Source organism: Pituophis catenifer, unplaced genomic scaffold, assembly GCF_029215685.1.
Source record: "Pituophis catenifer annectens isolate HBS135680 unplaced genomic scaffold, rPitCat1.0.hap2 SCAF_1, whole genome shotgun sequence".
Taxonomy (NCBI): Eukaryota; Metazoa; Chordata; class Lepidosauria; order Squamata; family Colubridae; genus Pituophis; species Pituophis catenifer.
In genome coordinates, this window is record NW_027256881.1 from 180399034 (window position 1) to 180519784 (window position 120751).

A 120751-nucleotide genomic window follows, 5' to 3' on the forward strand; every position below is an offset into this window, starting at 1 on the left:
TGCCTAGAGACCAGTGGGGACAAGGGATAAGGCTATAATGAAAAGTCAGGGCATTAGGGACTGTCTTGAGGGGAGGTGGTGGGAGGTGTTTAAAATGAATGTTCAACTATTTGGGGGCTTATGGTAAAATAACAAGATCTGAAACTATGGCATCAGTTTTTTGCCTATTGGTGTACAATAATGGTTGAGACACCAGGCTAAAAACTGGGACACTATGAGTTCTAGTCCTGCTTTAGGCATGAAGTCAACTGGGTGATCTTGGGCCAGTAATTCTTTCTCGCTCTTGGGAAGCAGCCAATGGGTGAGGCACTTCTGAAACATCCTGCCAAATAAATTTCAGGGACTTATCCAGGTAATCACAGGAGCCAACACTGACTTGAAGGCACATGTGCACACATATTACAATTTTTACAATTTTCTCATGTTTTTGTTCTTGAAGTATTACAGCATGGAACTTTTCTCTGTTTTTTATTTCAAAAAAACCTGAGATATTCCATCTCTTCCAGTTGGTAAAATATGATTAAATGCAGACTGGTTCGTGCATGCTGGTCTCATTTTACTGTTTACTTCCCCTAATACAGCAATAGTTATAATTATGTGTATTTATGATTTAAACAGCTGGTAGCACAGCTTGAGGGAGTGTAGGCAGACAATTAAGGATTTATTCTGTGTCCCCTCTTTGTCTATCACAGTGCCTGCTTTGTTTTATGTACAAGACGATTAATCTCAGGTCAGTTCCTTCTGCTTTTCTTCCCAGCTTCACATGCTTTGATTCTTTGATTTTCCTTCTGATAGATGTAGTTATCTAGGTGGCAAGCTTTACTCATGCCTATAACGTATTTCCTGTATCCTGCTTCACCAGTAATTACTCATATCAAATTCCTGCTCTCAGGAAGGCTCACAGTACCTACAAAATGCTTCAACTCCCAACATTATGAAAGCAAAGAAAACTAAAACTGAAAATTCACTGGGCTTCATTCAGAAATGAATGCACTGGAGTGCACTGGCATTCCTGAACAGTGCAAAGCTGAATTTACTTTTTTTTTAAAAAAAGCCCTCTATATTTTAGGAAGTATTGGTCACTTACGTTCAGGGTTTAAGCACAAATTAGAACCCTTGCACCTTTCCAACTTCCTGCCAATTTCTGTTGCAATTATAATGTTCAGCGTTGATAACAGTACTAAAGCATGCACAATGGTGTGTATTCATTAACTCCTGTCTACGGGGCACTGACGGTATTTTGAAAACAAACACAAGCTTCCCAAACAAAAGAGGCACCGGCGCTGAACAGAGCCTACTAAAAAGCGACATTACGGCCAGAGGGCAGCAACGAGGGAGAATTGTCTATTCTATTTGATGCCCACTAGAGGTCGCAGCTTCCCAAGCTAGACTTGGTCGCTTTACTATTGCTTTTGCTCATGATCTCTGAAATAGAAAGAGGCAAAAAAGGAATGTACGCCATTCTAAGAAGATGCCAATAACGGTCATTTCTTCAGATCATACGAGAATTGTTCTTTTGTTCGCTTCTTGTATTTTCAATAAAATAAAAGAGCCACTTTCAGCCGTGTTATTACCCCCTTTCTAGTAGCGGTTTAGCTCACGCTTCTGCGTTAGTTTGTCCCATTCAAGATCCCGTCCTCATGTTCTGTTCCTGCAGCTTTCCCACCTAATTCGCCAGGTCAGCTCCGCCCCTTCGGCCCAGCAAACCCCGCCTCTTTCTCTTTACGTGAATCAGCTGGTTCCAGCGTGCCTGGGAAGCCGCCGGTGATTTGGGCAATTAAAGCGCGGGCGCGAGACTTCAGGTGAGAGGCGCGGGGGGGGGGGTTCCTGCTCGGTGTGTGAGAAGGCGGGGGTGGGGCGTGCGGGTCGTTACAGCGCGGGAATCCCTTCCCGAAACCTTCGGAACGGAGAGAGAGAGAGAGAGAGAGCGAGGCGGTTCGCGGGGCAGAGTTTCCGACCGGCTGGACTGTAGAAACTTCAGTCTCGTGTTAGGGAGCGGGAGGGAGGAGCATCTGGAGACCCTTCTCGGTTCTACGGCCTCGCCTTGCCTGTTGCTCACACGAAGCCCCGGCTTTGTGTCCCTTCAGCTTGGCCCCGGAGCCAGCCTCCCCGTTCCCAATAAAGGAGGATTTTTGTAGCTCAGGGTTGACGTGCTTGGGGTCTCTGAGCTCGCTTGTTTTCTTGCAGACGTTTCGTTACCCGAACTAGGTAATGTCGTCAGTGCTACCTACCTCGCAGAAACGCCTGCAAGAAAAATCACCGAGCTTAGAGCGCGCCAAGGAGCCCTCAAATCTCCTTTTTGTCTGTTTCCTTTCCTGAGCTGAACTTGTACTGGGAAACGCAGGAGGGTTTACTCTCCTATGATTCAGCCCTTCGCCAATCCTAAGGAAAACGTTCCCATGAGTTCTTCGGGAAGATACGATACTTGTTTGATATTGCGCTCTGTTCTTGACTTATACATACTAAAAGATGCCCTTGACATTGTCTGGAGAATGTTTGTCAGGCCCTGGGTTGATGGGGGGAGGAAATGGATTCTAAATGCCACAGGTAAATTGGGGGAAGGTGTTGTAAATGTGATGTCATGGGCCCTTATAAAAATAATAATGGTGGGATTTTAAAAATCTAAAGGTGTGTGTTACATATGTGTGTGTGTGTGTATGTATGTATATGTAATAGATATAGATGTATGTGTATGTGTGTGTATGTATGCGTATCCTGTTCCCCCAAAAATAAGACATCCCCTGATAATAAGCCCAATCGAGCTTTTGAGTGCATGGCAATAAGGCCAAGGCACTTATTTCAGGGTTCAAGAAAATATAAGACAGGGTCTTATTTTCCGGAAAACATGGTGTGTGTGTGTGTGTGTGTGTGTGTGTGTGTATAATGCCAAGTTTATATTTGCTGATAAAGAAATAAAGGGAGACTACAGATCTATTTCAAACTATTTAGCTCTCATCAGCTAGCCATACCCTTACTCAAATTCGAACTTGGGCTGCCTGCATATTAGGCAGTTGTAAGGGTATGACTAGCTGATGAGAGCTAAATAGCTTGAAATAGATCTATACTAGTCTCCCTTTCTTTATCAGCAAATACAAATTTGGTATAAAATGGTTTGTCCAGCTTGAGGGCTCCTGGATTGGAGCTGAAAGGTGAAAGGGAAGTAGTATGCTGCCTCCCATATCGGGGTAGACCAGGTGCTTCAATAGAAAAACACTTTATATATATATATACATATATATACACACGAATGAGACAGGATAAAATAGGATATAAGTCAAGGTGGCAAGTATATTTAATACTCTTGCCTCCTGTTTTCCCAACAACCACCTTGACAAGTGGGTTGGGCTGAAGAGAGGGACTGGCCCAAAATCACCCAGCCGGCTTATTTTCTCCTGAGTATGGCTTCTTACATAGCCAAAATGGCACCATCCGCCCACATGAGAGTTACTGCCTGAGTTGACGAATTTCAGGTTCTACAGAGGTTCAAACTCTTTGAGGAAGAATGCTAAGAAGTCCTAAACTCTTTAAAATAGTCCAGAGGATTTGGCTTGATTCAGTACCTATGGAAAATTAGCCTATGTTTTCCAAGGTGCTTGAATGAATGGAAGTATTGGGAACACAGGTGTAGCTGTTTGGAACCATAAAGAAGAGTGATCTGCACTGCAGCTCTTAGTAGAAAAGCCAGCTACTTTAAGAATCTTCTGTTGTCTGGTTAGCAGTTAAATGCTGACAAGATGGTGTAGCTATTAAGTTGGATAAGTAACTGGCTGAAGAGCCATTTTCCAAGAGTGCTCATCAAGCTTGAGGGTAGCCTCACATGAGGTGAGATAAAGTTCAGTTCTAGGCACTAAATGTGGGTTTCTCAACCCTGGCAATTTTAAGATATATGGATTTTAAAATCCAGAACTCGGGGAGTAAACTAACATCTGTATTTGAAAACTGTATTCACTAAAAAACCAAAGATTGAAGTAAGTGGACAAGATAACAGAATAATTAAGAACTTAGAAATTAAGTCCTATGAAAGGAGATTGAAGGAATTGGGTTTTTTTTTATTCTTATAGGAAAATATATGGCAGGCAAAGCCAAAAACAGCATGTAACAATTCAGCCAAAATTCAGTTCTTTATTTGCTTACACACAGTAGAATTTTGCCAGACTAAATTCTTGTTACTTTCATCTTAGTGTACTGGGAGATTCTAGGGAGTTGTTGTCCTGACTCTTTTTCTCTATTTCCTATTCATTTCCGGGCTGAGCTGCCTCTTATCTCAACCTCCCTTTCTGGAATGTTATCCCTCCTTCTTGGAAAACTGTTGCTTCATTGTAGTCTCATCACACTATCTCCCCTTCCATGGGCATCATCTCTCACAATCAGATGAAATTATTCTAAACTAGATATATAGTACTGACATTCTTATTTAAACGTGTGTAGGATATCCATCATTTTAAAAGTAGGTTGCTATGAAATGAAGCTAGGCTACTATAAAGAAAGGCACATTTCCTCTGTTATTTTCCATTAATGCTTTGGTTTCATGCAGAAAATTATATTTTTGGATTTCAGTAACTAGAGAGGCCACAGTTGTAATTTGAATGCTTTTTTAAAAAAATATTACTTATTTCTATGACATAGTCTCGGCACAAGATAAGACTTATCTTGGTAAAGTATAGAGAGTGCCTGCATTCACTCATTGCAATATGCTGTGATTTGAGATTCATGTTTTTACATTCAATCATAGTTTACTTATATAATTATCTGCGTAGATTTTGTAGAGATAAAATATAATCAGATATGATACAAAGAATGTGATCTGTATGCTATCAGGGCATGAGTGTTGCAATAAATTACCTAGGATGTAACAATTGTTTATTAAATATTTTTATATTACAAATGCTAATTATATAGGTAGTCTTCAACTTACAACCATTCATTTAGTAACAGTTTGGAGTTACAACGATGCTGACAAAACTTTCTTATAATCTGTCTTTAAAGTTACAACATAACTCGAGCAGTCCCGTGATCACAATTTGGATGCTTGGCAACCAGCTCTCATTTATGATGGTTGCAGAGTCCTATAGCCATGTGATCATGATTGAAGACCTTCCCAGCCAGCTTCTGATAAGTAAAACCAATGTGGGAAGCCAAATTTGTTTAATGGCTGTGGTGATTCACTTAACAGTCAAAGTAAAATGGTTGTAAAATAAGACCTAGTCAAATGATGACTCACTTTACTGTCACTTAGCGACCAAAATTCTGGTCCCAATTGTGATTATAAGTCAAAGACTAGCTACAGTAGAAGTCTTTCAGCCGCCTGCAGTTGGTTTTGTCATTGCTTTTATAATATGATGCTGGCTTTAGGGGAATGTGGCAAAGGATAATAGGATGTTTGGGTTCTTATTTGGCATTCCTTGTTTTCCTAGCAGTCTATTTTTACCAGGACTTCACAGCAAGACTATTTCATGATAATAGCTAAGCTACTAAGAAATTGTTGGCCATCATCCCTCTCTTTCTTATAGCTAAGTATTTGTTGTGTCAGGGAAAATTAGCATTATAGTTATTCAATTTGAGTATTAAATCTCACAACCTTAATACTGTAACTAAATAATGAAACAGGGAAGACCTCTGCTTCAGCAATGGCAAACAGAGAAACAACATGCGCTACAAAAGGTCTCTGCCTTAGACTCCCTGGGAGAATGCTAGCAATATGGCTCATATCAGTGCATACATTCCTAGTGCCAACCTCCAACACACCAAGGAATTGCTAAGTTGGATCCAGCTGCTTTTTTGTCAGCAGGAGAATCCCCTCAGTGACATTTAGCTCAGCACTGCAGCCTGTGGAAAGTGGAATGAATGCTAATGTGCATAGATCTTTACAGTTCTTAGTAGCACCTCCCTCACTGTTCCTGGGCAGATTTAAAGGAGTGGGGGGGAGGTTGTCTTGGAAACTAGAGGAGAAATGGACAAATATCATATTGTCTTCTGCTCCTCCGGTGGAATTTTGTATGGAATCAGAAGCTCAGCCTACTGAGTCTGAGCCATCCTCTTGAGTGAACTCTCAGACCTGGATGGGGAGTGAGGCTGATGATTGAATAGGCCTTGGAGAATTGAAAAACCATAAACATGACATCATGGTAGGTATTTTATATGTACTAAAAGTGAGTCTACTTAATTGTTAAAATATACCATATGTTTAATGTGTCACTGATTGGTGATACATTAGTAAACACTTAAAAGAATTGTATGCGCAGTATAGGGATTAGTCTATCTACATTTTTTACACCTAGCCATTACTGTTATGTCTTGCATAATATCTGTAAGCATTAAGCTTGTAATTAAGAAGACCTGTATCCTGAATTGTAGGGAAGTCATGTTACTTCTGATATGCTAGGCAATTAGAGCTTCTAAATATAAATATGGGTATATGGTGAGGAATATCGGTATATACCGGTATGTTAATTCAAATAAAATATTGACATTTTCATACTTTTATAAATGGCATGATGTAAATTTGATTCTCTGAGGGCTTCCTTCACTTTACCTGTTTTAAATTTTTAGTCCATGGAAATATATAGTAAATAAGCTGCCGCCGCCGTTGTATTTAGGGATTGATGCCAAGCAATGCAGTTTTCTGAATGATCACAAATTTACTGTTTAATCATCCGTTGCAGCAGGCCAAATATATTTTTTAACACCTCCTAGCAGTGTTAGCAGGTTTGGCTGAAGTTGTCAGCTGTCTTGAAGAAAACAGGCTTTGAAGCATTTTTCCCCTTAAAGTAGATGGGATAACTACCAGTATAATGAACCTTTATTTGTAAATTACCATATTTTTCGGAGTATAAGACGCTCCAAACTATAAGACGCACCTACCTTTTTTGGTGAGGAAAACAAGAAAAAAAAATCTGCCTCTGCCTCCCAGCAATTTTGCCTCGTTGCAGCAAACAGCAAATAGACTGCTTTAGTTTCATTTTCGTTTTCAGCATAGCTTGATTAACACAAGAAAAAAAAATCTGTTCCCAGCAATTTACCTCCTTGCAGCAAGCAGCAGAGGCCTGTGCAGCAATAGGCAATGGCAATCCCTGCAGCCTGAAACAGCTGAGAGTCGGGAGGCCGATCCAAGGGACAATCAACTTGTGCTAATTAGTCTCTGCTGAAGCTGAAACGGGCTGTTTCTTCTTGCTGCTTGCTGCAAGGAGGTAAATTGCTGGGAGGCAGAGGCGAAAGGGTGGGGGCCAATGGGTGGGCGGGGCTACATTCGGTGTATAAGATGCACCCAAATTTTCACCGCCTTTTGGGGGGAAAAGGTGAGTCTTATACTCCAAAAAATACGGTACTTTTTTAACAGAATATCATAAGAGTAGATATTTTTATCATTACACTTTTGTGTAGTTCTTTACTGACTACCATTCTTAGACTTTGTGTTATGTAGCTCCATTCTGCCTGAATTTCACCTGAGCTTGTTTTGTTTTTAATGATTTACCACACAGGCCTGTTGTTATTTCAAAGGAGAATAACTTGGTGATGGAGCATTCTCAGTGACTGATGGACTCAAAAGAAGAAAGGTAATTTTACACTTCACTCATAAAAGTCTCATAACTCATAACATGAGCCCACGGTGATGCAGTCTTTAGAATGCAGTACTGCAGGCTACTCCTGCTGGCTGCCAACAGTTCAAATCTCACTGGCTCAAGTTTGACTCAGCCTTCCATCCTTCTGAGGTCGGTAAAATGACCCAGATTATTGGGGGCAATATGCTGACTGTGTAAACCGCTTAGAGGGGGCTAGAAAGCACTGTGAAGCGGTATATAAGTCTAAGTGCTTATTGCTATCACTATTGCTATAACTACCATTGGAATTACATTCTGTAAACATCCAATTATCTGGGGTGCAGAACTATGAGATTTTTTATTGTTCCTTATTGGTTTATATATGTATGTGTTTGGCTGAATGAGTACTGAAATAGTATTTTGCTGAGTAATAAATCTAAATTTTGTTGCCTTATAAAACTAATAAGTTAATATCAGCTAATATATGTGCTTTTTAAAATTACATAAAATTTCAGATCAGAGCACAAAGATAATTATTGTTAGATTGGAGACATATTATATATAACATAGAAATATAAGATATATTATTTAAATGAATGAATAAATACATTCAAACCAAACAGGAAGGAGAACAGTAGGATATTTTTTAAAATAGAAAGCTTTAATTTTTTTTTTTACTCGTGCTCTGCTTCATCAAATTTATTTTCAAAATAATCTTCTGTTAGCTTATTGGTAAGTTATCTCTAGACGAGATAGGTAGCAAACCAATTTCATAAACAAATTAAGGATATAGAAAATGCCTTGCCTGGTCTCATGGGGATCTTTAGGGCTGAGTAGGGATTTGAGCCTGAAATTCCTCACCTATATCCCCAACATTAACCTGCCCTGTGAAACAGCTACCCCCACAAGTTTTCATATTCTATCAGTACAAGTGGCAGAGACTTTAGGAACAAGTATTCTAGATATCTTAATTTTTTCTAACATTTTATAAATATGTCCTTAGATTTTCTTAAACTTCTTTCCAATATCATAAAATTGAGAATCCAACTGCTTTTTGGGGTAGATTTGCATCTAAGTAAAGAAATTGAAAACATTTATAACATGTGCAATACATTACTTGTATCAATTCTGATGTGCCCAGATTTTAAATGTGTCACTGTTTCATATTTATGCTAGCTTAGCAGCCCAGGAAGGAGCAAGAGAGAGAGGCCTGGTCTATGTGTGGCAAGCTGGTTCCTGTTGTCCTACCCCCGAAAGACTTCCCGGTTGGACTGGAAAAAGAGTGTTGCAGGCAGCACTTGGAGAAAACCACGGTGTACTTCTGTCTGATGGTATGGACATTGGATTTTAAAAGAAACATTTCCTTTTAGAGGAAAATAGCCAGTTTTAAAATTCTACCAAGATAAATTTTCAACTAGCTATATTTGAAAAAGTTTTAATTTGATATTCAAAATGTTAGTTCATTTACACGAGTTTCTAATCTCTGCAATTGTATCTCTATTCTTAATTGGCAAGAGCAAGCCAGAAATATATTAATACCTTCTTTTTTTAAAATAAAGTTTAATTTTTATACTGCAATGCTCTCATGGATTCCTTATGGTATAAAGTGTATAATATCGTGTTGGAATGTGATAAAACACAGCTTCAGTTCTGTGTTTATTTTGTTTACTGATAGGATCTTGATTTGTGGGCAGTTTTGTTCCTATAGGTTTGTCTTCTCAAATTTTGAATAACTAACTCATCATCCAATTATTGAGCTGTTGCACCTTATGTTCAAGATGTGTTTATTACCTCTTAATTCTTTTTCCCCCTCAAATTGTATGTCATGAAACCTGAAGTTAATTTGAATAACTTTCATTTCTTTCAGATGGCAAAGTCTATAGTTTTGGAAAATTTCCTTGGAGACCTGGGCTAGAAGAGTCTTTTATTAATTGTCCAACACTGGAAAAAGGTTTGAGTGGACAACATGTTGTAACAGTGGCAGCTGGCAGCTTTCACAGTGGAGCAGTAACTGAAGAAGGAGTGGTATATATGTGGGGGGAGAATTCTGCTGGTCAGTGTGCTGTGGCCAATCAGACTACTGTGCCAGAACCCACCCCCGTCAGCATTTCTGATGGCGAAGCTGGACCTTTCTTGCCAATTCGGATTTTGCAATTGACATGTGGAGAGGAGCACACCTTGGCACTCTCGCAAAGTAGAGAGATATGGGCATGGGGAAGTGGCTGTCAACTAGGCCTTATAACCAATACTTTTCCAGTGACCAAGCCGCAAAAAGTTGAATACCTGGCAGGGCGTGTGGTGCTTCAGATTGCTTGTGGGACCCATCACAGCTTGGCCCTGGTACAGTGTCTCCCCAGTCAAGACTTAAAACCTCTCCCAGAGAGATGCAATCACTGCAGCCAACTTCTCATTACCATGACTGATAAAGAAGACCACGTCATCATCTCTGATAGCCACTGCTGTCCGTTGGGTGTTGTACTGACTGAGTCTCAGTCTGAGAATCGCATGTCTTGTTCATCACTAGAAACTTTGGAAAGAAAGAGTTTAACAAGCAGCCAAGGTGAGGATTGCCAAAAAACCCTTTCAGAAGATCAGATGTTGCCTGGGGCAGAGTATGATGTAGCAAGTATATTTTCGAACAATGATGGACAGGAAGATAGTGGCATTTCTAGTCCAGGAAAGCCTTTGATCACTGACAAAACAGCAGTAAAGCAACACTTGATGAACCTTTCAGATAATTCATTAAATGCAAGCAGGGAGCAGCAAATCAGATCTCAACCTGAACAGGTATCCATCTGCATTTATTTGGCCATACTTTTCTTTCTTTCTATGTTGTATTATGTGCATGCAAAAACCTTAAAACTTCTCATAAAAGCTCAAAAGAATTTCACATAAGGGGTCTGAGTTTGGTTGTTTTTTTTTGCAGACGTTTCATGATCCAATCTAGTAACATCAGGGAGTGGGGTTTCACATGGAATATCACATGGCCTCTAAAAACATAAATTTCAAGTGAGCTGTGGTGGATAGCACATTTATAATCACCATGCTTCCCCAGATTTGGATAAAACCTTATCCGAAAATTCCTAGCCATGTTTGAGTAGGTTATTGGAATAATCTCAACACTTTCTTTATGATTCTTTTATTACAATCTAAATATGTAGAATTAACAAGAAAGTTTCATGGGTTTATATTCGTTTACTATAGTTTTGTTGTAAAACATAGACTGAGCTGTTAATAGCTTAGTTTAAGCTTTCTAAGTAAAACCTAGTTTTAGTACTGTAGATGGAATCTTCCCTCTCTCCACTCTAGAATGAGAGCTTTATCATGGAAATTAAGGTATAATGGGACATAATTTTTATGCTTCAGATTTTGAAAACTGCTGAACACTAATCAATGCCAAGTAATGCCTACAACTGAACTGTGATCTCGGCTTATCAGGAGCCAACAGTATTGAATGTGTGCTTTTTGCTATTAGCCAAGTTATCTTCAGATGGATAGTTTATGCGGAGACATGCTTGTTAGAGATATTTCACTTTTCTCTTAAAATTAACAAAACCGTATAGCAGTGCAGTAAAAGAATGAATAAAGGACCAGATTTTTTCCCCCCAGTTTTTGTAACCTTTTTTGGAATTTCTGATCAACATTGTAATTCTCTGTTGCTTCATCGTTATGATAGAAGCATTTAGTGGCAATGGTGTATGGAGTGGATTATATAAATGTAAAATGGTCCATATCATATGCTTGCTCATGAATTCATTGTCCTTTTTGGACAAAGTTGGTACTGCTTGATAACTGCCCTTGATTGTCAGGGTAAGTCAGAATTATTTAGACATTGGAATGAATGTGTTTGGTGTATTTGCATCAACTATTCTTTCACATGGGAGCTTCTGAAGTTCAGGATGGTTCTCTTCATGACTTGTTTAGCTTTACTCAGGCAGGAAATTGGTTTCTTCCACATCCAACAAAACATCTTATTGAACAAACATTAAGTAAAATAACTTATTTACTCACATCTGCTAGTAGAAGCCAGGTGTTGTGCATCAGCAGACTATCCATTCACCGTAAAACCGGAATTCCAGATTTCAGAAAGAATTCTAACTGCAATGTATAGATGCAGCAACTAGAACAGTTTTTTTCTAATGTGGTTAGTACTTAATTTATATTTTATGATGAATTCAAAAATCAAAAACTTCAGTACTGTTTGAAAAAAACTTTTATTGTTTATGTATGTTGCTAAACTTCCAAATTAGGAACTAAGTTAATGTTGGGGAGGTTTTTTCTGTGATTAAGATACTAGCTTGTCAGGATAGCATGGAGATCACTTGCCTATAAAGTCGACAAGAGTTAGACACGACTAAAACAACTGCACCATTTTATGAAAGATACCCTGTTTATTGCTTTATCTTGTAAAATCTTGATTTTTTTTTTCCTAGCAGGAGCTGCATGTGTACAATTAGACAATGTAGGGGAAAGTGGGCAGGACAAACCATGATTTGAACTGGCTTAGGAAAACACTGAAATAAAAGGATGCAGATCTAAAATTTTAAATGGCAGTTTTATTTTCATATACTTTATAATACATGTTGTATGGTTTATTGTTTGGGTAAAGAGAAAGGTGCAGTGCTTTTGATGGAAAGCAGCATGTGCTGGTTACTTCATAAATGACCATTTTATTATTGAAATAAACAGAAGTAGAAAGCAGTTAACTGGGAGGATTACCACTTTAGGCTATTTATCCAGACTTAGTACTTTGTTCAAGTCTGACATGTACACTTAGAGTGGCAGTTATGGAAATAATAGCAAGCTTTTCATACAGAAGGCAACAAGTATTTCAATGCCTTTGGTTAATTTTTTTGAATATGAATGAACAGAGTTTTCTGCAATCTCTTAAAAAAATCTGGGTTATAGGTCACTTTTCTTAAACAAAGCTAAGACACTTAAATAACTCATCTTCAATATCAGTTGTATGTATTTGTAATAAAACAAGATGTCTTGAACTATCTAAAGTTGGCATATATGCTGTAATAGATTTTTTGGATGTGCTTACTGTATTTCTAGCAGTCTCAAGAAGAGGATCATCTCGTTTGTCTCCCCGGTCCACCTCTCCCAGGTACATCTGCCCTTAATAGCCTAGTGGTTTCTTGTGCATCTGCAGTTGGTGTAAGAGTAGCTGCTACTTATGAAGCCGGAGCCTCGTCTCTGAAGAAGGTAATGAACTTCTATGGCCCGGTTCCAGGTTGCACAGCATCCCCACCTAGTGGAAGTTCTCCAATCCTTGATGGAATGAAAGACAGCCGAGAAGAGCAGGTCAAGCTGGAATCAATGCAAGGCAAGAAAAGTTCCAGCTTGGTAGATATTAGAGAAGAGGAATCTGAAGGAATCTGTCGAAGACTTTCCTTGCCTGGTTTGCTCTCCCAAGGTGAGATGCTGACTTGATCTCTAGGATTTTCATTCGTGGATGTTATCATCTAATTTCACCGAAGTGTAAAGAATGTATAGGCTTCTAATGGCAGATTGTATTCAGTGTAGCACTTTGTTTTAGAAGCAGATCCTAAGATTAGAAGATTTGGGAAACACTAAAAGATGCTGTTATATCTTTGTATGTGATTTTGAAGATAGGCTATTAGTAGCATTGTTAATAAAAATACCTTTTTGACCTTTTATTTTGTAAATGTTTTTGAAGCACATATCTAGCAAAAATGTTATTTTTAAGCAGAGTAAATATTTTCAAAATGTTTAAATTTATATTTTAAAAAGTCAGTTTCTCAAAATACTTTTTCTATTCCTTATATGTACACGCTTTACCAATCTGCAGGGACCCTTCCCATGTATAAATGAGATCTGTCTTAAATCTCTCTTTTTAATTCATCAGTTGTACAATCACAGCTGTGTCCTTTAGAGTCAAAGAGAACATGAATGATTTTTATCATCCAATATGGTAGTCCTGCCACTTCATAGTTGCCTCTTATGTAATGCTAGAATGCTTAATTGTGACTTCTAGAAAAGTATTGTTTGCTCTAGTGACTGTTTTTTCTGGAAATTGATGTACTGAAGTCCTAAGGCAGAGAGGTAAACAATCTTTTACAATGTTTTGTTCAGTATTTTTCATTTGTAGAGCTATTAAAAATATGTGCCCAACTATGTTTTAATTAAAAATTGGTTAGGTCCAGATTCAATTAAGTAATGCCTCTGAACATGAATATTCTGATACTCACACCAAAATATTTTTTGATAAAATATGTTCATTATGAGTTTACTACATTTCCTAAGGTTTTTCATTATTCACAGGTATATAGATGAAGACCTTCTGTTACGATTTAGTAAGTGTGGGCAGACATTTTAATAAATCATTCAACCAGTAATTTTTACCACTTGGCACAACTTTCCTTTCTTTTAGCAAAGGGGGCTTTCAGCAGCTACTAGGTCTTAGCTGCAAAGTTCTAGATAGCAAGAAAGAGTTTTCTGTATCTTTTTGCTGCCATCTAGTCATATTTTTGCAGCTCAAACCTCGTAGTCCTAAACTTGTATGTAGACACCTAATGAAAACATCCACCATTCCTTTTTGGGGGGTGGGGGAGGAGAAGTTACTTTTGTTTTTAGACTAGCTAACTGGATTCCAGTATAGGATCAAATGGGTATAAGTTGCAGACTAATTGCAACATTCTCTCTTTATGAATACTTCTTAGAAAGGAATATGATGATGATTTGTGAGATAAGAATTTTGTTCTTCAAAAAAGCAATAGTAATTTTATAGGAAATAGCTACCTGATGTACTCTGAATGACTGATATGGCTAGCACTACAAATTTTATGAATTTTTTATAATGGGAATTAATTAACATCATGAAGGTACGGCATTCCTCTTTTATTTCAAAGTCAATTGAAAAGATACATCATGCTTATGACAAATTGCCTAGGTGACGTTCTCAGTTTAATACTTAGCTTTTAGACCTGATAAGACCATGTGAATCTGCCTTTTAAGGATTAGCAAATAATATATTTAGTTGAACTAAAGATATAGATCATCACTATGCTCTAACCGTTTATTCTTGCTTCCCTTACTAAAGTTTCTCCAAGGCTTTTGAGGAAGGTAGGACGAGCCAAAATGAGGACAGTTGCCCTGACACCTACATACAGTGGTGAAGCTGATGCACTTCTTCCGTCTCTGCGAACTGAGGTGTGGAGCTGGGGGAAAGGAAAAGATGGGCAACTGGGACATGGTGATATCTTGCCAAGGTAAGAGTATATAGAGAAAAGCTTTCCTTTGTTAGGAAACAGTAATTCCCTCTTATAGTCCTCTGTGTTCATCTGTGATGGAGTATGATTTGTGGGGCTTATGGAGATGCCACAGGGAGGAAAGCAGGGGAAATCTCTCTCTATCCATGATTAATTTTTGCTCACACAATGTTAACTATAACCTAATTGGAATTGTCTCCATATGTTTTCACTCTGTAATGACTGGTTCAATATATGTGGGCCATCTTGATCATAACAAAACAATTTGTCTTCTGTATTGGCATTGTAAAAATTGATCATTGCATTCCTATGAAAAGTACTGTGTGCAAATTTCTTCTGTAAGTTGAGGATCTTGATTTCATTTTGTGGGTTTGCAGGCTCCAACCATTGTGTGTAAAAAGTCTTGATGGTAAGGAAGTAATTCATTTGTCTGCTGGTGGCCATCATTCCTTGGCACTCACAGCTAAATCGCAGGTAGGAAAATAAGTGCTGCTTGCTTATCTCACATCTGGAGCTTCACTCATTAGATCAAACTCTGTGTTTTCTGTGTTTCACTCCATATTCAGATTTCCTTTCAACATTATGTTTTCAGTATTGATATAAATACTTTTTATAGATACACATTTAAATGTTTATGTGAACTGAGACTGAAAGCATGCCTATTGATGGCCAGAATCTGAATGAACAGGTGCTTTTCATTCCAGTTTGTCCTTTCCAGTTGTAGTAGACTTCTAGCTGCCTGGGCTGGTTAGGGTTTAATTCTTCTTGTTTGGATGAATAAGCATTGATGGGGACTATAAGAGTGAAATTATGTATTTATTTCTGTATTTATACCATTCCTTTTATTCAGGAGCACAACGTGGCATAATAATATGAGAGAGCCTTGGGCTGAGAGAGGGACTTTACTTGTAAAGTTTTGAACAACACCTTAAAACAGGCTAATCTGCCTCTTAATTCCCCAGAATTAAGCCAGTCAGGTCATCCTGAACAGAGTCATGGCAGCATAGCAAAGTCACAAGGCTGGTATAAAGATAGTGATGATTAATTGGCCTTATAATGGTATAGGTTGAACATGAACTTATATTCATGTCCAGGCAAATTTATTCATTTTTTTCCTTTTTTAGCCATCATTATGCTGGGCATTTCTTTTGCCATTTTCTGTAAATCAAAAGGCATTTCTGGATTAGTTAGTAGGAAGAGACAATTCTGGGATAATCATATCTAGCAACTTTGCTACTCAGGATTTCAATATTCAACAAAATTTATCTGATTATTGGATAATTCCTCAAACATATCCGTTTCATCATGAGTGCGGGCCTACCACCTTGAGGAAATTAGATGTGCTCATGCCTCAATGACTAAAAAGTGATCATCTTTTGACAAAGGATTTCTAGAAATGTTCTCCAGATAAGGAGCAACCTGGTTAAGGCACCAAGCTAGAAAACAGGAGAACTTGAGATCAGATCCTGCCTTAGCCATGAAAACCAGCTGAGTGACTTTGGGCCAGTTACTCTCTCTCAGTCCAACTTACCTCGCAGGGTTGTTGTTCTGGGAAAAATAGGAGGAAGGTATGTTGGATGTGTATACTGCCCTGAGTTATTTGTAAAAATAATTAAGGTGGGATATAAATAAATAATAAATTATGAGAGTAATGTAGATCCAATTTATGGCCACCATTTTATGAGTTAGACTAGTTATGGCATGGGAAAAGTCTATGCTAACCCTGTATTGCTAGGCTACTTTCAGCCATACCACAAGGATATGGAGGTTGAAATCCCCCCAGAGCAGAAACTATAAGGAATCAACCAAAATCCCAGATATGAGATTGAGAAGCCCAGAGAGAAACATTGTAATACAACACATCTGAAAGTTGCCACTGTGGAAGGCTATTTTCGATGGACTTTTTCTTATTTTTCTACACTCTTATTTTATTTTATCTTGGCATAGGTTACATCAAAGTGGCTTTTCTCTCTACTTTTCTGCAGGTATATGCATGGGGCAGTAATATTTATGGACAGCTAAGTCATTTGAATTCTCCAACCACAATCCCTCGTCTGGCAAAGGTAATTTTGATTGTCACTAACTTCTTTTCAGAATAATTATTTGTAATTTCAACTTACATCACCACATTTGCTTTTTTAAAAAATTACCAATTCCTTGATTAAAAGAAGACAATTATGAAGACATTTCAGCTGGGCTTTCCATGATTTCAAAGATCCTGTTGCTCCCCCAAATATAGAAATCTTGACTTAAGAGAATCTTCCTGGTATCTTAGGTTTCTCTTAACATGGCACAAAGTGAAAACAATCCAAAGCTATACTTTCCATCTGCAGCTGAGGAATGGTGATCTGTGATTTACCTTGTAATTTTTTTCTTGTGGTCCGTATGATCCAGAGTGATCATACAGAACCAGAGTGATCAGGAGCACAAACACTTTGTAGGGAGAAAAAGACAAAATGATTGCAACTCTGGCTTAAAAAATGATTGAAGGGCTATGATTGAAGTATGCAAAATCTAAAACAGGGATCATCCAGTGAAACCGATTGGAAGGAGATCTGAAATAGATGAAAGAAGACACTTGTTCATTCTAAGCATAATTCTACATTGGGTTCATTACCTCATTATGTGGCAATGGCAATTAATTTGGGTTTAAAGAGAAAATTTGGATAAAGGGGAAATTTATTAAGTACAATTGGACTTGAAAACTAAAATGTTGCTTTTAGGTTGAGAGTAGGATTTTTCCAAATACCAGGTGTAGGGATGAAGCTACCAGTTAAACAGTTTAATGCAAGAGACAACTGTCTGGATCTTGTTGTAGATTAAAAGTGGTCTTGCCCTGATTTACCAGAGCTGTTCTTATGTTCCTAAGTTATGTTTTTATATCTTGCAAGATATGTGATGACAACAGAATTTGGAATATAGCAGCAGGTCCAGATTATTCCCTATTCCTAGTAGATGGAGAAGATTTTCAGCCTTCGTTATATTATAGTGGCCGAGAAGAAAAAGAAGAGGATGATGTTTCATCTGAAAACAACTGCCTAAAAAGTCCAACATTGCTGCTAAACTGTAGTAAGGTATGTATTACCTTCTGGTTGATTTCCTAAACATTCTTTAGGATTTCCTTTAGAACATAGGTATGTGATATGTAGTCTCAGGAATATGTGTAATCTCTCATTCCATTGACCATGGAAAATAATTTCCAGTGGAACCCAACCCCAGGATCAGACCTGTACTGTAATTGCAAAATAACCATCTGTGCCGCAGCTGCATCCTTCTGCTTCATGTTCAAGTTTTGTCAGCTAAAAGAAACATTACATTTTCCATTATTGTTTTCAGCTGAGATGCTATAGTGTTGAGAAATACCGTCAGTAGTATATAACGTTAACAGTGAAGTCACTGTTACTATGCACTGTTTTCTGTGACTCTTAATTTTCTTATCCTAATTTAAAAAAATAAAATATATTCTAACAAAAAGCCAATATACATTCATGTTTTGTAAGGCATTTGTTTCAATTTACTGGTATACTATATAAAGAACAAGCCAGTAAATTAAATTTGTAGTTTCAAGGAATTACTGCAAATAGTCCTCCAATTATGTCAGTTCATTTAGTGACTGTTCATTATTATGGCAGTGCTGAAAACAGGGTGTATAACCAGCTCCCACTGCGCTGCAGTTCTGGTCATTATAGCCATCCCGTTGTAATGTGATGCTTTGTGCGATGTAATGCTTTGCCGCCTGGCTTGTAATTACAACATCAGAGAGCTGTAGTCTGGACTGGGCCTCCCCAACAGTCCCCCACCCTCTCTCAGCCTCCCTTGATCTGTGCTTTGGCTGCACCGAGCCTCCAAAACCCTTCCTGTCCTCTATCGTGTGTCTGTCGCAGGTCTCCCCCAGCCTCCACCACTCCCCCTGCAGGACCCTTGCGCTCCTTGCCTGTGGCTCCTGTCACTTCCTATCTAACAATCAATACATTTTGGAATTATGCTACAACCATGATTGCCATCACTAAGCAATGCAGTCACATAATGTTGCACTTTAAACTGCATCACGTGGTTCCAATCATTATCTCAGTCTTAATTGCCATCGTAACCCAAGGGCTACCTGTAAATCATAAACTAGTGAACGTCCTCTTCCACTTTTTTTTTTCGTCGTACACCTGAGTTTGGTGAAAGTGTTGTGGTTTGTGAAACAGTGGGTTTCATATAACATTCAATTAGGGAATATATGCCCATCATTGCTTTATAAAGTACATAAACAATAGTATGTAAAACATACTGACTAAATTGGATATAAGAAATAGACGAGCTTTATTACAAGCTTAGTTGTAATATGGCACATAAAATAGGATATGGAACCAAAAACTTTCTGGAAAAGGATGGTTTTGGAATGAAATGTAGAGAAAGTGTGAGGCGAAAGTAACCAGGAACAGGAGTTTAGTTCAAAGCACTTCAAGTTTATTACATGTTATCTATACACAAGAATCCAATCTATTAATAATCAAAACAAATTGGTGCTAGATAAGAACAGAATTCAAGGAGAACTGGACTTAGATCTCTTGTGAGAGCAGAGCAACTCCAAATTGATTATGTGTTTGACCCTGCCCCAACCCTGCTCAGCCTGGTCATCTCTTAGAGAAAGTAAGTGAGGGTCCTTGGTGCTCTCTGGTGGTTTTCTTGCAGATGTTTCATTACCTAAACTAGGTAACATCAGGAAAGAACCAAGGACCCCTCATTTCAACCCTTAGCTACAAATATTCTCTGTTATTGGTAAGTAAGTGAATATGGAAAGTAGGTTCAAGAGAAACAGTAAGAAAGCAGAAGGAGTAAAATCTTCTGAAAGAGCTTAATTGATATCAGAACAGAATAAGAACAGAACAGAATAATAGAGTTGGAAGGGATCTTCTAGGTCATATAATTTAACCCCCTGCCCAAGCAGGAGACCCAAACCATTTCTGACAGATGGCAGTCCAGTCTCTTCTTGAAAGCTTCCAGGGATGAAGCTCCCACAACTTCTAAAGGCAAGCTGTTCCATTCGTTGATTGTTCTCACTGTCAGAAAATTTCTCCTTATTACCAGGTTGAATCTCTGCTTGATCAGTTTCCATCCATTATTTCTTGACTAGCTTTCAGGTGTTTTGAAAAATAGGGGTTGACCCCCTCCTCTCTGTGACAGCCCCTCAAATACTGGAACACTGCTATCATGTCTACCCTGGTCCTTCTCTTCACTAGACTAGCCATGTCCAGTTCCTGTAACCGTTCTTCATATGTTTTAGTCCCCTAATCATCATTGTTGCTCTTCTCTGCACTCTTTCTAGAGTCTCAACATCTTTCTTACAATGTGGTAACCAAAACTGGATGTAGTATTCTAGGTGTATGGTCTTACTAAGGCTTTATAGAGTGTTATTAGTACCTCATGTGATCTTGATTGAATCCCTCTGTTAACGCAATTTAGGATTGCATTGGCCTTTTTTGTTGCCACTGCACACTCTTGGCTCATATTTAATTGGTTGCCCACTAAGACCCCTCTCACAGTTACTGCTACCTGGTATTAAGCCTGGTTTCTTTCAGTCTATATGTGTGGTTTTGGTTTTTCTTGCCTAAATGTAAGACTTTACTTTTCTCTACATTGAATTTCATTTTATTAGTTAGGGCCCACTGTTCAAGTCTGTCAAGATCCATCTGGATCTTGAGCCTATTATCTAGGGTGTTGGCTATTATTGCTAACATTCATATTCATATTCAAGGATGAATGAATATGAATATGAATATCCTTGAACATCATTGGAATCTGATTTCACAAGCCACACTATCTATGCCAAACCTGGGTATTTAAGGATATGATCAAAGAAAAAGAATACAGATACAGTTTATCGGATCTAAGACTATTATTCCTGAATCTGATCAAGTAAATGCCTTAAGTATTAATATTTCATATGGTACAGATACCATGATTTTTATAAAAGGGTATATATAGTAAGTCACGTTAATGTTATGTATCTACTTTGAAGAGTTTATTTCACTAGATCAAGTGGTAAAATAGAAGAGGCAAATGTCTACCAGAACATCAAGTAGAGCTAACCTTGAGTCTTGTCTTGAGAGATTTCTCAAAATAATGTATTTTCTTCCAGCTAGGGTATATTAGCCATGTGACAACAGGTGGAAATAAGTGCTTGGCTTTAGTGGACAAGAACATTATGGGATACATCGCAAGTCTTCATGAGTTGGCTTCGACAGAGCGACAGTTCTACTCTAAACTGAGTTCTATAAAATCTCAAGTTCTCCGACCACTCTTGGGATTTGGTAAGAGGTGTTTTTATTTCACTGTCTTCAGTTTCTGACTTCTAAAAATCACTAGGAAGTATTTTTTTGTTTTTGTTTCTTTATTTGGACAGGAGTACCATTGTGTTTTTGTCTTCGGTTTTGCTCTGTATTTAGACCACCCACCTCAGTCGTATATTGTGCTAGATGAAAAACTGTCTGCCTTTGAGCAGGAAACCAATAGTGCAAGGAGTACAGGAATACTATATTATTGTTCCAGGACATAATAACTGAAACTTGAAAGCTTGCTGAGTTTCTCCTTACACTAAGCAGAAGTGAGACAGGATTATTTTGAGTTTCCTTCTTACATTTTTCTCTTTCCCAGCTGATGGAAAATTTGGAGGGTTCATGATAGAGTCCCATGTACAACATTTTCTAATGCTAAAGTCCCATAATTCCTCAGTCTCTACTTCCTCATTTTCCATCACACAACCTGACACCTGACCATTTTCCAAATTAATATACTAAATTATGGATAGTATACAGGTCTTGCCCTGATGGTCAAGGATGCATTCCCTCAGAGGCTCATCTTGCATCTGTGGCATATCCACCACTGATACACACAATATGTAAGGCAGCGATCTCCTGCAGAGGCATCTCTTGACCTCATCTTCTCAAGGACCATGAAGTGATAATCTTCTCCAGAGGTATCTCTCAGCCACCCAGGTTCGTTGTCAAGCTGCAGGGCATTCTGTGCACCTCCTGCATACACTCACATGGGAGGAGTGTCCTTGTATAATCATTCTTGCTACTAGGGTCTTTTGGAATAGCATCCAAAATATTTGCACAAACCAAAAGAAAAGGGTAACAATCTTGTCAGTTAAGCTCCTCAATGTGAGGTATTTGGTCTTTGCTGCAAAAGCCCAAATTTAGCTTCTATATATCTGGAGTATCTTGGTTCTTTTGCCAATTTGTAGCAATATTTGATGCCGATGTTTCCTTTGTTGGTACTAGAGATTAAAACACATTACACTGAAAGTACACATTGGTGTATTCACAGTACTAGAGACAAATCATATGTATTAAATTTATTTACCATCCAGTTCTCAGTGATTCAACAAGATACATCTGAAGAGGGGTGGGGTTACAGTTTAAGCAAATTAAAATATGAATTGATTGGATGTAGCAGCCAGAAATGTTACTGACTATAGCACATTACGTGCCTAGTGAGTTCAATAAGGCTATTAGGATGTCTGTGACAATGAAACAGGACTACAAAGACAATGGTGTTTTGAAATAACCAAAGGGGCAGTGTCCATTAACATAATTTTCTTCTGGGGATTTCCTTCTTTTTTTCCCCAGAGCCCTGTTTACTTTTCAGAAACTTTTCTCAGCTTATTATAATGAATTAGGCTTTCTAAATGTTCTTGTAGTTGAACTGATCTTTTTAGATACTTTGAAAGAGTATTTTTGTAGTATGGATAGGTGCTCATTTTGGCATGAAACAACTGAACCAATGCTTCCTTTTCCATAGGAAGATGTATTGGGTTAGGGGATTTTTAGTCTTCATAGGTCAAAGTTGTCATTTCTCTTCCCTTAACAGCTCCTGCCTTCCTTCATCAAAGTTCCCCCTACATTCCTCTTCATAGAAAAGGAAAACAGCCTGAATTTCCCATTGCAGTAAATAAGTCATATTCTATAAATTATTTAAAATGTTCCATTCCTTCAGCTGAGCTTTGTTGTCCAGCTGACATTCTTAATTTTCCCCTCACTCCATAGCTAGCTTCAATCCTCAGATTCTTGCGGCCACATTCATGACCAACCTTCTTGCAAAATGCTCCTTCCAAATTTTCCCTCCTATTCTCATTCCCAGCAAATTATTTGTGTCCTGACTTGTATGTATGATGAGCTAAACTCCCATGGTATGTTGTAAAAGGTCCTTGATGATTAAGTGTTCATAACTGTAATTAAATAAAGATGGATTTACTAATGACTAGTTCATGAGAATCTTTGAAAACAGTTTTAAATGTATAGTTTTGAGAGCTTAAACTAATTCTTGTTTCTAATATATTGAATTGGCAATGTTTCTACCATGTATTTCAACTATTGTTGGGTTACAGATAATTTAGGTACGGCATCTACCATCCAATTGCTGCAAGAAATGGCAAGCACATTCAGCAAATTGTGTTACCTGATTGGTCAGCATGGAGCCTCTTTGACCAGCTTTCTTCAAGGATTAAAAGAAGCAAAGAATCTGGTGATTCTGAAGCATTCAAATCTGTTTTTGGAAAGTTATACTGAGTAAGGATTTTTTTTTTTAATTTGTGGATTTTTATTACACTAGGTAAAGCTGCATCTGAAAATGGAATGAATTCTAAACAAAAACTAACAGAGTTTTCAAACATTATGCTTACTGTTTTCTGAACTGCTGACTTGCATTGTAAAATTAAGTTGAAGAATGATTGGAAAAATCACCAGCTACTCCTATAGACTGGCAGGCAAGAAGCAGAATTCTTGAAACTGTCATCAATTGAGTATTTTTATGATCGTATTAGCACTGAAACACAAGCGTTGGGCATTTTCAATTATCAAATGTAAGGTGTGCCATGCTGTAAATACAGGAGAATATTAAATCTGTTAGTCAATAACCTTTAAGAATACAGTTCATAGATTCATGCTGTGATATATCTTTCATTTTAATGTGACATACAAATGGCTATTATGCTATACTATTGACATATGCCTCAGACAGAAAAGCTACTAAGAAAAAAAATACCTCTTTATTACCTATCCCATTACTTTGGGTATTTTCATATAAATCTTGTATAGCAGGAACCAATGCTGCTTTGCTTCCTAATCACAGCGCTTATGATGTGAGATACTCCAGGCCAGATGGGAAAATTTGAGTTTGAATAGTAATGTTGTACTGCTGTACTGGGACGGGGGAGAGAACAACATGTAAAGGTATCAGAATTTGGACATAGAGTTCCTTGTTATCAAAGCAAAGTGAGAGAAAACTCTACTTCCAGAGTCTAGTGATATAAACACATTGAAATGCTAAAGGCTGGAAGGTCGGAGATTAGGCAGAAAGAGTTTCATTTCTTACATTTTCTATTAGACAGATTCATGATGATATCCACAAGAATATTCACTTTTCTTCCACTGTTCTGTTTTAGGTACTCTGCTTCCTTGACAAACTTTTTGGTTATGGGAGGATTTTCAGTACTCTCCAAGCCAGCAGTGTAAGTGCACATTTTCATGCGGAGAGTCATTTGATTTATTCTTGCACTAATGAATGATTAAAATCATGATAAAGGTGAAGCTTGTACACTGTAGGGTATTTCCCACCCGGCCAATGCAAGAAATGAGCTCCCTCGCAGCACCTCCTCTCCTACGTGAAGCCAGCTGGGCGCGAACCACCCCCCCCAGCCCTGTTCTCCAGCTCAGCATTTTGTGCACACTCAGCCAGTCTGGCTAGTTCCCAAATCCCTACTCAGCAAACATGTGGAGCAGGCGACATGGGGATTGTCACCAGGCCATGAGTCCCAGGTCAAGCAACCTGTCGACCTGGGATTGGGGAGGGGGGGACCTGGTGCTGGAGCTCCGAGCAGTGGCTGGTGCGGGCTCTGTCGGCACGGCCATGAAGCGGGATCGGCGTGACCATTTCCTGCCCGCAGGATTGCTGGCCAGGATCGGGTCAGACCCTGCCACCACTGGCCAAGATCAGGCCAAAATCAGTGAACCAGATGCACCACCACTGCCTGGGAGGAGAAGAAGGAGAGGAGGCGCTGCAAGGGAGCCCATTTCTTGTGTTCTTCTGGGCTGCGACGGCGATTCTGGACTTCTGATCTCGGCTGGTGAGGAAGAGAGAGCGGGGGATGAATGAGTGACTGGGTGTGTGCCTGTTAGTTGGCTTCCAGTGCCAGAGAGGTCAGGGAAGGGAAGCAGCCAGGCTGCTGTTGCCTTTCATTGGGGTGCGTGGAGTGAGATTGGGCTCCTCTTGCTGTCTCTTCTCCCCCTCTTGCCAGGCATGACAAGGCTTCCTGCCCCTCACTTAGCCGCCCACCCCCTTTATCTATGCAATTTGGGGATGGCAACTGGGGTGGGGTGAAAGGGTATTCCCAACTCCCGGGACAACTGGCTTCTCCCCGGTAGCTCTTTCCCTGCCTTTTGGCATCGGCCGTCAAAGAGGAGGAATTTGTCAGCAGAAAAGCTTGCCCCACCCACCACCACCCAGGTGCCCTCGCTTCCTCCAAGCCTTTCTTTGCCTATCAGTTCCCAATTTCCAGCTCCATTGCTTTTCTCACCATTGTGTGCAGAGAAACAAGTTCGTGGGACTACCGTAAAAAAAAGTTCAATCAATCAATTCCAACTTCTTGCAAGAAGGGTTTTTTTTAATGGTAGTCCCACAGATTTCTTGCCCTATACGCCCAGCAGAGAACGGAACTAGAAAGCAGAATAGTGAAGGAATGTGGCTGCCTTGGAGGGTGTGTGTGTGTGTGTGTGTGTGTGTGTGTGTGTGTGTGTGTGAGGTACCTCTGTGTGTTTGTGTGTGTGTGTGAAAGAAAGAGCACATTGCCGCCAGCCCTCTGAGGTTGGATCAGATCTCTCTTTCTCTTTCCCCCCCCTCCTCCCAGCAGCAGTGGCAGAGCTTCAGTGCCTGGCTGGCAGGGAGCTTCTCACCTACCCTGCCTGCTAGCCCAGCTGCTGCTGGGATACTTCTCGGATGCGGCAGGCCCCATGCTGCTGGCATTGCGGGTGAAGCCATGCTGCCTGTGCCGCCTTGCCTGCAGCCGCCTTTGGGCTGCTGAACACCAGCCTACACACCTACTTGGTGCTGCAGGCACTGGGCTACAGCTACACTGAGCTCGGTGCTCTTCGGGCCTTGGCGGGCGCTGTAACTCTCATTCCAGCTGTGTGTGGTAAAACAGCAGGCAAGGCAGCATGGCTCCATTTTCAGAGGTTTTTAATCTGGGATGATTCAACCCAGCTAGACAGGAGCAGTCCCACAGCGCTACTGAGAGCAGCGCTGCCAGGAGGGCGAAGAGGTCAGCAGCAGCATGGGCAGCCGCTTGGCCATTTAAAAACTTGTGGATTTCAACTCCCAGAATTCCCATAGCCCCCCCCCTTCAACTCCTTCCCCTTTTTGGGTTGGGGTAGCTCGCGCCCACTGGGTTCGTTGGGGTTGTAGGTTCGATCGCACTCCACGAGGGATCCTCCACCCTGGTGAATGGTTGTCTGCCAAAGCTGAAATGGACAGCCGGAGGAGGGGAGGGGGAAGAAGTGAATGAGAAAGCACAGACCTTTCTCAGCCCAAAGCTTCACAGAAAGCAAATCAAACCTTGATGAGGGGTGGATTTTCCTGTGAGTACTGTGATAAAAGTTAACATTTCAGAAATGTTACCTGTGGAGGTCTGGTGCAACGCTCTGCTGCAGCTTTAGAACATACCTCTGCCTTCCCTGCGGAGGATTGCAAGGCTGGAGGCTTCGCCTTGCTCCGATCAGCAGGAAAATTCCCCCCATTTCCCTGCCAATTGTTCTATCCTTGGGGAGCTCTGCACAGATGCACATCCCAAAAATGCTCCCTCCAAAGCTTTCAGCCTTTCAATCCTACGCAGGGAAGGTGGAGTTTTGCTCCGAAGTTGCAGCAGAGCATTGCACTGGGAGACCTCTGCAAAGAGACAGAATGAGAGGCAGTTCCTGGCCTTGCTGGCTCAGCTGATCCGTGGGCCAAGCCTCCATGAGGTGACCGGAGAAGGGAAGGGCTGCCTCCTATGCTGGCCATGCCACCTTAACTAGGGCTTATTTTTTGGGGTAGGTCTTATATTACGCCCATTCCCAAAAATCTGACTAGGGCTTATTTTCAGGGTAGGTCATATTTTTGGGGAAGCTCTCTCTCTGTGTGTGTGTGTGTGTGTGTGTGTGTGTGTGTGTGTGTGTGTGTGTGTGTTTGTGTATCATATCTTTCTATTAATCATGTTTGCAATGGTATGTGTGTGTGTTATATAAAGTTATTTCCTTAAATAATCAAATTCATTTCATTTCTTTAAATACTGAGTACTGTTGAGACATAATACATATTTACCTTTACCTGTAGGGATTTCTTAGGCAAAAACCAAGCATTACTTCAAGATCTGTCAGAGACAAATGAGATTTATCCATTAATGGATATGCTAAATGCTCTGTTTTTCTTGCCAATCAGACGACTTCATAATTATGCTAGAGTTTTACTAAAGCTTGCTACCTGTTTTGAAGTGGTAAGTTGTTCAGTGTGAAAGTTTTTTTTAAATAGTAGGTTATCTATTTGTTTTTAATCCCGTAATCTGTCTCGGGATAGCTAAATCATGCAATTTGATTTAATTGTTTATCTTTTACTGTGTGCTTCTGAATGTGAACTTGTTTGCATGGTTCTGCATTCTTTGGTTTAGCCATAGTAAATAGGACAGTTAATCTTCATTAAATATATTCCTAGCTATGGAATTGCCTATAAACTCAAAAAAAGGCTTATTATTGAAACATTCTGGGAATTTCTTTATGTTGTATAAGAGTTCAGTATGAGATAATGGAATACTGTCTAGTAACTATTTTCATGAAATAATCCCTTTAACAGAGTGGAAGATTGCATTCCAACAACTGATTTGCATGCTTATTTCAGGATGGAAGCTATTAATAATATTGGCAGTTGCATGGCAGCTGTTGTCATGTGTATATTCTTTGGTATTGTAAAATTTTTCCATCATCAAAATGAGGACTCTTAGCAAAAGTATAAGAGCAGTGTTTCCCAACCATGGCAACTTTAAGATACATGGACTTCAACTTCCAGAATTCCTTAGCCAGAATTCTGATTGGGGATTTCTGGTAGTTGAAGGTCACATTGTATTAAATTTAGGGTTAGGCTCAAGTCCAGTAAAAATTAAGTTTAGCAGACCACGGTTAGTGGACTTATGATAAAGTAGACAAATTCTTATGTGGATAAATTCTGAATGAATTCACCCGTTATTTGGGAAAGGGATCCAAACAGTGGTTGCTATTTCCTCTAAAAAGTGGATAAGTTTCTTCACATCAGGGGTGGGTTCTAAAAATTTTTTACTACTGGTTCTGTGGGCGTGGTTTATTTTGTGGGGGTGGTTTGATGGTCATGTGACAATTCTTTAGGATTTAGCAGAGTTACTGGTCTACCAGGTTTTTAACTGCTTACAGAGCTGTACCGGTCTACAAATTTGTTCTTGGAGCGTTTCGGTCTACTCATTTGTTTTTGGAGGCACCGCTCTACTCATTTGTTTTTGGAGGCACTGGTCTACTCATTTGTTTTTTGAGGCACCAGTCTACCCATTTGTTTTTCGAGCACACTGGTCTACCACCACACTGCCTTTTAACACTGATCAGCTGTAGGGCAGCCCTTTGAAGCCCCATGGCAAGAGTTTAAACAGTTTTTTTCCTTCCAGCCGATCAGCTGGGACTCGGGAGACAGCGAAAAATTGGGGGTGGGGCCAAATAAAAGGTAAGAATAACGCGGGGGGGAGGGCCCAGCTCCCGAACAAAGAGAACTGGTTCGGTGACATCATATCGTCACTGCTACTGGCTCGGCCGAACCGGGAGGAACCCACCATTGCTTCACATGTTTTGAATTCTGGATGCGGAAGAGATGGCAATGGGATAGTTGAATGGCTATTGGTATATGTACACTCTTCATCTTTGAGTTCCTCATAAAAGGAAGGAACAGGAAAACAAGGCACTGGGAAGATGAAGGTGAAAGGAAGATGTTGCAAAGACTGATCAGAGTAATGGAATATGCACTGATGCTGTAAGCCACCTTTCCTTTCCACTACTGGCTCCTAACCCCCAACAAATCTTTTCCTGTTGACCGAACAATTCAGCATCCTAATAGTGGTAATAATATCCCTGAGAGATCTGCCTTCCTCAGTGCATTTGATTCCCAAAAGGAATCTTTCTCTTTGGGGTGGATTTCCTGGAGGAGGGGACACTTTGGGAATTTAGCAGAACTGTAGGTTTCACCAGCACTCTACAGGTTGCATGTGAATTTGCTACCTGGAACTTGAAACAAAGGCTGCAATGTTTAGGTTACCCTTAAGCCTCTTTAGAAAATAGAGGATCTTCTTAGGTGGCAGTTTAAAAATTACTTCGCTATAAATCATGCTGAAATCAGACTTTATGAGCCCCAAGGCTGTTTCCAGAATATTACAAATGGTAATTATAAAATTCTGTAAAGCTGAGGTCAACCCCTGGTAATTTCACAGACGTGGTTCTTGGCAGCTCTAAAAAAAATGGCTTGCCACCACCTATCTCCCCCCCCCCCCCCCCGAAATTGCAGTCTTTACATCCCTAGGATTCCTAGAAATCTCTCTTCCAAGTACTAACGGCTGCTCTGCTGTTTTCTTCTGATTCCAGGAAAGACTGCTAGATGCTGCCACCTGCTGGGGCAAAAAATGTGTACTGTATATAAACTTTTTAAGTGTAAATACTGCTAACATCTTGGCTTTAGTAGATTGAAAGTTAATTTATCTAATATGTCACTATAGCTCCAGTGTTATGGAAGGTAAATTTATTTATCCAGCTATTCTAACTTCACTGATATATTAAATACGGGTTTTTCTAATATTGCAATATAAAGTACCATATTTTTTGCGCTATAAGACACATTTTTTCTCCCCCAAAAAAGTGGGTGGAAATGTCTGTGCCTCTTATGGAGCAAATATTGCCTATTGCTTTCTCTGCCTGTCACTTGCTGGCAGCGCCGGCACCTATCGGCAGTTGGATCAGCCTCCTGGAATACCACTGATCAGCTGTTCCAGGTGGTGGGGATGCCACAGGCGACAGTGATAGGCGATGATTCCTGCCACCTGGAACAGCTGATTGGCGGTATTCCGGGAAGCTGATCCAACCGCTGATAGGCAGCAGCAGCAATAGCCAGGGAATGCTGGCGAAGGCTCCAGCATTCCCAGCGGAGACAGCAGACACAGGAGGCAGCAATAGCACCGTTTCTGGTCAGCCAGCCCACTGATTGGCAGGGCTATGGGAGGCTGGAATCCAGCTGTCGCTCAGCTGACCGGTGGTGAGTGCAACGGAGTGGAGCCCTGACAAGCCACGTGCTGGGGCTGGGAGGCAGAGGCAGATTATTTTTTTCTTGTTTTTCTCTCCAAAAGCTAGGTGCATCTTATGGTCTGGAGTATTTTATGGAGCAAAAAATACGGTAATTTATATCAAAATATTGGGAATATTGGTCTTGTGGAACATTCATGAGTCTCCATTCTTTCTCTTTCTCTGTAGACATCTCCAGAATATCAAAGCCTTCAGGATTCCAGCTCTTCTTATGAATCTCTGGCTGTCCATCTCAGTAGGAAAAGAAAAGACGCTGAATATACACTGGGTTTTTGGAAAACATTTCCTGGGAAAATGACAGTATGTGTGTGTGTGTGTGTATTAGGAGCTGATATTATTTATTACCACAAATTGTAATACTTTCTGTTTCTACTTTCATGAAGATAATTCTTCTAGTTTTAGAAAATGGTATCTTGTTAATTATGATTTATCATTCCATTCCATTACATTACAATGTTTAAATGCAAATAAATTCAAACTCCACCAGCACTACATTGCAAATTCCTAGCATGAATTGCTTTACCTGTTGTTAAATTGCCTTGTATTTCTTTTCAATTATAGGATTCCTTGAGGAAACCTGAACGGCGACTAATCTGTGAAAGCAGCAATCGAGGATTGTCGCTGCAACATGCTGGGAGATTTTCAGTGAATTGGTTTATCCTCTTCAATGATGCCTTAGTCCATGCTCAGGTCTGTACTTGAAGAATGGGACAGTCATCTCTTCCTAGGACAAGGAAGCCTTCAAATTGAAAGCATGTTTATTTCATCTATACTGTATAGCTACCCATCTTGCTTATCTGACTCTGGGCAGTGCACATAGTTATAATAACAAAAACTCAACAATCAAAATTAAAATAACAAAACTATTAAAACACAATTAAAACAATTAAAATTATAATAAAAGAAAAACACAGAAGACTGCATTTCAAAACTTTCACATCCACAGGCCTGATGTCACAAACAGGTTTTAAAGGTCTTCCAGAAGGTCTGTAAGGTTGGCCAATTTCACCTTGTTTCAAAGGGTGTCCCAAAGGATGGGGGCATGGCAGAAAAGGCTCTCTTAACTGCAAAATGAAGCTCCTTAGCAGATGGACCCACAACATGCTCCTCCTGGCAAACTAAATGTATCTATATCCGCAGTAGAGAAATATTCAATATCTGTATTTATTTTATAGGTATAGAACATATAGGTAACTAATTGGGCAGTCTTCTGTGTTGTCACTAAAATTATTCTGCCTGGCATGTGGTAAGATTTTTCTATTTTCTGAAATAATAAAAAATGAATATAGGCTAGTTCATTAGTTTGTAGGTTCATTAGTCCAAACGCAATTCAAAAATAGATTTTGTTTTCCTTCCCTCCCTCTCTTCCCTCTGAATTCTTTTTTATTATCATCCAGTCCAGTTATTCGGATCTTCTAAATTGTGAGTAATTTATCACAAAAGAGAAACCAAATGCTGCTACTGTTTTTTTCCCCCAGTCTTTGTCAATTGCTGCTAATCAGGCATGTTAAGAATAGAGGACATCACTGAATTATGGATCAGAGTTTTTCTTTGTACAGATATGGTAACGCACAGACTGCAATAGAACTTGAATGTCGCAATCACACTAGAGTTTGTTTATTTAATATGGCTGTCCCTCTCACCTGAGGAATTCTGGGCAACCAATAGAATTTAAAATTAAACCAATAATTAAAAAATATTTCAGAAACAATCCCCCAAATAATCTTAAAACAGAAAAAGACAGCTGAGAATAAAACCTCAAAGCAGTTACTAATCATCCAAAGTCTGAGCAATGAACCAAGTCTTGACTGCTTTTCAAAAGGCTAGTGGTGAGGGGAATCTTAGGGGGGGAGATGTTCCAGTGGTCAAGTGCCACAACATTTTGGGTCCCATAAAATGGTATTTCTTAATCAAAGGGACCCAGAGCATGCTCTCCTCCTATACATGTAGGAGGGCTTGTAGAGAGAAGCATTCTGATCCCATACCACAAAAGGTTTTTATAGGTAGTAACAACCAACATCTTGAATTGTAACCAGAAGCTTTTTGAAAGCTAGGGCCCAAGCAAAGATCATGGACTGAACCTTACATTATGGCCATAAACATAATATGAAGATTGATCTTTTCCTTTTTTTCTCTTATAGTTCTCAACTCACCATATTTTTTCTTTGTCTACCCTGTGGGTAGAACCTGTTTCAGAAGAGTCTGGTAATATGTAAGTATTTTTCAGTTGCTTTATATTAAGTTTGGACCAGTGGTGAAAATCTGAACTGGTTTGCTACCGGTTTGCTGTCTGCGCATGTGCATTGCGCGCCAAGCGCACACTGCATACGCATGTGCAGTACACACCAAACACATGCTACACGTTTAAAAAGCTACCGGTTTGGGCGAAGCGGTAGTTAAAAAAAGCTACGATTCGACGATTGGCTGTGCCGCTCGATTTAGCCTTGCTAGAAAGCAGGTAAACTACCGGTAGCTTTTTTTTACTACCAGTTCACCCGAACTGGTAGTTTTTATCACTACTGGTTCACCTGAACTGGAGCAAACCGGTAGCATTTCACACCTGGTTTGGACTAGTTAACAAATTATTGATTCTTTTAAAACTTATTTTGCAGCCTATTCCTACTTACTCTTGAAATTGCTTTCATACTCATAAGAGAATTTAAATTGTGTCAATTGACACAATTGTTAATATGGGCTTTTAAGTGTAAACCTGCTGAATCTATGAAACAATCTAATGTACACTTCAGATGTAAAAGTATTTAGTTTTATACAGTCTACAGGTGATTCCTTGATTTACAACAGTTAATTTAGTGACCGTTGAAAGTTTTTTCAGTTGAAAAAAATTACTTATGACCGTTTTTCACACGGCCATTGCAGCATCCCTATGTCATGTGATCAAAATTCATATGCTTAGCAACTAACTCATATTTAAGAGAGTTGCAGTATCCTGGAGTCATGTGATCTCCTTTTGCAAGCTTCTGACAAGCAAAGTCAATGGGAAAGACAGATTCACTTAACGCCTGTGTTACTAACTTAACAATTACAGTGATTCACTTAGCAACTGTGGCAAGAAAATTTGTAAAATGGAGCAAAACTCACTTAACAACTGTCTTGCTTAGAAACAGAAATTTTTGGCGGTCGTAAGTCAACGACTACCTGTATTTGCAGACTGCATGCATTCTTCATTAACAATTGCTCATGCAATTGTTTAAGAAGAAAAGTATTTATTTATTGCATCTTGTTTTTCAGGATTCAAATCCTGTCAATCTAAATAAGCAATCATGTAGACAGTACATTTTTTTAATGACTCTAGAAGAAGTCATAGATCCTTCCCACAGAACACATCATGTTGATAGCCCTTTGGAGCAGGTGTGGGATGGAGAGGAAGGAGACCAGCTGCAGCAGCTTTGCCCATCTCCCTCTAGGACAGGGGTGTCAAACTCGATTTCATTGACGACTGCATCAAGGTTGTGTTTGACCAGGGGGGGCGTGGCCAGGGGTGTGTGGCCAGCTTGACATCTGTTTTTGGCTGCGATGGCCTCCTACAACCCTCTGCCAGTGAAAACAGAGCTCCGTTTTCGCTGTGGCAGAGGCACTGCAGACCGGTCCTTCACTGTTTCCAGGGCAGCCCCATGGGCCAGATCTAAGCACCCTGAGGGTCAAATCCTTGAGTTTGACACCCCTGCTCTAGGAATTCTGAAATGGAGTGGAATAGGGTTAGCTATGTCATTCTTCACTGTTGCAGAAATATTCTCCATCTTGTGTCCTCCTGGAATAAAAATTCCGTAGTAAAACCAGAAGTCTGAATTGCTATATTTAGTCAATACTAGAGAGAAGATGACAAAGTTTGTTCCTTGGATAATGTAATATGCATTAATTACGGTGATGTGAAGCGAAGAAGAAAGGGAGAACAAATGAGTCTTGGATTTTTTTATATGAAAAGAATGTAATATAGTCATTTCTCTGATTAACATTTACAACACTCTTTGTTTATTTTCTTTCCTCTAGGAATGGTTTGAGAATCACTACACCTGAAGAACAATTTATTCTCATTTCATCAACTCCACAAGAAAAGGTAGGACTTTTTTTGCCCCTTCCCTCCATTCAGTTCATCAGATGCATTAATGATTTTTCAATTTTCTAGTATGGCTTGCTTTCTAGAGCCTATTCTATATTTTTTCTGTTCCATTCTTTGAAATTGGTATGAAACATTTTTTTATGATCTGTGATGATTTCGGATCAACCTAATAAAATCATTATATTGTGTAAATTTCCTCTAGAATTAGTGTACTGTCGAAATATCCCATCTTTGGAAAATAGTTGATAAGAAGAGGTAACTGCTTAGCAAACAGGGATCTCACCTTTTTCAACATTTTTTTAGGTGGGATTCCCAATAGTTGATAGAGATAAAATTACATCTTCAGAGGGTCCTCATAACTGTTTTTTAGTGGTGGTAAAAGACTAAACAACTGTGTTAAGTCTGTTGCGTATTAAGTATGTCCATTTTATCCTTTAATTTTTAAAAATTAAAATTAAAAAAGGGGACAGAACAAATGTCAATTGTTGAACATTGACTTTTTTAGTGGTGTGAACCTATGTACTTTCAGAACTACTAACATTAAATAATCATATGTTGTCTATCTTTCAGCATTTATTTTAAAATGGTAACCCACAACTCATAGCTGGACTGAGCTCTACTATATAGGCCATGAGCTTCACAAATTACATAATGGTTAACTAATTTATTTAGGAAGAAATGTCTGATATACCATTGTATATTGGGCCTATATAACTGGTAATGTTAAAATTCAATTCTGATTTTTAAAGAGTAAAAGTACTGGAATGTTTATACTGTATTCTACAATCCACTATTGTTATTATGTATGAATTCCATGACCTCAGTAGATGTGTAATACCAATTCCATGGAATTCCTGCAAGAGATGCAGAATGAGAGAAGGAAGAGGAATGTAGGCATCAGAAAGCCTTTGACTATTTTTCACTCTGTTTCAGACTAAGTGGCTGAAATCTATAAGCCAAGCTATAGATCAGGCCTTAAAAGGGACATCTGATTTTCCTCCCTATGGTGGTAGTGGAAGCCTTCAGAGGCAGGAGCCTCCTATTTCAAGGAATGCAAGATATACCTTCTATAAAGACCCTCGGCTTAAGGATGCTGTTTACAATGGTCGATGGCTTTCTGGGAAGCCACATGGAAGGTGAAACTGAAATTTTTCCAGATTATATGAGAAGTCATTTATTGTATTTAAATGTTTATAATAGATTTACCCTGAAATAGACGCAGTAATATATATTGAAAGCCCCTTAGCCTACATTGTCATAACTCTGAGAATTAAAAGTTAATCTGGCATAGCCTAGTTGCTTTTGGAAGTTATAAAAATTATGCATAACCTGTATTGTGATAATTTAAATATAGAACCAATATAATTATAGTATTCCATATATTTCAGAGGAGTCTTGAAGTGGGCAGATGGAAAGATGTATTCTGGCATGTTCAGAAATGGCATGGAGGATGGGTAGGTATAATAAACTAAGCCGAGGGAGGGGGGAAACCTGCTGTTCACAAATATATTTTTTTTAAAAATGTACTGTCACATTAGGATTAGTAGGGCTGGGCAGGCTTAAACATTATTTGGAAGGAGGGGGTTGGACTCTGTAAGCATAACAATTCTTCCCTTCTTGGTAGAGAAGCTCAACTTTTCAGACTTTCACAAAAGCAAAAACATTTTAGGAGAACACCTTAAAGCAGAAGAATTTTGTTTAAGGCTCATGAGAAACTTCAATTGCCTATTGAATAGAAGATACTACTATGTTTACATAGTATAGACATCCAAAGTATATCTTCCAAACCTTTCTTGAAGCATGCATGGTTTTGCAAATTAGTATTTAGATGTATTGTAAAATGCTGTGATTTTTTAAATATTGGCAGATATGGTGAATATAAACTACCAAATAAAACAATGAAGAAGAGTGACCATTATATTGGATTTTGGAAAGAAGGCAAAATGTGTGGACACGGTATCTACAGGTAATAGAGAAAGACAGAGTGCATATATAGTGTAGTGTTTTGGACTAAGAATAGGAAGATCTAGGTTTTAAACCACCTCTTTATAATCTACCTGCCAGTCCCACATTGTTTTAGAAAGGGGAGCAGAGAGTACCCAGACTTTTACACTGTTTTGATATAGAATTTACTACCTGTAACAAAACAGACTAATTTTTGATAAGGGCCATGACGGTGGGAACATCAATTGCCAGAAATATTTTCCTTAACCTCATAATCTAAGTTTCCACATTCCTATCAAAATGGTATTGCCCACATAATAGTCATTCATCTCTCTTGGTTAGAGAGAGAGAAAAAAATTATGATGGAGAAATATCTTGGAGCAAAATCCTCAGCTTCTTTGTAGTAAAGTGAACTTATTTTTCCTCTAGGTATGCAACTGGGGAGGTTTACGAAGGAAGCTTCCAGGATAATATGCGTCACGGCCATGGCCTTCTTCGCAGTGGGAAACTGACTTCTTCTTCACCTAGCATGTTCATTGGCCAATGGGTGATGGATAAGAAGGCTGGATATGGAGTATTTGATGATATTACAAGGTAAATAGATCTGAACATTTGAATTACTTCATTAATAATATAGTGCTACTATACTGTAACAGGAAAAAAAATTGCTATTTTTAAGCAGAGAACCTAAATAATCCTCAAAATGAGATATACAGTAATACTAGTTCTAATTCGTTGAAATAAAATTTCAGTGGCATGATTACTTTTAGCGTCCATTAGACACCTAATCACCAGTCTTGCATTTAAGAGTGAGAAGTTCACAAAAGTCTGTGCCTGCTAGTACAAGTTTTTTAAATCTGAAAGGTAATAGATTTTTGATGTGATCTTAGTAGTTGTTGAAACAATTGCTCAACTATAATAAACTGTTATTTAAATTAGAATGTCACCTAATCCAATTGACCTCATTTCTCATTTTTTCAGATTTTAGAGACAGTAATATGTTTCTGTATCTTTAGGGGAGAAAAATACATGGGGATGTGGCAAGATGATTTTTGCCAAGGCAATGGTGTTGTGGTCACACAGTTTGGATTGTATTATGAAGGATCCTTTAACAACAATAAAATGATGGTGAGTTTCATATAAATAAGTGTTGTATAATGGGGAAACATTTTTACCTATGCCCAGTTTTGCTTTGCCCTTTAAAAGACAATATATGTATATATGATGATATTATTGCACTTATTTTTTAACAGTAGTATTTTAGTTTGGAGACATATTTCTAATCAGCAGTGTTCTATTCCTGAATAGTTCTACTTTAAAGTAAAAAATTGTTTCCATATGCTACAGTGAAACTTTTGTCTTTCAAATGACCCAGGTTATGTACAGGTGAAAGATTTTATCTGTTCATTTGAATTTATAAGATCTACCAGTTGTTCTGCTGGAGTTTTCAATACTGCTAAGAGGCTCTTTTCTCTGCAGAAAGTTAATTGAATACATTGATTTATTTTTGTTTTTTTTTAATTTTTTTTTTATTATTAAAATATAAACAAAGATATAAAGACAATACAAAGACAAACAAAAACCCACCACCTACAAACCCACCTAACATTCTACATATATGTTTTTGTCATCAACAGAATATATGTTGTTGAGCTTATATATTTTAAAAGGAAGTAATTATTAAGTATCTAATTCCAACATTATAAATTTACACTACAAATTTACTTTTCTTATGAGTTCATCTCCTTATGTAAGTCTTTACCCTAATTTCTATCCTCTACATCAGTGGTCCCCAACCCCCGGTCCGCGGACCGGTGCCGGGCCGTGGAGTACCTGGCACCGGGCCGCACAGCGGCCGGGGGACATGAACGCTGCAGCGCAAAGGCTCCTGGGCCGTGCGCAATGGGCCGTGCGCAAAAGCTCCTGGGCCGTGCCCCCACCCCTGCGCGCGCTCAGCGGGCCGCGGCGATAAAAAGGTTGGGGACCACTGCTCTACATTATTGCTGATTTTCCTTTCCAGCCATTGATACCATTGGTGCCATACAAGATAGTATTCACTTTCTTCCTTTTCCTGGAGTTCCAGCGTCAATCTGTCCATTTCAGCACACTCTGTTATCTTTGCGATAATTTTGTCTTTGGATGGGAGTTGGTCTAATTTCCAATTTTGGGCGAACAGTAATCTTGTTGCTGTCAAGATATGTATGATGAGATATTTCGTTTTCTTAAGATATTGTGCTGTTATCATGCCAAATAAAAAGAATTCTAGACTGTTTATTTGAATGTTCGTTATTTCTTCAATAATATTTTTTATATCTTGCCAATACTGTTGGGGCTTTCCTACATTTCCACCAAGTGTGGCAATATGTCCCCTTTTTTGTTTTACATTTCCAACACAATGCCGGAGTATTTGGGTGTATTTTGGCAAGTCGGGCTGGTGGTAGGTGCCATCTATAAAACATTTTAATGAGGTTCTCCTTGTAAAATGTGGCTCTTGTCATTTTAATGTTCTGCTTCCATAATTTCTCCCAATCTGCCAATTGAATATTATGTCCTATGTCCCTGGCCCACATTATCATGTTATGTTTAACTGTTTCTTCTATTAATTTGTCTCTCAAAAGATAGTTATATGTTTTGGTAATCATTTTCTGGTCTGCTCCTAATAGAATTCTGTCCAGTTCGTTCAGATCTTTTGCAATTCCATATTTTATTTTATCCGCATTATATCTTGAATGTATTTGAGTATAGTGCCACCAATCAATATTTATATCGCCATTTTGGAGTTGATGTCTTGGAGTAAGTTCTCCTTCATGATTCAGTAAATCTTGGTATCGCATGATCTTTCCTATTTCAAGGGTATTTGGAAATATCAATGCCTCCATCGGGGACCACCATTTTGGTATTTTAGTATAATAAGTTTTCTTGATTCCCTGCCAAATCTTGAAGAGTGAGGCCCGAATTATGTGTCTTTGGAAGTACATGTGTTGTTTATCTGGTCCATCCCATAGGAAGGCGTGCCATCCTCATATGAGATCAAAACCTTCTAGATATAAAGTTCTTTTGTCATCTAATCTCATCCATTCTTTGATCCAGGTCAATCCGGCTGCTTTATAATACAGCTCCCAGTCTGGTACTGCGAGGCCTCCTCTGTCTTGTGTGTCTTGTAGTGCTTTAATCTTAATTCTAGCCTTCTTTCCCTGCCATATGTAAGTCATTGTAATTTTGTTGAGATTTTTGAAGAAATCCCTTCCTGGATGTAATGGTATTACCTAGTATAGATATAGTACTCTCGGTAATATATTCATTTTAATTGAACTGATTCTGCCCATCAATGACAATTGTAGCCCATTCCAGATTTCCAGGTCTTTTTTAATTTCTTTTAGTAATTTTGTGTAATTATCTTCTTTGATCGTGGTTGCTTTTGCCGTCAGCCAAATACCTAAATATGTTATCTTCTTTACTATTTGGATTCCTAATTCTTCTTCCAATTCCAATCTCTGTGTCTGGGTCATATTTTTCGTCATTATTTTTGTTTTTTGTTTGTTTATTTTGAGGCCCGCAACTTCCCCGTGTTCTTCTATCATCGACATCAGTCTGGATCCAGATCGTCTTGGGTTTTCCAAGTTGAAAATTACGTCGTCTGCAAAGGCGAGCAATTTGTACTCCTCTCCCCGGATCTTGAGTCCTTTGATTTGTTCCTTGTTCCTTATTTCATTTATCCTTCATTCATCCTTTCTGATTATTTGTGTCATGTCACCGTTTATTGAGATTTTTGCTGTTTGTTGGGAATAAATTTTTTTAATCAGGTTATGAAATTTCTCTCCACAGTTCATTAGTTCAAGTTTTATGAAAAAAGACCAATTTAAGTTGTCGAAGGCCTTCTGGGCATCAAGGGAGATTATGGCCATTTCTTTATCTATCTTCTGATCATAGTATTCCAGAATATTTATAATCATTCTCAAATTATTCTTGATTTGTCTTTTAGGTATGAAACCGTTTTGGTCTGGGTGTATATAGTTATGTATTATTGCTTTGAGTCTCTGTGCTAGTATTGACATGAATAGCTTATAGTCCACGTTGAGTAATGAAATTGGTCTGTAGTTTTTAATTTGCGTCGGATCTGAGTCTTCTTTGTGTATTAATGTAATAATAGTTTCTGTCCAGGATTTTGGAATTTCAGCTATCAATAATGCTTCGTTGAAAACTTGAACAGTATTTGGTCTATAGATTGTTGACAACGTTTATAGAATTCAGTAGGAATTCCATCCAATCCTGGAGTCTTATTGTTCTTTTGTTTTTTGCGAGCTTCCATTAGTTCCAACATTGTTATGGGCCGGTTTAACATCTCTCTGTGGTCTTCTGTGAAGTGCGTGAGATTGGTTTTATGGAGGTATTTTTTGATTTGATCTTCTGGGACATCTTCCTGGCGATAAACTTTTTGAAAGAATTTTTTAGCTATGATTTTCTTCTCCAAATGTGTGTGGTAAAGAGTTCCTGATTCGTCTTGGAGTTGGTGTATAATTCTTTTTTCTGTTTGCTTTTTTATCTTATATGCTAACCAGCGTCCAGTTTTGTTAGCGTGTTCAAAATTAATTTGTTTACCATTCTTATTTTCTGTGCCAATTCGGTTTTTGTGGTTAGGTTCAGTTTGTGTTTGGCCAAATTTAGCTTTTGTAGCACAATTGTGTTGTTGGGCTGTTGTTGTAATTTAATTTCCTCTGTCTTAATTTCTTCCAATAATTCATTTCTGATTCTTTGTTTCTCTTTTTTCCTTCTTGCCACATATGCAATAGTTAGGCCTCTAATATAGGCTTTCGTGGTATCCAGAGCTGTGGAGTCGGGAGATAAATGTTCCGACTCCGACTCCGACTCCGACTCCTCAGTTTTTTGTACTTCCGACTCCGACTCCGACTCCCCGACTCCGACTCCTCTGTATTAATATGCGAATGTATTTTATACATTCCTTGAAGGAAAGAAAGGCAACATACATGTCATTACCACAGGACTACTGGCTGGGAAGCCAACAGTCTACTGTATTGAACAGTTTAAGCAAAAGACAAACACAATGAAAACAACAAAGTTTTATTAATTTTTTTTTATTAATTTAATTAATCAAGTTGCTGGATAGTAGCAGCAGGCATAAACATCAGGAACAGGAACTTTACCAGTTCAAAAATACAAACCACATTATTTGGTTGTTTTAGAACAAAAACAAAGCTTATCTATATGAACCAAAAACAAAATCTGTAAAACCTAGAAATGGTTTATATTAATCTTGAAATGTAGTTATAGGCTTAGCAAATGCAAATCAATTCAATGTAGAGTTCTAAGGAAGAGAATTGCCTCTGCCAGATCCTCTTTCATAGAGGCTCTTAAGTCAGACTTTATTATTTTTAGGGCTGAAAATAATCTTTCGACACTGACTTGGGTGGGTGGCATTGCAGTAACTATTCTGGCCACATCACTAACGATCTCTGGATAAACAAGGATGGCTTCTTCAACAGTAAGTTTTGATGAGCGATCATACTTTTCAACTTCTTTTAGTGCTTTATAAAACTCCTGTTGGAATTTTTTTATTTGGACATTTACTGGTTCTGTAACGCTTATGCGACGTCGCTTTCCTTTAGCAACTTCCATTTTGTCTAAGAAGGAATCAAAGTCTAATTCTTCGTTTGAAGAAGATGATTCTGAGTTACCACTATTGCTTAAAAGAACTCCATCCTCCTGTGGAGGTATTTCAGGTCGTAATCCCTTCATGCGAACTGCTACATCATAGAGGGCCTTTTTCCCAGTAGCAATCTGTTTACTGTTCAATAAAAGTCGGCTCATTGGGTCGACATAAATAGCCGCTAACAAGATTTCATTTTCCAGCAAAAGACTCTCTCTTTTCATCATTGAAGATGCAATGCCCTCAGCTATTAACCCTCCATTTTTGTTCAGGCGATATAACAGGCTCTTCCATTCCAAGAGGAATTTACCCGGGGTTAGATCATCACATTGCAACCTCTTGGTGACAGTGAAGGGGTGAGAAAGAAGGTTCTCCAGCTCTTTTGTTTGTGTCCACTGGCTTGCAGTTAATGCAAGATTTTCATTGTCCATTTCTTCTATGAAGTCTTTAAGTTCAAGCAAACGCTTCACCATTAAATAAGTGCTTCCCCAGCGAGTTGTTTGATCCAAAATGGCTCCTTTTCCTGCACGTCTTTTCAAAATTGCATCTGTTTTTGGGGCCCTGGCTGCAACAGTTACTTGCCGTAATTTGCCAATTAATGTAGCTGCATGGCGATCTTTTAATCCATCTCTTATGGCAAGTTGCAGTGTATGAACAGCACATCGCATATGATGAATAGTAGCAAGCTTCAATGCTTCTTCAACAAAGTTGTCTAAAAAAATGTCAGCATTCTCTTCAGTTTCTAAACTTTCTCTAATACTTGCAGAGCTGTCTTCCTCTAAGTCTAATATCTGTTTGATACCTTCTTCATCTGCCTTCATCTTCTCAATTGTGCTCAACATGTTAGAAGCGTTATCTGTCACAACACATAAAATCTGTTCCTTTTTAATTTCAAAATCTTCTAGAACACCCTCCACTAACTTCTGAAGGTAATCACTGGTGTGATGTGCCTGAGTGTCCTTTACTCCGAGGGTCCGTGTTATTGTTTTGTTATTTTCATCCACAAATCTAACATTAATAGCGAAATAATTGACTCTGTGACGTGTGCATGCATCCATTTTAAGGAAGACAAAACGTCCTTTCATAACTTTCTGTAGTTCTTCCTTTTTACATTTGGCCTCCTCAATTATAAGTTTCCTTATACTTTCTCTTTCCAGAGAAACACCAAGTTTTTTTGCCATTTCTCCATTTAGGCCTAAAAAGGCTGTCTGTGAAAAGAAGGATAGTGGTACACTATTCTTTACTACCATTTCAATAATGTGGTGTTTGAATTTTTCTGGTGTCATCCTTATGGTAACTTTGTCAGATATAAAGAATTTTCTTATTTGTGATTGTTCTCCAGTAGATTTCTGAACGTTTTTTGTCACAGAAGTAGATGCAATGTTTTCATTGCTATCTTTCTCATTCACGGCTTCTAACACTTTGGGATGAAAACGCTGTAAGTGTCTTTTCAAATTTGATGCTCTTGTAGGTGCATTTTTATCAGGCCCACTGAAACTGCTAATTTTTGCATCACATTGTTTTTCACCATCATCATCTTTTCTAATACATTGGCACACGTAATGTTTTCCATCACTTGATAATGCAAAGTGCTCATAAACAGTAGACTTTGTTGTGTTTGTTGTTAGCAGTCTTTTTGCCATTGTTTAGGATGCCTCTTTCCCTAAAATATAAAATATGTTATACTAACTGGCATATAATTAGATTTTTAATATCAACATACACAGTCTTGTAAGTTGTACGTACATGGCTTTATACAAACAAATAAGCTATATATCCCAGCACTAAACCTAGACATGATTTGTCCTATACAATATAAACACTTACAGTTGAATCCAAGAAGCTGTTCCACCAAGTTCTTCTAAGCCAGTGGTTCTCAACCTTCCTAATGCCGCGACCCTTTAATACAGTTCCTCATGTTGTGGTGACCCCCAACCAGGGGTGGGTTCTAAATTTTTTTACTACCGGTTCTGTGGGCGTGGCTTATTTTGTGGGCATGGCTTGGAGGTTATGTGACTGGGTGGGTGTGGCTAGCTGGTCATGTGACCGGGTGGCCATGGCTATGTGTATAGAGGGCTGAAAAAAGTCATTTCTGACAGGTCCTCGCACTTTTGACTGGTCCTCACACTTATGACCATCCTCACATTTATGCCCGTGCAGCATTTTTAACAACCATGTCACTCATTTCACAACTGCTTCTCTTCACCATGGTGACAAGATAGGGCAAAAACGTAAAATGTGAGGACAGTCGTAAGTTCGAGGACTGGTCAAAAGGGAGAGGACCAGTCAGAAATAACTTTTTCAGCCCTCTGAGTAGTCCATATACATAAAAGGATACAGCAATAGAGAGGGATGAAGGAAGGGAAGGGAAATTAGAGTAGGAGTGAGGGTAAGAGAGGGAGGAAGAGAGGAGGAGAAGGAGAAAGGAAGAGGAAGTAGGGAGGAGAAGAAGAGGGTGAGGAAGAGAAAGTAAGAAGGAAAGAAAAGAGAGAGGTGGTAGGTTTGAGGAGAAAGATTGCTGTACAATAAAAAAGATGAAAGGGAAGAAAGCCAACCCCAAACAAATATAAAGATATTAAGATAAAGAATGAATTGTTAAACTTTAAAGAATAAAAGAGAACAAATATGAATAAATAACAATAATTAGAAACACACATACAAACATACAATGTATTTTCTTTGAACAGAGTATTTGGCCGGTTCATAAATTTAAACAGTGTTTAGTCATGTTTAAAGTTTAAGCTAACAATCAGAGTTACAAGTTTTTATAGCCTTAGCTGAATGACAGCAGTTTTTCCAATGGTTTACAGCTTCAGTCTTGAACTATTGACCCTCCATTCCCTTCACTTATGCAAGTGTCTCTAGTCCTGCAAAAAACATATTTACTTAATCCCTTATCAGTGAGAGGCTAGGTTACCCATGGGCGCTGCGTTCCCTGTAACAGCAGAACACAACACTATGGAAAGTATAAGTATTGCCACTCCTAATTGTGCGTTGCGTGCCTTATAGTGAAGCACATGAAAAGCATGCTTCTTCACGGTCACTTAACGTGTTCATTTTGCGGTTACGTGAGGCACTGCATGCATTGGTCTTTATTCTTACAGTAGAGAAGTCATTAATTATAACTTTTTGTGAATTGGGACATTTAAACTTGCTTTTTTTAAAATTCCAATCTAAATTTAGTAGGAGTCGGAGTCGGAGTCGGTGCATTGTTTGCCGACTCCGACTCCGACTCCAGGTACCCAAAATTTCCTCCGACTCCGACTCCTCGACTCCGACTCCGACTCCGACTCCACAGCACTGGTGGTATCCCATAGGTTTTGTAACGAAGTTGTATCTTTTGTATTAATTTGTAGAAATATCTTGATTTCCTTTTCTATCATTTGCTGATATTCTTTTTCCTTTATTATACTTGTGTCCATTTTCCATCTCTTCTGTTTTCGAAAACCTTTCCAGACTATTTTGATAGGGTTGTGATCGGCCCATATACTAGCCATAATTTCTACTTCGTGTGTTTCTTTACTTAGTTGGGGTGTCATCCAAGCCATATCCAGCCTGGACCACGATTGATGTGGGCCAGAAAAATATGTGTACTGTTTTGTTTTGGTATTTAGTTCTCGCCAGGTGTCGTGTAGGCTCATTTCTTGTACTAAATCTTTGAATGTTTGTGGCAATGTCTTCCTTTTATTTTTATTCTTCCTAATACTGTGGTAATCTTCTCGTAAGTTTACTATCGCATTAAAGTCGCCGACAATGCATACATTTTCGTAGTCCAACTCCTTTAGTTTGTCATGTAATTTTTTGTAAAAATCTGATTGGTTTCCATTTGGAGCGTAAATAGCTACTAACAATATTGTTTTTATTTCCAATTTTAGTTCTACCATTAGGACTCAGCCTTCTTTATCAGTGTAAATCAGTTTAGATCTTATGTGGTCTCTAATATATGTTACCACTCCCCTTTTTTTTGCAATCTCCTAAAGATGTGTATATTAGTCCTAATTTTTTGTTTTCAAGTAGTTTTTTCTGTTGTTTTCTTATGTGTACTTCTTGTAATGTGATTATGTCTGCCTCTAATTTTTGCAACTTTGTAAACATCTGATGTCTTTTGCTTGGTGAGTTTAAACCATTTATATTTATGGAAATGAGCTTTATTTCTTCTTCCATTTCCGCTAGTGTTTATTTGTCTGTTATTTTGAGTTTTGTTGTGTTTCTTGTAACTCTTTGTGAAATCCCCGCTGTTTCCTCCCTCTCCAGCCTTCCCTTCTTTTGTTCTTTGTCTTCCTTGTTTGTTATTTGTATCTCTTGGTCACTTGGGCTATGTTCTTCTCTACTATCTCTGCTGTCCTGTTCTCCTTCATTTCCTAGATATTGGTCCACAAAGTCTTGAGCTTTTTCTATTGTATCTATTCTGATTTTCTTTCCTTCCCATGAAATAAGTAGGCCTTCCAGTATGAGCCATCTGAATTTTATCTTAAGTTTATTCAGTTGTCTACTTAAAAAATTGTAGTCTCTTCTCCTGTCTCTGGCTCTTCACAGTACTTGTTTCAATGTTAGAACTTCCCTCCCTTTGTACATAACTGTCTCCTCTCTCATTCTTCTATATATTTCTTCTCTCATTGTTTTTTTTGTGAACCTAATATGGACTTCTTTGGGGAGTTTGTTTCTCCTTGCGTAATTGATTTATTTTTGGAACTTTATAAAATGCCATCTGTAAAAACAATAGCCATTTTTTTTATTCAGAGAATTTTAAGTGGAATGTATTACGATGCTGCAAAAACTGTTTATATTAAATGGAATCTAGTGATAATAAATAGCGTACTTAACATACCATTTAACATTTTCTTTAAAAAATGCTTTTATCTAAAATATCTGAAAAAATAAGATATAAATTTTAAATAATGGACAATGATAATATGAGAATCATTCCAAACATGTCTTGAACTGATTGCAGTACTATATTCTCCATAGGGGACTGGAGTATTGCTTTCTGAAGATGACACTGTATACGAAGGAGAATTTTCAGATAATTGGACTCTTAATGGAAAGGTAATTTGAAACACCTGCTTTTCTTAAGCAGAACAGCTCATTAAAAATAAGTTTATTATATATTTTTTCCTCTTTCCCCTTTTCCTTCTAAGGGAACACTGACTTTGCCAAATGGAGACACTATTGAAGGCACATTCAGTGGTGAATGGGGATCTGGAATAAAGATTACAGGAACCTACTTCAAACCCACTTTATATGATCATGAGAAAGATCGGCCTAAAACACTGTGAGTGAATGGGAGCTAGCTTCTCATCAGATGGTTCTATCATTGTAGGTAATTAACTTGTAATTGAACACTGGCATTAACTCAATGCCAGATGCTTTTCCAATCAAACTAGTTTACTTAATTAACTAAGATGATTGGACCAGAGAATGATGTGGACAATTTGGGACAAGTTCTGTACCTAATGACTTTTGAAAACAGAATAGGACTAAAGAGACTTTTATTAGCTCTATATAGTCTGTTACTCAAATTTCCTGTGTGTTTAAAATTTCCAAGATTGTTTTCTGCAAGATCCCTAACTGAAATGTCTCTTAAAGATATTTGAAACTTCTAAATTCCAATAGAAAATATTCTGTAACTGTGCCATGGTAATATCATATAGGGCCCAATGCTGGAGAAATTGCACTGATTAGCATCTGATATGGTACTTGGTGGTTATTGCACCAGTAAGTTTAATAGTAACTTAAAGACATAAGCAGCCTGAGATCTTTATTTAGAGAACTCCTTTGTGGATGTAAGGATGCCTATCTATTCCATGATTCTGAGGAAGTTTCTACTCTTACAGCCTCAGTTTGGTTGCAGCACCAGCAGAATCAAAGCTGCTGTCTTCCCTTTGTGCAAGATTCAGGGAAAAAATGAATTTTCAGGAATGTTAATTCAATGAAATAAAAAATATTCAGCTATCTGTAGTACTCTTGAATCAGATGATTATTTGAAATATTTAGGAAGTCCATTTACATTATGGTTGGCAGGTTTTCAGTAATAATGGAAACTGCTGAAATTGATCCATGAAAATTTATGTAACAAAAATTTGGGTTTTTTGCAATATGACTACTCATCTTGAAATGGGGAATTAAATTGTTATGGTTCTTAATACAAGCTGTATATAGAAAGAGCTTAAACACTTTCATTAGTACCATAGAGCTAGTCAAGCCTCAAATGCTGGGATTGGGGAAGAAGGGATTGGAGTGAGGAAGACTGTCTTGCCTGGTGCAAAATAAGATATGCTGATTCATTCATTCTTTCTGTGCAAATGTGTTTAAAGGTTTTTAGCGTAGATTGAGAGTTACTTTTGTTATGATATCAAAAAGTCTGCTTTGGGGAGAAACTTTTCAGAAGTGGACTCTTGTTTTGTTTTGTTAAACCTGTAGTTACTGTTGTTAAATGTTGTTAAATGTAGGCGGAAGTTAGGAAACCTTGCTGTCCCAGCAGATGAGAAGTGGAGGGCGGTGTTCGAGGACTGCTGGCACCAGCTCGGCTGTGAACAGCCAGGCCAAGGGGATAGGTGGAAAGCTTGGGATAACATTGCTGTTGCCCTGACAACCAATCGAAGGCAACACAAAGACAGGTCAGTAGATGGGGCAGATGTATTTTGTTCAATACAGCAGTTCTAATACAAAGTCCAGTTGCCATTTATTTTCTCATAAAGATGGAAACACTCTAAAGCAGGGGTGTCAAACTCACGTTGTCACGTGACATATCATGAGTTTTTTCCCCTTCACTAAACCAGGCATGGGCATGGCCAGCACGTGATGCATCCGGGCCACGGGCTGTGAGTTTGACAGCTCTGCTCTAAAGTGTTAAAAGGGAAGTTAATCTGCAAATACCCTGGAATATAAACAATTTGTATTTATGGATAAGTAACATGAAAAGTGTTTCTTAATCCCTTTTTTAATCCTTAATACAAAATTCCTCAGTGTGACGTGTGTCAGGTTTCGATGCTATCTCAAAATAAATGAATTTCCAAACTGCCGATCTTTAAGGAAATTTTCTCTTTATTCGAGCACAGCAATCTGATCCTGACTCTTTCGCGGTCAGTACTGACCTTTGCCCCCCAATCCCTCCCTTTCCGATCCCCAGTTCTCTGCTTCTCATTGGCTATCTTCCAAGTCACTTTCCTGATTCCTTCTTTGTCAGATCACAGGAATGTCTTCCCCCTCCCCATCTCCGAGGAGACCGAATCTTAGCAGGCAAAAGTTCAGGCTTCTCCTCCCTTTTCTATGTCAGTGCTGGGACGCTGACAACATGTTCTAAATTCTTTTGATATTGTCAGAGTAAATACGTTAGTGAGAGGCTCTATAGTGGAGCTATTTTTCACATATTTGTTGTTTTCTATTCATAATTACTTACCTACTAAAAGAGAAATTGCAAGACAGTAAGCCAAAATGTTTAACATTAACAGTTGATTATTCTGATGTATTTCTGGTTTCCCCCCACATTTTTAGCTTTAAAGGTTCATAGTTAATTTGTGGAGAGAAAAAAATCTTCTGTTGAGAAAGAAAAACAGTTTTTAATAACTACAAGTCGAAAAATCGTTGTGTTTATTGGTTCCCAACCCTTTTCTGTATAGGTTCTAACCTTAGCCATCTATTCTTGCAGTCCAGAACTCTTGAGCAGATCACATGCACAAACCTTGGAAAGCTTGGAGTTCATTCCACAACATGTCGGTGCCTTCTCATTGGAAAAATACGACAACATTAAAAAATATCTCATAAAGGTATATGCAAGCCAATATCTATATAATATGCATTTACAGCTTGCTAATGTTAACTAATCTCTTAAACAGAGTAAAATAAGGGCTGCTATCTGTAATGATATCTATAATATACTTTTCTAATTAACTAATACATAGAAAAAGTTCCCATGATTATTTGGGCTTCCTTGGAAAAGAAGCTTGGTTGCACAGGGATGGACAACGTATGGGGGATGGCAGTTGGGTGGATGACAATATAAAGTGGATGGGATTTGGAATTTTCTTGGGATTTTAGAGTTTTGAGTTTGTACTTCATCATCAACATCCAAGTTAAGGCCACCATTTATCAGCAATTCCAGCCAGAAGAATTGTAGTGATTACAGAAAAAGGTATTAAGGTCCCATCTTTAAGACAGGATATATATAAATAGCAACTTTGAGAATCATATGCTTACTAAAAATGTGAATTTGGATTAAATAATTTTCTAAGAAAACTATTTCTTCCCGAACTCTGCAAGTATTTCATATGAATTTCAGGTAATACTGCACAAATATTAATCCTGAACTTAGGATCTATTTGTGTGAGATACACAGCTCATACTTTTTAGATTTTAATTTATTTATAATTACATTATTTAAAATATTTTACATTTGGGCCCTTTAGTTCTGCTGTTTTATGTAGCTTTCTGGTTTTTTTCATCTCCATCTTTTTAAGGCATGTGATACTCCTCTGCACCCTTTGGGAAAACTTGTTGAAACCCTGGTAGCTGTATACCGCATGACGTATGTGGGAGTAGGAGCCAATCGACGACTTTTGAAGGAGGCAGTGAAGGAGATTAAATCCTATTTGAAACGCATCTTCCAGTTGATCAGGTAAGAAGAAGCTGCTACTAAGCAACTTTGGAATTGTTGATTCATTTTGTAGAAAGAGTAGATGAAGAAAATTTTGTTTCAAAATGTATTGATACTTTTCAATTAGACTACACATTTTGATGGTAATGCCTTTATATTACTTTTAAGATTCCTGTTCCCTGATCTTCCTGAAGAGGGCAGTGTAATTCCCTCACTGATGACTGAGATGAAAGGAACCAGGTCTTTCTGTACTGGAAAAAAGGACTCCGAACCTGACTCTCCAGAGCCTGGGTAATTTGATCACAAGAAAGCACTAAGGTTTTTGGGAAATAAATCTAGGAAACAAGAGCTAGCATTAAATCTGATCAAAAGAAGCTTCAGGCTTCATTTTTTTTTTCTTTCAATTGGAATATAGGTGATATCATTTAGCATACTATACCTTTTTTTTTAATCCTTCATTTAATCCAAACAAAAAGCTAAATACAAATGCATAATGCTAAAACATTATTATAGATTGAATGCTGTGAATTTCAGCTATTTAATGTTTATGTTTGAGTGGGTTCTATTTCAAATGGAGAAGTTCTGATTCAGTAGATTTTTCAATATTTTACCCTTTTTGATGACATGCCAGGTTACCTAACTAATGAATAGACTGAGATTGATTTGCCTCTGCTACTCTTTCTTATACTGCTTCAAGACAGGAGTATTAACCACAGCGGTATAATCTTCTTTATTTCTGCCAGAGGAGCCCTTTTGCTGGCCACTGGTTAATAGCATGCATCATGCCCTCAATGCATAGAAATCTTTATACTTTTGGCTCGTTCTATATAGTTTAAATGTTAAAGAATTTCTGTGCTGGAATGTCTTGCAGTGTGTGGAAATATTCAAATTTTTCAGGAATAACTAAGAAAAAGGATTTAAGAAGTAATTGTTCTTGGTTGAAGGAGAATTGAAGTAGGTAGGAGAAAGTGAAATTCAGATCTTCCATTCCCTTTTGCTTCTTCATGTTTTCTTGATTAAAAAAATATTAGTTGGTCTGAATCAAATCAATTCCACTAATGTTCATAGAATACCAGTTCCTCAAAATAATACCCCAAATGTTTTGTTTTCCTGTTTTTTATGTGTTTAAGCTATGTGGTTACAAGCTCTGGCTTATTACTTCCTGTGCTGCTCCCACGACTTTACCCTCCTCTATTTATGCTGTATGCCTTGGACAATGAACGAGAGGAAGATGTTTACTGGGAATGTGTTCTGCGTTTGAACAAACAGCCAGACAAAGCACTATTGAGTTTTTTGGGAGTACAAACGTAAGCATGCTTCCACATGTTGAAAAAAAATTGAAAGCTAATTTTTGTTGTGAGATGTATGTTTTCATTATTGCTTTAAGCAGGAGAAAAAATATTTAATTCCCTTTTTGTCCCTTCCAAATTATCTTAGTTAAGTTTTACTTAACTAAGCACCTTCAATCCTGAAAGAATTCCTAGTAGGAAACAAATAATTATCATGATCTTAAGAAATTCCTGTATGTCATATTGATTATTTGAATTTATTGGCATTCAAATAGGCTTAATTTGAGTAGCAAAAGAAACTTCGAAAGACCACTTCGTAAACTTCCACTGTCAGAAATATCTAGATAATATAATGTGGTCTAATCTAAAAGTGCTTAAAATTTTATAGGTAAATCCACTATATATTGTCTTTCATTGGATTCTCTTTAAAGTGAGAAGAATATTTATGTACCCAGAAATTGGACTTCAGTGATAATTAGGGCTTTATTGATCTGGGAGATCTTTATATCTGTAAATAATGCAGATGTCTCTGATGCCTCTAAAATTCTAAGCCTGCATCTTTCACACTAATGGTTTGGACTCATTTTCTAAATGACTCGTTCTATATTTACAAATCTTTCTTCTATGACATATTTATTTTATGGTACTACTTACAGGAAATTTTGGCCAACAACAGCATCTGCCCTTGGTGAAAATAAAAAGGTATGTGTTTACAGGAATTTTACTTGTACAATTTATGTTTGTTGTTCCTCTGAATTTTTATCCTGGTTGAAAGAGAATTGGAGAATATACTGTCAGTATCTTTCAGTTAATATTTAAAGTATCAAATCATGTATCTTTTTTACACTTAGTAGTTCTTCTACAACATTTAAGTCTTCCAGAAACAATTCATATTTCCTGCTGCAACAACATTGTAATATTTACAGGAAATGTTTCTCACTTACATATTTTCTATCATTATTAAATAATTTTTAGATTTTTAATTTCTTAGAATATTTAATTATTTTGGCAGCGAGCTTACTATTCCCAAGATGTTCAGATTCTCTGTTGGTTGATGGATGTTTTCTTTTAGAAACTGTATTTTGTGATTTTTATTAAGTACGAATATCCTATGAATGATGTGATAGTGAGATGTCACTTTTGCGTCATGCCTTGTAACAGTTACGTTAAACCAGCAGCTAAATAATATTTAGGTCAAAATCATATGTTTTTTATGAAATGAACATATTAGGTGTGGGGTCCTTGGTGCTTTCTGAGCTTGGTTGTTTTCTAGTAGACGTTTCCTTACCCAAATTAAGTAACATTGTCAGTGCTAGTAAGGCTTGCTCTCAGTTTATATTTTAGTGGCTTCCCCTGACAGTATTGATGGGGGTGGTCTTAGAGGTTTTTTGATTGGGCTGTTTATTGTTGACTTCTTTGGCAGTTCCTTGATTGGTATATTGTTTACTTGATTTTTGATCCGATGCAGTACATCTATTGTGGAAATCATTGTGTTGCTTTGTTTCTATTTGGAAACCACCATATGATATTTTTTGCTTGGAATTGAAAGAAATGAAAGAAATCACCTGATTCTTAGACTTATTTATAATGATAGAAGTACTAGTTGCTACGGTTTAATTTCCTTGATGAGGGTGTGACATTGTCCAGATGTGGGTTGTATCAGTCGGATCTGATGCTGGCTGAGTCATAATTTTTGACCACTCCCCTTGCTCCGCCCCTTTCATGCCCAGTTTAGACTCAGTCGGCCTGAGAGAAACATCTCCTACAGATCTGGCTATACAGCCCAGGTCTGTTCAATTTCACAGAATTGTAAGTCTTTTTGACCACCTTTTATTTTCTCTAGTTTAAAATTGTTACTTCCCCTTTAAATTTTTTTCCCCCCCTTCTATTGTAGCCTGCCGGTTTTGCCTTGCTAGAGCGTCCTAAGCTGCAGGCTTTGCTTCGCTCCTGGCGGCGGCCATTTTGAAAGCCCCATTTTAAAAGGGAACTTTTTTCCTTTTTCTTTTTCCTGTCTTTTTTGGGGGGGATTTTTTTGATCTATCCCACCAACGATTGTTTAAGGGGCCCTAGACCACAATACCACCAACAATAATAGCGATTCCCTAATTTTAAGGGAAATCGCCAAATCGGGCCGCCGCCCACGCTACAGCGATCCCAAAACCGCTGATCAGCTGTAGAGCGGTTAATTGAAGCGCCGCGGCAATTTTAAAAAGAAAAATTTTTGCCGCTTTGCCACCAACGAGTCTGCAAGTTTGGGGGGGGGCAGCAAGCTTCTTCTTGCCTCCCCCTGTGGCATTTCCAGCCAGTATTTTTCTCATCGTGGCTGTGGGGGCGCTGAGGAGGTCCGTTTCTAGGCTTGCCTAGACAGATACCTCTGGAGCAGAGTTTCCTCCTGCTCACGTGTGACCTGGCAGCCATCGTGCTTAACGCCAGAGTCGTTGCCATCTCAAATTTCAACCACGTGGCGAAACTGAAACCAAAAGCTATTTCTCCAGTCGACATCGTGGTCGCAGTGAGTATACTAAAGATGGCAGATCGCTCTTCCCATGGGGAGGAAAATACTATGTACACTGGGAAGAAATCAACTTCCAAACGTAAGCACCTTTCTAAACCTGAGGAGAAGGATTTAACAAAGAGGCATAAATCTCTAGAAAAGCAAGTTAGTGAGGTGCCTGCAACTGAGCCTGGTAAGGGGACCCCCCCCCCATCTACCCCCCCTCCTCCCATTTCAACTGTTAGCCAGGCCTGGTCTTCGGAGGGAGAGGGTAATGTTCTTCAACAAGACCAAAGCAATTTGCAAAACCCCTTTGCAAGTCAATTAATGACCCCTGCAACTCCTGTATTTGGTGGCCATGCAGCTGCAGCTGCTTCAACAGGTGAATCCTCTATGCCTGTGCTAACCCCCGAAGATCCTTTAAAAAATGTGCCAGAAGGATTGAGAATTCTGATTGAACAGGCCATTGCTTCTAGAATGGCAGCCAATATTCATGGTCACCACTCTGGCTCTGCTATTTCAGAGCGATCTGCCTGTATTAGAATTTCTCCTGCAGTCAGTCTTACTGGCTCTCATTCTCCTGCAGCCTCCAGAGTTAGTGAAGCCTTTGTGTTTGAGGAAGAGAGACATTCTGACCTATCAGATGATGAGGGGATAATCCAAGATCAACCTGCCTTTACAGGATTATTTCCCCCCAATAAATTCAAGTCTTTATTGCATAAGGCTCGCTTAACAGCCGCCTTAAAGGAAGATGAATACTTTCAAGAGATGCAGGAGGCTCAAAAGGGTGGACTACAGGGACCTTTTTCTGAGCCCCCCCCTGAACTTTGTTATGTACCAACTCCACAACTGTTCATAGATGTGGTAAAGAAACAGTGGGCTGGGCCTGCAACCATGGCATCTGCACATGGTTCAGATAAGAAATATTATGCTGTTGCTCCAAAGTTTGCTCAACTCTTGCAAGTTCCACCTGTAGACAGTCCTGTAGCGGCCCTTTCCTCTTCTTCTTCATACGTAACTGGGGATACTTCTGAAGGTCTAAGGCCAGAAGACAAAAAGTTAGAATTTCTGTTTAAAAAGAACCATCAGGCCTCGGCATGGGCAATTCAATCAGCTTCATCAGCCTCATTTTTTAATAGAACTACCATCCTTTGGCTTCAACAGTTACAGGCAAGGGTACCCCCCAGTGAGGTTCGCCTTCATCAGGATATTAATAAAATCATTGCTGCCACTCAATTTTCGGCTGATGCAACCTTGAATTCAGCCAAATTTGCATCCAGAGCCTTAGCCTCTACAGTTTCAGCCCGCAGGATGCTCTGGCTTCGCCAATGGCCTGCTGACCTTAAGGCCAAATGGCGCTTGGCTGCAGCTCCATATTCTGCAAACAAACTATTTGGGGAATCACTTGACCCTCTTCTTGTAGAGACACGGGACAAGCGAAAAATTTTGCCCTCAACATACAAACGGGCTGAAGGAAGACCCTCTCCATATTACAGAAGGCCTTCCTTTCGTTCCTACCCCCAGGGAGGCCCCTCCAGGCAGGAATATCTTCAGGGATCCTATCGATCCTCGGACCGTCAATATTTTCGGGACAGGAGCAGACAATTCCAGCCCAAACGGTCCTTTCGGGGTTCTGGTTTCCGCCAGTCCCGCAGTCGTAAGTGACTCACTACCAAATCCTCCAGTAGGGGGTCGCCTGTCCCTCTTTGCGGACAGGTGGGAAAGGTCATCTTCAGACCTTTGAGTTCTTTCAGTTGTGAAATTCGGCCTCCCCCTGGAATTTCTCTCCAGGCCTCCAACCCGCTTTCTTCAATGTCCAACTTCCAAAAGCGAATCCAGACGTCAATTAATGAACCAAGCAGTTCAGCACCTACTACAGATTCACGCCATAGAGGAGGTCCCCCACGATCAATGGAAACAGGGGTATTATTCCATCCTGTTCGTAGTTCCAAAGCGGTCAGGGGGGTGGAGAGCCATTCTGGACTTAAAAAATCTCAACTCATACATAGTGTATCGCAGATTCAAAATGTGTTCACTAACCTCTATTCTTCAAGGGATTCGTCCCAACGATTTTCTAGTTTCCATAGACCTCATGGAGGCTTATCTTCACATTCCCATCCTGCCAAAGCATCGACAGTATCTCCGATTCAGCTATGCAGGAAAGCATTTTCAATACCGGGCTCTTCCCTTCGGACTGGCATCTGCACCAAGGGTCTTCACAAAGGTCCTGGCGGTGGTGGCGGCTCACCTGAGACAACAACCGGTAAGGATCCAGGCTTACCTGGACGATATTCTGATTCAGGCTCACTCTCAAGAGCAAGCCTTACACGACCTACACCTCACGATTCAAACCCTGAACGACCATGGGTTCTTGGTCAACTACAAAAAAAGTCAGTTAGTGCCAGTCACCAGGATCACACATCTTGGCGCCATCATAGACGCAGCCCAGGGGACCGTCTACCTAACCTTGGAACGACGGTCAGACATCAGGGACCTAGTAGCTCTCATTCGCAGAACTCCATCAGTTCCATTGGCCACTCTATCCAAGCTCTTAGGCAAGATGGTCTCCTGCGTCCAGATCGTCCCATGGGCACACCTTCACGCTCGCCACTTGCAGTGGTTCCTGCTTCCTTTTCAAAAGAAACGCCAAGCTCACACCATGTCAACAGTCAAAGTTCCACTCTCAGTCAGGCGATCGCTAGGTTGGTGGACATCGCCTTCTCTCGACAAGGGGTGTCTCTTCATGAATCACGACCGACTTGTACTCACTACAGACGCCAGCCTTCACGGATGGGGGGCTCATCTTGCATCACACGTGGCTCAGGGCCGTTGGTCTGCATCAGACCTCGCCAACTCTATCAACTGGCTGGAGCTGAAGGCCATTCGTCTCGCTCTCACGCACTTTCACCGGTTCGTGCAACACCGTCATGTTCTGGTGTTGACAGACAATATAGCGGCGAAGGCACATGTCAACCGTCAAGGGGGCACCCACTCAAAGCGCCTCATGGAGGAATCATTTCGCCTGGGCAAGTGGGCAGAACAACACCTCCTCTCCATCAGAGCGGACCACATTGCGGGGTCGGAAAACACACAGGCGGATTTCCTGAGCAGGACAGAGGTGGACAACAGCGAGTGGCAGATTCATCCCGACATATTTCATCAGATTTGCAACAGGTTCGGCATCCCAGCCATAGATCTCTTCGCCACACACCTGAACAATCAGCTTCCTCGCTTCTTCTCGAGGTTCCCGACGCCAGGGGCGGAAGGGGTCAACGCTCTCCGTCTCACCTGGCCGCCGGGTCTTCACTATGCCTTTCCACCGCTGCCTCTGATTCCGGCCCTGATTCGGAAGGTCATCGCCGACAGAGCAGAAATTATCCTCATGGCTCCCCACTGGCCACGCCGTCCGTGGTTCGCAGACCTGGTCAGTCTCTCCACATTTCACCCTTGGAGAATTCCACCAGACGAGATTGTCCTGCGTCAGGGGAACCTTCTTCATCCGGACCCTCAGTGGCTCCAACTGACTGCATGGCGCTTGAAGGGGCCCGTCTAAGGCAGGACAATTATTCAGATAGGGTGATTCACATTGTTCAAGCCTGCAGACGTAAATCCACAGTCAGACTCTACAATATCTCCTGGCTCGCCTTTTATAGGTGGTGCCGCTCCCGGCAGATAGATCCTGTTTCAGCCTCACCTGCCCAGATCTTGGAGTTCCTCAGAGATGGGTTTGACCGTGGTCTGGCCCATAGTACCCTTCGGAGACATGTGGCGGCTCTGTCTACGGCCTTGTCCAGTCCATCCGGCCGACCACTAACTCAGCACCCTGTGATAAAAAAGTTCCTGCGAGGAGCCAGGCTCTTGCGGCCCTCCTCGATTCATAGATACCCTACTTGGGATTTGCCCAAGGTCCTTAACGCTTTAACTGAGACTCCCTTTGAACCCCTCCGCACGGTTCACCTTCGCTTTCTCACCCTTAAGGTGGTTTTCCTTATAGCCATAACTTCAGCCTGTCGCATTTCGGAGCTGGCAGCCCTCTCAGTTAGGGAGGATCTCTGTGTTTTCCGGCCGGACACAGTTATTTTGAGATTGGACCCTTCCTTTATTCCCAAGGTTAATTCCCCCTTTCACAGGGCCCAAGAGGTTATTTTGCCCAATTTCTGTCCCCGGCCCTCTCATGCCTTGGAACGAAGGTGGCATACCTTAGATGTACGGAGGGCCCTAAAGATTTATATCAAAAGGACTGCTCCCTTCAGGAAGTCAGAGGCTTTGTTTGTTTCCTTTTTGCCAGGCTCCCTAGGGCTCAAAGTCTCTTCTGCCACAATTGGTAGATGGATCAGGGCTTGCATCGCCTCGGCATATCAGGCCCAGGCGATTCCTGTTCCCAATAGCATTACTGCCCACTCCACTAGGAGTGCTGCTACCTCAGCAGCTTGGGCGACTCAGGCCTCCCTTGAGGAGGTATGTAGGGCAGCCACCTGGTCTACCCCCTCGCCATTTATTCGTCATTACAAGATAGATACCTTTGCTTCCGCTGAAGCGTCATTTGGCAGGAGGGTTTTGCAGCAGGTGCATCGTGCGAGGGTCTCTCCAGGCCCTTCGACATCCCGCCCTTGAGACAGCCAAATCTTTGGTATGTCCCTCATCTGGACAATGTCACACCCTCATCAAGGAAATTGGGCATTGGTCTTACCTTAAATGCCAGATTTCTTGAGGGGGGTGACATTGTCCAGCCCCTCCCTCTGTCTCAGTGCCTGTACAGTTTATTGTTCTTGTTCAGTAGTTTTTTTCCAGTTGTCCCGTTGGACCGATTTACTTCCTCCTGATAACGGTGGTTCCTGTTGGAGATACTTCTGGTGGCCTTCCTTCGTCAAAACTGAGCATGAAAGGGGCGGAGCAAGGGGAGTGGTCAAAAATTATGACTCAGCCAGCATCAGATCCGACTGATACAACCCACATCTGGACAATGTCACCCCCCTCAAGAAATCTGGCATTTAAGGTAAGACCAATGCCCATTCTAATTCAAAGGGTCATTAACTTTTAGGCTTTTATCTATACCAAACAAAATTGGAAGTTACTTTTCTATGGCTTTTTTACATTTTGGTCTGCATTTCCTAGTTTTGCTTTTTTCCACACCAATCCCTCCTTTATTTAACTCTCTTTTCTTTGCTTTTTTGCCTTTCATATTTTTCTGATATTTAATAAAGTTTGGGGGGGGGTGTAAATCAATATGCTAAATTATTTATTCTAGTCCAGTTTAATTCTTAAGGCGAAAGCTAGCCATAATTATATTTTTTATTCTTATGCCTAGGTATTGCCAAATACAAAAAATGCCTGTTTTGCTTCTGCTGTGGAATGCCTACAACAGATCAGGTAATTTCAAAATTAGCATACTTACCTTCCCACCTTTCATTGGGAAATTGACTTGTCTTGTGATTAATGTTTTTGTGTCATATACTCAAGCTGTCTCATTCACAGTTTTAATAAATTTATCTCACACTGTTTCATCACTTACACATTTTTGTTTTGATAACTGTTATCAATTCTAAATAAGGACTTGAGGAACTTTGAGTTAATTGTTTAATATAGAAAAAATATATAGGTTAAACAGAGTTTGCCACATTATCTTTTTTAAAAAAATAATTTTATGACAGACAGACAGACAGACAGACAGACAGACAGACAGATAGATAGACTTCCAGCCTTCATCACAAGAAGAATAAACAATTTTAGTAACTTTTCACCTCCTCTTAATTTACAACAAATGATGTCTTCAACCCCTCTTGTCTATAAATCAATCCAAAAACATAATCATTTCAATCCTGGTCTCAGCAAAAGTTATTAAGGATGCCAGAAATAACACATATATTTTAATCTTGATTAAATAAATCAACTTTATATGCCTTCCTTTACTTATAACAATATTAATCTTTAATCCATTCAAATAATGTCATAAAGGGGGCTGCGGTGGCTCACGTGGTAAGATGCTGGGCCTGCGTATCTCTGAGGTCAGTGGCTCGATTCCTGTGAGCGAATAAACCGTGTAGGGACAAGAAAGGAGCCTCTCCCGGTTGCCTACCAGCATTTAGGCATCCCACGGGTAAAGATAATACCGCCCAAAAAAAATTCCTTTCACAGAGGCAGTCAGCCACCTCAGTGATCCCTGTCTAACACATGCCTAATTCTAATTCTTTTTAACTTTTAATCTTTAATTTTTAATTCTTGAGGTTTAAAAATGGGTTTTTAATTAGTTACGGGCCAAATATATTGTTTAATATATATTTTAAATTGTTATTAAATTTTCTATTTGTGTGTTCTTATTCTGGCTGTACACCACCCTGAGTCCTTCGGGAGAAGGATGGTATATAAATTCAAATAAATAAATAAATAAATAAAATAAAATAAAATAAAATAAAATACACTTTTTAAAAAAATGTCATAGAACATCTCTTTTTTGCCCTTTCTCACAAGATTCATCCAAGCTTTAATCAATCTCTTTTATCAATCTGGTGTAAAAGAATTATCCAGCCATTCTCTTGGTTTATTATTTGTAATTCCCTTTTGATTTTTAAAGCATTAATCAATTATTTTTGTATGTCCAATGAGTCATCTTTCCATGTCATTCCTGTAGCTGTCATTTATAAATCTACTTTTAATGTCAACTCTGTCTTGTCAGATAAAACGTATTCCTATTCTGCCATTTTTTCCAAAACAAATTTTGGGCACAGTCTATCCATAGAACAAACATTTTTAAAAAATATTTTTAATTAAAGTTTACAATTACAAAGGTAAAAAAACTAATACAAACTAAGAAAAATATAAAAAGTAAAAGAAAATTGTAAAGAAGAAGAAAAATAATAAAGAAAAGAGATATATAAACAAATTACTTATCCCTTCATCAAGATACGTACCAATAATTTTAATAGGTTATTTTCTTTTCTGGTATTAACAAAAAAACCGTTCATTCTATATCTTATTCCTTATCTATAAATAAGTGTTAACATCTTTTCACTCAATCCTAACCAGCAGAAGTCCATTAAGAATTGCCAGAAATAGCAGCATATATATTTTAACCTCAATAAATAAGCCAACTTTATACCTTTTGCTTTCATTTTTCCATATTGTTCATGTAATGTGTCATTTTTAATTGCACATTCACAGCAGCTTCTTCAATATCTGTGTTGTCCTATTCTATCACCTCTTTTAAATCCATTTTTATGATAGCAGTAAGTCTGAAAATTAATTTCTGTGTGCATTGTTCCCAAATATCCTGAATTTTTCCAGTTAGAATATTCTTGAGATTGAACAAAATTCTCATTTTTGCACTCAACACTCAAAATAATCTTCCTAATAGCACAACGTTTACACCTACTGACAAGTTGAAGGTGATCCAGCAGACATTTGAGGAGATCTCACAGAGTGTTCTTGAGTCTCTTCATGAAGATTTCCTTTGGTCCATGGATGATTTGTTTCCCGTTTTTCTGTATGTGGTGCTACGAGCCCGGTAGGTAAAATTCTGAACCAAATTCTTTAATTATAGCTATAATTATTCCATCACTTATCTAACTGATACAAGCCATGGGACCCAATTGTGTTTTACTAATTAATTCTGATCTGTTGGAATTCTCTAGCATAACATATTTTAATTGATCCTCTTCTGAATGGACTAGTTTGAAAATATAACTCTTATTTAAATATGGTAATTGTATTTTCTAAAAAGAAGTCATAGGATTCTCTGGCACTGAAACTATACAATGAAACTTAAAGCTGAATCATTTCTTTCTAGAAGAAATGTGCTGCTTTTCCCACACATAGAATAAAACATAGTTATTATTGAACACCTGTGATAATCTTCCAGCAGAAGTCAGTTTCAGTGAAAGACTCTTAGGCAAAAAAAAATGCAATTATTTTAAAATTGATTAGGAAGAAATAGAATCACAATAAATAACTTTATGTGATTATAATATTGATGTTTAGATATTCATGGGAGTTAGTCCTGAAAATTTGCTTTGTGGTTGATTCCACAAGAGATGTACAATAATATATTTGCATAAAACGAAAGGAATAAAATGTGCAATGGTGTGCAAATATTTTGAATTTGAAACATTTTGGGTTAAAATGGGCCATTTCACATTCCAAGCATTCCATTTTGAGCTGAGAATTGTTCCAAACTTGCTGAAAGTTCAAAACAACATTCTGGAATAGGTAAAACAGTGTTGGAAAATTGCCTATAAAATCAGTATAACACATTTCAAACTCAAAACATCCGTTTTCAGCTCTCTCCTTTTTTTGTCACACTCACAGTTTGCATTTGCATTTGCTGATTGATAAATGCCAATTAGTATAACTATTTTTCCTTTTTGTGGCAGGATAAGAAATTTGGGGTCTGAAGTGCACTTGATTGAGGACCTCATGGATCCGTATCTCCAACATGGGGAGCAAGGCATTATGTTCACTACTCTGAAGGCATGTCTTAATTGTGTTCATTATTCAAAGTAATCTTGAAATGTCCTCTGCATCATTTTCTTTTGATATTATAAGAATCATATTTAGTTGGTACTAAATTCACCTAATTTGACCTGGATCAAATATAGACAAAAAATTATCATGTCCAATTATTCTTTGCCTGTCTTGGCTCATTGCTACTAACAAGAAAAGAATAGCTGGTTATAATTATTATTGTTATTTTAAAGAGGTCTCTTTGAAATATCAGTAACTGGCTAATCCTAACTGAATGTTACAGAACCTTGGTAGTACAGTGGTTTAAAGCACCCTGTTATTAACACAGCTGCCTGCAATTACTGCAGGTTCGAATCTGACCAGGCTCAAGGTTGACTCAGCCTTCCATCCTTTCTAAAGTAGGTTAAATGAGGACCCAGTTTGTGGGGGCAATAAACTGACTTTGTATAAAATATACAAAAGTATGAAGGCTATTGCTTAATGCATTGTAAGCCGCCCTGAGTCTCCGGAGAAGGGCGGCATATAAATCAAATTTTAAAAAAAAATGTAACCTGAATAATTACCTTGATGAAGAAATGTTACTAGCTACGGTAGTAATATTTACTTCCTGATAAAAATGGATCTGAAAGTATTTCCTGACAAACTCTTGTATGCATCTGGATAAAGTTTATTCTCTAAATTACTTCGGTCCGGCTTTATTTCTTTTTTTTCTTTTAAGAAATGGCCATGGCAATAAGCTTTGGCTTATAGCAGAAAGTGCACCCAGATCATTCACTTCTTAGATCATTCACTTGGCAGTCTCACAGTAGACTGGCTAAATTGTAGATTATGCCTTACGCAGAGCCCTTACTAGGGCATTCCTTGGAGGGGGTGGTATTATCTTATCCTCTCTTGTTAACATCTACCTGAAACCACATCAAAGGTGAGGGCTGAGCTGCTATCACTCACCTTCCCTTCTCTTTTTCATTTAGCTCATTTGAAGGAAGTACATATCCTGAATAAGTACTTGAGCATTATAATGAATTGGATGAAGGCCAAGAAAGAATTTAGTGCAGATTAGGCATCTGCTGGTACATGGGAAGGTTATCTATCCAGGTTATGATGTTCAATCTGTTGGAGAGGGTTAGTTTGTTAAATATCAGACTCCTAATTGAATGGTGCTCCTGGACTCATTATTGTCACTGGAGTCATCGGTGGCCTCACTGATGAGGCCACCGATGAAATCCACTGTACAGGAATAGTTCTGCAGATAAACACACACATACATGTACACACATATAAACATGCTACTTTGGTGATAGTTAGATTACTGCAGTGTATTGGATATGAGGTGGTCTTTGAAGTCTGCTTCAAAATGTCAGTTAATCCAAAATAGAATACATTAATTGGAAGTTAAATTATTAATAGGACAATTATATAATGTTAGCGTTTTATCAACTATGCTGGGTCCCATGTGATACTATATTTTAAGTCCTGACCAGCATAAAGCTTGAATATCTGCATATAAGGGAGCTATTTTTTTAATTTAAAGAACAAATGTATTCTGTTAGAGGACCTTTTCTAAGAACTTTGCATGATCTTTAGAGGGTAAATAAAAAGTAGAGCCCCCCCATGCCCATTTTAATTGTTGGACCTCTCTGAGTCCTTCCTTTATGCCAGGCATGCGTGACTGCTACTATGTACTCCTTTTAATAGTAAGTTAAGTTATTCCTTTCCCACTGAATAGTTTTGGGTTTGGGTTTGTCTACTTGTATTTAGATGCCTAAAGATGTTTTGGGGAATCTCCTTTTGTTTTGTTTTCTATTAGTTATATTTAGCATTTTATTTGATTTTATTTTTATTGTTTTATAATTTTATACTCCTCTTACTGTTGGCAAATTAAATGAATGTTTTATGAATCAGATGCGTTTGCTTATTATTTTTCAAAATTTTATTTTTAGGCATGCTACTACCAGATTCAGCATGAAAAGCTTACCTAACACATTTGCCTTATGTGGAAGACTCGCCTGAATTTTTATTCATTCTCCCTGAAATACTTAAAATGAAAACAGAGTCGTCATTCTGTGGATGTAATTTCTAAAGCTTTAAAGTCAGAAAAAAAGCATATATGTCAGATCAAAGAAAAAGAGATAAGATTCGGAAAGCGATTATTTTTTGAAGAAAACATTAGACTTGCATAGATCTCAAGAAAGAAAAAGATCATCCAGGAACATGCTGCTTTTGATACAGAAGAAGTTTAAAATGTTGTGATTTTGAAGGATTGAAATGCACTATGGAACTACTGTATTATTTTTAAATGAAGCTGCCTAGGTTTGTGTGTCACTGGGGAAAAAAAGTTGACACAAAAATAACTTACTAAAAAAATAGTTTGTGAAAAAAATCCTCTCTGTAAAGTTATAAATAGAAATACAAGTGCTTGCGTGAAATCAAGATCTGTTGGATTTATTAATTCCAAAGTGTTAAATATGTGGGAGCTGATATTTGTTTACTTTTTTGGAGGGAGGTGTTAAGGGGAATTTAGTATTTAACATCAAGGAACATTGGTTATTGCAAATGTCAGCACTAAATTTAATATTAAAAATGTTTACAGAACTCTTATTTCTTCTAACCCTTGATGAACAAAAGTTTATAAGCTACAGTTGAAATGGTTTACTTGACAATGGTGGACTTCATGTTACAGAATGATAAAACTGCAATCTTATTCAAGATGTGCTCTCAGGATTGAAGTATTATCATTATGCGATTTTGAACTGCTATATCTGCAATGCCATTTGACAGAAGGAAACCTTATTACCAGCAACTCTATGTCATTGTTCTTGTTACTTTTTATTTGCCTTGTATAGGTAGCTCTCGTTCTGGATAAAACAGGTGCTGTTCTTTGCTATAACAGAAATACTCCCCTGGTTAAATTCAGTTGTTAATATTCAATACAAATAACCTCTGGACATCAGAATCATGCTTGTGTGTTAACTTCTTTTATTAAAAATACATTTTCGTTGAACTGTAATTATAAATGAAGCAATTTTCATAATAAAAATACTAATTCTATCATTCTTTTGTTGTAATATATAAATTGCTTTTTGGAAATGTTTTATTATCATTTCAGCGTGAGTTTTCTTGCATTAACAGCATAGTTTGCTATCCATTCACTAAAGTAAATAAAATCAGTCCTAAAGGATTGTTTTCTGTTTTTAGGCTCTTTGGGCTGTAAAGCTTCTTTTTTCAGGAGCAGTGGGATGCCTACAAAGGAACACAACCTATTTTGGTTCATCCCCATGATAGGATCTCCTCAAGCCTCAAAAAGTGTCTGCCAGTTGCCCGTTACATTATAGCACTATCAAATATACTGTCAACTTTAAGAATCAATATATGTAGCCATTGACCACAAACCCTTTGAGCCATTTAAGGACATGACTCACAAAAATTTACAAAGCTGCAAAAAACAATCACATGCAATTAAACTAGCTATTATTTGTAGCATCTTTTGATAATGAGCAAGCACATTGTCAAGGGTTCTGGCCTAAGTGCTAATATTTGTGCTTTGGTATTTTCTTAAAAAAAATATTTATTCATATGTCACCTTTATTATACTTATAAATAACTCACTTTTGTGAATATACCACCTTATTTTCCCCACAACCACCTTGTAAGTGAGTTGGACATAGAGGGACTGGTCTTGTTTTTCATGTCTAAAGTGGGACTACATATGCAGGGAAAAAAACAAGTTATGAGTTCTTGGACTTTAATCCAGTGAATTTTATTAAAAGCTGTAAATATGTAAATTCTGTCAGAAATAAAATCTATTTTTGGAAGTGCAAAATTATGTAGTTGTATAAAAGAATATTTAATATGTGTTATGTTAGCTGTTACATACATATGAATTAGTCTCTTCAATGCAGATTTTCAGCCTGAATACACTAAAATTTAGTGAGCAGGGAAGTATCTGAATGTTAACAGTGTTTGTATATAGAACAGGGATGGGTAATCTGAGATCCACAGGTCACGTGTGGATTCCCATATTGCAATCCTTCACCCCGAGATGAGCTACCAATATTTGTTGACTGAAAACACTGAAGTTTTTACTAAACAAAAATGACAAAATAGGTGTTATGGATTTTGGAACCTCTGCATATGCTTACTTTGTCAGGAAATGGGGAACTACCTCATCATTAATGTGGTTAATAAGTGGATCAACAAATCCACATCCAATATAAAGATAAACTTGGTGCTAAAGTGTTGTACCTTATGATTCTTGATGAATGTATCTTTTATGTTCACCGAGAGTGTATGCACCAAGACAAATTCCTTGTGTGTCCAATCACACTTGGCCAATAAAGAATTCTATTCTATTCTAAAGGTAATTTATCCAATTGCCAAGGTTTTTTTATCTCCTTTATCCTTTTCAATATGTTTGTCAATAATATTGCAAAAATCTAGCTGCTGCTTCTTGTTACAAGCAGAGTTACTAGCAGAGCTAGAGGCTCAACGATAGGAAACTTAAGCCTCTGGACCCTGCTATATTTTTTATGGCCCTGGAAGGCCATTTAAAAAATTAAAATTGAGACATCAGCTTCTAGGAAAGTTAAACATTCTGCTGTGGAGTTTAACATTCTGAACTTGCATTCACCAAAACATGGTGAATAGATATGGTCTCATAGGAACAATTAGTTTCAAATAACTAGTCTCCAGAAATTAGATACTTCTATCTATTTGCAACTATATTTTGGGGAGCATTCAAGTAGAGGATCTTAAGGTTACCAATTCAAGAAGAACCAATTTTTTTTTTAGTGGAATTAAGCTTTAATTATATATTAAACGTTCAGAAGCCTGGTAACTGGTAAATAATATTGGTAGTAAATTACTGCATTCCTGAACTCGAATGCATATATTTTGCTGAAGTACAAACCTGTCTAGAACCTCATTCCAATTGACACTTCTTTCTGCAACTAATATTTGCTAAAGTGTTTTCCCCATACCAACAAGGAAACAAAAAATAGTTGGTCAGGCTCTTGCATAGATGGAAATGTCTCTATCCCTTTGGTTATAGTTGGGTAGAAGAATAAATAAGCTGGTGATCAAGATGACCCAGTACTACCTCCAAACTATTCACCCTCTTCATTGAAAAAATAATCCTGGGAATGAAGGCAAATATACATGTTCCGGAATAATGCAGGATCCAATCTGGGTTGGATTCTGCAGAACAATCCTGGTCCAGAAGGAGCTGTCTTCCAATTCGTCAGATGCTTACCAGTGATGGCACCTCTGTTTGGTCAATTTCAGTTTCTTGACTGTTGTCCTGCTTCCAGACATAGGTCAAATGCCTTCACTGTTTCATCAAATACAAACACAATCAAAAGGGAGAACTGGGTATCTTTTGCATTCTGATTATTCATTGCTCTAATTTCTGAAAGCTCCTCTGCTGCAGAGAGCTCAAGAGAAACTTACAGCGTTCCACAACTAAATATCAGGTGGACAAAGCAGATGTTCCTAGTGCTGCTGTCTAGAGCACAAGGACCACCCTACTCAACAGCCCTGAGAAATCAACAGGAATGCCCGCTTCTAGTACCAATAATTTCTCAGGGGAACCAGGGTAGTTTTGGTGATGAAGCTAGGTATGAAACTACAAGGAAATGATCCTGGAAAGCTGTTTCATTTCAGTACATCTGAAATTTATTGGGTGCAATACTATCTACTCTATCATTTTGAGTAAACAAGGAATCTTAGGAATTGGTAACAATGTATGGGCCAAGGAAGGAATCGAGGGGATGCTGCACTAGCAAGTTCAGAGTTGTGTTTCTCCTAATGGTTACAGCTACTTCAGCTACGTTGAGCCTTGTTTAGATTGAACAACATGTACACTAGTAAAACATAGTTGACTACATCAGGGGTCCCCAACCTTTTGGACCTCAGGGACCACCAAGTTTATAATTTTAAATCTCATGGACCTCTAATACGAATCCAGCACGCCGCTTGCTGAAGTGCCTGGACTCCCAGTGACGGGATGGGGTCCTTCAGGCACTCTCCCTCCTCTCTCTTTCTCTCTCCCCCTCTCTCTTTCTCTTTCTCTCTCCTCTCTCTTTCTCTCTCTCTCTCCTCTCTCTTTCTCTCTCATTCTCTTTCTCTCTCTCTCCCCCTCCCTCTCTTTCTCTCTCTGATTCCCTCTCTGTCTCTTTCTCTCTCATTCTCTCTCTTTCATTCTCTCTCTCTCATTCTGATTCTCTCATTCTCTCTCTCTCTCTATGATTCTCTCTTTCATTCTGTCTCTTTCTCTCATTCTCTCATTCTGATTCTCTCTCTGATTCTCTTTCATTCTGTCTCTCTCATTCTCTCTGTGTCTCTCTCATTCTCTCTTTCATTCTCTGTCTCTTTCTCTCTCTTTCATTCTCTCTCTCTCTCTCTCTCTCTCTCTCTCATTCGCTCTCTTTTATTCTCTCTATGATTCTCATTCTCTTTCTCTCTCTCATCTCATGGGCCAGCCAGTGTCTTGGGGCTGAGAGGAAGTCAAGCGTCTCCCCGAGAGACTGAGGTGCACAGAGCACCAACAAGGGCTGGAAGAAACGGCCATGAGATCCAGCAAGAAACAAAGCTTCCCTCCCGCTCTAGAATATGGAACAAATCTTCATCCCCCTCCCTTTCCTTGCCAGGCGAGGAGTGACTGGGAAGGGAGGGCAAGGGGCGGGAACAACCATTGGTGGGGTCAGCCAACAGGAAGCTACAGCAGGGGGAAAAAACAGCCTGGGGTTCCCGCCACTCGTTGCTTTGGTCCGCCTGCACTGCCACCCTCCCTTGCACCATTACCTCATTCCAGACAGCGAGGGCTGCGCTGCAAAGTTGCAAGTTGCACGAACCTCCCTCTACAGCGGAGATTTACAGCCCCACCATGAGCTGCCTGGCCAGTCCCATATTCCAGAGCTCTAGTCACAGGACTGGCCATTGCTCAACCTGGAGCTGCTCATCCTGGAGCAGCTCCTCCACCTGGGTGCGCCCAGTGGTGAGTTGCTCCCGGTTCGCACAGGTTCCCACAAGCCTGTAGCGGTGACGATATGACGTCACCGAACCAGTTCTCCCCCCTCCCCTTGCGTGTTATTCTTACCCTTTATTTGGCCCCACCCCCAATCTATTGCTTCCTCCTGAGTCCCAGCTGATGCTAGAGGGAAAAAAACTGTTTAAACTCTTGCTTCAAAGGGCCACCCTACAGCTGATCAGTGTTAAAAGAACACAAATGAGTAGCTATGCTAGGGAAAAAACGAAACTGAAAGTAAAGCAGGCTCTGCTGCATCGTGACAAAATGAGGCAGGGAGAGATTTCTTTTTCTTTTTGCTCACCAAAAAAGGTAGGTGCAAACAATGGGAAATTTAGGGCAAAAGAGGAGAGTTCAAGATTTTAAAACACAAAAGAAAAAAAGCTCTATTTAACTAGGGAATTGTAATAATTGAGATACTATTAATTGTATATTGTGTTGAAAGTAGAAATGGTTAAGTTGTGGTTTGGAGGAATATATGGGGGAAATTATTTGGTTTATTATTATTGGTAAATATAATTAATTGATTTGTAAGAAATTGGATTGCATGGAAATAATTGGAATATTCATGTTCATATTGATTAATATACAAAAAAGATAGTGAAGGGAAACAATAATAAGGATATAATAAATAATACTAGAATATGATATACTGGTATACTAGATTCTGTAACCATTAGGTTCCTGTAATACATATATGCCTTTGTATTTGTATCACATATATTATGCCTTTATATTTGTATCTCCTGTAACAAACATATTCTGTTATTAGGCCTCTGTAATGTATCTGGTATTTGTCAAACATATGTCCCTGCCATTTGACCTGAACCCATATCAATCTTCTCCCTGTTTTTTCTTGTGCCATCTAAGAGCATGGTACATTTCTCCAAGGGATAATTTATACCTCAGCCCTAATTTATGTTTGATCTGGATAAACTCCTGCTTTCTAGGGCCAGGGGGCCAAAGTGGCCAATTGAGTAAACAAAGAAATGCTCAAGATGACTAATTGGGAAGTTTCTATTCCCCCTTGCAAGGCAACAAGGAATACACAAACCTAAATTAGGAGGCCAGAATTGGGTACTAAACTGACGTCTCTGAGGGTATAAAAGGACGCCATACCTTCCCCAAGGTGTGGCTATTTCCTCGCATGCATTGTATCTGTATGTTCTGGATATAGTTCCACCCAGTATTTTGTTTTTGGCCATTAATAAAATCTGGTGGGTTTTTTTTGCAAGCCTCGTCTTGAGTCTCTCTCTTTGGCATTCTGGTGACTCAAGTGTATTTTGGGACCTTACAATATTTATATAACTAATTGATTCATATTAAAATGTTGAATTTGTATTAAACAACTGTAATATTACATAATTAAACAATGTGAGGATGGATATAAAAATAGATGACAATGGGAAGGGGTATAATATAGAATAGAAGGGAAAATTGAATTTGATTAAGATTAGAGATGAGGATGAAGGGTAATATTGGTTTTTTAAAAAAAATAGATGAGGAATAAATATGGCAAAAAGGAAATATAGAAATTGTAAATTTAATTGAAATGACTAAACACTGTTTAAATTTGTGAACCGGCCAAATACTCTGTTCAAAGAAAATTGTATGTTTTCTTGTTGTAGGTATACAAACATTGTATGTTTGTATGTGTGTTTCTAATTATTGCTATTTATTCATATTTGTTCTCTTTTATTCTTTAAAGTTTAACAATTCATTCTTTATCTTAATATCTTTATATTTGTTTGGGGTTGCCTTTCTTCCCTTTCATCTTTTTTATTGTTCAGCAATCTTTCTTCTCAAACCTACCACCTCTCTCTTTTCTTTCCTTCTTACTTTCTCTTCCCCCCCTCTTCTTCTCCTCCCTACTTCCTCTTCCTTTCTCCTTCTCCTCCTCTCTTCCTCCCTCTCTTACCCTCACTCCTACTCTAATTTCCCTTCCCTTCCTTCCTCCCTTCTCTTCCTTCCCTCTCTCTCTCTCCTTTCTTCCATCTTTCTTCTCCTTCCTTCATCCCTCTCTATTGCTGTATTCTTTTGTGCATATGGATTACTCAGAGGGCTGAAAAAGTTATTTTTGACTGGTCCTTGCACTTTTGACCAGTCCTCGAACTTATGACTGTCTTCACATTTTACGTTTTTTGCCCTATGTTGTCACCATGGTGAAGAGAAGCAGTTGTGAAATGAGTGACATGGTTGTTAAGAATGCTGCACGGGCATAAATGTGAGGATGGTCATAAGTGTGAAGACCAGTCAAAAGTGCAAGGACCTGTCAGAAATGACTTTTTTCAGCCCTCTGAGTAGTCCCTATACACATAGCCATGGCCACCCGGTCACATGACCAGCTAGCCACGCCCACCCAGTCACATTACCTCCAAGCCACACCCACAAAATAAGCCACGCCCACAGATCCGGTAGTAAATTTTAGAACCCACCCCTGGGTGCGCCGCAGACCACCAAAATTTTCTGGTGGTCCGCGGATCATTGGACCGCTGGTGACCGCTGGACTACATTGATCTCATTATGATGTACAGTACATAATATTGTTAAATAATATGCCAATTTTGTTGATATAATCTTACAGAAGGAAGCATCTTAAAGTACAAATAGAAAATATCCTCCAGACGTCATGCTTCCAGGGACTGATGGGAGTTTGTCTAACATCAGAAGTGCCACCTTTCCTACTAAAGTTTGAACTTTAGACTATATCTCACTGATACATCTAAAAATGTATGTCTTTCTCCCTTGTTAGGAAAAAAACATTTTCACTTGAAAGACTCCTCTCCCTTCCTGTATTCTTTAGGGAAACAAGGTTAGGGGCTGAGTGCTAGTAATCTGAGTTACATAATTTCTATACTTAAATCCTTGTACTTCCTTTCAGCTTCAGGCATTCAAATTGCTCCTCTGTCTCTGTCAGATGGTTCCCTTCACTGATCTTCTTTCGGTAGTGATTTGTCATCTTATGGTATTAGCTCTTAGACACTGGACAGCTAGTCTTAATCAGGCACATCTAGTACATTTCCTCTACTCTATTTTTCTCAACTACCCCTTCCATGGTAGCATCCAATTCAACAAGAAAAGAAAGGATAAATGTTCTAAATAAAGGTTCAAAAAAGGGACAGTAAAAATTATCATACTTCCTTCCTTTCTTGTAAGAAGATTTAATATATATCCTGCTCTACTCCTAAAGTTTTCCATCAGCAGAACAATCGAGGGGAAAAGGCTGCTATCTTGATTTGGAAAATCTGAGGACAAGGGACAGCGTATTTTATTCCAGGTTGGCATTATTTTTTGCTGATTGGGTATTGTTTTCTGGGATTTTCTAGCACAGTTGGATATCTTTCCTACTGTTGGCTGCTTAGTTAGAATGATATCTTGTTTACATCACAATTAATTTATTCAGCAAGAGTTTTGTGTTTTATTGGATGAAAGGATTTTAGACCAAAGGCTCATTTAATTGCTGGCAGTTTCTAACTAGAAACAAACTCATTTTAGCAAAATTAAGCATCAAGAAATTAGCTAAACTTTTCTCCAGAGACTATGATTTCTCCCCCCCCCCGCAAAATATTAATTTTGGAACTATCATATAATGAATGAAAGAATCCCATTAGAGTATTTTATTTTGTTCTTTTGTTCTGTATGAGTTTTGATTTGTAGGATTTACAGACTGAATCTCAAATGTTCTTTTACAACTTTCCATATTTAATATTTGATTTAAATAGGGAGATTTTACATAAATAGCAGAGAGATATTTGAAAAAAAAATCTGGAATTTGTAAAGAAAAAGAAAAGAAAATAGAAAAGAAAGACTGTGGCTGAGTTTTTCTTTATGCAATAAAATGTTGTGTCATACCTTTTGAGGTAATACACACGCAAACATGGACTCATGTATACACATTTTATTCAGAAATATAGAGGCACAGAAATTTTTTCCCCCTACATAGCTAGACAATGTAAGCTATGTCTGACTAAAACACCAAATCTTCGTTTTCTTTTTTAATGCAATTGCTCAGCTGTTGGTTTCTATGCTTGCAGAAGACTCCAGAAGGCAGAAGTTGTGTTCAAGACATATTTACATTACGCAAGAGTTGAAAACATCAGCTTTTTTTCCTTTTGAAAATGCAATCCCTTCTTTTGATATACCTGTTGTAATTTTTGATTTGTAATTTTACTTTGAAAATTCGGCTTCTATTGCATAATACATGGAAATTCATTATTGTAAATTGATACAATAATCCATTTGATTGGTACATCTGCCATTTTCTGGCATAATTAAAAAGAGAAAGCTTTCTTCTTATGACAAAAGCATGCAAGATTAAGGTTAATACAAGTATAACACAAGGGAAATCAGGTACCATGTAAACTCACTTCAAGATTTTTAAAAACTGTCTTCTTAAATGCAAAATTGTTTAATGTAGAAAGGTTATTTTAAAGGTATCTATGAAAAGTTGCATATGCATAGCTATATACTGAATTTCAGTTAAAACATTACATTAAATGGTTAAGATATAAAATATTAAGAATTATTTTAGGTTATTAAATAGCCTTTAGTTCTCTTCTGATTATAGTTTGTGAACATTGAATTAAATGTTCACTAATTATAATCAGAAGAGAACTAAAGGCTATCTAATAATCTAAAAGATTTCTCCATCTTTTGTATCTTAAATATTAGCAATTCCTATAAGAAAAGAGCCTTCATCTTGCCAAGAAAAAAAATACATTTACTTTTATCTTTCTTGAGCTAAGCAGACCAAAAAGCTGCTCTGATTCTAAGCTTTAGGAAATACTGCTGAGATGCTTAGTTCCCTTTGCGTATTTGACTGAATTCAAATACACATGTTCAGCCAGGGAAGTCGACAGAGAGAAGCCAAAAAAGGCAAGATGGCAACTGTGTGGTCAAACCTCCTCCCCTTTTTATGCATGTCTAGGTATGTGTAAAAAGTCTTTGGATCACACAGTCATGGCAGTCATTTTGACCTTTGGGGATCCCCAGTGGATACTTTTATAAACTACCCCTCCCCCTTTGTCTTGCTTTCTCTCTTGTTGGCTCTTTCCCAATTAGAAGAGGGGGAGCTGCCTATGGCGGAAATAGTATAGTACTGGTTGAGAAACAATGATCTGATTAGAGCTGCTAGCAGACTGCTGGATTACCTCAGTCATCTGTGAAGTGATGTTCCAAACAAGTGTAGTGAGATTAGGGGAAGAAATGAGGTACATGGGAAAGAAAGACATTTCACGTTCTCAGCAGACTTCACCTCAGGAAAAGAATTTATCATATTGTCTGCCATTTAAACCCCATTAGGGCTTTGTTCATTTGAATAGTTATACTTTGGAGAAAGTTTTATGCATTTATGTTTTAAATTAATTTCCAGAACTATTGTTCTGCTTCTTTTTCTATTGTTTTATTTTCTATTCTATTCTATTCTATTCTATTCTATTCTATTCTATTCTATTCTATTCTATTCCATTCCATTCCATTCCATTCCATTCATACAGATATGTATTCACATAGAAATATTTATTTTAATAATTATTTGAAGTTTCCCAAATGATATTTTCTCTTCTTTCTAATTAGACTTCTAATAATTACATAGCAGATGACCCATCCAGACAAACTAGCAGAATTTCCAATAATGAATGAGATGCACAGAGTTGCAGCCTTGCAGAGCAAGGAAAAAGGTACATTTCACTCATTTATTCCATTTTTTAAAATAAATGACTCTTTTTAAAAAGAGAGAGAGACATTTTTTCTAGAAATGCCATTAAATCGGAACATTTCTAATCCAAAACTCAAATAAATTATAACAAAAAACCATTTATGGTTTTTTTATAGGAATGAGGAATTTTCTGTCATGCTATAATTTTTCATTTATCTTTTGTCCAAAAAAATAAAATATGTTTGCATAAATACCTGTATTTAGAGGAGTGCAACAATGAGTCATATCACTGATGTGTCTTTTGGGATTAGGTTTATGACACATTCTGTCTTTGGTCCGGCACGAAATGAACTTTTTTGACAAGAAGGATATTGATGGTGTATTACATGAACTGCTCAGATCTCCATGGCTGCAGGCTCTCCTAAAGGTAAAAATGTTTTTCAATAAGCAGAAATTGCAAATTTTGTGCCTTCCCTTGTTTAACTATTTGATTATTGAATGGGCTGCAAAGACAAATGATAGAAGGCTTATTCTATTCTAAGATTCAGAAACCAATAATTATTACAATTCCATACTATAAACCAATAGTGGGTTCCACTTACCTTCACTACTGGTTTGGAACTGGAAGCATATGTGCTCACTTCACTCACATGTGGCCCTTCTGTACATGTACAGAACGTCCGTGATGACATCTGGGCAGGTGGATGGAGCCTCCTGCCGCCGCCACTACCGGTTTGCCCGAACTGGCACAAACCGGTAGAAACCTACCACTGCTATAAACCCATTTTAATTTTTCCCTAACTCAAATTTTAGAACTAAACTACCTATGATGGTTTGGTAATAAACCAGGCAGAAAATTATTTCTTTTGCATTTCTTAAACCCACATGTTTCCAAGGTTTTACATGGAACAGTATTAAAATAAGACAATCCAATTCTCTAGTTTTCACTTCGTTTCCAACCTTTTACATTTATAAGGTTCGGTACCATAAATGTTTCTTAATGGCTATTGTTCCTCTTATCTTATAATTTTAAAAAACTTTCTACTTTACTTTACAAGTAATGCATGAAGCATAATATGGTAGCAGTTCAGGACAGAGAACAGAAATAATTTAAGTCAATTCAGTGCTCAATGCAAGTATATATATTAAAGAAGTACGTTGTCAACTTTATGAAGTAGTCCAGATAAGAGGCATATCCAGAATTACTAACTCTGACTTTATTATAAGGTTACATTAACAGAAAATTGCAAGTCTGAAAGTACATGTCTCCCTCCACCACAACTTTTACAGTCCAATATACTAGGAAAGGTCCCGTCTTAGACCTTTACCATTTTTTCTGCAGGCTAAGCTTTTCTTATCTGACCATTATCTACTCTATGTTTCTTTCTCCAAAGGTCAAACTCATATATCATTACACATACAAATCTTGTAGAATTTGAACTGAAGAAAATTGGGCTTGATTCCTGGCCCATTCATATTGTTTTGTATGAGGAGAGAGCCAGGCTTTTGCATTATGTACCAATTTTGTAATATTGTGACATTGCATAGTGGCATCAACATCTTAACTTCATCTGTTTCTAGGTATATGAATGCCTTCATCAGTATACCAAGAGAAGACCAGTTCCGTTCCTATCCCAGGCACAAGAATTGATGCATGAGGTGAGATTGCTGGAGTTGAGATTAAATGCAGTTTCTCTGATGTCTAGTTTTTGCTTTCAATATTACAAGTTCCACAGAAATAAAATTGCTTTGAATCGAATTTTACTCCTTCTAACTGCTTGGACTACTCCTGGCAGTTTTCTTGGCAAAATTATTTTTCAGAAATGGGTTGCCCTTTCCTACTTCTTAGGACTAAAACAAAGTTTACTGACCTGAGGTCTCCCAGCTGGTTTTGTGCCTAAGGTGGAACTAGAACTCATGATCTTCTGGTTTCTACCTGATGCCTTAACCACGGCACCAAATTGTCCTTTATGTTTTACATAATTGCATTTTATAAACATCAATATGGTATTTTAACAATAGGTTAAGTTATATATTTTCAAAATGAAGTATATGCTTCTCTTGTTCTTAGGTAGTGGAGTTGCTGCATAGAGGCCAACAATCTCCAGAAATGAAAGAGCTAAGACAACTTCTACAAGGTTCTCACTTCAAGGTGAGCAATGGCCCCTGAAATTCTTCAGCATGGAAGAGAAAGGTCTCCAGTAGAAGATCCTTTATTATTAAGATGCATTGTTGAAAGCTGAGTATTGGCACTGACCAGTGATTTCATCACTTTGAGATACATTAAGTGTTTCTGGGAGCCATGTTTTTCTCCATTCCTGAAGAACATTTTAGAAAAGTGGAGTCCAGACTGGCTCATTTTATTGGCTAGAGAAGAAACAGTTGCAGGAAGGCATATTTGTCCTTACTTTGCAAAAGGAACCCTGAATTATTTCTGACTTTTCCCATGGGCCTGGAGAGCTGAATCGCAACTCATTCTGTTCGTCATCTATGGAAACACTAGCCCGATCCATCAGCCAAAAGAAGCAGAGCCACAAATTGAGATACTGATAAATCCCAAGAGCCATTTTCAAAACAATCAACAGGTGAAATCTGCCCCTTCCTCAGAAAAGAGACAAGTTTTCTCTCTTTTATATAGAAAACATGCAAGAAAGAGAAGCAAAGTCTTCTCATCCTAATTTGTGTAGTTGTAGGTAGCTGCCATAACTCTTGTATTATTGCTTTAGAGCCCTTCCTCTAAATGAAACATCTAATCAGTACTCCGAAGGATTTGTTCTTGTGATTAACCAGTCCAGTTCAGGCTGCTTCCCAAAGCAAATTGCTTTAAAGCAAAAATTACAGGAAGGAATATCAGCTCATCTGAATAGCATATCAGTGCTAGCTTATTGCTCAGCAGCTTCCTCTGTTTTTGACAAAGGAATCTCTGTTTTCTCCCCAACACTTCTGTGTCTTTCTGTTTTAACTTACAAATTCTGTCACCCTTTTAAACTATAACAAGGTTAAATCATAGATTAGAATCATTTAAGGTACACGAAGCAAAAACATCTAGAATTTTAAATAGTATGTATTATCCTTCATCTGCATTTATGTCTATTCTGCATAACAAATATACAAAGATCATTCAGAAAGCTTTTGGGAAAAAGTTCAGCTTGCCTTCTTCTTGCCAATCTACTTTTTTCTATGTAAGAAGCTTTTCAGAAAGGAGAATCCATATTTTTTCTATCTGCCCTTTAAAATTGTACAGTTCTGTGCTTTCTACTTAATGTTTGAATGAGACCTAAGTATGTTTTGAAAAAAAGCATTTTCATACTCTATCTGTTGCAGAAATTGATTTAGAAGTGGCTATGAAGATCTATCATTCCCTGTTATAAAATGTGAGGGTCTCTTTTGAGGCTACCAAAATCTTTTAGCACAAGGAATGTTTTTTTTTTTCTAGCACAAATCCATCATATTGACATTTTAAAAAGGAAATAATACAATAAAACTGGGAGATCTGGCTTTATATTCCAATATAAATGGTCTAATTATATTTGAACTTTGTAAGATTTGTATGCTAGACCAAAAAAAAAAAAAAAACAACCTCAATTTTTTGGGGCTAAATGAATATACACCCAGAAATAAAAATTGTTAGGTTGAATTTATCTTGTAATTCCATCCCCATTAAAAATGACCTGGCATTTATTTACTCCATCTCTGTGTTTAATCTTTCTCACAGGCCTTGTTATTAGCTCATGATACTGTGGCTCAGAAGGATTTTGAACCTATGCTTCCACCCCTGACAGAAAACCTCCCTGAAAATGAAGAGGCCATGAGGATTGTCTGTCTGGTGAAAAACAATCAACCTCTTGTAATGTTCAATTTAACTTTATTTTTATTTATATTCATTCAGTTTGTTTGCTGTGTTTCCCTTTCATTTTTCATTTCATTTCATTTCATTTTATTAGATTTATATACCGCCCTACCCCCAAAGGCTCAGGGCGGTGAACAGCCAGAAAGATAAAACACACAAACTAAAAATTTAAAAGACAATATAAAAACTCATTAAATAATTTGGCCCAAAACAATTTAAAACAGCCCTAATGTTTTAAAAGGCATATCTTCCTAATCCTTCAGGGCAACTGGCCATCTTAGATATAGAAGGGCAAGTTTATAACTCCACAGGGCAGTTCTTATCCTTTCCCCATTCCTTCCCTCTTAGAATTTTTATTTTACTCATTTATGTTTGTTTTAAAATGTGAAAAAGTATAGGACTCAAGCATGATGCATTGTTGAATTCACAAGAAGAAAACATTTAAAAAGCAGTCTGCCCTGTTTTTTTGTTTTGTTTTTTTTAATTTGATTTATATGCCGCCCTTCTCCGGAGACTCAGGGCGGCTTACAGTGTGTTAAGCAATAGCCTTCATACTTTTGTATATTTTTTATACAAAGTCAGCTTATTGCCCCCACAAACTGGGTCCTCAATTTACCTACCTTAGAAAGGATGGAAGGCTGAGTCAATCTTGAGCCTGGCGAGATTCGATCTTACTTTAATTGCAGACAGCTGGTGTTAAATTACAGTGCTTAGTCTGTTGAGCTATCCAGGCTCCTGTTTGATGTTTAGTGTAATTCTTTTTTGAGGAAAATATAATTATGGCTAGCATTTTGTTATCTGAGACTAAGACCATAGGTCCAAACACACCTAAGCAGACTTGCATAATAAACTAGTTAGTCAGATTATATCATTTGCTTATGTCACCTAAAGCAATCCCATTAGTTCCATGGAATAGGAAAACAAGAAAATTTATGGCAAGCCAATCCCATACAGATAGTCCTTGCTTAATGACCAATCTCTCAGTGACCATTCAAACTTACAACAGGCCCTTCAAAAACTACTAATGATCCAATTACAAAGTTCCAACAGCTGCATACAATTGGGTAGTCACATTGTTGCAGAAAAATAAAGAGATGAATTTCGAAATCAAGAGAAACTTTATTTTTGGCCAAAAATGGTTCAGGCAGATCAATTTAATCTGTTTGAATTCTGAACGTGTTAATTCAGACATGCATTCTTATAGTTTTCTAAACAGGAAGTATGTGAGATCTGCCTCTTTAGCTAGCCCACTCCCTTCACGCTGATCCATGTGGTTTAGTTCTGCATTTTTAACATGGTACCTCTGCGGTTTGACTTCTTGAACTCTGCAACTGTCTTTTATAATAACTAGTCAAGGGGTCCTTCAGACATCATCCAGGCTGACCCCGGATTATTTCACTCTTATATTCAATTTCACTTTACGTCCTACTTTAACATGACTGCATTACGGGCACTTGGCAACTGGCTCGCCTTTATGGCCAGTTTCAATGTTCCATGGTTTATAACATTTATAATTTACATAACATTTTATAACATTTTTTTGCCCTTTTCTGGCCTTTTGTGATGATTTTTGGCAAAAACACACATAGAATCTGTGGATTCATTTAATAACCACGGTGTTTGCTTAAGGGCTATCACATTTACATAACCATGGCGATTGCTTAGCAATTACCACAAAAAAGCTGTAAAATCAGATCTAGTCATGTGGATGCTTCAATTTACAATCTACAAGAATAATTTACAAGAAGTTATGACAAATTCTGGGCTCTGTTACAGTTATAAATCAAGAACTACCTGTACTGAAATTAACATCAAAAATGACACTGATGGTCTACTAAATTCCCAGAGTCAAGTTTAACTTTATGGCACATGAATGCAGGGAGGTACATGAAGTGGAAGTTATAATTTTTTTTTTTAATTGCAAAAGTTTTACAATTACATTTTCACCCCATTTTCCCCCCAACCCACCCCAAACTCCCCAACCTAACCCTCCCAACCCCCCCTAACCCTCCCCCCCTGACTTCCACAGAATATAATCCCATCAAAATCCCCTTTTTATAAAACCTGAACCCCTCAATCCCCTATATAATTTTTCATCTTCACAAAATTCAAATATTTCTGTTTTTATATAATACTTTCAATAAAAAGCTATTTGATACTTCCTAGTTTGATATTTGTTCTGCACATAATCTATCCATTTGTTCCATTCCCATTCATAAGTCTCTTGTGAGTGATCTTTTAGATATGCTGAAATCTTCGCCATCTCTGCAAAGCTGGCCATCTTCAAAGTCCATTCTTCAATAGTGGGCAAAGCTTCATTTTTCCAATATTTACCTATCAATAATCTCGCTGCTGTTATCATATACAATATCAACTTAATTTCATCCAATGTAAAACCCTTTACTATACCCAGTAAAAACAATTGTGGAGAAAATTGATTTTTTTTCTTCAAAACATTCTGCATAACCCACCATATTTTTATCCAAAAAGCCTTAACTTTCTTACAGGTCCACCAAACATGATAATATGTGGCATCTAAACAATCACATCTCCAACATTTTGGCTGAACATTAGGGTACATACACGACAATTTCTTGGGATCTAAATGCCATCTATAAAACATTTTATAAAAATTTTCCCTCAAATTCTGCGATTGTGTAAATTTAACATTCTGAACCCATATTTTTTCCCATGTTTCCAACATCACTGGTTCTGTAAAATTTTGTGCCCACTTAATCATACAATCTTTAACCAATTCAGTTTCTGAATCCCTTTCTAACAAAACATTGTATAGCCTTTTAATATGCACTGGACCTTTCTCTTTTATATGTCTAACCAATTCTTCCTCATGCAACATAATACCAGTTTTTTGGTCCTCTTTCCATCTCAGTTGAAGTTGATTATACTGTAACCAAGTTAAATTAATCCCTTTGTCCAACAGTGTCTCTAATGTCTTCAGTTGCCATCTGCCCGCATCTGTAAAAAGAACTTCTTTATATAAAACCCCCCCGAGTGACATTATATTTGTATTCCACATAATATGACCAAGATCCAGCCATAATGGTATTTTATAATCCCATTTGAATCGGTGCTTCTTCCAAACTCTCATCAAGGAATCTCTAAGTATATGGCTTTTAAATACTTTATCCACTTTATCTTCATAAAATAAGTAAGCATGCCATCCAAATTCAAGGTCAAAACTTTCTATATTCAATATTCCAGTCTTTTTCCTTCCAAACCAATCGCTTGCTTGAGTCAAAGCTGCTGCTTCATAATATAACTGTAGGTTTGGAAGTTTAAGACCTCCCCTTTCTGGAACATCTTGCATAATTTTCAGTTTCACTCTCGTTTTTTTCTCATTCCAGACAAACTTATTCAGTCCTCTTTGCCATTCTTTCAATTGTTTATCACTTTTAAGTACCGGAATCATTTGAAACAAAAAAAGAAATCTTGGCAAAATATTCATCTTAACTGCTGCTAAGTAAAGACAGCTGCAGTTTTTTCCAAGTCTCCATATCTTTCTGTACATCTCGCCACAACACCTCATAATTATTTTGAAACAATTTCATATTCGATTCTGCAACCTGAACTCCTAGATATTTAACCTTTGGTACAATCTCAAAACCTGCCCTCCTTTCAAGTTCGTGTTTTCGATCTTGTGTCATATTTTTAACTATCATCTTAGTTTTTTTCTGATTCAATCTAAATCCTGATACTGTACCATAGTCTTTTATAATGTCTTTCATCTGGATTATTAATTCCATCGGCTGTGTTAGGGTAACAACCAGATCATCTGCAAATGCCCTTATTCTGTAGTCCTCTTGCCTTATCACTATTCCTTTCAAGGTACTCGGATCCCGTATTGCATTCAACAAGACTTCTAGTGTTAAAATAAATAACAATGGGGATAACGGACAACCTTGTCTTGTTCCTTTCTCAATATTAAAATCTGTTGTCAAACTTCCATTAACAATAATCTGTGCCTTTTGTTCTTGATAAATTGCTAAAACCGCCTGTATAAATTGATCCCCAAAGTCCATCTTTTTTAAAGTCTTTAATAGAAAATTCCAATCCACTCTATCAAAGGCCTTCTCCGCATCCAGGAAAACCAGCACTGCAGGGATCTGTTTATTCATGGAAGTTATAATCTTAATATCTCTAACAGGCTGTAGACTTCCCGTATACCACTACTCACCAAGTATGCACCTTTTTATTCTTTTGTTCAGTCTTTCCTTTCTTCTTCTTCCTCAGGGTGCCACCATTAAACGCCATGAGCTGACAGGTGATATTACTGTAGCAAGAGTAATCCACGGAGGTCTGGCAGATAAAAGTGGTAAGGTAAATTTAATACATCTAAAAATTAAAAAATCACTGGAGAGGGGCAGGGAATCATTTTCAATATGTGTTTTGGAAAGTTCTGTACAGGTTCTTGAATGTTCTGAACATGTTTCTTAGTAAATCTTAGTGAAGGTGTTCTAAATTGTTTTATTATGATTAACTTCCTTCTGCTTATCCCAAAATTGCTTTTAGGAGGCAGGGGTTGGGAAATAGTATAAAAGGTTTGGAAGTACTTCTACTGGAGATGGTGATCCACAGACAGAGAGATGCATTAGGCCAACTGTAGCAGTCAGTTTGTTGTGCTCATCACATTCAGAAAAAAAAGGGCTCCAAACAGTGGATGATCTCCTGTCAGTTGCCTCCATGAGGCCAAAATGGTGGAGGAAAGCTATTGAGTGGAAATTTACTCTTCCTCCTATCTTAAGGAAGAAGAGTAAATTTCAGCTCAATAGCTTTCCTCTTCCATTTTATCTTAAACCCTGATTGAAATGATGTTAGGATAGTCAGATGCATAATTGTCTATAATGAATTGTTTTAAACTTGAGAGAGGGGGAATAAAGTCCAGGTGTTTCTTAGAAATCCAGATATTTTTCTTCTCCAGTTCTCTGACCAACTGTTTAATATCATTACTGGGTTTTGCAGCGTTGTTATATGCTGGAGACAAACTTGTAGAAGTGAACGGAATCCCAGTGGAGGGCCTGGAACCAGAGCAAGTCATACACATTCTGGTAATCACAATCAGCCTTCTACTCTTTAAATACCACTTAATGATAACATGTAATCAATGCAAAACTGCATGCTTGGAACATAAAAGACATGAAGAAAAAAGCTATAAAGAGGGGATGAATGTTTTTTACCATTTTTCATAGACCCCTCACAACTATGAAATGTAGTGCCCACAAGTTTGTCAGTCCTATTTTTCCTTCTGCAGACTTTTGTTTTGACTGTACCAAAGAGCAAGGAGGTAAATATTAATATTTCTATTTTTCTAGGAAACACTTTGTTTTAATTTCAAGGTGGTGTGAATATTGTTCCCATCACCATCACCACTTTCCCCATCTGCTGCTTCTGTCTGGTGCTTGCATGCTAATTTGGGGAAAAAGAAAACCCTGTGGCAGTTCCCAAGCAATCAGAAGTAGGGACTGTGCAATCTAATTCCTCCTCAGTTGCGACTAACAGCTGTTGCTTTGTTTTTTAAACATGTTTCCTTACTTTTGCACAATTTGATAGCTAAAATTTACAGAAGGACAGGCATATTTATATACTATACAGGTAGTCCTTGACTTATAATAGTTCATTTAGTGACAGTTTTAATTTACAATGGCACTGAAAAAAGTGACTTATGACCATTTCTCATACTTACAACCACTGCAACATTCCCATGGTCTATGATCAAAATTCAAATGCTTGGCAACTGATTCATATTTATGACTATTGCAGTGTCCTGGGGTCATGTGTTCACCTTGTGTGATCTTCTGACAATCAAAGTCAATGGGAAAGCCAGATTCACTTAACAACCATGTTACTAACTTAACAGCTGCAGTGATTCACTTAACAACTGTGGCAAGAAAGGTCATACAATGGGGGCAAAGCTCACTTAACAACTATGGTATTTTATTTAACAACAGAAATTTTGGGCTCAGTTGTGGTCATAGATCAAAGACTATCTATATACCAAAAACAATATCATCATGGATTTTATCCTTCCTGTCAAAAGGAATAGCTAGTCATAGAACTATTGCATTGTATTGCATTGCATTGCATTGCATTGCATTGCATTGCATTGCATTGCATTGCATTGCATTGCATTGCATTGCATTGCATTGCATTGCACTGCTTTGCACTGCACTGCACTGCACTGCACTGCACTGCACTGCATTGCATTGCATTGCATTGCATTGATGATCAAATTAAATTTGCAACAAAAGTAGGCAAAATGCATTAGATACTGTTTTTCTGAATTCTTGCAGGCTCTATCCCGAAGCACTATCATGTTCAAGCTGATTCCAGGTTCTGATCGAATCATCAGCAATCAAACAACAGTAAGATGCAATGCATGGATACATTTCCTTTGCTTCAAATGGTTAATACAGGAATCCCTCAAAGTTAGCATTTAGTTAGCATTAAGTTTCTTCATGAGGAAAGGTTTTTTTTTTACTTTAATCGTTCTCTTATACCTATTGGATCAAATCAAAGATCCACTTTATTTCCATAGTGATCAGTAAGATGCTATAAGCAAGATATTAGGGCCCCTATTCCACAACGGCTAGTACTAATTGATAAGTGCCTTGAAAGACCAATATGATACCAATGAAGGAGAATATTTGTAGATAAGGGTTGAAATGAGGGGTCCTTGGTGTTCTCTGAGTTTGGCTATTTTTTTCTTGTAGACGTTTCATTACCCAAACTAGGTAACATTATCAGTGCTAGTGCTAGGATCAATGTGAACCACTCTGCCAAATTGTTGACAGACAAGAATAAGAAGAGAAAAAATAGTCTTCCATCACTGCCTAGCCAAAACTCTCCTCAGAAATAATTGCCTTGCCTATAGATTGAAATTTCTTTTTACTGTGCAGCTTCTTGCTTACCTAGCCTACTGATCTCCAAGATCATTTTATGCTCTTAATACTGTTTATCAATTAATACCTATTGCCATGATTTGACTGCTGTTGTATCTTGGCTTTTTAAAGCTGACCTTTTATTGTTTGCAATTATGAAACTTTTACAAATGTATTTCCTTGTCTTTGGAGTGTAACTTCTGTGATAAAACTTAAATTTTCGATGTTCTCCTTCCAGCTCTATGTGCGTGCAATGCGGGATTACTGCCCTCGTCAGGACCCTCTTATTCCATGTGTTGATGCAGGACTGGCATTTAAAAAAGGAGAGATTCTTCAGATTGTAGACCAAAAGGACATCCTGTGGTGGCAGGCAAGAAAAGTCTCCAATCTCAAAGCTTGTGCTGGACTCATCCCTTCCAATCACCTTATGAAGAGGTATGGGAATGGGGATGTATTTATTTTTGCTAATGGGTAACATGTCGGGAACCAATTTATACAAGATGCCTCTATTAACATAGAGAAAATCAGTGTTAGTACCTGATTCAGTTAAAATAGATCAAAATTATAGGCAGGTTTTCTACACAATACATTGCTGAATAAAAATAGAAAATTTATCTATTTTTCCATGCAGAAAAGGATGAAAAATAAGCAATCCCGGTGAATTAACTAAATACTAATGAATTCCTCTTACATGGCTGCAGGAAAAATCTAAAACCCCTGTGCAACAGTGGTCCTCTTCTTAACTATAATTCCTTCATAACCCAATGATAGACAATTAATCCTATTCACCATCTATAGTAGCAGAGTGCATCTACTGACCCAAATAACCTGGGAAAACAGCCATGTCTTCAATGCCTTATGAAAGGCTGACAGGGTTGAACCATCCAAATCTCCAGGTGGGGGATGGTCCACAGGGTCAGTACTACCATTGGGAAAGGATCAGGACTAAATTTAGGGTAAGACCAAGTGGCACAGGCTTAGGGTGCCAAATGTTAGGGGGCACCAGTACCATATTTCCTTCCAAATCAATGTAAAAATGCTAAACTAGGTGGCACCATCGATCAATGTGCCCTAGGGGTGTCATGTACCCTTGAGGCAGCACTGGTTAGGATGCAGAGGAATACCGGGGAAATTTCAGCAAAAGAGACCATTGCTCAAAGAAGGATTACAATCTTCTCATCATGAACTCTAATAAACTTGGGATGATGATGATGATGGTGGTGGTGGTGGTGATGGTGATGATGTAAAAAGGGGGATGTATAATATCTGGCTCTGCACTCAACCAGTCAAATGTTTTAGAAGAGACAGTCTTCCTTTCTCCAGGAAATAATTTATCTTCTAAGGTTTGTGCCCTGGTTAAGAGTGTACATGTAATGGAAATCTGGTTTTGAATCCCTCTCCAGTCATGAAATTCATCACAAGACCATAGGAATTCCAGATTCTGTTGAAATCTTGTTCTAATTCTGTAATTTTAGAAAATGTTCCCTTCTTCGGTCTAGGAAACAGCGAGAATTCTGGTGGACTCATCCCTTCCATCCCCACTCTTGCCTCCAATCAACAAACAGTGAGTATAATAAATTCCTGATGATAAGGTGTGCATGGAACTGTTTCTGTAATTAATATTATTTCTTTACTCAATTATTTCTACAGAGTACAAATTAGACTACTTAGATTTAGAGCAAAAACGTTATAGTTTGAATTCCAAACCTGCTAACAATCCTGTCAGTCTAGAAACAGGATTATCTAAGACTATTTAGTATTAAACACAAGGGGGAACTGTTGGAAAATCATTTACTATGCTTTAGTATACAAAGGTATCAACATTATCAGAATAAACTCTGTTTCATTTGCTTAGAATTGTTCATTCATGTCCCTGATGATGTGTATATATTTTGTTTTTTATGAATTTCCCCTGATTAGTGAATATTGCGGAAGAAGGTCAGTAATGCTAATTGGATTCCATAAATGTATGTGTATGTGTGTGTATATATGTCTATGTATATGTGGGTGTATGTGTGTGTGTATTAGCCAAAGTCTCCAAACTAGTCCTGCCTAAAATGGTTAATCTCTCTCTGAGATGTACTACTCAGAATCCTATAAGAATATTGGAATAGAATTTGTCTCATAATTGAATGGTCTCTGTTCAGGTACAGGTAATCTTCAACTTATGACCACAATCAAACCCAAAATTTCTGTTGCTAAGCAAGACAGTTGTTATGTGAGTTTTGCCCCATTTTAGTACCTTTCTTGCCAGAGTTGTTAAGTGAATCACTGCAGTTGTTAAGTTAGCAGTTGTTAAGTGAATCTGGCTTTCCCACTGAGTTTGCATGTCATTAGAGCACATGATTACATGACCCCAGGACACAGCAACGATCAAAAATACAAGCCAGTGGCCAAGCATCTGAATTTTGATCAGCTGACCACAGGGATGCTGCTACGGTCTTACAGTATGTGTGAAAAATGTCCTAAATCACTTTTTTCAGTGCTGTTGTAACTTCAAACAATCACTAAGTGAACTGTTATAAGTTGAGGGCTACCTGTATATCACTTGGAGAAACATTCTATATTGTATTAGAAGTTCATTCTTTGCTCTCTAAACAGTATATATACAGTGACAGCCATGTAATTTCAAAAGAATGAAGCACAATTCAAAAAGAAAAAAAAATATTTTTATATCATTTCCATAAATTCTATGAGATATTTTTAAAAAACTACTTAAAAACTTTCTACAGCCGTATGGAGAGATTTCAGACTAACATCTTCCACTTTGACTTTCAATAGAGACTTAAAATACATTAACTTAGAAGGTAACGCTTATGCCTTTTAATAAAATGTGTTAGTCAGAAAAGACCCTGCTAGACTCTTCTGATTTTTTTTGTTACCCTACACTAAGACAGCTCTCTTCCTGCAATGTCCCGAGTTTACCAGTTGATCCCAATCTATTTTCAGCTAAACCCCTGTGTACTATGTCCTAGTCATCTTCTCCCTGTCTATAATCCATTTTAATGTGTGGGATCTTAAATGCTTCATCAAGCAGCTTTAGAAATATTAAGTATAAAAAAATGTATAGATGTATTATTTTCTCTAGTCTTTTTGAGAGCAAATGGATTTGTCCTCCATATACAGGCAGTTCTTGCTTAATGACTGCTCTGTTTAGTGACTATTCAAAGTTATGCCAGAGTTGAAAAAAGTAACTTTATAACTGGTTCATGCACTTATGAACCTGTGGTCTGAGGTCACCATTTGCACACCTCAGCTTCCAACAAGCAGAATCAATGAAGAAGCTAATGGTAAAATTGCATGGTGCAGTCATGTAATAACTCACTTAACAATTGTGAATGACTCACTTAACCATAGTGGAAGTGAAGTTGTATGGTCAGGATATGTCACTGAACAACCATGTTGCTTAGCAATGGAGTTGTTGGTCCCAATTATGGTTGTTAAGCCAGGACTATCTATGTGTGTAATATACAATCACACATATACACACACAAAACTGTGTGAACGTGTCTTTTTACCAGCACTCTTGGATAATATTGTCTGTGAAATGAAGCAACCAAGTAGGCCAAGCCATCCTTATGGTTCTTCCCTCAGTAGCTTCTTTATTCACCCATAGGACCATCCTTATGGTTCTTCCCTCAGTAGCTTCTTTATTCACCTATAGGACTGCATTTAGCAATACCAAGTTGGAAGTCTCCTTTGACAACAAGATTCCCTCTTGCTGTCTTCCTCCTTCACCATTCTGTCCATCCATCTGCTCTGACACTTCCACTGAAAGAGATCAAGGGAATAGAGGGCAAGATAACTCACCTTTTCTAGGAATGAAGAAGCTAAGATTGTCTTATGATTGTAGACATTGAAAAAGTTTTTGTAACTACCCCAGGGAAAACAGATCCCATTGCACTGCAAGGAGGCATCAATTATCTTCTTTAATCATGGGGCTACTATTATTACATCCAGGCTCATGTAATCAATAAACTGTTCTGGTTCTTCCTTCAACATCTTGGTGAAAGCGCAAAAAATGTAAAGAGGGTAGAGCAGTTAATATGTTTTGCTCCTTTCAGTTTTGGAGTTTTTAAATGGGCATTCCGATAATCCTCATTCTGTTTTGATCTTTTCCATGAAAGAGTTCTTCCACTTATATTCCAGCTGACCACCATCAGAATACAGTAATCTTTGCTTTAATAAAAAGAAAATAATTGCAGAATGTTGTACATCATGGTACTATATGAAATAGTAGATAAAATATGATTTTAAAAGTCATGGGTAGATAAGTTATTGTTTCTATGTTTATATGAGTTCTCTGAAAATTATGAGAGCCTGACATATATTTCCTTTCCCTTGTCTACAACATACAAGAAGATGACATGCAGATCGATGAGAAGTGTGTAGAAACAGGTAATCGCTTCTAGTTTGGATGCATGGAAATTATGTCTTTCGTTACTGCTATTTGAACTGTTTAAAATCCGAGTATGTGTAACCCAGAGGCCAAAAAGAAGATTAATTTGTAAAAAACATTGAACAAAATGGCCTCTAGTAACATTGCAAAAATGTTAACATTATGTGTATGTTGAGAGAGCTATAAATAGAAGCATAAGTCCAGTCATATCAACTGTTGCTTCAGCTAGAGAGAATCATCAGTGTAGAAATCTGCATTTGTGTAGCCTGGTTATGCAGTTCTTTCCTTAGACACATTTGATGCTGAATTTAGAGAGCTCACTATGCCACATTTTGACCTAATTCATGGAACCATGTCCTGCAGCTTTTCTTCTGACTTTTTTTATCACGAACCTGATTTATGGTTTTAACTTTTGTAATTTTGAACAATTTTATTGCTTGGTGTTAGGATTTTTTAATGGAAAGGTAAATATTAAAATCTAGTATTGTGATTTTTAATTACTTTTGTAACACTTCCACAAAGAATGTTCTTGAGCTAATAATAAAGCCATTTTTGTAAACACAGTCCTATTTTTCATGTTCCAATAAAAATCTGAAATAAGAAATGTGGAGAAAGTAAATTATGTCTTCCCTCCTACCAGATGCCTCTGTCATCATCCAGTTTGGAATTCATCCCACAGCACAAATACTTTTAAATAAATACCAAAATCAATCATGATTTGCCCCATGAATGTGTAATTTGATTTTACAAAAGGAGATTACAAGAGGATCTCATTGTACCTTCCTATTGCTGCCGCAATGGGAAATTGTTTCTGATGTGTTGGGTTGTGATTATGTTTTACAAAGATATCACTAAAATAACATTCATTTGCTATTTTTGCTCCCTTTAAAAGATGAAGAGACTTTTGAGTCTGGTAAGTTCCTCAATGTCCTTTGCTAATGATAAGAATCTCAGAATTATGTAACATAGGGATTAAAGAAATGCTCCATTTTTGTGTCTGTATGGTAGGTGTGTGTTTATGATAGATATTTTCTCAGCCTGTTTGGGTATTTTTATAACCAAGTCTAGAAAATGTGAAATAAATTGGCTTCCCCCCTGCCCCAATAATCAAATTTGAACTACAATAAAAATTGTAGTGCTATGCAAGAGACAGAGAAGAAATCTGGAAGCTAATGAGATTATACTGCATAAGCGTAATTGAGTGGCTAATCTACTTTATTATTCTTGATGATGAAGGAGTATCCATGTTGATGCTTCCTTACCAAGATATTTTTGTATGTTAAAATCCAAAATAATACAGACCAGAGGCATATCTGTCTGCACACTGAGAAATTAGCCTTAAAATAGTTTGAAATACCAGCAATACTGTTACCTTTTTAAAGAAATTCTTTAAAAAGCAACTGCCTTTCTATTGTGAAGCATCTCTTGAAGATTTTTTTCCCCCTTCACATTGTGCTGGTAGATTGAAGTGATGTATGTCAGTCATTCTTGTGAATTTTCAGAGTTTGTGTACAAAAACCTCCAAAGGGCTAGCAAGAAGGAAAATCTAAATTTCTTAAAAGCTTTGAAATGCCAGAAGATTAAAATTGCTGGCCTGGAAAATGATTAACCTGTTCCAATTTGAAAGGACTTGTGGGGAAAGTTAAGATAAAAAGTCTGACTCTTGGTAATGAAGTTATTTTTTTAAATGAGCAGACCATGGACAAAGAATGAAGTGAAATCTTGATCAAAAAGGCATCTGACAGGATGTAAATTGAGAAGGTCTTCTTGGGCTGATGCTGATGCTTAAGTTGAAGTCATGGGGAAACCAAAGATGGATGCATGCACTAGTTTTGCAGGCACTTATAAACATGTGTTGAAGGCTCTGCTGAAAATATTGCAAGCTTTTGAGTTTTAGAAAACCTTCATCAAACTGATTAGAAAAAGAAATAGGGAAGAACTTTTTGAGTGATTGATTGTAGAGCCATATCTGCAATAGATTGATGTGACAGAGACCTTCAAACCTGTAAATAGGTCTTGGCAAGGATTGCATGTATGAAGATATTCTATTCTTAGAAGTAACATGTAAACTCTACAGTATAATAGACATGGCTGCTGGATAATCAGAAAATTTCCCTCTTGGGCTCTCTCTTTTCCTCCGCTACTCATCAGGCAAACTGAATTCTTGCAACTCAAAACCTGACACTGATTTTGTGCAATTCTCACAATAAGGTTTTTATCCGTATAGATTTTATGTTCTCATGCCTGTTGCTGCTGCTAGTTTTTTGTGTTTGCTTTTTGTACAAATTGCCAACTTTATGCTGGTCTGATCATACTGAATAATCTGCAAGCTTTTCTGCTTTATATCATGAGTGATATAAATTAAAAACACTTTTAACTTGACATTTCCTATCCTTCCATTTTACGCAACATAACAGAGGAACTTAAAGAAGGTAGTTTATCTTTTTATTTTATAGACTTTAAATTTTATAGAATTTTAATTATAGGCAAATTCTGAGCTTGTGCACATTGACTAATTAATGTGCTCCTCCAAGCAAAGATAGATGAATATATGCAAATAACTTACTCTATAGGATAGACATTAAGACATGTTTGACAATGAAACCCTATTTGATCATTTATAAACTAAGCAACTATGCTGAATGTAGAACTCTTCATAGGTGCTGAGATGCTACACTTACTTCTTTTGATATATCAAAAAGATTTCTTGCTTTGTCCATTAATTAGTGTGAAGACTGTGCTTAAGATCTTACTTCAGCTTGTCTTTGTTTTACACACCTGCAAAGATAATCAATACAATATTGATTACCTTTGAAGGTCTGTAAAACAAAGGAAAACTGAAGTAAGATCATAAGCAGAGTCACAGTTCCAATCGTGGTCATTAAACAGGGACTACATGTAATAGATTAAATCTCTCCACTGCCCAGAAAAGGCAGAAATCATATGATTAATCAACTTTCTGGACATGCCTGCTTTCCTCCAGATCATTTCTGGCTTTCACTCAGGCCAATTAATGGAGCTTGAGTCCCTATCAGAAAAGAATAACAAAAATAATAAATATTTAATAAATAAATAAATAATAAACAACACTCTATATAATAACGAATTACACAGGCTGAAAATTAATGAACCACCAGGCAGTGTTAATCATTATGGAACTGGCACATTTATGGCTTTGGAAATCAGTCTCATTCAAGAAGCTTCTTCAGTTCAGTTCTTGGATGAGAAGCTAAGTATTTTCAAGGGGGAAAAAAACCAAGAAAGTCCAGTTGCCTTTTGGAAAAGCACCTTTATGACAACCATGACTTGGATGTTTGAGAAGTCCCATAAACTTTGGAAATCAATGCAGAAAGATCACACTTTACTGCCTTTTCTCCCACTTCCTTTCCAAATTCAACCGTCGGCTTTAGTCTTTGAATCCACATTTATTAAACTAATTTTATAGACCTGCTTACTGCAAATGGGTCCTACATATTGTGTTTTGTATATGTTGATCCAATGTATTTTTTAGAAAACTATTATTCACTATGAATAACAAACCTAAAGAAAAACCAAAAGAGGGTGTTATCTTAATTTGATATTTGACAATATTTTGAAAATCAAATGCTTAAGTTTTATAATTGAAGGACCTCTGTAGCTTATGCCTTTTTTTAAAGGCCTGTTTTGAACGCAGAGTTCATAAATTAGGCTTTTCCTTTTGCTGGTAGTATTACAAATGAAAATTATATTTCTTGTATATGAAAGTCTTAAGGATATTGCTACATTTCTTATTCTTTATTGTGTATCTCTATCTCTCATTTCAGAAGAAGAAGAATTCATTGGATCTGGTCAGCCGATGTTCATTAGTATGTAGCCAGTTCTACAACTGGAGAATTGTGTTCAGGGTCACCAGGCTACTAAATAGTTTGTATCTGATGCATTGTATTGGTGCTTTCTTCTTGACTGCTGTATTCCTTTACTTACTTCTGCTTTGTTATTGCTATGTAGGCTTCCAAAAAGCCAAATGAAGTACTGTTTTGAAATCCTGCATACCCACTTCCTTTAATTCTCACAGCTCCTTTTTATGAATAAAATGTTTGTGACTAACAATTTAGTTAGAAAGACATATGAGTTCAAGGGAAGCACTGAAAAATCAAGAGAACTTTATTACTGGCTTGTTTCTAAAACAAAAACATGGAAATGGAAAAACTGTCAAGTTTGAACTGTTGAAAAATACATTAGCTGAATTGCTAGATCTTAGTTAGATAAATGTAATGGAGGCCAGGGACTCTGAAAAACCAAAAGAATCAGAAAAATACAGTATATATCTCATTTTAGAACTTCAGTCTTTTAGTTAGTATCAAATGGTCCAAAAATAAGTAATTCCTTCTTGTGAGGTGAAGTGGTTGGTAATAGCCAGAGACAGATGTAATGAAAGTTCCTTGCTTGTGTTGCATATTTCTGTTGTTCCAAAACAAAAGGAAGAAAGGACAGCTTTAGCAGAAAAAAAAAATCAGGCAATAGACAGAATGTCCAAATGAATGATTGAGGCTGAGGGATAGATTTGCTAAACAAAGTAGTTTAGACAGATTTATAGACAATTGATTGAACTTTGGCCTGCACCTCACTGAAATGGAAATCTTCCGCTGCCCTTTCCCCATAGAGGCTTTCCTGAGTCACTTGGTGCTGACATAGAACTAAAATTAGGCTTTTCCACATGCGTTTTTTTATCTGGATGAACTGTGTCTACTAATAGCTAATTTGTTAACAATATGCAATTTTTATAATGTTGGGATTCTGTGTTTTCATAGAAGTATAATTCCATTACACTTGTTGAAACAAAGCAACAAAATCCAACAACATCCACTTACAACATAGCAAGTGGAAACTTCCATGATTAAATGATCATGGAAACCTTTCTTCCCCTGCAGAAAGATTTATTAGTTCAGAAAAACCCAATTGATGGCAAAATACAACTCACAAGTATATCTGGCTTCTTTCCAACAATAAAAATATTTAACATCTAACATTTTGCAACCCATTCATAGCACCAAAAAGCTGCTGCTTGAATCTGCCACCAACTTATTCTACTTAATATGCCAAAGTAGCAAACATGGTACTGTATTCCTTCTCTCTTCCAGATAATTCTTTGCTATTAACCAAATGAAGGGAATAAGGGAATTTTGGGATTTTAGGGAGGATTAGAAAGTCAAAAATTTGGAATGAGCTGTGAAAGCTAATATCTGAAATGCCTCAAACATTGCAGGCTAGCCATATGGTTCAGTGATCAGTTTCTAAAGATCTGTATGTGTCTCCATTTTCCAGCTGGGTTCCGGAGAAGTATGCGTCTGTGCCGTAGGAAATGCAATTACAGTCACCTGGCATGTCAGTCACATTGTCTCAACAGTTGCTACGGTGCTGTGGCAGCACCTTATGAAGAGGTGGTGAGATATCAAAGGGAACCAGGTGATCAAAACAGATTAATTGTACTAATAGGTAAGTAGCAATAATTAAACTGTTCCTTGTTTAAAAAGTGATTACTGTGGCCAAAAAAAAGAATGCATAAAAGAGAGAAAATTTGCATTAGTTCAAGGAAAAATAATCTCATCATAGTACAGTTATTTTAAAAAATGCAAGTATATCGCATCTTTGTAGAACTGGGTCATAATTCGGTGGCTATGATTTGTATTTCTTTATATTTCTTCTATGGAAAATGTCACTATTCTATTGTATGTAATTAAGTGGTAAAGAATTTTTATTCTGTGCATTTTTATTCAATAGTTTCTTTCATATTTAGGTCCTTCAGGTGTTGGCGTGAATGAACTACGGAGGCAACTTATTGGTATTAATCCTCACCTGTTTCGAAATGCAGTACCACGTATGTATATTTTAAATCTTAAAACATACTAATAGAACGAAATTAAACATTAGAATTTCACTAATTGTGGTCTGCGTATTAGCCTTTCATTATTTATAATTACCACTGACTTTTCCGAAAATTAAGAGAGGATTCAGAAGGGTGTATCTCTCATTTTAAGACAGATTTGAAAACCTAAAGACACTTTTACATGCTATCATTCTCAATACCTTCAATCGGTTTAAATCAGTGGTGGAATTCAATTTTTTTTACTACCGGTTCTGTGGGCGTGGCTTGGTGGGCGTAGCAGGGGAAGGATACTGCAAAATCTCCATTCCCACCCCACTCTGGGGCAGCCAGAGGTGGTATTTGCCAGTTCTCTGAACTACTCAAAATTTCTGCTACCGGTTCTCCAGAACCTGTCAGAACCTGCTGAATAGCACCCCTGGTTTAAATCAGTGTAAGATTTTTGTGTGAAAGAAGTTTCTTAATACACCCTAAAGTCAAAACCTTTCTTGTTATGAGATTAGACAGTTATGGTTGCTATCTAAATAAAAAGGAAATTAATGGTTTTCCCTACTGGTACTGCCAATTCTTCGATAGCATGATGTAATTACTTCTCATCACACTTTCAGAATTGGAAGCAAATAAAATCAGTACCTCTTTAAGAAATGCTTGGGTGGAATCAGTTACTAACCCAACAACATGTTCATTGTCTTACATTTAAAACAGGACAGATGTGAACACTGATCTATCATAAAGTCATACTTTAATAAACAAGTTAGCTTAAAAGGAGGCTTCATTTTTTTTTTCTTGGTGATCGTATCTGGAGTAATTTCTGGAGATTCTGATTCTGGGGGACAGCTTTCTCAGGTATGCATATCAGGATTCATGGATTTGGACTTTACAAAAAGATGACCCTCTGGAAAGGAATGTCTTTTATCTATGCATATACCAAATAAGTAGCCCAATATAACATTAAGTACTTAGCTTTACACTAAAAATATGTTCCAATAACTATTTAAAAGTATTGCAATAATCATAATTTGTCCTTTTTAAAAACAGATACAACCCGTGCTCAAAAGAGCTATGAAGAGAATGGTCGAGAATATCATTATGTACCAAAGGAAACATTTGAAAATATGGTGTACAATTACAGGTAATTGGTATTTAGATTTACATTTTTTTGTTCTTTCATCAAATTTCAAAATTCTGTGCCCAGATTCCAGGATAGCCAGTCAGCAGAGTTAAAAATATATTTCTGCCAGTTTTTTTATTTGACAAATAAAAATGTGTTTTTATAAATGAAATATTAATTAATTAATGATGTACTAGCATTCACTGTGGTAAATATGTAGTGAGAAAGGCAAAGTCGAGCAGTGAACACGCTAGGAATTTGAAAATAGTAGAGTCGGAAGGTACTTCAGAGGTCTTCTAGTCCAACCTTCTGCTCAAGCAGAAGACCCTGTGCCATTTTAGACAAATGGTTGTCCAGTCTCTTTTTGAAAGCTTCCAGTGATGGAGCACTCACAACTTCTGAAGGCAAACTATTCCATTGGTTGATTGCTCTCACTGTTAGGAATATTCTTCTTAGTTCTAGGTCAGTGACGGCTAACCCTTTCACCACCGAGTACCAAAACAGGAGCATGCGTATGTGCTGGAGAGCTGCTCTTCCGGAGCATGCACGTGCTGGGAAGCTGAGCTTTTGGTTTCCGATGCGTGCATGCCTGCCAGCCACCTGGTCTTCTGGTTTCTGGCACTTTTGCATGCACAAAGACTAGCTGGCCAGTGCGCATGCGCGTGCTGGAACCCAGAAGAGCAATGGGAGATGGCTGGCATGCCGGGAGAGATAGCTCTGTGTGCCACTTCTGGCATGTGTGCCATAGGTTTGCCATCATGGTTCTAGGTTGTTTCTCTCCTTGGTTAGTTTCCATCCATTGTTTCTTGTCTTGCCCTAGGGTGCTTTGGAAAGTAGTTTGACCCCCTCATCTTTGTAGGAGCCCCTCAAATGTTGGAACAATGCTAAAACAATCTTCCTGCTTGGGGTTGAAACTCTCATCATTGCTAGAATTTAAATCCAGGGATTGTCTGTTTCTTCCCTAAACAAATAAATTACCTCCCCTTATATCTATATTTTAATGTTTCACAATAGAAACCCAGGAATTTGCTACAAGGTTCCTTGGAAAGGAGTTGACTCTTTATCTCACCTTTTTGAAAAAATAGCAATTTGCATATTTCTCTTCTTCAGTCATTAAATAAACATCCAATATGCATTAAAAAGCAAGCAAAAGTAGTGTATGTTTGTGGTAGAAAGAAAAAGAGGGTTGTAGAAACAGAGTTGTTATCCTACTTCTCTCACGTACATATATGCATATACAACAGAAGTTGCTGCAATAAGAGAGGTAGAAAAAAAGTGACAGCACTGATTCCAAGTTAGAGCATGGCAGGACTTTTCTTGTCTCCCTAAATACATAAACAAGACTGCTGTGCTGCCCCTTCATATTCTGCTTGAATTGAGGTGCATGCTTTCTCCTGGCATTATTAGAAAGATATTCATTATGTAGCCTCTTTTACAGTCCTTGCTTTGAAATATGCTCATCTCCCTCTCTACTTACCACATTTACAGAATGTTGGAGTATGGAGAGTACAAGGGACACCTCTATGGGACAAGTATTGATGCAGTACATGCGGTGCTTGATGAAGGGAAGATCTGCATAGTGGATTTAGAGCCTTACGTGAGTCACAGAAAACCTGCAACATTGAAGGTTTAAGCAATCAATTTTGAGTCTGTCCTGAAACATTTTTTTCTTTTTTTGGTGCCTTCAAGTCAACATTGACTCTGGCAATTGCTTGTTTGCTTGATAGTTTTTCTAAATACATGTTATATAGGCAGTAATTGGGTAAATAAATGTATACTGTCAATATGTCAGGAATAGAAATAATAACATTTATTTAAATATATTAATGTATTAAGCAAATAGAATATTTCTAACATATGGTAATTAGAATAGTTTCTGAACAAAATATGGGCTAAAAATTATTAATGATACCATTTTTATCCCAGATATTCTGGAATTATTATAAATTTAAAACTAGTCCTATTAAGTCAACATACTAAGCTATTTCCGAATTATAGGTGTTACCTTTTAATCATTTGTTTATTTTTAATACAAAAACTGGGCAGAATAAATATAACTTGTATAATTGTTTTTATTTTTTATTTTATCTTGCAGAGTATTCAGTTTGTTCGTACTCATGAACTGAAACCCTACATTATATTTATTAAACCACCAAGTGTGAGCTGCATGAAGCAGACTCGGAAAAATGCTAGGATAATCACTGATTATTATGTAAACATGAAATTTAAGGTAAGATTTGAGAGGAGGAAATTAGGAGTGAGATTTAAATGGCTTTAGGTTAGCCATACTACTTTGATTTCTTCATCATATTTCTGGGTGAAAATACTGTCATTTCATTGTTATAAAGGGAAAATAATTGCAGTATTGAATTATTACTTTAATAAGTGTAAATTCAGAATAATACACTGATTTTAAGAGGTTTTGACCTGATTTAGTTGTATAACATATCAAAATCAGCATATAAACCCATTTACATCTAACTGCAGCACAACTATCACCAATAACTATTTTCTCTGCTATGTCTTCCTGATGTTCCAAAGTGCATTCATGTTTTCTCTTAGTGACAGTGTTGTATCAATCTGACATGCTTCACCAACCATTGGTCCAATAAGGTGACCCTTAGGAAATGAGATTACCAGTATTTAAAGGTAGTCCTTGCTTTGCATTGGTATTTAAGACCAGCAATTCCTTCGCTAAGTAATGCGGTCATAAAGGGTGACGTATGACTCAGCCAATTCACAACGGTAGCTGCAGCAATCCTACTTGCAATTGTTAGGGGAATCCCGCAGTCATAGCATCCCACAGACATGTGATCACCATTGTGTCCGCTGCCAGCTTCCCCATAGACTTCACTTGTTGGAAGCCAACAGTGAAGGTCACAAATGGCAATCATGTAACCATAGGATGCTGTGACTGTTGTAATAGCAAGCCAGTTGCCAAGCTCCTGAATTGTGATCCATGATAATAACAGGGACATTGCAATGGCTGCAACAATGAGGATCTGTTGAAGGTATCCTTCATCCAGCATTGTTGTAACTTCAGACAGTTGATGAATGGCTGTTCAATGAAGCATGCCTGTATTGGCCACTTTAGGCTGGTGCAGCACATACTACTTCCCCCCAAGTCTCTGAGGGCTATTCAGTTTCAGGCAGCAAAATAGTCTATTTTTACTACTTCTTACACATGCCACATCTCTGGGTCAATCTTGAAACCTGGAATAGCCTGAATAGCAACCAACTATGTATTATAGGATGGGGGCTACAAACACAAGTTTAGCACTCCCCCACAATAGCATGAAATCCAGGTCCAAAAGAAACTCAGCTATCAGTTGATAATTAGGCTCTTTGAACATATTGACATTTGCGCAAAACCAGAGCAATTTTAACAGCCTGCCAATAGAAGCATCTTTCAATGCTTGCCTCCTGCCCCAACACCAGCCCATGTTTAGGGGAATGATTGGTGGATGTTTTTTTTACTAGCTGGTAACTTTCAGTGGAAGAGGAGGGGGAAAAACTGTAGGATCCACCAATCCCTACCCTTAATATGACCTGTTTCCTATATATACATTCCGAATAAATAAATGACAGCATTATTTACCAGCATTGTGCCTATAAAAGGATTGCTATTATCAGTGAGATATTTTTTGTTCCCTCATAATCTTGCAGTAGCCCTTTAACTAACCATGAGGAAGAGACTTACGTATATCTCTTTGCATCTGAGTATGAATTGAGAGTTCATCTCTAAAGTCAAAGAACAATATACCTGGTTTGTTATTGTAAAAATATTTTTCTTTATCCAAATAAGAATATTTTGATTCCAATTCCATTGATGGTTTTCAAGTCTTTCGTTCTCTTTTATGGGAGTCAAAATCAGGAATTAGCAGTTTTCTAGATAGTGCTCAACAATAAGTTAAAATGAGTTCTTTAATACCTGCAAAGCATGGCTTATCCCCACCCCACCCCAAAAAAGAATCAAACTGCAGTTCTTTCATGATGTGTAAACAAACTGTGGCTCAAATTGTCTTCTTTCCTATATTCATGGCTGCTAGCAAGAAAATACAAGATGGAGAAATGAAGCAGTAGGTACAATTATATCAGCTCATGATTTATTGTGCTCTCCCACCAGGAAGAAGATCTGCAGGAAATGGAAGAATCAGCTAAAAAAATGGAAACTCAGTTTGGACAATTCTTTGATCAAGTGATTGTGAATGACAATTTACAGGAAGCTTGTCTGCAGCTAGTCTCCGCGGTGCACCAAGCCCAGAATGAGCCACAGTGGGTTCCAGCCACATGGATATGCTCAGGCTCTCAGGACTAGCCTGTGATTTCATGGGATGATAGAAGAATAATTGTGTGCAAAATCCAGCATTCTGGGGAAGATCCTGGTTTTCTTCCAGAGGCATCAATCCAGCCATCTTAAGGGTGGACACTACTTTTCTGGCAATAAATCTTTTGAGACTTTCATTTGTATATTGACTGCATTTGCCTGTCACTTAAGCTAGGCTAGGGCATAGGATATATTATTCTTTTAAAGAATAATTTTATGGGGACACCCAATTCTGGGAGTAGACCAGGTATTAAAATGGTAGGATCATTTCTTTCCTTTCTTTCCATCCAGGACAGACACTCCAGGGAACGTTTACAACATCCTTAATGCAAACCTGCCTGCAGAAAACTTTAAAAAGCTAAGAATTAGGTCTCCCCTGCATTAAGCTAGGAACAGTTGTTTAATAAATCACAGAACATGTAATTTATTTTAATTCCTTCCTAATTCATGTTAGCAGGCAAAAGCAGGGAGATTCATTTAGTCCAAACCAGGATTATGATTCATTATGTTCCCGAGGAGCCAGGATTTATGAACCAGCATTAATTCTAGGTTAATATTAATTTATTAAATCATCACTCATGGTTTGCTGTGTCACAAATGCAGCCACACTTATGTGGTATTTTTCGCCATTATATATTAAGTAATTAATTAAGAAACATCATACTGATCCGTGGATTTAAAAATTTTTCACTACTGGTTCAGTGGGTGTGGCTAGGTGAGGGCCATGTGATTGAGTGGGCATGGCCAACTTGACATCACTCATGCCCACACCCACTCAGTCACATGACCCCCCCCTTAGCTACGCCCACAGGAAAAGGTTAGAAAATTTTTGGAATTTCCACCTATCTACCTCTGCCCTCCCTTCGCCAGTCGTCCCCGTTTCCCTTCCTTTAGCAGCCCAGCCCTAGCCCGGATTCCTCTCCCACCACTGCCTATTTGTTCGGGCTACTTACCTTCCGCAACAGCTGGTCCAGCTGAAGGCAAGCTGACTGGAGTTTTTGGCAGCCCCCAGCCAGCCGCCGCTGCTGGAAAGCGGCTGGCAAATAAACCGCAGGCCGCCGAAAAGTACCAAAGGTCGCAGAAAAAGCTGCTGGCATCACCATGTTCTTCACGCATGTGCATCCCATTGGACTTGCAAGGCAATGGGATGTGCGTGCACGAAGAACATGGCGGCAACGAACATGGCGGGCGGGGCAAGCAACCAGCCACTGGTTCGGGGGCATGGCCAGCTGGCCATGCTACTGGTTCAGCAGCCTTGGCCAAATTTCTGCCAAAGGTTCGCACGAAGCAGTGCAAACCGGCTGAATACCACCTCTGATTCTGATGGCATAATTACAGATGATATAATAGTTTAAAATGTGTAATTTTGGATATTTTTTCCTTCTTAAGCACAGGAAGCACAGGAGCTATTGAGGGAATTGCAACAGTTTTTGTCCTACTTTTGGATTTATAGCACATTCCTCCAACAAGAATGAAATCTGGAGAAAAGAGTTCTTTTTACCTTTCACTGAACTTTCCAGTTAGCATACAGCACACTTCTAGCAGCAATCATATCATAATTACTGTGATATTATTTAAAATACCCTCTATCTTTGGTAGCAAACGGCACCATTTTTTAAAAAATGAAGGTGCATCTTGTCCTCTAAATGTCAGGAAAAGTGTGTTAGTTCAAAATTATTAAGAAGGAACTCTATGTTTAAAATTAATATAATTATAATTAATATAATTAACTTTATATTATGATGGGTGAAGATTTTGGGAATATATCACTTCTCAAATTCAGTCTATAATTAGGGCTTCAAGCTTGATTTATTAGACCATTAAGTGTTAAAGTGATTGTCAGTAAACCAGTGACCCTTAGTGATAAAACACTAAAATATTAGCTATATTTAATTTCTCATAAATTTTTAATGGATTATTAATATTGGTATGGTAATTTGTTTAATTTTGTTTTTATTAGTTTTAAGTAAACCTCCAAAGCTAAAAGCAATGTATAAATAAAACTGGCACAGAAAATATCAATCAGGAAATTTAAATCATCTTGAAAACTTCTAAAAGATGGCTTTTCAACAAGCCTTGGGGATTAATATTCACTTTGCCTACCACCTTAGATATTATATGATTTATAATGAGTGTTATGATGTGCTTTTATTGATTTTTGTAGGTTTATGAATTCCTAGAAATGTCAACCCTGGTAATACTAGTAATGGAAGATAAATAAAAAGTAAATAAGTGTTTAAGTCTGCTGAGTTGTATATCCTTTCTTCCACCCAGTCTGTAAGCTTTTTGAATTTTTCTTTTGCAATTACACTGGTTTAAATTATACCAGCCACCTTGGAAAGACTGCCATTTGGAAGTCAGGTTATCAATTATTTTCATAAATATATATGATAGTGTAAAATAGTTCAAATTTAAATACCTTGTCATTTTATTTCATTACAAATTTCACAATTCCTGGCAACCAAAGCCATAAAATGGGGGGATTGGTAATTCATTACATCTGTAGTTATTACATTGGGGGAGAGTGGTTTAAAAATAATACTGAACACTTATGATTCTCTTGAATTAGGATAATTGCTACCGTTATATAGATTCAGTCTTAGAATTTATAGTGCAATTCTATCCCATCCAGAATGCAGTTTCACTACATTCAGTGAATCTGCTTCTCAGCTGTACAAAGGATTATGGTCTCCATATTTAGAGGTGTCCTGAACTCATGTGGAAATAGATCTGCATTAATCACCGAAGTTGGATTTTTTTAGAAATTATTGCTTACAAACTTGTGCAATAAGCTGCCATTAGGTCGATGAGAAAGGCACATAAGCAATAAAACTTACAAGAGATAGCATCCATATAAAACTGATTTAACATTCCATTTTTGTACAGATGTGTAGTAAAGAAATATACAACTTCAAATAAAGAAATATACAACTTCAAATTTCTTTGTCCAGTGCATTCTGTCAGGAGAGTGACTCCCATCCAATTTGCAAATATTTCACCTAACAAAATATTTGTATTCTCCTTAATAACGCTTACTCACAATGGTCTTCGAGTGGTTGACATTCTAAATATAAGACACCAACAAATCCAAAGTTCTGTAAGATTAGTTAAAACCAACACTTAAAAAAAAAAAGCTTATTCCGTGTAAACTTGTTGAAGTTCGATATAATGATATTATCGCACATATAGACACAGCTAGTTAGGTTCACCGTGTGGTCTACAACAGCTTTACTTTGCACAAAACCAGGTGATCTCACAAGATACAAGGTAAGGATTGGGATCATCAGTTCGATGCAATATATAAAACCTAGTGAAAAGAAAATAATTTCTTTTCCTCGCAGCCTACTATACAGCTCATCAACCACCGAAATGGTCTGAAGAGTATCAGAAAGCCGGGAACTCACAGAGCTCAGCAGCGGGAACGACGAGCCAAGCGCAGCCTCCCCACCCGGAAATGGCGCCGCTGGCTCCCCTCCTCTTCCCTGGGCGTCTGCAGCAGGAGCCTCTGGGAGAAGGGCGCGCTTTCGGTTGCTGTGGGGAGGTTGCCTCGGACGCCTAGGCTGCGGGAGAGGATGGAAGGGGTCCGCCCGGTGAGGGAGACTGTTTGCCGTCGGAGCCCCCGCGCTATGGCGATCGTGCTGTTCGCGGTGTGGTTCCTGAGGATGCATCCCTGTTAAAATCGGGCTTGGCAGAAAGTGTAATTTTAGCATCGCTCAGATTTGTGGTTTTCTTAAACTGGCGGTAGTTGTTGCGGAGGATTGTTGGTGCTCACAATCGCCCCAGTTTAGGTCCTCTTCGAAATAAATGCACGGCAGTGTTTGCATCGTAAAGTTTTTGGTATTATTTGGAAACGTTATTGCGTGCTTTGGTTGCAAAGCTGGCCGCCTGTTGTTGTTCTCGACTGGGTGTTATTTTCCGCACGTAGGACTCGCATTGAAACGTTCGTTGTTCGATGAAGAAATCCACCCTGGATAATCCGCACATGGCTGTAAAGGTTCATACTTGTAATCCCCCAATATGTCCATTTTACTGTGTTTTCAAAATAATTCGGGTTTGTTAAAACGAAGCCGGGAGGAACATTTTTCGCGCACCTTAAAGCATCCTACGTTCTCCTTCAGTTTCTTTGGTCAACCTATCTTGAACTTCCCCTTTGGGTCTCCGGCAACCCAATTCTGTGCCCGAATTCAGGGTGCACCTTACATCGCAACAATTTCCTGCACTGTAATATCACCATTGGAAGGAGAAAGCCTCCATCGCTCTCCAGAAGCGGGAGAAGTGTTTAGAATTGGGGTGTGAGATCTTATCAAGAAATTTGGAATCCTGAGTTTTTAGGATTCTTCTACATTTTACTAAAGCCAGTAAGAAAAGCTGCTTGCTTCAAAAGGCAGCCTGGAAGTTGTTGTTTTGAAGATGAGCTAAGACCAGTGACAGATCTTCTTGTGTTCCTTTCTTGTTTACCTCGAAGAAGGTTGCCTTATAGTAGTTTTAATGCTCATCCTCTTTAGGCTTTAATTTCTCTCCCTGTCTTTTAGGAATTACTGCTTAAGGGGAATTGTTAAGTACCTTTGGCTATCAATTCAACAGATCATGTATAAATCTGATAGCAAGTTCAGTGTAGTGTACAGAATTCCATTTTAGTATAAACTAATCCATGCAATTTTATTTCAGAATTAATACTTTTTTCCAAAAGAAATTGGAAGAGACATGTTAAATTCAATTTTTTACATATTTATTCCCTATCTTTCACTAGGAGTTAACAGACCCTTTATTTTTGAGAGACATGATAGGGCAATCCATAATAAAATAATGACTTTTAATGAGAGCACCCTCCAGCCCTAAACTAGGTGGGGCAAAAGTTCATTTCCAGCTAATCCTGGGTACTGAAGGTTTATTTTTAGTACAGTACAGAATTAACAGGAGTCATTGTAGGTATATGTTGGGGCTGACTTAGTTCATATGTAACCTCACTAAGGGATATGGGGAAGAAGCAAGTGGTGAGTCCTGTTTTGAACTGTCATGTTTTTGTTTTTTTAAAAGAAATTAAGATAACTATGCCGAGTCTCTAGCTTCATTTTTGGTTCATTCATCTTTTGATTTCATTTACACCATGAAAAATCTGATTTCATTGTTTTCACTGGTAGAGAACACAGTTCATTTAACAATAAAAGGAATTAATTTTTGACTGCTTTGTAAAATGTGTACATCTTGTGAGATATCTAGTTACACATTGATTCAATTGCATTGCTTATTTCAGTGGAGCAAAGAAAATTATTGTGATTAGGCAGGCTTTTCTCAGAGACTGCTTTAGTTATGAATAGTGCTACTGCTCAAAAATGGATGTTTGTAGTTTTTTAAAAAACTTTTTTTTTTTGCTTATTATGTATTATCTTATGTACTTTGCTAGAATAGTAGTTTAGAAATTTAGAAGCAGAAAGTAAAAAGCAATCATTTTGGAATTCTTCCAGTAATATATTTAAATTTTATACATCTGTTTAAATACCGTAAATGTTTAGTGACTCACTTTAAACAAGGTTTACAGTCTTATATACATCTGCTGATATTCGAAAATAAGTTTATATATATAAATATGTATGTATGTATGTATGTATGTATGTATGTATGTATGTTGAGTTGTATATTTTTATATATTGCAGCGTCCACCCCGGATTCTTCCTCCAGTACCAAGGTAAAATTCAATTTTCTGCAAAAATACAATGGGCAGATTAAGAAATTTCAAAGAAGCTATTAGTCCTTAACTTTTTTGTAGCTATTACTATTATATGGGTGAATTTTATTATGTTTTCCAAATTTAGTATTATGTATTGGATTATATATTTCAATATTAATTTTATTTTATTTTATATTTCCAATTTCACGTCACCTTGATTTGGAAAATATTAATCCAAAGTGGAGAACAAGGTGGGTACTATTCATTTTCCCCATTTTTTAAATTTATTCATTGATTAGTTTGCTGATATAACTTGTGAGTAGTCCAGAGTCACATGAGATGGGTAGCTATAAGAATTTAATCAAATTAAGTCATCCAATATTTAACAAATATAGTTGGTTTTCAGTGGCTAAAAGTGGTATAGTTTTCAAAAACAATAATGGTTGTCTTTATTATTACAACTTGATCATATTTTTAGAATATACTTGTAGATATTAGATAGACAGAATTCATTATTTATTATTTATAATTGTAGAGTCTTTGGTGCTTTTTATTTGCAGGTATTTCATTATCTAACTAGCTAAAATATCATCAGTGCTAGTGAGTGTGGGGTGTGCCCCTTGATTATATATATAACTTGTCCTACCAGTGTTAACAGGAAAATGGTTTTCTCCTTGATAGTGCTTTGATTAGGGTATTGTTTTCTGCTTGATTGTTTGTCTGGTGTTAATCCCTGTTTATTAGGACTTTGGCTGCTGAAGAGGATGTGTTCTGGTCTTTTTGTTTACTTTTGTGAGACCCAAACAACCAAGAACAACACACAGAGTTATTTATCAGTACAGGTAGTCTTCGACTTACAACAGTTCATTTAGTGACTGTTCAAAGTTGCAATGAAGCTGAAAAAAGTGACTTTTGACAGTTTTTCACACTTAAGACCATTGCAGCATCCCCACTGTCACGTGATCAGAATTCAGACACTTGGCAACTGATTCATATTTATGGCAGTTGCAGTATCCTGGGGTCATGTGATCCCCTTTTGGACTTTCTGACAAAGTCAATGGAGAATTCACTTAACCTTGTTACTAACTTAACAACTGCAGTTATTCACTTAACAACTGTGAAAAGGAAGTCATAAAATGGGGTAAAATTCACTTAACAACTGTCTCATTTAACAACAAAAATTTTGGGCTCAGTTGTGGTCATAAGTCGAGGACTTTCTGTAATTCCTTTATTGTTGCTTACCTACAAACAGAATCTTGCCAGACTCAAGCAATTATCTGTAATAACTATAAATACACTGAATGAATTGCTAGGGTGGGTCCAACCTTGCTCTTTTCCTGCCTACCAAGACATTCCAAGCTCCACTGTCTCATTAGCGTCTGAGAAAGAGCTTCCCACTCCTGCAACTCCAGACTACACCTTCTTAGCTTTTTGAATGGTATGTAAATATGGTTAATCTCTATGTGTCTATTGATGGATGAATTGTGTGGATGTCAAGCTTCCAGGAATTCCCTAGTGTTTTTATCAAAGAGTGCCTTGATCATTCAACTCACTATAGTACAACCAACCCAAGCTATGAAAAGGATAACACTGCTAAAACCATCTCAGAAACAACCAACAGACTGTGACAACCACATGGCATCACTCTAGCACACAACCAAATAAAATCCTCTAAAACATCTTAAGTAAACCAGTAGCCCGAGACTTAAGTAAGTCCCAGTAGCCCAAGAAGAAAGTATGAGAACTGTAACAGTCCCTGTGTAGGATCGGTAAGCAGAAGACTAGCACAGTGCATCCATGAATACCAATTAGCAATCAGAAGACACAATGAAAACCCCTTACTCTCACAATAATTAAGACTCACTCAACCATAGTTTCAACTAGGAAACTATGAGCATCCTCGGCAAAGCTGAATCCAAAAACACTAAGGAATTCCTGAAAACTTGGCATTGAGACAAAACAGCAATCAACAGGCACATAGAGCTAAACCACATTTATACACCATTCAAAAAAGACAGTAAAAAAACTAAGGAAACAAAAAGACAGAACACATCATCTCCAGTAGCCTACATCCAGATAAGTAATGATTAGTATCAGACAAACAATCAAGTGGAAAGCAATACCTATTCAAGGAGCTACCAAGCACCTCACCAACCCTGGCAGGGAAAGTTACTATAAACAGGGAGCAAAGCTCACACCAACTCTACAGATAGTCCTCGATTTATAACCATTCATGTAATAACCATTCAAAGTTACAACAGTGCTGAAAAAAGTGATAATCAGCCATCACAAACTTCAGAAACTAACAATTAACATGTATTTATGATGGTTGCAGCATCCCGGGGTCATGGGATCATCATTTATGACCCACCCAAAGTCAATGGGGGAAGCCAGATTTGCTTAATGACCGTATGATTAATTAAATGACCACAACAAAACAGTCATAAAATTGGATGTAACTCACTTAACTGCTTTGCTTAGCAATGGATGTCCTGGCCCCAATTGTGGCTTTAAATTGAGGGCTACCTATAATGATGTTGCCTAGTTAGCTAATGAAGCATCTGCAAGTAAACCATCAAGCACAGATAGCACCAAGGACTCCACAGTTCAACCCTGAGTCTGGAAGCAGCATAGGAATAAAGATAAGGCAACAAAGTAAGAGTTATATAACTAGTGACATTCCCCAAGGGACTGCATTGGACTTAATGCTTTTAACTTATTCATAAATAACCTAGAGTTTAAGGTAGTGAGTTAACCAAGATTCTAAAATATTTAGGTGGTTAAAATGAAAAGAGGCAGCATGGAATTTCAAACTGGGAGTGAGCATTAAGGTGATTCGACTGTTGTAAATACTCAACTAGATAATGCACATGAAATAGTTTGAACAATGTACTTAAAGCATTTATACAGATAATAAAAATGTATATTTACTATTATGGGACCCGCTAATTCTTGGCTTTTGGTTTTGCAGATGAAATTCCTCTTAGTCGGCCCAAAAAGAAAAAACTCAAGAAAAACTCGTTAGGTAAGAAGATGATTCAGTTAACAACCAAGCAGGCAAGTTTAGATGAAGAGAATATAGAGAATTTAAAAGTGCAATTTATGAATGGCATTATATCTGTTGGCTTCTTAATTCTGGATTAGAGTTATTACTTGAGCTCCAGGTACTTTATGAAGGATGCTTCACGTCTTCAAATATTGTTTCATAAATAATAGTAGTTTTATGTTTACTGAGACAGTTTATATTACAGCACTAGCAATAGTACTTAGACTTGCATACTGCCCCTTTACAGAACTCTCTAGGATGTTTACAATGTACAAGCATTATTTGCATATTGCCTCCAACAGCCTGGGTCCTTATTTTACTGACCTCGGAAGGATGGAAAGCTAAGTCAATTTTGGGGGCCGTCAGAATCAAACTCCAGCTGTGGGCAGAGTTAGCCTGCAATACTGCATTCTAACAACTGCATTACCAGCAATATACACACAACTAGCTAAAGGTAGTACAAAAGTAAATCCTAATGGCTACTGGATCACATAATTGTGATTTCTGACATTCCCTGCAAGCTTCCCACAAGCAAAATCAATGGATAGGTTGGCAAGAGGTCACAAGCATGTTCCTTAGTTAATGAATTAGCAAAAAAGTTGTGTTATGTCATGTCACTTAGCAATAGAAGTTGCAATCCCAATTACCATCATAACCGTAGGACTAACCTGCAGTTGACAACATCCTAACTTTAATGCAGTTCGTACTTGCTGGTAAATACTGTGTGAAATATAAAATGTTCCAATAAAGTCTTTGAAGAATTCAGCAAGAGCTAACTAGGATCAAAGGTTTTTTGTGCAGGTCTTCAAAGGCTCGGAAGCATCCTGTGATGCACTGAAACTACCTTTCAGCAGTGCTTCTTAGATAACTTCTGCCTGTCTTTATGGTTATTAACAGTCGACATTGACTTGATGGCACATAATCCATTTTAGATGACATGGGTCAAGTTGCTGTGTCTGAAAGCAATGAGCCTCTGACTCCTGAAGTACAGGATGTTCCACCTCAGAAGAAGCGTAGGAAAAAGAAGGTGCCTCTAGGTATGTGAAGAATTTTGAAAAATAATTTCAGCACAGAATACAAGTCAAGCCAAGCCATGCCAATGCATCATTGTTATTAATTAGGCTGCATATGCTGATAGTTAAAAATGTTTTTAAATGGTTTATAATAAAAATGAAATTTCAGTCTAAGAATATTAAAATGTGGCCTGATCAAAGAGATATTTTTAGATTTAGAAAGCTAAAAGCCATAGAAGGCTTGAAAAGTAATAACCAGTACTTTATCACATCTGGAAATGAAATAGCAGCCAATATAAAACTTTCCACATAGATATAATATGAAGTTTTATGTCCTTGATTTCTGTATTAACTGAAGTTTCCAAAGCTTGTCCATAGTTAAGACTGAATGATATCAGTGTCTGCAGTACCTTCTTATGTCAATTTTCCCTAAATAAAATTAAAACTGAAAGTATCAGTCAAAGTTGATAAAACACTCCAGATTCAGAAGCACTCTGAGAAAAGATCATCTCCTAGAAATGTGAAGTCAATATAAAATCATAAACTGTGATTCATTCATACTAAGCAATTCTGGTTATCCTGTTTCAGTTTGTTATCCCATACAGCCTATTATTGACTGTAGGCAATCATTCAGGTGTCTTCCACCCTTACCTGAAGATGTTGCAATGAAATAAATTGGATATACTGATCTAAAATGCCTAATGAACTTTCAATGTGTAGACATTGAAGACATTGAATTGTAGACACTGGAGATAATATGAAACCCAAGGAACACCATGAATTCCAGTTTTCATGGAGCAATTATGTCCAAGCAACACTATTTTAAGCACGTTAGACAGATAGGAATGGAATCATAGAAAATATTTCAATAAATAATATCTTTAAAATAATTTAGAAGGAAGTCATGGTTGATGGTAATGAAAGTTAATGAGAAGTCAAGGATAGTAAAGTTGGGGATCTTTTCCCCAATCAAAGATCATTTTGTCTACCAAGGCAGGCTTATCCCTGCAGCTTCCTCTGAAACCAGTCAAAATGATCTGCTTAAACTAGGACTCCTTGCAGCAGTTGAGAAATTGAGATGCTAGTGTTCTGCTGATCATCTTTCAGAATTATATGAGATACAAAACAGCCTGTAACTGGTCATCTCCATTAGAGTGCAGTGACTAGAACAGATTTAATGTGACAGTCACTGTTCAGGCATAATATAACAAATCAATGTCTCATCCTCTCTTGGCTTAAAGAATTGTAAAGCTGAACATCTGTTCTGACTATTAGAAGAGAAGCAGGTAACGCTTACTGCAGCTCATTGCTGATGAGATGCCCATGCTTACATAACCAGTGTTGTTATTAGTTTCCGTGGAATGCTAAAAATAAAAGGAAAGGCAACCAGCAAAACAGGTACAACTATATTACTCCCTTACCATTTTTTGCATGACATGGTTATGGAAATACTCACAATACTTGACGGTTTCTCACAGTGTCTTACAATACTGTATCTCACAGTAAAAATAATAATAAAATCAGCAGTAATACATTTTAGTTGCTGGGCACTCTTGAAGTGCCTGATCTTATGATAATGAAAATAAAGATTTTTATTATGAAATGCACTACAGCTGTACTGTTTTGGAATTAATTTTTAATACAGCAAGAATGTCACTGTTTTCCCAGTTGATATATGACTAGGAAGATACTCCAACTCAAATTCACTCATAAAACATACTGTTTTGTAAACACGTCTTTGTGTAAATCATTACCTCTTAGCACAATCTACCTTACAGAGTTATTTATATTATATCTCACTTTTCATTTGGAATTCAAGGCAATACATGTGGGGTTCCTGCCTGATTTACTCATGAGAAAATTTATTGGGGAAGAGATGCATGTACTGCTCCTTAATAGAAAGGGAGGAAATAAATATACTGAATACTTTTTTTATGTGGAATTCCTGACACATATTTGGTATATTTATTTCCTACCTTTCTATTAAGGAGTAGTACATGCATCCCTTCTTCACAGAGTTATTCTTGTGAAGAAGAAAAGGAGCTCCATTTATATAAAACCTTATTGGCAAAGGAAGTGCTTGCTCTCGTAGCCATCTCTTCTGGAACTAAGGGTACAAATAATATTTTTACCCAGCACAAATTTCTTGGTTTTCCATTTGAAATTTTCAGAATCTGAAACATCATTTACTGAACAGAATGGAAATGACATGGATCCTTCACCAGTGGAAGAAACAGTAACTCGTAAACAATGGAAAAGAGTAAAGTGAGACTTTTTGATTGATTTCTACATTCTTTCTGAAATAACAAGCTTTCAAAGTATGTTGTTTGACAGTAAGCTGATGATCTTTTATCTCAGTTATCTGTGTGTGTGTGTGTGTGTGTGTGTGTGTGTGTGTGTGTAGAATTTCAGAATGCTTTTCGGGGGAAGCTGACAGATTTACTCAAAGCATGTCAACTCTGCAAGATGAAATTGGCCGGGCAGATGCTAAGACGGGCAATTGCTCAAGTAGCCAAGCCCTGTCTCTACTGTTAACCAGAATTTTTCATTCTTTCCTTCTTTCTTTTACAGTGCCAGAGTGAAATGCAATATGCCATTCTTAATATTGTGTATCATGTTTACATTGATTCCTGTAAGTTTCTGATCTGGGAGAATATACAGTACTTTGGATCAACTTCTGGTTCACTCTAGTTGCCAGGCCCAAAACCAAGAATGTCACATGAATTCTTCCAAACTTTCTTTATTGTTTCATGCCTATAGACAAAATCTTGCCAGACTAAGCACTCTATTATCTGCATCTATAATGTGAAATATTAGTCTTCACTTTCTTCCTCTCACACCAATCTGGACTACGTTGCTTTAACTCCTCTGGAATGCACCCTCTTCCATTCTGTGAATCCACCTTCTTTCTGTATTCCATCACAGTAGAAGAGCACCGATTATCCTTTGAGAAACATAATAGCTCTGTGGATTTGAAGGGAGAAAGATGATTTGGAGGATTCAACAGTTCCTTAAAACTACTCCATCTTTTTCTAAATCAGCAGTTTGCAAATTTAGGAAAAGATGCACTTGATTTAAGCAGCTGCCAGAAGATGTGATGTACTCACCGCCTCTTTGAATGCAGATTGTGTCACAATCCTAGCAAATATATGGCACAGGTATACCCTGAGTCATTAACATTAAAAAAAGAAAATGACTGTTCTTTTTTCTTTACTACTATAATGTTAGGAAAGCCCGGCCTGCAGAAAGTTCCAGTGAATTGTGTGTGGAGGATGAAGATATAATTGAGGATGAGCAAGTAAAAGGCACAGAACAACGTTCTGTGTTTTCTGTTCCAACTGGAGTTAGCCAACCTATTAGCAAAGTGTTTGTTGAAAAAAATCGTAAGTAATTTGTTTTACAACAAAATGTTAGTATATTTGAACAAATAAATGATGACAATTCCCATCTCACCTTGTAGGAATTACTTTCTTTATCCAGATTATGTCTATTTATTTAATCAATTTCAAGGCCACTTAGTAACTCTGGCAGTTTATAATTTTAATATATATATTGTATTAAAATTCATACAAAGCTTACATGAAGTATCTGTGCCATCAGACAACCCTTGTCATCACTTAATTTTAAAAAGTGCAGGAACTCATCCTAAAAGTCATTGACTTTTTAGAAAATTTAAAAATCTGATTTAGCGAATTTGCCTTTGTGCCATTTCATTTTCTTTTGAAGAAATTTGCAGAATTCTTGAGGCATATCGTTCTGCACCTAATGCATTATAATGCTCCTGCTGTTAGAAATAGTATAGTCTGACATCATGAAGCTCTAAGAAAATTTGAAGAATATATTGTTTTTGTAAACCACCTAGAGCTACTTATTTTTATTTATATAGAGAAATAATATTATCTCATATTTAGGATTCTCTCATAGATGAGATGGGTGGTGTAGAAATGTAATATAATAATTTTTTTTTTAACGATGGCTGAGATTAGTAGAACCAAAGTGTTAAGAATTTGTCTATTAGGCTGAAAAGAGGGCTTCTGGTGACTGTAGGAAATTAAGTACCACCAAATAGTCATCTTGTAAATAGTCATGTTTCACTGAAGTCAGTGGGGTTTGCTTTCAGATGACATTCCTAATATACAGTAAGAGCAGCAATGAATTTGTAATAGAAAAGTATGTATATGTGATATTATGTATGTAGTCTCAATTTATACTCTAACCAAAAGGTTTCATAAATTTTTATGAACAAGTATAGTAATCGGAAGTTGTAACAATATTTTTCTTACAAGCACTTACATTTCTTTTCTTTTCTAAGGGCGTTTTCAGGCCACAGACCGCAAGGATTTGGTTAAAACTACTGAACATGTTCAAGTGTTTATGGATATAAAGGCTTCCTGGACTACTAAGGATGTGGCACTTTCAGTTCATCGTGGTTTTAGGTATGAAATTATTCCCACTATTGACATTAAAAATGAACAAGTGATTAAATTATTTTTTTTAAATTTGATTTATATGCCGCCCTTCTCCGGAGACTCAGGGCGGCTTACAATGTGTTAAGCAATAGCCTTCATACTTTTGTATATTTATACAAAGTCAGCTTATTGCCCCCACAAACTGGGTCCTCAATTTACCCACCTTAGAAAGGATGGAAGGCTGAGTCGACCTTGAGCCTGGTGAGAATTGAACTCACAGTAATTGCAGGCAGCTGGATGTTAAATGCTGCCTTAGGAGGCATTAGCCTCCTACGCCACTCAGGCTCTGATGTCCAGTAATGGCTCCTCCTGACTTTGTAATCAGATTCTCTTTCTTTCCACCGTCTTTCTCTCTGTCTTGGTCTCATGCCCATGTGAAATGTTGATTCACTAAGATGCAATTATTTAGCAAACTCCCTAAGATTTCACTTCATAATGCAGGTGAGCATCTGCTTAGCAATCAATTAACCTTACTTTAGAGCTATGTGGAGCCCCTCTCTATTTACAAGAAGTTTTGTTTCAGAATATATTAACAGAATCCCATCATAAGAAACACACTTGCATCTTAATTCTTCCCATTTGTCCATCTTGGGATATTTGTCTGAAAGTTTTAATGTGTGATGCTTGCATAATCACTGTAATATTCTGCCTAGTGAGTTCAGTCAAATTAAATAAATGGTCTTCCACAACAATTAACAACCTGGTGATTCCTTCAAAGAATGACAGTAATTGATATAACGATTGGCCTCCACTTGTAATTATTTCTTATAAATGTTATTTGCCACCCACAAACAATATTTTAATAGAGATTATTAACTAAAATATTTTGGATTTGAACATTCCCCTCTGTGACTTGAATAACTTTAATACAGGTTAATAACTTGGAACCTGAATTCAAAAGTCCCTATTGCATAGATGAAAACTACTACTGACTAGGCAAATTCAAAGGCTAGAATTTGAATTTAATTCATTAAATTCCGAATTTAGGGAATTCTGACTCTAATTACCATATTTTCTGGACTATAAGACACACCTAGGTTTAGAGAAGGAAGACAAGAAAAAAAAATAGTTTTTGGCCTCCGTGCGTCCCATTTTTGCCCTCCCTGGCATCCAGAAGCATTCTGCTGGCCAAAAACAGGCCTGGGCTGGCCGGCTTCTGGATGCCAGGGAGGGCCTGTTTTTGGCCTCCCAAACCCTCTGTGCGCCCCATTTTTGCCCTCCCCGACCCGCAGAGGCCTCCAAAGGCCAAAAACACCTGCAGAGTGCTTCTGGATGCTGGGGAGGACAAAAACGGGATACATGGAGGATTTGGGAGGCCAAAAACGGGCCTGTTTTTAGCCTGCAGAGTACTTCTGAACACCGGGGAGGGCAGAAACAAGACCTGCGGAGGGTTTGGGAGGCCAAACAATGGCTCGTTTTTAGCCTGCAGAGTGCTTCTGGACGCTGGGGAGGGCAAAAACGGGACCCACAGAGAGTTTGGGAGGCTAAAAACAGGCCCGTATTCACTCTATAAGACACACAGACATTTCCACCCACTTTTTTTTTGGGGGGGGGGTGCATTTTATAGTCTGAAAAATACGGTAACTAGAAACAATTTAAGATGGTGGACATAAAAGTTATTGTAAATCTGACATTCTGAACATTTAACTTTGTAAGAATTGTACAAGTTTAATTTTTTGTTAATATGCTTTCTTTTATTAGAGTAATTGGATTTTTTACTCACGGCTTTCTCGCTGGCTATGCTGTGTGGAACATCATAGTGATTTATGTTCTGGCAGGAAATCAGTTTTCAACTCTTTCAAACTTGCTACAGCAGTACAAGACTTTGGCATATCCTGCTCAATGCCTCCTTTATTTTCTACTTACAATTAGTACCATTTCAGCTTTTGACAGGTATAAGTATTTGTGCGTTCCTCTGTCTTGATGACAATGCTATGATTCATTGTGAAGTTATCCTATTAATTGAAAAAAATGATTAATAGCTTAAAATCTTAATATTTATAATTGTAGCAGTGCAGTATAAGTTGGCTCATCAGATTTTTTTCTAATGATTTTTAAGATTTAACATCTTAAAACAGTATGAAAACTATTCTCAAGCCAGAAAGATTTGCATTGTGTTCTGCTAGTTGCTTATACTTCCTACTTTTGAAATTATTTATTCTTTTATTATAAACTTTTGTTATCAATATTTCTGAACCGGGGGCATCTAGTTTAACCAATGATACCAACGTAGGTTAATTACTCTGATGAAATAATTGGCCCATTAGATCAAGGTTTTAAAAGATATCTTATTTCCTTAACATCAGTGGATAATTTCTTCAGAGATATAGCAGAACTAAGTCAACCATTTAGTGGCTACTTTTAATTAAATCCATTTCATACTTATTGTTCAGAATCGATTTGGCTAAAGCAGCAGTGGCAGTACGTAGTTTTCTTACATTGGACCCAGCAGCAATTGCCTCTTTCAGTGAGTAAGCAGCATTAGCTGACCAAAAAGCATTAGCTAATTACTCAAGTTTATGTCTTAATTATATTTTCATTCCTGATCTTATGGCCTTGTTCTTTTGTTTTCATATAACTGTTTTTGTTGTGTATTGTAAAAAGGCAACCATTTCCATAAGGACTATCACAATACTTTGTTAAATTAAAGTAATGGTGGGAGGCTCTAAACTGGTTATATAAGTATTTATCAAGTAATAATCTGATAATTCTGCAGATTTGTATCTCACACTTCTCTATCTGTTCCCTGAATAGACTACTAGTAGCAGCAAGCTTATTTTCTGACATAGGGCAGAAAAGAGCAGACTGAATGCTATCAGTGTTTTGTTTCTTTGGAATTCCTGAAAGGGAAAATCTAGGCAGTGAACAAAGAATTTGGGAGGTTGTGGCAATAGTGTAATCATTTTCACAGTTTTGAAAACCTGATTCTTTTAGCAATGCTAACATGCATGGATTTACTGCTTCTTCTACTTGAATATTTAAATAAAGTTGGCCGGAATATTTTCTGTGCTGGAAAAGTAATGAATTTGAAGAAATATTGATGTAAATGAATGATATGTAATTAGCTATTACTATAGATAGACCTTGACTTTTAATGACTGTTCAAAATTACAATGGCACTGAAAAAAGTGACTTATGACAATTTTTCACACTTATAACCTTTGTAGCATCCCAATGATCCTGTGATCAAAATTCAGATGCTTGGCAACTGACTCATACTGTACATAGAGTCCCAGTTAAGTGAATCACTGCAGTTGATAAATTAGTAACATGGTTGTTAAATGAATATGGCTTCCCCATTGACTTTGCTTGTCAAAAGGTTGCAAAAGGAATCACATGACCTTGGGACATGTGATTCCTTTTGCAACCTTTTGACAAGCAAAGTCAATGGGGAAGCCATATTCACTTAACAACCATGTTACTAATTTATCAACTGCAGTGATTCACTTAACTGGGACAAGAAACATCATAAAATGGGGCAAAACTCACTTAACAAATATCTCACTTAACAACATAAATGGGCTCAATTGTGGTCATAAATTGAGGACTACCTGTACTCTGATGAATCAGATTGATGGAACAAACATAAGGATCAGACTGGTTAGTGTTGTTAAGTCTATTCTAAAAAAACTGGAGTATCCCAATAATAAACATTATTGGTTTCTTTCAGTGTATTTTGCTGCTCTTATTTTGTCTCTGAGCCAACAAATGACAAGTGACAGGATCAACTTGTACATACCACCTTTAGAAAATGGTAGCCTTTGGTAAGAATTATGGACTTTTTTCTTTTTAAAAGACAGTTAATTTAAGCATATCTTTACTATATGATTATAGAGATACAATTGAAGTGTTCATAACTAATAAATACATATGATTCTCCTCTCTCCCACTCCCCATCCCCACCCAGGATTTCAGATGAAGAAAAAGAGGTTATTCAGCCTTGGATTGTGGTTAATCTTGTGATAGCTATTCTTGTTGGGATCTCCTGGTTCTTTTTGTCATTCCGGCCACATTTGGATCATAGTGAAGGTATATAAGAAGATAGATTGTAATCCATTAGAATATGTGCATCTCCTTAATAGATTATCTGAATGGCAAATTGCTGATTCTTTCCTAAACAATTTTAGATCAAGGAAGTTACTAGGAAAAGGGAGACAGTATGGCTGTAATTTCAATAATTAGTCACCTGGAAAGGAGCAGCAGATAACAGTGTTAAAGAAGAATAAGAGAATATATTTGAAGAGACAGCAGTATTGCAAAATGACTAGATAAATTAAATTAAGGGATTGTCCAGCAATAAATAGAATTCGGTATCTCAGCTTGACTGTTCCTATAAAAGTATTTAACAAGTACATATCTTAATCTTGTATTTTATATTTTAAATTTTATGTTGTATAGTATGCTTATTTTAATTGTGACACTTCTGACACTTAAAACATTTAACAAGTGTCATTCCCTTGTTGTACTGGCAGATATATTGAGAGTAAAGTGTTAATAATTTTAAGGAACCTTAGAATGCTGAGTGGTATCTTTTTCAGTTTGCAGAAGAGAATTTTATATGTGCAATAATCTGAAGGAGTTACTGTATTTTTCGGACTATGCACTGGAGTATACGACGCACCTTAGTTTTTGGGGAGGAAAATAAGAAAAAAGCTGATTAGGGTGGATCCGCCTCCTAGAATACCCCCAATCAGCTGCTCCCAGTGGTGAACTTTAGCAACAGGTTCATTGGTTGTGAGCTCTGCACCTTGCTTTTTTTTTT

General features: G+C 37.7%; 3 protein-coding genes across 3 annotated transcripts in view; all 3 read left to right on the forward strand.

The window, feature by feature from the left end:
- Positions 1 to 1772: 1772 nt before the first annotated feature.
- Positions 1773 to 65628, forward strand: ALS2 (alsin Rho guanine nucleotide exchange factor ALS2). The gene is made up of 34 exons (XM_070933241.1): positions 1773 to 1802; positions 7479 to 7553; positions 8715 to 8869; positions 9406 to 10325; positions 12597 to 12957; positions 14605 to 14773; positions 15151 to 15247; positions 16759 to 16836; positions 17665 to 17847; positions 20901 to 21072; positions 23151 to 23331; positions 24207 to 24272; positions 27128 to 27287; positions 30319 to 30450; positions 30712 to 30840; positions 32292 to 32362; positions 34159 to 34225; positions 35162 to 35364; positions 35617 to 35682; positions 36096 to 36194; positions 36602 to 36766; positions 37189 to 37300; positions 46806 to 46883; positions 46976 to 47109; positions 48287 to 48454; positions 49486 to 49603; positions 50294 to 50451; positions 50599 to 50721; positions 51561 to 51737; positions 52376 to 52421; positions 59522 to 59583; positions 61565 to 61714; positions 62580 to 62676; positions 64611 to 65628. Exons 2-34 carry the CDS (start codon positions 7534 to 7536, stop codon positions 64647 to 64649), a joined length of 4956 nt encoding a protein of 1651 aa, XP_070789342.1. The 5' UTR covers positions 1773 to 1802; positions 7479 to 7533; the 3' UTR covers positions 64650 to 65628.
- A 10047-nt stretch (positions 65629 to 75675) lies between these two features.
- Positions 75676 to 101784, forward strand: MPP4 (MAGUK p55 scaffold protein 4). Its single transcript, XM_070956814.1, has 20 exons — positions 75676 to 75774; positions 76929 to 77006; positions 77419 to 77499; positions 79063 to 79194; positions 83449 to 83530; positions 84178 to 84263; positions 85506 to 85577; positions 86332 to 86528; positions 87593 to 87657; positions 88014 to 88031; positions 90453 to 90491; positions 91385 to 91405; positions 92910 to 92924; positions 94296 to 94337; positions 95797 to 95967; positions 96269 to 96349; positions 97394 to 97487; positions 98955 to 99063; positions 99562 to 99696; positions 101593 to 101784. Exons 1-20 carry the CDS (start codon positions 75694 to 75696, stop codon positions 101782 to 101784), a joined length of 1791 nt encoding a protein of 596 aa, XP_070812915.1. The 5' UTR covers positions 75676 to 75693.
- A 5879-nt stretch (positions 101785 to 107663) lies between these two features.
- The window catches only part of TMEM237 (transmembrane protein 237), a gene marked incomplete at its 5' end in the record, with an annotated part of 14263 nt that continues 1175 nt past the window's right edge, over positions 107664 to 120751 (forward strand). The window contains 10 exons of the mRNA XM_070933865.1: positions 107664 to 107712; positions 110433 to 110486; positions 111440 to 111544; positions 113692 to 113785; positions 114749 to 114903; positions 115833 to 115956; positions 117691 to 117882; positions 118383 to 118456; positions 119660 to 119753; positions 119897 to 120018. Of these exons, the coding sequence (XP_070789966.1) occupies positions 107664 to 107712; positions 110433 to 110486; positions 111440 to 111544; positions 113692 to 113785; positions 114749 to 114903; positions 115833 to 115956; positions 117691 to 117882; positions 118383 to 118456; positions 119660 to 119753; positions 119897 to 120018 (1063 nt within the window). The remainder of the gene's footprint in view (positions 107713 to 110432; positions 110487 to 111439; positions 111545 to 113691; positions 113786 to 114748; positions 114904 to 115832; positions 115957 to 117690; positions 117883 to 118382; positions 118457 to 119659; positions 119754 to 119896; positions 120019 to 120751) is intronic.

Excerpts from the sequence above, each read along its gene's own strand:
- MPP4 (XM_070956814.1), top strand. The coding sequence starts at position 75,694 with ATGAACTTTTTTGACAAGAAGGATATTGATGGTGTATTACATGAACTG. Across the intron at positions 77,500-79,062 it reads TACAAGGTTCTCACTTCAAG|GCCTTGTTATTAGCTCATGA; the intron begins GTGAGCAATGGC and ends TCTTTCTCACAG. Across the intron at positions 99,697-101,592 it reads ATGTAAACATGAAATTTAAG|GAAGAAGATCTGCAGGAAAT; the intron begins GTAAGATTTGAG and ends CTCTCCCACCAG.
- ALS2 (XM_070933241.1), top strand. The coding sequence starts at position 7,534 with ATGGACTCAAAAGAAGAAAG. Across the intron at positions 21,073-23,150 it reads CCGACCACTCTTGGGATTTG|ATAATTTAGGTACGGCATCT; the intron begins GTAAGAGGTGTT and ends GTTGGGTTACAG. Across the intron at positions 27,288-30,318 it reads TTGCTACCTGTTTTGAAGTG|ACATCTCCAGAATATCAAAG; the intron begins GTAAGTTGTTCA and ends CTTTCTCTGTAG.